The 144,179-nt window shown below is 37.3% G+C and overlaps 1 protein-coding gene across 2 annotated transcripts; it reads right to left on the reverse strand.

Annotated features, from left to right (window-relative positions):
• Positions 1-53,573: 53,573 nt before the first annotated feature.
• On the reverse strand, positions 53,574-99,699 carry LOC149215222 (late embryogenesis abundant protein 31-like). 2 transcript variants are annotated; one of them, XM_089392568.1, is made up of 3 exons: positions 98,927-99,627; positions 54,421-54,621; positions 53,574-54,267 (listed from the first exon to the last, which is right to left on the reverse strand). In XM_089392568.1, exons 1-3 carry the CDS (start codon positions 99,344-99,346, stop codon positions 54,025-54,027), a joined length of 864 nt encoding a protein of 287 aa, XP_089248694.1. In that variant the 5' UTR covers positions 99,347-99,627; the 3' UTR covers positions 53,574-54,024. The 2 variants fall into 2 exon arrangements, with proteins under 2 accessions (XP_089248694.1, XP_089248695.1); XM_089392569.1 differs by lacking the exon at positions 53,574-54,267 and adding an exon at positions 58,657-58,970 and having other exon boundaries at positions 54,458-54,621; positions 98,927-99,699.
• Between the last annotated feature and the right edge of the window lie 44,480 nt (positions 99,700-144,179).

Consider the following 144,179-nt stretch of genomic DNA (forward strand, 5'->3'; position numbering starts at 1 on the left):
AGATCTAGAATTAATTATCTTTCTCCTATAGTCAATGATTTTAAAACATTAATAGCACTTGACAATAGAGAAATCACTACCACAAAATTTAAAATTTTACACTTAACACAAAAGACACCAAGGAACTTTAAATTAGAATTTAATTATCCCTTAGGTAAGTTTAATGCGCTAAGCTTATGAAGCAAAGTTTAATGTGGAAATTAAATTTTTTAATGTGACCAAATAAATAAAAATAAATCGAAAGTATTTAATTAAATTTAAATTTTTATGGGCCATAGGCCACATTGGCTCATCACTTGACTGAAAGGCATTGAATGAAGTAAATGACAGAGTCATTTTATTTGTACGAATCTTCTCTTCTAATTCAGATTAATATAGAAAGAATCTCAAAAAGAGATTTCGATAAGGCCTTACCCTTCTTTGAAGGGTAAGGCCTTATCGATTTTTCACTTTTGCATGTATACTATTTCCCACAGTAAGTGCATTTCCCCTACTATAGGGATGACCCTAATCCGAAATATGAACCATAGAAAAAAACACCCAGCAGACCAATCACGATAATACCAGTTACAGTACCTATCAACCAAAGAGGGATCCTTCCAGTGGTATCGGCCATTTCTCTTACTCCCTTTCACATTTTCTTAAGTGGCCATACTCGAGACATAAACAGTAATAGCATAGATAATTATGCGTATTGGATCTCTTCGAATGGAGTGAGAATATTATCATTGTTCCTAATTGAAAAAATAATTGGAGAATGGAACAGCAAGTGCAAAAATTAGTAGCAACCCCCAGTAGAGACTGGTACGATTCAATTCAACATTTTGGTCGTTCAGGTTCGGTTGTGTCATATCTACATACTTCCTCTTCCTTTAGTATAGAGTTTATCGTTGGATGAACTGCATTGCCGATATTGGTCCCAAGAAAAAAACTGTAGGGATAGCTAGCCCGTGAACGGCCAACCATCTAACTGTAAAAATTGGATAAGTTTTATCTATAGTCATTAGTGCCTCCTAAAAAGATCTAGTAAATTCATCGAGTTGCTCTAACGGATCGAAACGGCCAGTTACTAATGGAACCTCTTGTCGACTTTCTGTGAAATACTCATTTGGCAGGGGGCTCCCGAACACATCATAAGCCAAACTCGTGCTTACAAATAACCAACCTGCAATGAATAGAGAAGGTATGGTAATGCTATGGATAACCCAGTATCTAATACTAGTAATAATGTCAGCAAAGGAGCGTTCTCACGTATTCCCAGACATGCTCAGCTCCATATATTATTGTAAAGTCAGTCAAGGGGGAATTGATCCCATGAAAGATAGAGATCAAGAAATGGAAAACTACTGATATCTTCTCCAATCCTTGTTCGATTTTCAATGTTATACCAAGGGTATCTTTAAAGTCTACTGGACCAGTATAGCTAGCTTTCTTCTGACACAGCAATAAAATTTTGATGAGTATCGAGAAGGAACGGGATAGAATGATTATGTTCCTGCCAGCAGTTATTTTATCTCTGTTTGGTCGACTAAATCCCAACAGAAAGAAGAGAATATTGCATGTTCCGAGGTCCGTCCGGGCGTAAGGAACCCCAACTCCCTCAATCGATGTTGTAACAATAGCATAGTGGAAATTTTCGATTGGAATTAGCTTCTGCATACGGGTGGCTTTAGAACCGAAAAAGAGGATGAGTGCTGCTTGCAAAGGATATCAATCACTATCAATAAAACTCATCCAGAATATTATTCTTTTATATTCTTCCTTTTTCATTCCGACATGACATTATGCCAATGTAGATGAACCCGGTAATTCAAATTGCACGGGGATCATTGGTGCTACGCAGATGTATGTTGCTTTTCCAATAGTATCCGGCACAGATGGAGTTATGCCACAGACTTATTATATAGTACCTTGTATTAACGAGTAGGTGTTACTTATTAGATAAAACCAAATGGATAGTGCAATAGAACCTAGTCAAATTTAGGTATGTGAAATTACAAGTTACTCTTTGCAATAGGTGGAATTTCTGTAATATCGGGCTCTACTCGCTCTAATAATTAATATTGAAAAAACCTAATCCGCCTAGAGGGTTGAATGGTTGGATCAATAAGATCGAGAAATGAAAGGACAAACTGGATATTCATATTCTTTCTTACACCTAAACGTGAAATTCACACAACTTTGGCTATGTCTGTGGAGAGTTTTCTTCCCGTCCAGTCTCTGGACCGATAGCTACTGGTAAAAAGATAATGTCAGGTGATCCAATCGTACTAATTGAGAATTCATTCACCCTGTAAGAAGATTACATTCGACAATTTGTGAAGGGGTTTGCCGGTGCTATTCATTAGTTGCTCGATGAATGATTTCTAGGATAATGAAGAGATTTCTACTATAGATCTCCTCTCATCCATGTTCATTCATACATATCCTATAGTAGATATAGGAGAATTGGTATGAATTGGGACAATTGATCTTTTGTATTCTGATCTCAAGGTTACGAAAAGAAAAATTTAGGTAATTGTCTCATGAAGATATGTATAAACCATATTTCATTCAGTCCTTCCACGCCTACTATAACTATAATTAGTTATTTCGGTTTCTTATTGGCTTCTATTATTTTCACCCTAGTCCTATTCATTAGTTCGAGCAAGATACAACTTATTCAAAATGAAGGGGAAACCCTCTCAGTTCACTATTTCAATTTCAATAATTTTGTTTATTCCCTCTATATAAATTTCTGATCATTAAGATTCATAGCAAATTAAGGGTACTATCCAGTATAGCTATTATCCCTACTTATTCCGTTGAATAGAAATGATTGAGGCTTTGCCATCCGGAATTGTGTTAGGTCTAATTCCTATAAATTTGGCCGGATTATTCGTAACTGCATATTCACAATACCGACGTGGTGATCAATTGGATATTTGATCCTTGAATATCCTCCAATTTCATTGGCCTCCTACTTTTCCTAGGAGGTCAGATTCGATTGCTCATTCCAGTTGGAATGAATTATCGATAATTTTGAGGGTTGGATTTGATAGGAACAGAATCACGCTCTGTAGGATTTGAACCTAAGGCATCAGGTTTTGGAGACCTACGTTCTACCGAACTGAACTAAGAGTGCTTTCTTTAATATTCAGAGATGAAGGAAAAATACCTTTTGCTGATACTCTTAGAGCAAAACACTTTCGCATCTGATACGATTCAATTATTAGATGTTCCTGTCAAATCGATATCAAATGATCTTTCATTCCTTTCTTTCCATAGAAAAGAAGGGAAAGGTAGGGATGACAGGATTTGAACCTGCGACATTTTGTACCCAAAACAAACACGCTACCAAGTTGCGCTACATCCCTTCTAATCATTAGACAACGTTATTTTAATTTTATTTTATAGAATTCGAATTATGTTTCCCACATTTTTCCACCTTCATTTATCTTCGGTCTCGTGAGTGAAAAGACTTTATACATGTAGGGTCTATTATCTAGAATATCACTATTCATTATGGTGATGAAACATCTTTTTCCTTTTCTATAAATAGGACCACAGCCCGGATCACATTATATATATTCATCAATTCTGAGTTTTCTCTAGGATTCATAACTATTGATACGGTTGAATCACTTACACATTATGATCAATAAGGATAATTTACAATGCAAGATCTAAAGACCTATCTTTCCACAGCGCCTGTGTTAGCTATTTTATGTGTTAGTTTTTAGCCGGCCTATTGATAGAAATCAATCGTTTTTTTCCAGATGCTCTTATTCTTTCCTTTTTTTTATTTTTTTCCTCCCCTTAAAGCCAAGGGAAAAAAGATTATGCTAGATTGACTTCTCCTACCTCTTGGAGAAATTAGTGCATTCAGCCCCAAAAAGGATCTAAGTTTAGGACTGGAAGGGGGTAGAATTCAAGTAGAAATATCGATCTAAAGATTCTTTCCACATTCAATTTTGTAAGTAAAACTGAAAACTCACTCCTGATCAATCATTTTTTTACTTTCAAATGTTTCACCATAGGATCTCCAGCTATCAACTTCTATCCTTTTTTCCCTTTTTATTTTTGAGGTCGAAAAGCAAAACCAATATTCAGAGTAAGTTTATGGCCAAGAGCGGAGATATAAGAGTAACAATTACTTTGGAGTGCACTAGTTGTACCCAAGATAGTGTTTATAAAATATTCCCGGGGATTTCTAGATATACGACTAGGAAAAATCGACGCAATACACCTATTCGATTGGAATCAAATAAATTTTGTCCCTATTGTTACAAGCATACCATTCATGGAGAGATAAAAAAAAAAAAAGAGAGATTAAATGTACTACTCCTACCCATGGATAGGAATAAATCACAGATATAAAAAGAAATGGTATTTCAACAAGATCTTTAATGGAACAATATTTTAAAAAGATTTGGAATAAATAGTATTCAAAAGGTTCATGAAACAAACTATGGATAAACCCAAGCAATCTTTTCGTAGACATTTGAAACTAATTCGCAAACATTTGAAACCAATTCGTAGATATTTGAAACCAATTCGTAGACATTTGTCACCTATTAGGTCGGGAGATCGGATCGATTATAAAAATATGAGCCTAATTAGTCGATTTATTAGTGAGCAAGGAAAAATATTATCTGGACGAGTGAATAGATTAACTTCAAAACAACAACGTCTAATGACTAACACTATTAAACGAGCTCGTATTCTATCTTTGTTACCTTTTCTTTATAATTAAAACTAATTTGATCCATGGGAAATAAGCCTACTCCTTAATCAAATCGGAGCTGGAATATATGTTCAATAAAGATGCAGATCTTGAGTCTATTGTTGAAAAAGTCAACAGGATTTCATTTTTGGAAAAGAATTGGATTGAATTCTTTTCATTCATTTCCAATCTAGTATGAAAAAACTTTTCAATATTTCTACCTTCCCGGAGGGAATTCTCCGGGAGAATCTGTTCTATCCATTCCATCTTTACCTATTTATTTCATCTATACCTAACCTATTTCATCATACGATAAGTTGTTAAAGATGGTGGAAAAGCAATTACTATCTAATACAGCTATTTGTGCAAGTGTTTTATGATTTTGAAGCAACTTCCTCTTGTACAAATATTGGATGAATCTATTATAAGAAACCCCATTGGCACGAGTTTTTGCATTGAACCGAGTAATCCACAAACGACGAAGATCTCTCTTGCGTTTACCTCTATCTCGGTGGGCGGAAACTAAGGCTCTAGCTTTCCGTTGGTTAGCAGTTCGAAAAAGTTTTGAATGGGCCCCTCGAGAGCTTGATACAAATGCAAGAATTTTTTTCCGAGGTTTTCGAGCTATATATCCACGTTTCACTCTGGTCATTGAAGTTTACTCTCATGAATCACTAATATTTTTCTCGGTTAGTCATTTGTTTTGTTTGGTCCATTGAGAATAACACTGATTCTTCTTATTTAGAAAATAAAAGTTCCAATGGCTTTTGCTACTGCAACCTTCCCAACCATAATTCCCTTTGGATAGGCATCTTCCTGGTAGGCAAGGACTGGGACCTTGTACTGAGAATGAGAAAAAATCATGGGTTTCATCGTTTCTATGGTTCTTTCTCCAACGGTAAGGTCCTCTCTATACGCCAGAGCCTTTTATTCATTTCCGAAATATGAGATGAGTATGTTATCGGTAACTTGTACGGTTTACCATCTCCAGCTCTACTCTTGAATCATTAAGTAATAAATACTCTCATTACAAGATCTATTAATACAGTAACGACATGTAATTCTAGGGTTGGCCAGGTAGCTGACCCTGTTGTTCCGTTCTCGCGACAATATGAGCATAAACTTTATGCTTCTTCAATTTGCATGATTTCCCCGCTCAATGGATTGATGACCATTCACTACCAATGAGGAATTGCTTTTCATCCCACATCAAGGTGATTGGATTTGCACCAATGGAAACCATAAATTTCATCCTCGGTAAGGTTAGATGATGGATCTTTACTTGATTACAGCGGGAAAATTCTTCTTTTATTCCGTTGTAAGAATTTCCCAGTCTGTTTAAGTTTCTGATCCAAACGAATCGCACATACACCCTAGCACATACTCCTCTACACTAAGGACATCCTCGAAGAGCAGGAGATTTTTTTCTATTCTCTATTGGTTGTCTTGCATTTCTAATAAGTTTTTGAATAGTGGGCATTCTAACTGTATTGTATGCGGAATCAACTGGTTCGGATTGATCCTAACCATGCCATATCAGGTGATTATGAAATGAATCACTCCCCCCCCCCCCACTTTTTTTTTGAAAAGGAACAAAGAGATCACAGTTTACAGTTCATTATAAAAATAAATTAAAAAGAGGATCTTCCGCTATGAGATCAACCTTCCGCTACAACATCAACAATGCCATAAGCTTGGGCTTCTGTTGCTGACATAAAAACATCTTTGTTCAGGTCCCGTTGAATTACCTCTCCGGGTTGGCTCGTTCTTTCTATATAACATTTGGTTATGTAATCGCGAAGCATCGTTACGTGTTTCGATTCGTTATGAAAATCTGCAGCCGATCCGTCATAATAGGAACTAGCAAGTTGGTGGATCATAACCCTAGCGTGAGGTAATGCTATACGTTTAGGCATTTCTCCCCCGATTAGGATGAAAGATCCCATTGAAGCAGCTACCCCCATGCATATTGTATGTACATCTGGTACTATTGCTTGCATCATATCGAAAAGACCTACCCCTGGTATTACTGATCCACTGGGATAGTTGATAAATGAGAAAATATCTTTATTTGCATCTCCTGCACTCAAATATACCATGAGACCCATGAGTTGATTTGCAATCTCGTGATTGATATCCTGAGCCAAAAAAAGTAATCTCTCTCGATAAAGTCAGTTGTATAAGTCGACCCAAGTTGCATCTTCATCTCCATGGGCTCGGAAAGGCACTTTTGGAACACTAACGGGCATTTGTTTTAATGGAAAGAAGTGAAGCACTATACTCTAATATGGGAACGTAAAGTATGAAGCTGTGTAACATATGAACTCTGGATGGATGGTATAGGGTAGGTTTTGAACCTATCTGGAAATAGAGCTTTAGATGGATCAAAGATCCATGTAAAAGATCCTTCCATTATTCGAGTTGATAATGTAACGAATCACACTTTTACTGCTAAACTATACCCACCATGATCCGATTGTAACATACGGATCGATCTTTTGTCCAACCAACCCATTTATATTTTTTTGAGTCTTTTCCGGATAACTTCGGTTAGAGAACGATAAGCCCCATTCACTATTAAAATGATTAAAATTATCAAGCATGAAACATTTTGTATAATTTGAGTCCATAAATTCTTTTTTATCAGAACTGGGCCGATGGATCACAAATAGAGATTCCATAAATTGCTTTAGAGTTGTTTTAGTTGCAATAATTAATTTCTAAAGGGACTCCATTTTATCGATAGGCAAGTTTATTGAAAAAAAAACTTGAGGAAACCAAGAATTCTGGTCATATGGAGCTCTGAGAATGGCCATCCGTAAACCCTGCTCCTAGGGTTTCTCCTCTGCACTATTCGGTCCTTCTATCAGCTCTGGCAGCACACCAACATCGATTAGGGGTTCTTATCCACAGAGGCCGTGTTCTGGCCCGACAGATGACAGAAGGGGGGTCCACTGGGACCCCATCATACAGGAAAGCAGTCATGCAGAAAAACAAAGCCCATGAAGGCTTCAATATCCCTGGGTATGAAGCCCGAAAAGACAGTTCTGAGACAAGTAACGAAATGACAGTCCAAGGGCAAAAAGATCCAAATCTTGGATCAGAGACGCCAGGAAAGGACAGCAACAGAAAGGAGAAGCACGTGAATACATCGGACAAAGGCAAGAGCAGCTCGGTTCCAGTAATCGAACTGACAGACGAAGAAAAAGACCACAGAGAAGGAAAACGCTCTGCAGGAAAAGAGGATACAACGGAAACCTCTAACCTCAGCCTCAAAAATAACCTGCAAGGAGTCTGTAAACCTAAAAAGAAGGAAGCCCTTAGAGTGGTCTTCTCAGATCCACATATCCAGGTCTACAGAGACCACATGATGGAGCATGCCATCATTTGCAAGTTTATGGGACTGTGGCCAACAGAACGAGCCCTCTGCCAATGGATCAAGCAACACTGGAGACCAAAAGGTGATGTCAAACTCCATCTTGGAGCTAAAGGTTTTTTCACTGTTGTTTTTTCTAATCTAGAAGATAAGGATAGGATCTTTGATGGAGGGCCTTACTTCCTCTCCTCAGCTGGCCTCTACATGAGGCCGTGGAAAGCGAACTTCACACCTGAAAAAGAAACCTTCACTCGTGTCCCCGTTTGGATCCGCCTCTTCTCTCTCCCTATCGACTACTGGGGTCTAGCAACCCTTAAGAGCATCGGAGACCGTCTCGGCACCTTCATTAAAGCCTCAGAGGCGACAATGCAAAGGAAATACACTTCTTGCGCCAGGATCTGCGTCGAAATGGATGTTTCAGGCGCCTTGCATGACGGACTGTGGTTAGAGTTCAGAGATGAAGATTACTTCCAAGCCATTGACTACGAACAGATCCCCTTCCGATGTAGGAAATGCCATGAACACGGCCACCTTATCAGGGAATGCCCATTAAACAAACCAACAGAAGAGGCCAAACTTGAGCAGCCAGCAAAGGACCAGGAGGTTTTCAAAAAACCAAAACCACGACAAAGGGCCTACAGGAAAAAAACAAGCAAAGCAACAATAGATCCCAGCAGAACCCTTAATCCGTTCAACATTCTGGACTCAGAAGCTGACTCGGAAGGAAACCACAATGAGACAGCGCTGCCAGAAGACCCCCAAAAGAATAAGACAGAACATAGAGATACGGATGCAGAAGATTACACTAATGACACAGAACTTCAAACGCAGGAAGCAGCGGACGAAAGAGACGAGGACACAGACATGCTCACAAGCGACGGGGGGAGTGAAGACCTGGAACTCAACGAAGTCTTAGAAAAAGAAGGAGTCAACCTACCAGATATGGAAAAGCAATGGAGAGCTCAGGGGCTGGAAAATATCCCAGAGGAAGAAATAAGGAAGATCCGTGATCTCTTCATCGCAAAACAACAAGCAGTGCTAGACAAACAAAAGAAAAGGTTAGGAATCATGAAAGGCACAAGTAACCATCCTAAAAGCATGTTTCTTCACTCTCTGGGACGAAAGAAGAATAAAAGAAGAGGCAGGAGGACAAATGGAGAGGTTCTCCATGATTTAGGTATTTTTTTATCAATTCAGGTAAAATGAAGGATTTGCATGCCTTCCTGTCTTCCCAATAACCTCCTGGTTACTAATGAAAATCATCTCCTGGAATACAAGAGGGCTAAACAGCCTCAACAAGCAACGACTTCTCAAGAGGAAGTTACAACAGGAAATGTCGGACATCATGCTCATTCAAGAAACAAAATGTGCCACTGCTAAGCTGGAGATCATCACCAGGAAGCTAGGACACTCTATCAAATACATAGACGTTGCAAGCCAAGGATGGGAAGGAGGTATCGCCACCCTTTGGGATTCCAAAGCCATCGAAATCATCTCTATGGAAGCCACCAGATCATATATCACCACAGAATTTCAACTAACAGGTAATTCTGAAACCTACCTCTGTATTAATGTTTATGGGCCTCAGCGACTAGAGGATAAAATCTTTTTCATGAGCATGTTAACAAAATTAATGCAAAGGCATCAGCACTCCAAGATAATAATGGGAGGGGATTTCAACATGATCACCACCCTTCTGGAAAAAAAAGGAGGTCTCAGACGCCTCAATAAAGACTCAGAGCTCTTCGTAGACTTCATGGATTCTGCAAAGCTTGTAGATATCCCCCCTAAAAATGGGCTCTACACTTGGAATAACCGCAGAGGAGGAGAAAACAGGATAGCTTCTCGCCTTGACCGTTTCTTGATCTCAGAAAACATCTTACTGGAAGGAACAACAGTAGTCTCTGATATCCTCCCCAGTGGGGGATCGGACCACTGGCCCATCGTCCTGGAAGCTGCTTTTCTAGAGACCCCTAAAAACAGACCCTTTAGGTTTGAGAAATTCTGGCTAACTCACCCAAATTTTCAGGAACTGGTAAAAAAATGGTGGGAGGAGCCCAGAAACATCAGAGGGACCAAAATGTTTAAACTTCAATCCAAACTGAAGTTCATCAAACTCAAAATCAAGGAATGGAATTCAACCGAATTTGGTAACATATTCCAAGATAAACACAATATAGAAGACCGACTAGGCCAAATTCACAAAGAGTGGGCCTCAGGGATCAATAAGGAAAACTCCATTGAACAGGAAAGGATCCTAATGCAGAAATGGCATATCAGATGCCAACAGGAAGAAATCCTTTGGAAGCAAAAATCCCGCATCCAGTGGTTGAAGGAGGGAGAGCGAAACACAAAATTTTTCCATAGATCGACAATGGATTACAGGGGAGCCAACAAAATCCTCAAGCTCACTAATGCTGCTGGAGAAGTCATTCAGAATCATAATGAGATTTCAACCTTGCTTACCACTCACTTCAAACAAATAGCCCAGGAACCTCAAGAAGAACGTGTGGAAGCCTGTGAGGAAATCACCCAGGCCATTCCCCAAATCATTACTCCAGCTCAAAATGCCTCTCTGTTAAGAAAGATATCAATGGAAGAGGTGGAGGAAGCAGTGAAAGACATGCCAAACGATAAAGCGCCTGGCCCAGATGGTTTTACTATAAACTTCTACAAAGCTTGTTGGAAAACAGTCAAAACAGAGGTCTGGCAAGTAGTTGAAGACTCAAGGCGCTCTGGCTCAATTCTTAAAGGCCTAAACTCCACCTTTCTAGCCCTAATCCCCAAAGAGGACGAAGCTCGTACTCCAGAAAAGTTCCGGCCCATAGCCTTGTGCAACGTGATCTATAAAATCATCTCTAAGGTCATCGCCAACAGACTTAAACCTATCCTCCCTGACATCATCTCGGAGGAACAATCAGGCTTCGTGGAAGGTAGACAAATCCTGGACAACATCCTCCTGGCGCAGGAGATGATTCACACCTTACAGTCCAAGAAAATCCCGGGAATGATGATTCAGTTAGACCTTTCAAAAGCCTTCGATAAAGTAAATTGGAAATATCTGGAGGCCACTTTAAGGGCTTTTGGTTTTGACAACAGATGGACCAACTGGATTCTTGCTCTCATCAAGTCAACAAATTTCTCTATTCTGGTTAATGGATCCCCCTCGGCCTCTTTCTCGCCCTCTCGAGGCATAAGACAAGGCGACCCCTTATCCCCCTTCCTCTTTGTGATCCTCATGGAAGGGTTCAGCAGATATATCCACAAAGCCAAAGTAGAAGGGAAAATTAAAGGATTGCGCCCTTTCCCTTCCACCCCTGCAACTACTCATCAGCAATTTGCCGACGACACCATGCTGCATGGCTCCTCCACGGTAAGATACAATTTGAAGGATTTTGTCATTTTATCGATCAGGGCTTGATGGAAGAACTTCATAATTTTCCAAAAATTGAGGATATAGATAAAGAAATTGAATTCAGGCTTTTTGGTAATGAATATGAATTAGCAGAACCTTTCATCAAAGAGAGAGATGTTGTATATCAGTCCCTTACATATTACTCTGAATTATATGTACCAGTAAGATCGATTTGGAGGAATAGTAGGAAGATACAGAAACAAACTATATTTCTCGGAAATATTCCTTTAATGAATTCCCATGGAACATTTGTAGTAAATGGGATTTACAGAGTCGTGGTTAATCAAATATTAATAAGTCCTGGTATTTATTACCATTTGGAATTAGACCATAATAGAATTAATTATATATATATTGGCACTCTGATTTCAGATTGGGGAAGAAGATCAAAATTAGAGATCAATGTGGGAGAAAGGATATGGGCTCGTGTAAGCAGAAAATAAAAAATATCTATTCCAGTTCTATTATCAGCTATGGGTTTAAATCTCGAAGAGATTCTAGACAATACTCGCTATTGTGAAAGATTTTTATTTTTATTGAAGAAGAAGGAGAGGTGGGAGCGGGAGGAATATCTATGGTCGAGGGAAAAAGCCATTCTGGAGTTTTATAAAAAACTCTACTATATAAGTGGTGATTTGGTATTTTCCGAGTCTCTATGTAAATAATTGCAAGAAAAAATTTTCCGACAAAGATGTGAATTGGGAAAGATTGGTGGACGAAATCTGAACCAAAAACTGAACCTTGATATACCTGAGAACGAGATTTTTTTCATTACCACAAGATGTATTGGCTGCTGTGGATTACCTTATCGGGGTGAAATTTGGAATGGGTACACTCGATGATATAGATCACCTCAGAAATCGACAGATTCGTTCTGTAGCAGATTTATTACAGAATCAATTTAGATTAGCTCTAGGTCGTTTAGAAGATGCAGTTAAAAGAACTATACACAGAGCAACCAAGCGCAGATCAACTCCTCAGAACTTGGTCACTTCAACTCTATTAAAAAACACTTTTCAAGATTTTTTTGGTTCACACCCCTTATCCCAATTTTTGGATCAATCTAATCCATTGACGGAAATAGCTCATGGGCGAAAATTGAGCCATTTAGGCCCTGGGGGCTTAACAAGGCGAACTACTAGTTTTCGGACACGGGATATTCATCCCAGTTATTATGGGCGTATTTGTCCAATCGATACGTCCGAAGGAATGAATGCTGGACTGTTGCATCATTATCTATTCATGCAAAGATTGGTGATTGTGGTTCTTTACAAATTCCATTCTATAAGATCTACGAGAGATCGAGAGAAGAACATATGGTTTATCTACTACCGGGAGAAGTTGAGGATGAATACTATTGGATAGCTACGGGAAATTCTTGGGCGTTAAATCAAGGAATTCAAGAGGAACAAATTACTCCAACTCAATACCGATAAGAATTTATAGTTATTGCATGGGAACAAATCCATTTCAGAAGTATTTTTCCTTTCCAATATTTTTCCGTTGGAGTTTCCCTTATTCCTTTTCTCGAACATAATGATGTGAATCGTGCTCTAATGGGTTCTAATATGCAGCGTCAAGCAGCTCCACTTTTTCGACCCGAGAAGTGCATTTTCGGAACTGGGTTGGAAGGTCAAGCAGCTCTAGATTCAGGAAGTGTAGCTATAGCTACACAAGAGGGAAGGATCGAGTATATCGATGCTGTAAATATAACTTCATCGGTTAATGGAGACACTGTACGAACAGAATCAGTTATATATCAACGTTCTAATACCAATACTTGTACGCATCAAAAACCTCAAATTCATCAAGGGGAATGTGTAAAGAAGGGATAAATTCTGGCGGATGGTGCGACTACGGTAGGCGGAGAACTATCTTTGGGAAAAAACGTTTTAGTAGCTTATATGCCATGGGAAGGATACAATTTCGAAGACGCAATACTCATTAGTGAACGTCTAGTATATGAAGATATTTATACCTCTTTCCATATCGTAAGATACATGATTGAAATATGTATGATGAGCCATGGTCCTGAAAGAATCACTAGAGAAATACCTCATTTAAATGCTCATTCACTTCGTCATTTGGACGAAAATGGTCTTGTAATGCTAGGATCTTGGATAGAAACAGGTGATGTTTTGGTAGGTAAATTAACACCTCAAACAATAGAAGAATCATTATGTACCCCAGAAGGAAGATTATTACAAACCATATTTGGTATTGAGGTATCCACTGCAAGAGAAAAGTGTCTCAGAGCACCTATAGGTGGAAGGGGTCGAGTTATCGACGTGAGATGGATCAATAGAGTAAATGATTCCGGTGATAATGCGGAAACAGTACACGTATATATATCACAAAAACGTAAGATACAAGTGGGTGATAAAGTAGCTGGAAGGCATTGTAATAAAGGTATTATTTCAATAGTTTTGCCCAGACAAGATATGCCCTATTTGCAAAATGGAATACTAGTTGATATGGTATTGAATCCATTAGGGGTACCTTCACGAATGAATGTAGGACAGATCTTTGAATGTTTGCCCGGTTTAGCAGGAAACCCGATGAACAAACATTATATAATAACACCTTTTGACGAAAAATACGAGCGAGAAGCTTCGAGAAAACTAGTGTTTCCTAAACTTTACAAAGCTAGTGAGCAAACAGCTAATCCATGGGTATTCGAACCAGATCATCCTGGAAAACATAGATTAATTGATGGAAGAACAGGAGATGTTTTTGAACAACCTGTTACAATAGGAAAAGCTTATATGTCAAAATTGAGTCATCAAGTTGATGAGAAAATACATGCACGTTCGAGTGGACCTTATGCACGGGTTACACAACAACCTCTTAGAGGAAAATCCAAACAAGGGGGGCAATGAATAGGAGAAATGGAAGTTTGGGCTCTAGAAGGTTTTGGTGTTGCTTATATTTTACAAGAGATGCTTCCTCTCAAATCTGACCATATTAGAACTTGTAATGAAGTACTTGGTGCCATTATCACTGGAGGGCCAATACCTAAACCTGACACTGCTCCAAAATGTTTCCGATTGCTCATTCGAGAATTACGATCTTTAGCTCTAGAATTGAATCATGCTATTATATCTGAGAAAAACTTTCAGATAGATAGAGAGGAAGTTTGATCACAATAAATTGAGATCTTTTATGATTGACCAGAATAAACATCAACAACTTCGAATTGGATTAGCTTCTCCCGAACAGATTTGTGCTTGCTCCGAAAAATTTTTACCTAATGGTGAGATAGTTGGACAGGTGACTAAACCTTATACTCTACATTATGAAACTAATAAACCAGAAAGAGATGGATCGTTTTGTGAAAGAATATTTGGACCTATCAAAATTAGAGTTTGTTCTTGTGGAAATTCTCCAGGGATTGGAAATGAGAAGATAGATGCAAAATTTTGCACACAATGTGGAGTTGAATTCGTATTCTCGAATTCGAAGATATCAAATAGGATACATTAAACTGGCATGTCTGGTGGTTCACGTATGGTATTTGAAACACCTTCCCAGTTATATTGTGAATCTATTAGCTAAAACTCGAAAAGAATTAGAAGGTCCAGTATACTGCGATGTGTGACTTGATCACAAGTTCCGATCATACAGATCCGTAATCAGGAACTGTCATCTTATTAAATCTCATTGGGATGCCTTTAGCTCTAGCATGACCCTCCAGAGGAGTAGCATGAAGCTCAGAATTATAAGCATATTTTCAAGATGCTAAGAAAGAGGAATTAGTCCAGGGTTTAGATATTATGTATCAAATTGCTAATTGAACTTCGTGAAAACGCTTCTTTCAGATAATGGAATTTGAAATTCATTCTCTTTTATTTGGGTTAGCCCTGAATAGAGGTATTCCGGACCGAAGATATGGCTATAGGAGTCTATTCATCGCACATATGCTTCAATCAATAGTATTGTAACCATCGAAGTAAAGCAAAGCAAGCAGGAACCTAAAGGATCAAATGGAACAAGATAAAGACAAGTAAATCCCTAATTGAAGGTCTTTCAAGAAGAAAAGGATTGTTCGAAAGGGAGGAGACTGCTCAATAATTCCATATCTATGTTGTAGAATCATAACATAAAGGAATACTCAATTTCACTTGGAACTTGAGCAGAGAGTAGCGATCTCTCTTCAGAGCGAAAAAGAGTTTTTTGCATCTTTTTTTTTAGTTACTTGAGCCGAATGAGAGGAAACTTTCACGTCCGATCCTGAAGGGGGGGAAATCTTAGAATAACCTATCCAAATCTTTTTCTTGCTAGGCCCATAGCTAACAAACCAACTTTATTGAGATCACGGGGTACATTCGATTATGAGATTCAATCCTGGAGAGAGATTATTCCTCATTACCTCTCTGCTCGTCCTTATTACCTCTTTCCTCGGGGTTCTGGAACATTTAAAGAGAGAGAAATCGCTAATGGGGGAGATGCTATTGGGAAACAACTAATGGGTCTGGATCTACAAATGGTTATAGATCGTTCACATATGGAATGGAAGAACTTGGTGGAATTGAAATGGAATAGATTAGAAGAGAACCAAGAATCTACTGTGGATAGATGGGAGGATGAAAGAATTAGAAGAAGAAAGGATTTTCTGGTTGAACGCATGAAATTGGCTAAACATTTTCTCCGAACAAATATAGAACCAAAATGGATGGTCTTATGCCTATTACCAGTTCTTCCTCCCGAACCGAGGCTAATCGTTCAATTAGGTGAAGGTGGACTTATTACCTCGTCAGATCTAAATGAACTTTATCGAAGAGTTATCAATCAGAATAATACTCTTACAAATTTATTAGCAAGAAGTGGATCTGATTCATTTGTTATTTATCAAACAAAATTGATCCAGGAAGCCGTAGATGCACTTCTCGATAATGGTATCTGCGGAAAACCAATGAGAGACAGTCATAATAGGCCTTATAAATCGTTCTCAGATGTGATCGAAGGCAAAGAGGGAAGATTTCGTGAAAATTTACTAGGCAAATGAGTTGATTATTCAGGTCGTTCTGTTATTGTGGTGGGTCCCTTTCTATCATTGTACCAATGTGGATTACCCTCAGAAATAGAAATAGAGCTTTTTCAAGCATTTTTAATTCGTAGTCTCATCGAACGACATATTGCTCCCAACCTAAGAACTGCTAAAAGTATGATTCTATATAAGGGACCCATTGTATGGGAAGTACTTCAAGAGTTTATGCAAGGACATCCCATATTGTTGAATCGAGCACCTACCTTACACAAATTGGGAATACAAGCGTTTCAACCTATTTTAGTAGAAGGATGTGCCATTCGTTTACATCCATCGGTTTGTGGGGGATTTAATGCAGACTTCGACGGAGATCAGATGGCTGTCCATGTACCTTTATCTCTAGAAGCTAGAGAAGAAGCTCATTTACTCATGTTTTCTGAGCCAAATCTTTTGTCTCCAGCTATCGGGGATCCTATTTCTATACTGACTCAGGATATGCTTCTTGGACTTTATATATCAACGGTCCAAAATAGTCAAGGTATTTATGGGAATAGGTACCATCCGTATCACTCGGAAAATAAAAGATTTTCTTGTAAGAAACCTTCCTTTTATAGTTATGATGATGTGCTCAGAGCTTACCGACAGAAACTAATTGACTTATACAGCCGCTTATGGCTCCAGTGGGGGGAAGTGGATTTACGTATCATTACCTCAGTAAACCAAGAAGCCCCTATCGAAGTTCAATACGAATCTTTGGGTACTTTCCACGAAATCCATGAACATTATCGAATAAGAAAAGGTAGAATGGGAGAAATCCTTAATATATACATTCGAACAATTGTTGGTCGTACTCGTTTCAATCGAGAAATGGAAGAAGCCATACAAGGGTTTGCCTGTTCTGAACACCCAAATAAATCACTACCAGGTCTCAGGATCTAATGTTATTGATCTTATGATTTTTTCATTAGTGCAGATATAGAGATCGAGGAAGCCTTCAAATAACCGGCTTGAACCCATTGCTTAATCCTGCTCATGAAAATATGGAGATTTTTCATTATGAAGGAACGAACTAGATTGCCCTTTGATAATTTTCCCTTTAATAATAAAGTGATGGATAAAACTGCCATTAAAAAGCTTATTAGCAGATTAATAGATCACTTCGGAATGACATATACATCACATATCTTGGATCAACTCAAGACTTCGGGTTTTCAACAAGCTATTGATACAGCTATTTCATTAGCAATTGATGATATTTTAACATCACCTTCCAAAGGATGGCTAGTCCAAGATGCGGAGCAACAAGGTTCTGTTTCGGAGAAACAGAATCATTATGGGAATGTACACGCAGTGGAAAAATTACGTCAATCGATTGAGATATGGTATGCTACCAGTGAATATTTGAGAAAATAAATGAATCTGAATTTAGCATGACTGATCCCTTAAATCCAGTACATGTGATGTCCTTCTCAGGAGCTAGGGGAAGTACATCTCAGGTTCACCAATTAGTAGGTATGAGAGGATTAATGTCAGATCCTCAAGGACAAATCATCGATCTACCCATTTGACGGAATTTACGCGAAGGGCTCTCTTTAACGGAATATATTATTTCCTATTATGGGGCTCGTAAAGGAGTTGTGGATACTGTTGTACGAACAGCAGATGCTGGATACCTCACACGTAGACTCGTGGAAGTAGTTCAACACATTGTAGTACATAGAACAGATTGTGGCACTATCCAAGGTATTTTCGTAAGTCCCATTCGAGGTCGAGAGAGGGACAGAAATGAAATTGTTGTACAAACACAAATATTGATTGGCCGTGTGCTAGTAGACAATGTATATATAAATAGGAGATGCATTGCCACGCGCAATCAGGATATTGGAGTTGGACTTGCCAATCAATTAATAAACCTTCGAACACAACCAATATATATGAACACCCTTCACTTGCAAGAGTATATCTTGGATTTGTCAATTATGTTATGGTCGGAGTACTACTCACAGTCACTTGAATGAATTCGGAGAAGCAGTAGGTATTATTGCGAGCCAATCCATTGGTGAACTAGGAACTCAACTAACACTAAGGACTTTTCATACCGGGGGGGTATTTACTGGTGATATTGCAGAACATATATGAGCCCCTTTCAATGGAAATATTGAATTCAATGAAAATTTGGTTTATCCCACACGTACACGTAATGGACATCCTGCTTATCTATGTCATCATAACTTATCCATTACTATTTATGGTCAGGATCAAGTACAGAACTTAACCATTCCGCCACAAAGTTTGCTTTTGGTTCAGAATGATCAATATGTGGAATCAGAACAGCTTATTGCTGAGGTTCATGCTAGAACATCTTCCTTCAAGGAAAAAGTTCGCAAAAATATATATTCTGACTTAGAAGGAGAAATGCACTGGAGTATCAATGTGTGTCATGCACCTGAATATGTACAGGGTAATGTTCATCCTATACTCAGGACGGGTTATCTATGGATATTATCGGGAGGTATATACGGATCCCGTGTAGTACCCTTTCCATTTCATAAGTATCAGGATCAAGTATATGTTCAACCTTTTGTTGCCAAACATCAATCACTTTCTGATTCTTACATGGATCAAGTGGAACATAGATCAGGTGACTCAAATTGCTATGAGAAGGAAGAAAAAATCTTCAGTTATTCAGAAACTGAAACTGATCGGACCATATCCAACAAGCATCGAGACTCTATTTATGTATTTTACCCTAATAATTACAATATTAAGGGGAAAAAGAAAATGAATCGATTCATCGTCTCATTGCAGTGTGATAAAGAATGGGAAAAAAGAATAATACCTTGTCCTGATGCGATTCATTTCATTAACAATCAAAGTCACCAAAAAAAAATTGAAATTTTTTTATTTTTTTATTTTTAATGTTTTTAAAATATTTTTTGAATGAAATCAAAAACAAAAATAAAAAAATCAAAACACAAAGTCATAAAACAAAAAAAACAAAACAAAAAAAACCAACAACAACCCAAAACCCAGATATACAAAAATAAAAAAACCCCAGAAAACCAAGTCAGAAAACCAAACAAATTACAGATCTATGCACAAGAATAGTAAATCTAACATAACTGAGGAGTATGAGTCCAACTCCGCTCCTAGATATGATAACTTAAATCTCTCAATAGTCAGACCTATCAATTTTCCACATAAAAATAAATTTTAAATTTTAAAGGAGGTGTTAATTCAAAACCCTTTGTGAAAATTTCCAGATCCAAAAAAAAAAAAAAAAAAAAATTAAACCCTTGGACTACAAAAAAATTGAATAATATCCCTAGAAAATTATGATGATAAACCCGAGAGATCCAAAGCTTACCCTCCAGGGCCTAAATCTGAACTCTACACAATTTCTTCCTCAGATATGTAGCTGCACGACAACAAGAAAACACCCAAATGATATATACAATGATAAAAACTAAAACCCAGAAAAAGCCCACGTTAGAAAAATAATTACAAAATTTACAATCTGCAGGTTCTAATTAACCATATCTATCATTATGCTACACATAAATTAAAATATTTTTTAAATTTTAGAGGTGATAACTCGAAACCCTTTGTGCATCACCAACAAAATTCTTAGGATAAGCCTAGAGCTAATCTAGTTGGACTCTCCAGGGAACACATATCGGGAGTTTGCTGGTCCAACTGAAAACTTCTCCTAATGTCCGAGGATCTAAAATCAAGATTTACCTGCAAAACTTGATCCTTCGATTAAAAATAGAGCGAAAAAACAAAACAAAACAAAACAAAAAAAACAAAAACAAACAAACAAAAAAAGAACAAACAAACAACAAAACAAACAAAACAAACAAACAAACAAAACAAACAAACAAACAAACAAAAAAACAAAAAAAACAAACAAACAAACAAACAAAACAAACAGAGATAACTGCTATTACGTTCAAAATTTAGATTATTATTCAAACCCCATCGACTGAGCAAGATACATGTACTCAAATCACTCTTTATAATCTATCATCAATGGCTTTAGAAAAAATTATGCACGAAAACAACACATCTTACAGTATTCCCATGGAGAGTAACACCAACAAAACTTAACCCTGAAGTCTTTCTTTATTATCCAGAAAAAGATTACACAAGAGCTTCTTTCTAAGCACACGACTCAAAGGTCGGATCAATTGACTGACAAATGACTTCCTATTTAAAGATAAATCCTCCAACGGCTAATATGAGTGATCCTCGTCAAAGAAATCTCGACCATTGATTAAGACTAAAATTTATTTTAACCTCATCCGTCGAAATATTTAATTCTTGAGAAAAATCAAATTTTTCAATTAAATGCATTTTAATTATCTCAAAAATAAAAAATAAAAAATTGAGTTAATTTCCCCAAAATTTTGACTTTGACTTAAGCCCTGTAATCGATCTAACTTGCAAATATAGGAGAATAGAAATATGCCCATAAATAACAATATTTGAATATAGAAATTTTTCACTTTATTAGTCAAAACCCTTCAGGTAGGATAACACCATATAATCACTCTTTAAGAAAGAAAAACAATCCACAAGCCATATGCTTATCCATACAATATTCCTTGACATCTCTCAATGGAGAGTCTCTAGCCTCTATATATGATTCATACATACAATATCATGGTTCTCTCAATACCATATATCTAATACCACGGGCTTACCTTATAATTTTGGCTCATCCCATTATTACATTATTTCCTTGGGTACCACCCTTTGTACCCCCTACTATCTACTTAGGTATACTACATTCCACCCCCCTTAAACATGTTTCGTCCATAAAACATAACAATAACACAAATAATAAGATCTACTGAAAAGAGTAGTCCACTGGTACTATGCACATGCATCTAGCCATCCAAGTGAAAGGTGAACCCTCGATCTAACTGGTGTCTCACTCACTTGAGATGGAAGTTGACTCTAGTGGCTCTTCTGTGTTGATGTGATGTGGGTGGATCGTCTCCCCTCTCTATCTGTCATGTGGGGGTTGTTGTCCTTGTGGATAATTTTTTGTCATTGTGTTGGTTGTTTTCTTGCAGGGTGACGTGAGTGGTGATATGCTGAAGTTTTAACCAACAGTGTATCTTTCTTTAATTCACCACCTAATGGAGCCTAATTGATATCTAGTACATGTTGTGGTGCCTGTTTTTGTTTCTTATCTTCCAATATTACTTCAACCATGGATTTCTCATCTGATGAATCATTACCTGCAACATTTTCTGCTTCAGCCTCCTTGGACTCTACTTGTTTATTGTTGGAAATATCTTGTAATGTAATTTTCTTCTTTTTATACCAGAGCTTCAAGAATTTCTTCTACACATTAATATTGATAGTACCAACAGATTCCAGCCAAGAGTATCCCAAAACAACCTCCACATTATCCATATCTAAAGCATAAAAATCAGAATGTAATACATACTTATCCATAAAAATCTTCAAATCCTTATAAACTTGCACTTGCTCATTATTAATCTGTTTGTGCTCCATTTGTTTGGTTGGGACTTGCAATCTTTTAGCCAAATGAACATTAATAAAATTACACTTGCAACTAAGATTGGTAGACACAATTATCTTCTCTTTCTGAATACATCCATGAACCTGTAATAAGGAGATACCAGTGGAAAAAAACCCTTTACATGTCTTATTCCCCTGTTTTCTAGCATGAGCCCATTTGTCTAAAAGGACTTTTTCAAACTCTTCATAAGGAAGTTTTAAATGCTTCTGGCAGTCAAGTGATTGCCACCATATGGCAGCCTCCTTTCTAAAATTAAACCTTGCTAAAGGTCTCCAATATTGCCCAACTTCTAACTTTGCCCTTTTTATGAATTCTTCAATAGTAAGGCCATCATCTTTTCCTGTAAAAATCAAATCTTTCCTAATTTTTCTGGTTTCCTTCTTTCCAATATGAGACCATTTGTCCAAAAATAGTTTTTCAATTTCGTCAGCATAACATAGCTTCAAAATCTCATTGTCAAGTGATTTCCACCATATAGCAGCCTCATCTTTCAAATAATACCCTATTTTGTCCTTCCAACACTCTAGGAAGTCAAACTTCTGAGATGCTATAAAATTTTCAATAGTAGGCCCATCATTTTTTCCTGTAAAAAACATCTTGCTAGAAGCCACAAAGACGGTTTTGAAAAAATCACTTCCTTTGCGAAAATTTAAAATGGCCATAGTTCGGTCAATATTGATCAAAATCTTGCATCTTCCCATGTGTTATAAATCCTGATCTAGACACAGAAATTTCATATTTGCGCTGCAACTATCCCGCCGTCAAAAAAAATTCTGAAAAAAATAAAAAAAAAATAAAAAAAAGAGCTGATTTTAAATCAGCGATATCTCCCTCATCCGGACTCCAATTCGACCGATTGTTTTTTTGAAATTTGGTAATTTTTCAAGAGGATCTCAGATATGCAATTAATTTTTTCAAAATTCTCCACAAAAACAACAAAAATTAACTGGAGATCCGCCATCCACAAATTTTCATCAAAAAAACTATGCAACACAGTTGATTTTTAAATCAACGATATCTCCCTCATCTGGACTCTAATTCGGCCGATTTGTGTTTTGAAATTGGGTATTTTTTTGCAAAGAATCCAGATCTACAATTTTTTTCTTCAAATTTTGCATCAAAAGTTACAGATCTGATCTACAAACTTGCCGCCCCAAATATTTTCTAAAAAAAAGCTCTCTGCTTGCCCAAGAAAGTGCTCTGATACCACTTGTAATAGATCTAACCTACAAATAAAAGAGAATAAAAATATGCCCATAAATAAAAATATTTGAATATATAAATGCTTCACTTTATTAATCAAAACCCTTGAGGTAGGTTAACACCATACAATCACTCATTAAGAAAGGAGAACATTTCACAAGCCATATGCTTTTCCATACAATATTACTTGACATCTCTCAATGGGGAGTCTCTAGCCTCTATATATGATTCATACATAAAATACCATGGATCATTACCATGATTCTCTCAATAGCATATATCTAATACCACGGGCTTACCTTATAAATATGGCCCATCCCATTATTACATTATCCCCTTGGGTACCTCCCTTTGCACCCCTACTATCGCCCCTAGGTATACTTTGACTTTGACTTAACCCCCAGAGATCAAAAGTTTAAAATTTAGCAAAATAATTAATTTTCCTTAGTCCCAAGACATTTTAAAGTTTAATTTTTTTAAGGACCGACGAATTTTGTCTTTGGAGAATCTAAATTTACCTAGGACCTAGAATTAATTAAATTTCTGACTAAAGATTTTAATTAATTTTTGGCCAGAAAATTTAATTAAATGACCTATGAGGGTATAAATTAATTTTCCAACACTCAAGACACTTTACATTATGATTTTAATATTTTTTTACATCATAAGGGGGAAAACCCATTTGTAATAGACCCTCATGGACTACCCATTTCTGCGACACAAATATAATCTAGTAGACCAAGCAATTTGTAATAAAATAACCCAACCAAATAGTTAGGATTGTTCCCAAATTATTTTTACATAGACTCGATCTAGAACACTAGGACTCGCCTAAAATCCTAGCGACAAAATCCATTCCAGCTTTGGGGTAAGACTGGAGAAAAACTCTGCCGACCATTCGAGAATGGATCGATGAGACAAAAAACCTCCCAAAATGGAGATCGTCACTAGAAAAGTAGGTTTACCTAGGTCGTTACATACATGACAGGGATCTACTGAGTGAAAAAGAATCACAAAGCTATAAAACCATATGCACAGCAAATTAACTCACAGAACAATAAACTGGCAAAAAAGGCAGAGAGCCATCATGTGGTCTCTCATACTCATGTAATTCTCTCTTTTTCAAATAATTTAATAGTACATTTAAATACATGAGCAATTGGTCTTAAGATAGTGTGTCTATCTTAGACTCACTTGGTTGAGACATTTTCTCAACTTACACACTAATTTAGGAGAACTAGTTGGAGAGAATCTCTCCTCCTAACTAAACTCCTTAGTTTGAGAAACTAACTCTCATGATTTAATTTAATTAATTATTTTATTTGGATTTATAATTGTTTTTTAAGAGAGTGAGGCTAACATTCCCCCCCAATGATAAATCCAAAAAGAAAAAGGAACCATCTTCCAAGTTCTCAAGTTGCTCCTCAAAAATCATTTGCCTGAAAAAACCGTCAAATCTGGATGTTGAAGAAATTGCAATATGAAGAGACTATGAGTCAGCTGCATGACTGATTCATCTCTGAATGACGCTTGACAACTCCATCGTGTGCCAAGCCGCAAAAGGATCCAATTGTCCTTGGCCTGAAAACAGCATCCAGTGTCCACTGACACAATTTGATGAATGCCCGCTGGCATATTTGCTGATGATGGTTGTCCATTGGCTGAAGATGTCGAAAAACAAATCAATGTTACTTTTTCTATGATGAAAGCTTCTCACTGTTTCTTTTTTTGTCGATCGCCCACTGGCGAGTTTGCTGATGCTCACTGCTGATGAAAAATGCCCACTGGCTGATGAAGATGCCCATTGGTTGATTCGTTGATGTTGTCGAGACTTTCAATCTGACAAGCACTTGTCAATTTCACTGAAATTTTCCTCCCTTTGTTAGTTGAAAGGAGAGAAAATCATCTGCATTTGATATCGGAACTCCCCCCCTTCAGGTGTAGGAGAGTTTCACTGTTGTACTTCCCCCGTTCAACTGCACGAGAGTATCATCATCATTTGACTGTTGGCTGCAATATGTGTGAGTGAATCTGATTGTAAAACTTGTACAATCTTCTGGTTGTGGATGACCATTCCCAGGGATCAATCCATGAATAATTTATCTTCAATCTGGCTGACTGTCATTGGTTGCAGCATTTCTCTGATGTATGATTGGACTTGCCACAATGGCTACAAGGATGAAGATCAAAACATTGATCTTCCAGATGACCGATTCTTTGACAATGAGAACATTTTAGTTTGTCTGCAACTTGAGTTTGCATGCATTTCTATTTGTCTTCACTTTCAGTTTGTGTGCATTGATGTCTGTCTACAACTTGCGGAGAAATTGCTGAGGTGATATGTTCAAGTAATCTGGCACTGCCGAACTGAATGGGCTTTGAATAATCAGGGATATGTAAGTTGTCGTCATCTTCGACATATCCTAAGCCACGTCGATTTCAATTACTTTAGATTTCTTCCCATGGCTTGTTGATGGGTTTGGAAGAAAGTTGCACTGGAACAACTTCAACACTTGAAGTTGGTTGGATGAATGACTTGGAATCAACATCTTTATCTTCATCTGTATGGATGAAAGACTTGGAAACATCACTCTTCTGTTGCAACTCATCTCTTTTAAGTTGCGACTCCAGTTGAAGGAACTCAATTGTTTCATATGCTTGTTGTAGATTCATTGAAATATCAACAAGAGTTGATTTGTTGATTTGCACCATGTCTTCAGCAGTTGAGAGGATCAAATTGTTAAGAATCTTTAGTAGTTGAATTCTTTTTTCCATGTGAACTTGTTGGAACTCACGCTCGCTTGATTTTAATACTTGTCGAACTCACTCGCTTGATGTTTGATTGATTTTTGCACGCTCACTTGCTTTCACACTTGCTTGCTTTGATTGTTTGAATGATGATTGCTTTAAACACTGGCTTGATTTGATGCTCACTTGAACATGCTTGATTGATTACCAACACTTGTGATTTCTTGAATGTACTCATTGAATGTGATGATTTGTAAAACAAGGAAAGGTTGTCGAACATTGTCGAAAATGCACCCAAGATACAAATGACAAGTTCAATCTTGATGACTCAATTGAAGACTTACTGGACTTAATGTATTCACCTAGTTTAATTAATTCCCTATCAATTCAAAGCGTGGGTGTCGGTTTCAACTGAGAATGCATCCGTACAATTCAGTGCAATTTGTCTTTGATGACAAGCCAACTTACAAATTATGATTTGCAAGTTACAGTTTGGTATTTTATTAAAAAAAAATGGTGCAAGTGCAATTGCCAAAAAATTGTTGTTGAATGGCTACAAAAATTGTTGATGGAGATGACAGCTTGATTGGATGTTGATGTAGAAATGTCATCTTGGATTGAAACGCTTGACTTTGTAGCGTCCTTAACATGATGGCATGAATTAGCTATTGTGAAATGTTGTTGCAGAAGATTGCTTTTATCAAGTCAATGATTGACGCTTTATGCTTATGAATGTAATTGATTATGGGATCTTTGATTTCAGGAGCTTGATCGTTGACTTTTATATGTAAACTTTCTTATGTGCATGTTTGTTTAAGCATAATAAAGAGAGTGTTTTGATCATCTGAACACAAGTCATGCACACACATTCATTGCACACGGTGTACCTAATATCCCCTTATTCAATTTCGGGCAGATCTAGGACACAATCACCACAAAAAATATGTCTTTATTAAATATTTGAGGTACATCATCTTTCACCTTGACAACATGGTCATGAAATATTCTCAAAGTTCCAGGACTTCTTGAAAGAAAAAATTCTTCAAAACTGACTCAACCTCCTAGAAGTAAAAATATTACTTCAAAATACAATAATTAACTCCCCTTTTTTTAAAATTCACTTATCACTCCAAATTTACAAAAAATAATTTCACCTTATTACTCCACAAAATCACACCTTATCTCTCCAAAATAAATATTTTAATGCACTTCTCTTAAAAATTACATTATTCTCCACTCAAAAATCACACTTTATAGCCTTATTACTCCATTACATAAAGAATGCTCAAAATTTCAAAATAACTCCTTAAGTAAATTTTCAAACAAAAGAAACACTTTATGAAATCACGTGAAAAGTGATATATAGTCACTTTTATAAAAAAAGTAAAGAAATTTTGGATTTTATTTTAAAGCACATGCATCATTCTCTTTAGAAAAAAATATACATATTTTTTCCAAAGCTTGTTCACCATAAACTTCCATTTGAACTTTCTTCATGCGCCTTCTGAGTTCCATATTCTGCATATTATATTCATCCTGTTGTAGAACAGATGCTTCCCCTTGCTCAAATCACACTCAATGTGAAGAGCCACACAGGACACTCCAACTCCTTGCTAGTCATTATTCACGCTTTTAAAAAAAATCATTTGGAGAAGTTACGTAGATCAAAAAAATTTCAACGCAGATCATTTTGTTCATTATTCCTTTGGCACAGAGAAAAATTACCAATTCATATAAAATGTCTCTAGTTATTTAGTAAGAAGATAAATTCGACCTAATTATGTAGCTCCTTAGATGATGATTTCAATGCTCAAGATGAGAATTCTTGGGCTGCATCTGAACGTTGGGAGCCTGACCCTATGGAGGCAGATCCATCCATAGGTAGCAGGAACAGGAGGTCAATTGATATTCTTGGCAAAAAATATCCCCAGCGAAATTGATCGACTGCTTGATGACTATGCCAAACAATTCCATGTGCTAAGAGCTCCACGGAAGATCATGTGAAAAAGAATCTTGGAACTGTTAAGTTGGAGCTGAAATTTGAAGACCGATCAGTTGAGTTTGTTGTGGCTCTAGTTCATGTGAGAATCATCATGTTGTTTCAGGAACAGCCAAGGTGGACATCAAATGATCTTTCTCTAGTTTCTTTCCTGCACAGTGATTCATAAAACCTCACATGCATCAGTTCAAAAATTAATAGATGACTTTTAACGCATGAGACATTGAGCACATGCCACACACGCAGGTTATTTACACAGGTTCACACATAGGCCAATGCTCCACGTAGATTATTGTTGGCTCGTTTAACTTGACAATAAAATGGTAATGTGACCCTTCACAGCATTCACCACCGTTGGTCAAACACAATACACACGGTCAAACAGTGGTCGGATCTAACTTCTTCGCAGGTCTCCATGCCCTTGACCTTTCTACTCCTCAAATTCTGCAGATCCGCAACGTGACTGCATATAACTCACACAGTCCACCGCTCGGCCCACTGCTTTGGAAGCTCCAATGCTCAAATGTTTGAAAATGCCAAATTTCATGTGTTTTTCTGAGGAGTGTTTGACTTTACATGTAATGCCTTCTGCTTGTGGTCAGAAAAAGAAAGGAATTCCTGGCTTATCTTTGGTATCAGACCAGCGATATCTTCCATACAAAAGGCCGAATCCTCATCATTATTGATAGCCACGAAGTAGTTCTGTATTGGCAAGAAGTAATATGCTCCATCGAAATGGAATGTGACAGAGGGAAAGGTTGAACTTACAGAGCCCTACGGGCGAATGCAGTAGTCGAGGCGAGCGATATGGTTATCAGTCTTCCGGTAACCAATAAATGGTGCCAACGCGTCCTTCACGGCATAATAAGAAATCTCTGGCAAATCAGTGCCAGTTGTTCCAGAGTCAATGATAAGTCTGCTAGTGCCATTAGATTGGAGATCAAAAGTACTGGCAAGGTTTTCCTCGAAGAATAGGTGTGGAACCGCCACCCATGGCATTCAAGCTAGCGGTGTAACCTATATACAGAGGGCTGCCAATATTGGTTCACGAACAAAGATTTCCACGGCATGCTGTTACAACTGGTATTTTTCGCTCAGTCAATGGATGAGGGTAAAGGAAGAACGATATTTTCAAGAAACAATAATAATCCTTCAATAAACCTCGCTAGTATGCTCCAAATGTGACAGCAAAAGGATGTTCTCAGCTCTAACTAATCTTATCGTCGCTTTGATACCACATGAAGAAGAATCACAAAGCTATAAAACCATATGCACAGCAAATTAACTCACAGAACAACAAACTGGCGGAAAAGGCAGAGAGCCATCATGTGGTCTCTCATACTCATGTAATTCTCTCTTTTTCAAATAATTTAATAATACATTTAAATACATGAGCAAGTGGTCTTAAGATAGTGCGTCTATCTTAGACTCACTTGGTTGATACATTTTCTCAACTTACACAATAATTTAGGAGACCTAGTTGGAGAGAATCTCTCCTCCTAACTAAACTCCTTAGTTTTAGAAACTAACTCTCATGATTTAATTTAATTAATTATTTTATTTGGATTTATAATTATTTTTTAAGAAAGTGAGGCTAACACTGAGATTATTTACATTTTACACATGAAGAAAGTGTTTACATAACATCTAGGAAGTCAAGCTGATGATGATAGTTGGACGGCACAGACACATTGATCAAGTGTTATCCCTTTTGCGAAAAAAGGGGGTGTATTGTTATGGGTCGTTGACATGTAGTGGTCAACCTCTGGCTCTACTTGGGGACACGTTATTGCACCGGAGGAATGAGAGAATCCAGAATCTGCATCCACGCAACACACAATATGACATAAGTAGCGTCCATCCAAAAATAATCATATAGCGTTAAGCACAAGAAAGATATAAATTTTTCATTTATTAACTATCCTAATAACATGAAAAACGTCTACCTACAAAAATAAAATACCGAAATAAAATGGTGTAGGGTTAGAAATATAATACAAAGGATGCCCCATGGCATCAAATGCGTTCAATGTAGTGCATGTTGAGCATTTGCCTGCTTTCAGGAAAATATGTTTGTTGTTTCTCATATGTGCCATGTCTAATCTTGCATATGGTAGGACTTTTTTCTATCCAAAAGTCAAGCTGCTCGCGGCCATCAGATGGATCAAACCACTTTCTCGTTCTCTTTCTCTTGCGCTTTTATTTTGTGGCAGGCTATGATGTTGGTAATGTGGTTGGCACACAACTTCCTTCTTGATCTGAAAAATGCTCATGGAAAATTTGGAATGTTCAAGACTTCTATGACATGTGCTTCTTTATGAACCTAATATGTTATGACTCGTGGATCAAGCATGTAAGAATTAACTTGATTTTTATCAATTTCCATTTTATTCGGGTCAACTTCAATTAGCCACTTTTTAATGGAAAAAATGACCTCCTCATAGTAAGATGGAGCTTGCTGCAGCAGATAGGGAGTCTTATGATCTGTTGATGTTTCCTTGTTCCTTTCATCCTCTCATCAATGCTAAAATTTATGTACTTGTACCGTTTCCATTGTTATGGCATCCATCTGTTTAGAGTGTTCAACCTTCATAGCATTGATTTCCTTGGCATGGTTTTCCTCCATGGTCAATAACCTATTTTAAAGATATATCTGACCAGCTTCCATGTCCTTTATACTTTTATCATTCTATGCTTTCATGCTCATGAAGCAGCTTTGCATATAGTCTATCTCTTTCTTATGATTTTCTTGCATGGTCGCTAACTGATTAGTATAATCGAATCTCATGATGGTCATTTCTTCATCTATAGTTAACAATCTGTTTTGAGTCGAACTTATTTATTCTTGATAATTTGCTTTCATGGCAGTCAATTGATTTGAATGATTGAATTCCATGATCGTCCTATTTTCCTCTAGGGCTAATAACTTGCTTTGCATATAATTAATTTCCATGGCATGATGCCTGCCTAACGGAAAAAAGATGGATTAAATGGATATTAGAGAGAGAGAGAGATCCCTCCTCAAGAAAATCAAAACATCTACAAGAAGCGAGATTCTAGCATAAATTCTTGTAAAAAATGGAGGAAGTGGAGTCGCCACTTGAGCATGAATCTCTCACAAAGTTTCCAAAGGCGAAACCGAAAAGTTAATGGATGGAGGCAAATGGATATTCAGGGAGGGCTCCTTGTCTGGGATTAAATGAATGAATAAGTGGAGTCGCCACCCAAACAGGAAACCAATTGGAATGTCCAGGTGCAGAAAGTGAAGATGAAAGGATTAGATGAGAGAGATGACGAGAGTTAGGATGGTGAGAAATGAAGAGACGAAATGACGCCAGAAAAATGAGATGAAATGTCATAAAGCCAAGGTCCAATAAATTGGTCCTTGGTGGCAATGCTAAGAAGTGTTGGCTTTTCCTGCTTGAATGAGAGATGAGAAATGAGAAGAATGATGAGGAAATGTCGTTGAAATGCCGAGAATAAATATTCTCGGAAACAAAGACAAAAGATGTTGTGCTGCCTGATGGGTTAATGATTGGAGGAAAAGACTAGAAGATTAGAAAAATATCATGAGGACCAAGGACAGAAAAAATATATCCCCGGCAATGGCGCCAAAAAATGTTGTCACATAAAGTGTTTAGGCACATCGACAATGCTCAGAGTAAGGGTTGTCACTCTAATCCTCACTCGCTCCTTTTAGACTCTCTCCTAGACAAGTCAAAGGGGGTAGTCCCTGGGGTGAATAAATGAGGATAGTCTATGAAACACAGACTCTAGGAGACTTAAAAATGGACAACTTGATGAATGTAAACGAGTCCTAGTTAACTAAGATGAATAGATTAAATACTAATACAACCAAGAAACAAGCACAAGATAGAAATGATTATAGACCGATGCCTTTATATTCAATTAACCATAGATTAAATCAAAACAAGTTATCCAAAGCAATTTATAAATGTGGCGAAAGTGACGATCATGATGATTTAATAAATGTAAATGCCCAAAACTGCAATATGTTATAGCAATTAAATCCCATGAAGAATCATGAAAATTAACTGCGAAGCAATGATTCGAGATTAAAAATGGTTTTCTTCAATAAACCAGATTTAGAATAAATTATCTTTCTCCTATAATCAATCATTTTAAAATATTAATCACACTTGACAATAGAGAAATCACTACCACAAAATTTAAAATTTTACACTTAAAATAAAGGACACAAAGGAACTTTAAATTAGAATTTAATTATCTCTTAGGTAAGTTTAATGCACTAAGCCTATAAAGCAAAGTTTAATGTGGCAATTAAAATTTTTAATGTGACCAAACGAATTTAAAAAAAAAAAAAAGTACTTAACTAAATTTAAATTTGTATAGGCCATAGGCCACATAAAAATTTAAAAAAAAAAAAAATGTGAGGGCTTAAGCTTTGCTTTTGATTCATTTCATTAGCAATCAAAGTCACCAAAAACAATTCGAAATTTTTTATTTTTTTAGTTTTTAATGTTTTTTAAATATTTTTTGAATGAAATCAAAAAAATCAAAACACAGTCATAAAAATGAAAAAAAAAAAAAAAAAAACAACAACAACAACAACAACAACCCAAAACCCAAATATACAAAAATAAATAAAACCTCAGAAACCCAAGTCAAAAAACCAAAAAAATTTACATATCTATGCACAAAAATGGTAGTCCAACTCCGCTCCCAAATCTGATAATATAAAACTCTCAATAGCCAGATCTATCAATTTTCCACACAAAATATTGAATTTTTAAATTTTAATGGATGTGTTAACTCAAAACCCTTTGTGAAAATTTCCAAATCCAAAAAAAAAAAATTAAACCCTTAGACTGCAAAAAATTTGAATCATATCCCTGAAAAATTATGTTGATAACCCTAGAGATCCAGATGTTACCCTCTAGGACCTAGATCTGAACTCTACACAAATTTCTTCCTCAGATCTGTAGCTACACAACAATAAGAAAACACTCAAATGATATATACAATGATAAAAACTAAAACCCAGGAAAAAAATAAAAAAATTTACAAACTGCAGGCTCTAATTAGCCAGATCTATCATTATGTTGCACATAAATTAAAAGATTTTTAAATTTTAGAGGTGCTAACTCAAAATCCTTCATGCATCACCAATAAAATTCTTATGATAAGCTTGTAGCTAATCTAGTTGGATTCTTCAGGGAACACGGATCAGGAATTGGTTGGTCTAACGGAAAACTTCTCCTAACACTAGAGGATCTAAAATCAAGATTTCTGTGCAAAAGTTGATCCAGCCATTAAAAATAGAGCGAGAAAATAAAAATAAAACTCAGACAAATAGACATACCTTCTATTACATTCAAATTATTATTCAAACCTCATTGACTGACCAAGATACATGTACTCAAATCACTCTTTAGAAGCTATCATCAATGGCTTTAGAAAAAATTATGCATGAAAAAACACATCTTACAATATTCCCATGGAGAGTAACACCAGCAGAACTTATCCCCAAAGTATTTCTTTATTATCCAGAAAAAGAACCCCAAAGTATTTCTTTATTATCCAGAAAAAGATTACAAAAGAGCTTCTTGCTAAGCACACGATTCAAGGGTCAGATCAATAGACTGACAAATGACTTCCTATTTAAAGATAAATCCTCCAATGGCTAATTCGAGTGATACTCGTCAAGGCAATCTCGACCGTTGATGAAGATTAAAAAAAAATTTAATCTCATCCGTCGAAATATTTAATTCTTGAGATAATTCGAATTTTTCAATTAAATTCATTTTAATTAACTCAAAAAAAAAAAGAATTAATTTCCCCAAAAAGTTGATTTTGAATTAACCCTAGGAATCAAAGGTTTAAAATTTAGCAAAATAAATAATTTTCCTTAGTCCCGGGACCTTTTAAAATTTAATTTTTTAAGGACCGACGAATTTTTCATTTTGAGAATATAAATTTACATAGGACCTAGAATTAATTAAATTTATAGCTTAAGATTTTAATTAATTTTTTGCCAGAAAAATTAATTAATTAACCAATGAGGGTATAAATTATTTTCCAACCCTCAAAATATCTTACATCATGATTTTCATATTGTTTACATCATAAGGGGGAAAACCCATTTATAATAAATCTTCACAGCCTACCCATTTCTGCGACATAAATATAATCCAGCAGACCAAGCAATTTGTAATAAAATAACCCAACCAAATAGTTAGGATTATTCCCAAATTACTTTTACATAAACTCGATCTAGAACACTAGGACTCGCCTAAGATCTTAGCAACAAAATCCATTCCATCTTTGGGGTAAGACTGGAGGAAAACTCTGTCGACCATCCGAGAATGGATCAATGAGATAAAAAACCTCCCAAAATGGAGATTGTCACTAGAAAAGTAGGTTTACTTAGTTCGTTACATACATGATACAGATCTGTTGAAATTATTGACATTATACACATGCAGAAAGGGTTTACATAACATCTTCGAAGTCACGCTGATGATGATAGTTGGATGGCACAGACACATTGATCAAGTGCTATCACTTTGGGAAAAATTTGGGTGTACTGCGATGGGTCTTTGACATGTAGTGGTCAACAGGGTGAAAATGGAGAATATTCTTTTTTAATTAAACTTTGAACATATCTCTCATATTCGTAATAAACAAATGTAGATCCATCTTAATCACGAATCTAAGGAATCAAATCTTTTGAAATGCAAAAGTGAAATTTTTGAAAAAAAAATTGCATCTAGAGAGATTTGATCCCTTAGTGCTTTGGCTATATATATATTTTTTCATTATTTAAATTCCATTTTTGAATTCATATATTCACTGAATGCCTTGAAAATTTCCTTCGACACTTAGATTGTGTAGATTACACAGCTTAAATTTGCAATTCCAACAATTTTTTTGCTAAAGATAAAATTTGCCATAAAATGTACCTAAAAAAAGGACCAAAATGTAGAATAGATTGCTTCAAATGTTTTAATGATAAGAATCTATTTTTTTTAATACTTTATTTTTTTAAACCATATATAATATTGCATAGTTGATATTGACATATTTTTATTTATGAACGATATTGTTCATATAAAAATATTTATTTGGTTATTAATATATTTCAAAAAAACATTTAAATATTTTATTTATAATTCACATTAAATTTTATTATTAATTTTAATTTCCACACATTTGTGTATATTATGAATTGAATGAATTACAAATCTCCTCTTATTATTTTTATTATGAATAATTGAATTTTTTCATTATTTTCAATTATTTATTTTTCTTTAAATATTCACATACATATTTTATTTTATTATGGTTGACAGTAAAACAAATTCCCCGCTTTTATATATATTTATATGAGCTTGACCTTGAAATAAATTAGTTAATATAGATATTCAAATACTTGTCTCAAGTCGTATCCAAATATTTTTTTAAATAATAAGAATTGTGTATGAACTCACACATCAAAGTAAACATATAAGAAATTTTTACTTTTATTATTTTTTTCTCGATCTAAATCATAATAATGGACATCGAAATATTTGATCTATGGCTAAGAGCATGGACTAAAATGTTTTTATTACATCTCCTTCATATTAGATTGTAATATCACCAACATAGATCCATCTTAATTATGGCTAAGAGCATGGACTGAAATATTTTTATTACATCTCCTTCATATTACATTGTAATATCACCAACATATATCCATCTTAACCATGGATCTACCAAGTGTCTTGAGGGATCAAATCTCTTGAGATGAAAGCCTTTTCGAGTTCAAAACTTGAGTTAATATTTACTCTTTAAGTGATTTGATTTCTTTGAGATCTTGCTATATCTATAGTTAAGATAGATCTATGCTCATTTTGAGCAAATCATTAATAAAATGTTTTAACTGTAAGAATTTTTCTATTCACTTGCTACTATATACATAGTTGAAGTTAAAATATTTTATTTATGATTCGCATTCTCCACTTTAAAATGTTAATACATGTTTCCTCATATTCAAAAGTAGAAAACATATATCCATGGGATATAATCTCTAATTCGGTCCCTCTTTATAAACATAATTATAATAATGTTATCATTAATATTTTAAAAGATTATGTGTGTGCGTTGAACATTGGATTATTATTCTTATTAATATTTTTTTAAATGTTAAAAATCAACTCTATATTAAACATTGAAAGAAGTCCAAACCTCGAAACTTTTGTGATATCTTTAATTAGAAAAAAAAACTATTAATGAATTTAATTTACATTTTTTTATTTTTTTCTTTATAAACTAATGAACTTATGTAATTTATGACTAATAGTAAAATGTCTATTAATATATTTTATATTTTTCTATATAAAATATCTATAAATGAAATAATTTTATTTTTAATTTAAATTTTTTTATATTTATTTTAATATAAAATAGATGTAAAATTATGTTATTTATGGTAGCTAGTGAAATAATTTATTTTATCAATATGTATCATGAAGTAGTATTTTGATACTTACGAACATAGATCCATCTAAAATTAAGCTTTATCAACGGTCGAGAAAAATCAAATTTCTCGAGGTGTAAACATTTCCTCAAGTTTCGCACTCTCAAGAGGTTTGATCCTATCGAGTTTGGACAAATCTAGCCTTAAGATGGATTTAGACTGGTTTAAATTATCTAAAATATTGTAACTTTGTTTTACATTTAAATTATCCTTCATTTGTTTTCTTCTTTTCTTATAATGGATTACAACTTGCAAATTTGAATAATTTGAAGTCAATTAAATTATACACCCATATTATGCACTCATATTTCTAAAAATGGTCTAAATATAAGTCATAATGAAATCATCAAGTAGGAATTAATTTTTTATATATCTTAAATACTTATTATTTTTTATTTGAATAAAATTTACTTCACATACACATTTTAACTATGAGATCTATTTATCTAATTTATTGTAGCAATATTGATCCACGTGGATATTGGTGGTCACCCACCTATTCCACTTGGACCTCCACTATTGTTTCTTTCAATTTCTTTAATTGTAGCATAGCTTACTATTTTTGGCATTTTTTTGAGTCTTGAACTTCTGAAACTGCTTTGAGGCCCTAAATGGTGGTTTTTTTAAAAATGGGCAAACTCATGGCCTACAATAAGAGTTTGTAGTCAAAATTTGTATTCCTTGGATAGACCTTTCTAACGAGGTATCGTATGCATCAAACGACGATCGTATGACAAATTTACAACCCTAGGAAGTTGATGTATCAATTTAGCACAACGAGGCCCACAGACTTTTGGTGCTTCATTTCCTAGGGTTAGGTTTTTGGATGTTTTGGGTTTTCCATTGTTTCTCAACAATAAATAGGCATTGGAGCCTCATTGTAGCGCAGTTCAAAAGGTATGTAGTGTCTTCTAAGAGATAAGCTACCATTATCTGAGCTAATTTATTTCCATTCGGCATGTAAATAGTTTTCAGTACTTTGTTATTAATGAATTGAAGTTTTGATTTCGCTTTATCTATATGTTTCCATTTATATTCGTATTTCATTTCATTCCTTCACAAATTTGGATCAGTGGTGTCAGAGCAGTCTTCTCTCTCTGTTTTTATGTGCATGTCCCCAACGAGGTTGGGTTATAAGGAGTTGGGACTTGAACTAGTTGAGCCTTTGCAATACCGTCCCCAACGACACTAACGGCCTCCCATAGCGGAGGAAAGGAAAGACAAAGGAGAAGAAGATCTTATCAAATTGTTGCTTGAATAAGCCCTCGATCAACAAAGGAATGAGATTATGGACAACTTTGTCCAGATCCTTTGGCATATTCCCACTTACGACACCTTCATCCAGCAGTCACTTCGAAGGTACCACCCCCTTCAAGGTACAAGTGAACTTCTATATGCCTATATTCTAAGGTCAAATAGATGCAAAAGTTGTAGATAAATGGTTGAATATGTTGGAAGGTTATTTTTTGGTCCATAGTTTCTCTGATAGGGAGAAGATTACCTCTGCACTGCTTAAGGTTTCCCCCCATGTCAAAGATTAGTGGGAAAATTACTATACGAAAAGGGTTGAGGAACCCTCTCCATATATATTCGCCCCCTCTCGGAACTCGTTTCGAGATGCTTTTAAGGAACAATTTTACCCCGTAGGGATCTATGAGGACAAGTACATACAATGAACCACACTATAGCAATAAAGGGACCAAGATGTGCATGAGTTCACAAATATTTTTCATACTTTATGCACAAAATTGGGTTTCAAAGACTCTGAGAGACATCTATTCCTCAAGTACTACGAATGTTTGCACAAATAAATTCAGGAAGAGAGGGAGTTCCTGAACATCTCCTCACTTGGTGCAGCGTACCGATATGCTGCCAAGATTGAACAAAAAATTTAAACAAAAGAAGCGTGATTATGGACCAGTGAATCAAAAGCAGGGCAAGAGCACCCCCAAACTACAGAACAAAGGAAAGAGCCAAGGTGGAGCGACCCAGGATAACCCATCGAAGCCACAAGAAAAGAATGGCACCACGAAGATGAAGGACACAGGAAAGTGGTGTGAGTTCCACAACAACACAAATGAGTGTCATGTCAAGCAGTGATTGGTGGTCGAGCTAAAAGCTTCAAAGTCTGATGCATGTTCTAATTTTGAGATAGGCCCTGACAAGAGGAACGACGAAGGGAAGAAAATTATTGATGTAAAACCCAATTCCACCATTGCTACCACCAAGGTACAAAAGATTGAGCCCGGAGATCTAGAGGAGGGGGAGCATATTTTCCTCTCATGGATATAGGTGAAGTGTTCTCTTCTGCAATTCATTATCGAGAGAAGGAGCCAAAAGAACCTCATTTTAATAGAGGTCCTGAAGCACTTGGGCCTAATAACCACACCACACCCGCAATCGTACACCATTGGGTGGCTTCACCAAGGACGAGATCTCTACGTTAGCCAACAGTGTTGTCTTCCCTACAACATCAAGCCCTTCACGGATGAGGTATTGTGTGATGTTGCCCCACTTGAAGTTTGTGATGTGTTATTAGACCAACCATAATTATGGAAGCGTCATGTTGTGTATGAGTCTAGGCCTCGTATTGTTATTATTACTTTGGGAAATAAGTTATACAAGATACTGGAGGTAGCCCTGCCTTCTGCCATCTCTTTGATCTCTGCTAAGGAATGCAGTAAAATCATCTCCGAGACCAAGAAATTTTTGTTCTTTTTTATTCGCTCTAAAAGAAAGGGGAAGATAGTGGCCACATCCATGGCCCCTAGGAAAGGTTCCCCTATACAATAGATGCATGTGGATAAGGTCATGGAAGAATACAGGGACATATTCTCCCCATCCACAAGGGTACCTTTGCACTGTCAAGTCAAGAATTCAATCAATCTAACTCTTGGAGCACCTCTACCCAATGGGTAGATATATTGTTGCTCCATTCTGGAAAATGAAGAAATCAAACAGAAGATCCAGGAGTTGTTGCAAAAAGGGCACATCCAACCAAGTTCCTCACCTTGTGGGAGCTCGATTGTACTTGTACATAAGAAAGATGGAACCTGGAGACTCCGCATTGATTAGCAGACACTAAACAAAAACACTATCAGGAACAGGTATCCAATCTCATGGATTGATGATCTCCTTGACCAGCTCAAAGGGGCCAAGTATTTCAGCAAAGATCGATTTGAAGTCTCACTATCACTAGGTGCCAATAGAACCCATAGATGTATGGAAAATTACCTTCAAATCTAAGGAGGGTCTTTTAGAGTGGTTGGTCATGCCTTTCAGATTGATAAATGCCCCTACAACTTTTATGAGGCTGATGGATGAAATCTTACAGCCCTTCACCAAATCGTTCGCGGTTGTATATTTGGATGACATCCCCATCTTCAGCAAGAATTGGGAAGAGCACCTACAACACATTTAGTAGGTCCTTCAAACCCTGCAACAGCACAAACTATGTGCCAAATTGGAGAAATGCACCTTTGGCGGGAGCCAAGTCTAATATCTAAGCTACATCATTGACAAGCAAGGCATGCATGTGGATCCGGCTAAGATCCAAGTAATTCGAGATTGGCCAGCACCGACCACTCTAACAGAGATTCGCACCTTTTTGGGCCTCGCCAATTTTTATCAAAGGTACATGTTGGTATTCTCTCATATCACTTGGCCTCTGAGTCAGGTTACCAAGGGTAGAGCGAGCAAAAAAAAATAAAAATAAAAATAAAAAATAAAATAAAATAAATAAATAAAAATAAAAATAAATAAATTATATATATATAATAATAATAATAATAATAATTAAAAAATATAAAATATAAATAAAATAAATATAAATAATTAATTAATTAATTATAAATAAAATTAAAAATTAAAAATTAAAAAAAATGGTTTATCCCAACATAAGGCATTCGTTGAGCTGAAGCACCGCCTCTACTCTGCACCTGTACTCACATTTCCAGACCTACAATAACCATTTGAAATTCAGATAAATGTTATGACTATACTATTGGTGCAGTTCTCACCCAACATGGGCATCTGATGTCCTATCACAATGAGGCATTTTCTGATACAATTCATAAATACCCCACCTATGATAAAGAGATGGATTCCATCGTGCAAACATGCCAACAATGGAAACATTACATTCTAGGGAAGAAGACGATCATCCACACAGATCACTGACCTCTTCAGTTTATCTAGACACAAGGGAATTTGCAAAAGAATCAGCATCAAAAGTGATCTACATATCTGCAACAATTCCACTTGAACATTAAATACAAGAAGGGTAGCACCAATCATGTTGCATATTGCCTCAGTTGGCCCTTAGTTGTAGCATTGACTGCTGTTCTCTACTCTTGTGGCCACGAGACCTCCGGATGGTTGCAATTGCACAAAAATTATCCATAGTTCGCCACTACATACCAAATTCTAGTGGATGACAAGCAAGTTCCAAATTTCCACCTCCATGATGCATTATTATGCTACATGGACCACCTTTTTGTTCCTTCAAGCGAGAGTTCGAAGTTGATTTTGGAGGCACACTACATTCGGGTCGTAGGAAACTTTGGGGTGGGGAAAACGGTGGTTGTACTATAAAAGTATTTTTATTGGCTAAAACTCTAACGAGACATTGGAAAATATATTAGATCCTGCATTTTATGTGTCATCATCAAGCCAACCATCAAGAAGAAAGGCCTATGCACTCCTTTGTCTACTCCCAACCAACACTAGGAATCCATATCCATGGACTATCTGTTGGGCCTCCCTTCTACCAAGCATGGTAATCACTATGTGTTTGTAGTCGTGGACAGATTTTCTAAGATGGTTGTATTGGCGGCTTGCAAGAAGAGTATCACAACAATGGATATTGTCAAACTCTTCTTTGAATAAGTATGGGTACATTTTGGAATCCCATAGACCATTATATCAGATTGGGATAGCAGGTTCCTAAGCACATTCTGGTCGAACTTCTCGACATTATTGGACATTAAGCTCACCAAGAAGATTGCATTCCATCCCCAAACTGATGGCCAAACAAAGTTCGCCAACATGATGATAGTGCACATACTGCATGTACAACTCCAAGCATCCACGAACTTGGGATGAGAGCCTTCCTTATGTGCATCACAGTTATGATAGAGATCTCCATAGCTCAATTGGTCACAATCCTTTTCAAGTGGGTTTGGTTTTCATCCATTGTATCTGATTGATGTTGGCATGCCTCATGCAACTACATTAATAGAATCCACACATGTACAGTCTAAGACTGATAAAGAAACTTAGTTTATTGAATGCATCCAACACATTCGTCGATAGGTGTATGACATCTTGGATAAGTCCAATGCCAAGTACAAGAAGTGGCATGATCAACATTAGGTGCCACACAAGTTTCATGTGAGTGACAAAATTTGGTTGCATTTGCTAAAAGAACGCCTTACCAAAGCTCATCGCGAGCTCAAACAACTCTGATATGGGTCTTACACCATCACCAAGGTTGTGAGAGACAATGGTTTTGAGCTCAGCATTCCCCCATTCCTTGGCATGCACCTAGTGTTCAATGTGGACCGCCTTTGGCCCTACTTTCCACCATTGTTGAACACATCATACATTGCAGAATAGCTAACACCAACAGAGTTAAACATAGAATGAATGAGACGGACCGCAACTGATCGGATCATAAACACGCAAATCAAGAACACTCGCTAGCAGAAGATCCACCTGTATCGATTACCAAAGCTGACCAACTCATACACCAAGGCAAGTGGCTCACTAGGGACCAATTTCAGCAATTTAAGTTTCCTCATTTCATGGAGGCACTCAATATAATGGGGACTATTGCTTCCTAACAAAGGAGGACTGATTCAAGGTGGATATTGGTGGTCACCCTCGTATTCCACTTAGACCCTCGTCATTATAATGTTACTGCAAAAATATTAAAATCACTGCCAAATAAATTCTAAGAGTAATCCAAGAATATAAAATATGAATGTTTCTTTATTAATGTCAAAATCCTTAAGGTACGATAACATTTTACAACTACTCCTTAAGGAAAGAGATTACTCCATAAGATAATGCCTGTCAATACAAAACCAATCCTTGAAATCCCTCAATGGAGAGTCTCTAGCCTCCGTATAGGGTTCATACATACAAACCATGAGTCTCTAATTACCATACATCCAATACAATGGGCTTATCACTTTATTCCCTAACTACTTGTGGTCCCATGCATAATGTGGGTTAACCACTTTATTAATTATGGCCCATTTATTTATCATCCTTACATTACATTATTCCCTTGGGTACCTCATTTTGTACCCCATATTATCCCCCCTAGGTATACTACAGTGATTGTTTCTTTCAGTTTCCTTAATTGTAGCACAATTTACTGTTTTTGGCAATTTTTCGAGTCATTAATTTTTTGCGCTGTTTTGAGGCCATAAACGATGTTTTTTGGAAAACAGGAAAAACCAAAGCCTACAATAGGGTTTTATAGTCAAAAGTTGTAGTCCTTGCATATATTTTCTAACAAGGTATCGTACGCGTCAAATGGAGATCGTATGCCAAAATTATGACCCCAAGAAGTTGATGTACCAATTTACCCCCAATGGGGCTGATAGACTTTTGGCACTTCATCTTTTAGGGTTAGGTTTTTGGATGTTTATGGTTTTCCATTGTTTCTCAATAATAAATAGGCCTTTGAGCCTCATTGTAACACAGTTCAGAAGACATGTAGTCACCACGTTTCTTCTCTTCTCAGAGATAAACTACCATCATTTGAGCTAGTTTATTTCCATTCTACATGTAAACAGTTTTTAGTACTTTGTTATTAATGAATTGAAGTTTTGTTTTTGATGTATCTTTGTGTTTTTGTTTATATCTATACTTCATTTCGTTCCTTCATAAATTTGAATCAATTTTTTTTTGTAAATCAATGTTTTATTCATTAATCAGAAAATAAGTACATTAGCAGCAAAATGCAGGTTTTCAGGTCCCCGAGTCGGGTAGACGTGCGACCAAGTTGTAACAGGCATGCCCATGTGCGAACGGTGCCCATGTTGACCAACTCGGATGGAGAGTGATCGTGCGAAGGTGACCGGTGAATGAGTTGTGGGATGGATGAGTTTTGCGATGAGTTAGACGAGTTGCGGACATATTCGTCGGCCTAGGCAACGACGTGTGATGTGTTGGTCAGCCTAGGCAACGACGTGCGATGTGTTGTTCGGCTTGGGTGAGCCAACCCGACGGTTCATAGTTGCGATATGTTGGTGGGCAGATCGGTTGCATAGTGGGCCAACCCATGGGTAGCCCAACCGACGCGTCGTTTGGATGGTCGCATTCATTGGAGAGTTCATACATATTGGAGGAGGTTGGATGGAGTTCGATCATCAATCAACCATCGCAGAGTTCGGATGAAAACAAAACTTAGCGAAGGGCAAGTTTGAGGAGTCGCAGGCAAGGCCGAGTAAGGGTAGGCAGATTGCAGCACAGAACAGAGTTGGGCACAAGTGTTGGTTAGTGTTACCGCCGAGTAAGTAGGATGCAGTGCGGCAGTGTGTCAACATTGCGACGAACAGTCGGAATGGGTTGCAGATTGAAGTGTGGGTTGACACGACCGAGTGTTGGGCGGAGTTGGCATAACATGGTGTGGACCAGAAATAGAACATCACAGTGTCATAGTTATGCTACACGACAGGAGCGTTCGAATTGAGGACACTAAGTGAGTCGAGTTGAACAAGTGTTGATTGTTAAGCCGAGACTTAACCGAGGGTTTCTGATTGTGCAGTGTGGGCAGAGTTAGCAATAAGTTGCATATTTGTGACACGAAGTTGGTAAATTGTTTAAGTTTGTAGGCCGAATGGTCGGCTACACTACCTGACTGTAAAATTGTACACTTTGTGAAATTATTGAAGTTGTATTATTATTGATTCGAACGGACTTCATGGGAGTTGCCCCTCCCATGTATGTATGTGTTATGCTTGCCTTGATGTTATGATTTCTGCTGCACATTGATGAAAGATAATTGAAGGAGATAATTGTTGAATGTTTACTCTGCTGCATTATTGTGAACACTTGTTTGGAAAATTGACTAAGTGTTGAAGTAGGCATAGACCGTGTACTCAAGTATTGGTGAAAAGAAAAAGTGCGGCAGTTTTGCACCCGCATATATGTGTTTGGAAGACTACCATCATGATAGGGGCAGTCTCACCCTGACCAGGTTTGTTGACTACCGCGACTAGCATATGAAAAAGAAACAAAAAGACAACCAAAGCTACAGTGCACAACTAAAGAGGCCAAAAGCACTAGAAAACACATAAAACAAGTAAAATATCTATAACCATGCTAGTCATAGAAAGTGATTGAAGCTGGGTTATCCGGGGTTGTTCCAAGAGCAGGTGGAGGGCAAAAAGAACAGTGAACATGCTCCTTGAAGTGGGCCATTCAAGACTTCAGCTTCTCCACTTTCTCAACTAACTTGGATCAAATATTCTTCATTTAGATATTATTATTATTAAACATTTATTTTTTGTCTTCGAGAAAATCATTATATATATATATATATATATATATATATATATATATATATATATATATAGTGTGTGTGTGTGTGTGTTTCTTATATATTTACAATGCTTATTAAATTTTATTTGGATAAAATTTACCTTACACAAAATAATTTTAACTATTATATCAATTTACTCAATTTATATAATCTGAAATACTAATTATTTTTTGCTTTGATAAAATTTATCACACAAACACATTTTAATAATAATATCAATTAAAATATTTTTTGCAAACAATATTTTAGTTTTGTAAGTATTCCAATTTCATGAAACACTTAACACATAACAAAAATTGACCTCTTTTTTCGATTCTCATTGTGGCAAATAAAAAGTTTAATTGAAACAACAATTTCAATTTCTGTATTCAAGCCTCTGCCATTCATAATGAATTAAGCAAAGTCTTTCGGTAGAAATCACATAATAGAAATTTTTGGCCAACACATTTTGAACCAACAAGTGTGGTTCATCAAATATTATTGTTCAAATATAACCATTACTTGAAATTATGTCTCTACATTGCTCTCTATTTAAGCCTTTGCCATGGTCTGCCTCTTCATCTGATCCTGATGATGAACCACACTTGTTGGTTTGAAACGCGTCGGCCACAAATTTCTCTTATGTGATTTCTACTAAAAGACTTTGCTTAAAACATTTTCAATATTATTTTATATTTTCTATTAATTAGCCAACATATATTTATTACAAAAATTTAATGTAACATTAATGATAACATCTCACGCCTCTCAACACAATTATGGATTGATACCTATTAATGTTTACCAACAATTTAATTTATATGACTATTATAATATTTTTATCTTAAATATTACATGTTATATTAACATGGAATAAATTACACAAATCAAATCATCTATTATTAATAATATTATTTTCATGTCTTTTGTGATGAAGAAATTATATATTTCCTTTATATTAAGTAAACTATTTTTTTCCTTTTTATATCAAGTAAAAAAATCGAGTAAATTATTTTTTTAATTTTGACATGTCATCTTTACTGAAGGAATTACATATACATATTTCCTTTGTATTAAAAGTTTTAAGAGAAATATTTGGCCGACGCATTTCAAACCAACAAGTGTGGTTCATCATCAGGACCAGATGAAGAGGTCGTGATGAAGAGGCAGACCAAGGCTTAAATAGAGAACAATATAGAGACCAGGATCATGGAAAAAGCTTAAATAGAAAGCAATGTAGAGACCAAAATTTCAAATAACAGCGAAATATTATTAAGTAACGGCTATATTAAACAGTTAGTTTTTGAAAAAATTATATTTAAATTATGATATTAGCTTATTAATTTATTAAAAACAAATATTAATAAGTAACCGCTATATTTTTTTAAAATAATATTTAATTTATTTATTAAAATCAAATAAATAATATTTAAATTAATTTAAATAATATTTAATTAATATATTAAAATCAAATAAATAATATTTAAATTAATTTATTAAAATCAAATAATTATGATATCAGATTATTAATTTATTAAAAATAATTATTATATTAATTATTAAAATCAAATAATTATGATATTAATTTATTAATTTATTAAAAACAATAAGTAGTTTATATAAAATAATATTTAAATTAATTTATTAAAATCAAATCATAATAATAAATTATTGATTTATAATGTTCTTAATTAAATATAAAAATAAAATTATTAATCTAAAAACACAATAAAAATAACATAGGAAACCATAAACTTCTTAAGCTAGTTTTAAATTCCAGCCAAAACCACTTTAGGCTCAAACGAGGTTGGTATAAAGACACCATGACCTGGTTAAACCATTGGAAGATCGGTGATAATGTTGCATTACAAAACATCAATAACATTAAAAATATTGTTACTTCTAAGTTCAAAGAAAAAATGTGGTGTGAGAAAGATTTAACTAAGAGAAAAATAAGTTATTATAAAGAGGTCATCAACCCCACCCTAGAAGATCAAAAGTATATCTTTGTTTTAACTAATTCAAAGAATAAAATTAATATAGCCAAAATTAAAACGAACTCTCATGAGCTCCATAGTGAAACGGGTCGTTAGACAGTTCCTAAAACACCATGGATGGAAAGGATCTGCCATCCCTGTGACAATATGAACATCGAAGATGAAAATCACTTTCTCTTAGAGTTCCTCGCGTACAATCACATTAGTTCTCAGTTTCATAATCTTTGTTGCAAAACTGACCTTCCTAGCCTTTTACGATGTCAAAATTATAGTGAGCTCGGGAGGCTTCTCTCCAAGCTTTTTGAGCACAAGAATAAAATCTTAAATCGAACTAAATAAATCATTCCTTTGGGTCCAATAGACCAAAGTTTGGTTTCAGTGGACATTAACCATCATCATCATCATATTTTTAATTAAATGCAAATACCTATACTCATAAATATATATAGTTAATATTATATTTTATTATATGCATTTATATTTAATATAGTTGATATTGTCTTTTTATAATATTTTGACTTATAAAATTATTGATCTTTTTATAATATTTTTAATTAAATGCAAACATCATGGATATATAGTTAATATTGTCTTTTTATTATACGCATTTATATTTAATATAGTTGATATTATCTTTTTATAATATTTTTAATTATAAAATGATTGATCATTTATAATATTTTTAATTAAATAAAAACATCTCTACTCATTGATATGATATATATAGTTGATATTGTCTTTTTATTATAAGCATGTATATTTAATATAGTTGATATCGTATTTTTATAATATTTTTATTGTCTTTTTATTATAAGCATCTATATTTAATATAGTTGATATTGTATTTTTATAATATTTTTAATTAAAATATTCATTGATATATAGGTGATATTTTTTTTTTATTATACTCATTTATATATAGTTAATATTGTTTTTCTATTATACTCAATAGTTGATATTGTATTTTTAATTTTTATTTAAAACATTATTAATTTTTTATAATATTAATAGAGTTGATATTGTTTTTATTTTTTAAATTAAAAAAAATATATATATTTTTTTAATTAAATATAAACATCTATACTCATTTATATTTAATAGAGTTGATATTGTCTTTTTAAAAATGTTTTATTGTTATTTAAAAAAAACAGTTAAAACATTATTGATCTTTTATAATATTAATAGAGTTGATATTGTGTTTTGATTTTTTAAATAAAAGATTTTTTATATTTTTTTTAATTAAATGTAAATATTTATACTAGTCATTTATATTTATATTTAATATAGTTGATATTGTCTTTTTAAAACTGTTTTATTATTATTTATAAAAAAACAAACAAACATTTAAAACATTATTGATTTTTTATATAATTTATAATATTAATAAAATTGATATTGTCCTTTTGTTTTTTTAAATAAAATTTTTTTAATAAATTTTTTTAATTAAATGCAAACATCTACACCATCATTTATATTTAATAGAGTTGATATTGTCTTTTTTAAAATGTTTAATTGTTATTTAAAAAACAAAACATTTATGTTTAATATAGTTGATATTGTCTTTTTAAAAATGTTTTATTGTTATTTAAAAAAAAACAAATCTTTTATATATTTTTATTGTTATTTTTAAAAAAATAACATTTAAAACATTATTGATCTTTTATAATATTAAGATTAGTTGATATTGTCTTTTTCCCCATCAAATCTAATTTCTATAAGAAAAAGAATATAGATAAAAACAATGGTTTTAAAGAATAATATTTCTAGCCTAAGGAATGAAGGTAATATCCTTCCCCTATGTGAATTTAATGCTCGAACTTCAAGCAACCAAAAGGAGAGCAAATGTGGCATGTCCAAAAGTAAACCAACCCCTTGGACTACTACGAAAAAGGTAGGCATACGACTCTATTCTTCTAAGTAATCATTCCAAATCTAATCTCCTTTGGTTAGACGAAAACCTTACTCTGGCTAGCTAGTACAAAAGGAGCTCTGAAGACCTCGAGGAGAATTTGTTTGGATCAGAGCTAGTCAAGCTCTGTAGTGCTCAGGATCTCATAATTTGCAACGATCTAAAAAAGTGGTCCAATTCTAGCCAGATGATCTGCATAGATGGACTTGGTAGCAGCGTGGTAGACTAGACTATGTTATTTTTTATCTCCCTTTATACAACGAAATAATAAATTTTGACATCTTAAACAACCACGAGCCTGACTCTGATCACAAGCCTTTACTTATAACTCTCAATTTTGTCATGCATAGAGATCCCATAGAAAATAATCCTTATAGTCAAAAGAACTTAACCTTTGATAGAAATAAAAATGACCTCTTTCTAGATGAATTAAAGACTAATTTGCTTCCTTTATCTAGTATAAACAACATAGAAGACCTTAATTTTATTACAACCCTCTCATATTCTATTAACAAGTTCTCAATTGAAGTTTCAAGTAATAAAAGAAATAGCACAACCAACCCATGGTATGACAAAGATTGTAAAACTGTAAGGAGAGCAATTAAGGAAATTGTTGATGAATCTTTTAAAATTGGCAAGATAAAAATATACAAAACCCAAACTGAAAGGAAAAAAAGGAAGTATATTCGTAAAAGACAAGAGAATCTTTTACACCTCTAAGATAGCTCCTAAGAAATTCTAGAGGCATATTCTAATTAGGAAAACTAAAGATAATAATAAAATTGTTTTACACGACTGAAATTCCTATCTTAAAAAGCTTTATGAATCTCCAAATGTCATGGATAACTTTGAAAACCCTGCTCAACGAAATAAGTTTTCTCAAATGATTGGATCAATAAGATCGAGAAATGAAAGGACAAACTGGATATTCATATTCTTTCTTACACCTAAACGTGAAATTCACAAAACTTTGGCTATGTTTGTGGAGAGTTTTCTTCCGGTCCAGTCTCTGGACCGATAGCTGCTGGTAAAAAGATAATGCCAGGTGATCCAATCGTACTGATTGAGAATTCATTCACCCTGTAAGAAGATTACATTCGACAATTTGTGAAGGGGTTTGCTCCCCCTGTGGGAGTAAACCCATTTATTAGTCCCCTTAGCTTATTCCTCCCATTGGATCATCACCTGCGGATTATTCCCAGTTGCACTACAGCTAATTAGAACTAAAATGAAATACTCCTTACAAAGAATGGAGACTGCCTCTATTAAGGCTTTCACTTTCATTGAACTCTTTCTCTATAGCCGGCATGGGACTAAATAAAGTTAAGAACCTTGTTGACCTTACCTTCTAGCAAAGAGACTGGCAAATATTACACTCCCAGCAACGAAACCTGGAAATGATTATGACTCCTGCCAATGGAAAATGAGAGGAGGCTAAGACATTGATTTTGGGGTTAAACAACTGGCAAATGAAATGCTAAGGACATTGAAGGTTACCAGGTGGAAATCTTAAAAATTGGAGGCATGTCCTCATCCCCCACATCCACAAGCTTTTCAATCAAGCAGTGAAGCAAGGGTTCCCTAAACCATGGACTCAGAGCCTCATTATCCCTATTTTTAAAAGTGGGGATACAAACAATCCCTCTAATTATCGGACTATTATGATCAACGCTCTCTTAGCCAAGTTATATGGTATTATTTTGGAAAAGAAGTTGAGCATATGGCTTGAAAGTGAAAGTAAGTGAGCTAAAGGCCAAACGGGTTTTAGAAGGCAACATTCAACAACGAACCATTTTGTTACGCTTAGGATCATTGTGGAGGAATCTCGCAATGATAAATCTAATCTCTTTTGTTGCTTTGTGGACTTTAGAAAGGCTTTTGATACGGTTCCTAGAAACAACATATGGAATAGATTATAAGAGCTAAAGGTTCCTTTCTAGTTGAGAGTTGTCGCTATAAGGTTATATGAGAATGTAATTGCCAAGTTAAAAAGAAATGAGGGGTGGTCGAAAGATATTAAGCGTAATATCGGCAAGGTTGCCCCCTCTCCCCTACTCTATTTGGCATTTAAATCGACAAGCTAGAATACTGTGTAGAGAAAGCAGGTTGTGCTGGCACAATCTTAGCTTGTATAGTCATCATCCTTCTTCTCTATGCTGACAATATTGTTCTTCATGCAAGGTGCCTATCTGATCTTGATAAGCAACTTAGAATTCTTAAGGATTTCTGCTCTACCATGGATATGACTAGCTGACAAAACTAAAGTTATGATTATCAAATCCAATGACACTTATGCTAATTTTATGTATGACAATAGTGACTTGTAGGAAGTGTCTTCTTACAGGTACCTAGAAATCGATATTCATCACAAACTCAACTGGAACTATAGCATTGAGCAAATGATTAATGGGGGGTGGAAAACTTATTTTGGTCTTGAAAATAATTGTAAAACGGCAAACCTCGTCATGTGGGATAGAAAGAAGTTCATCTTTGAAACTTTAGTCACTCCTATTATCTTATATGGATGTGAGGTTTGGGGTTGCAGCATCATCCTGGAGAAAGATTGAGCAAATCCAGACCTCAAGACGTCAAGACCTGGTTAAACCATTGGCAGATCGACGAAAATGTTGCATCGCAAAACATTAAAAATATTGTTACTTCTAAGTTCAAAGAAAAAATGTCAAGGGAGACGAAAATGTTGCATCGCAAAACATTAATAACATTAAAAATATTGTTACTTCTAAGTTCAAAGAAAAAATGTCAAGGGAGAAAGATTTACCAGCTAAAAGAAAATTAAGATATTATAAGGAAGTCATCAACCCCACCCTAGAAGATCTAAGGTATCTCTCTATTTTAACTAGCTCAAAGAAGAAAATTAACATAGTCAAAATTAGAACGAACTCTCATTAAATCCATAGTGAAACGGGTCGTTGGACAGTCTCTAAAACACCATGAATGGGAAGGATCTGTCATCTCTGTGAGAATATAAACATCGGGAATGAAAATCACTTCCTCTTACAGTGCCCCGCATACAACCACATTAGATATTAGTTTCATAATCTTTGTTGCATACTAATCTTCCTAGCCTTTGGCGATGTCAAAATTATAGTGAGCTCGGGAGACTTCTCTCCAAACATTTTGAGCATAGGAATAACATCTTAAATCAAACTAAATAATTCGTTTCTTTAGGTCTAATAAACCAAAATTTGGTCTCAGTGAACATTAACTATTATCATCATCGTCATCAAAAAAATATATAATATTTTTTAATTAAATACAAACATCTATACTCGTTTTATCATCATTTTCATCAAAAAAAATATAATATTTTTTAATTAAATACAAACATCTATACTCTTTATATTTATATATACTCTTTATATTTATATTTGATATAGTTGATATTGGCTTTTTAAAAATGTTTTATTGTTTATTTAAAAAAAAAAAAACAATCAACTCGTTCAGCACAAAAGAAAATGGTTCAGAACTAAAGAAATTTCCCACATACAGTACCCTAATGCTATATCACATCTCCCTAATATAGTATCACTCCCTAATGCTGTTCACATCTCCCTAATACAATATTACTCCCTAATGTTATAGTTCCATAATAGGGAGTTTTATACAATATTACTCCCTAATGCTATAATATAGTTCCATAATAGGGAGTTTTGTAGCCAAATATTCCCCATTTTATCATGATATCGAAAAAATTACTCAAAACATTGAGAAAACTCAACAATGCAAATTCATCTCCATTCCAAACACTTATTGACCACGATTGTACGGTTTATTCCACTTACTGACTGGGATATCCAATCCATAGGAAAAACATTAAAGTCCAAACGCTTATTGACCACGACTCTATGGTTTATTCCTCTTACTGACACGGATATAATCCGCAGGAAAAACCACATTAAATTCCTTACAGTTCAACGAGTTCCGAATGGTAAATATAAATTCCTTACAGTTCAACGAGTTCCGGATGTTAAATAATTAATTTCCATTGAACAAAAAATAATTAATTTCCATTGAACAAAAACTATGGCAAAAACTGACCTTTTAAAGGTGAAATCTATTTCTTTTGCGTAGAAATGGTAAATATTTAATTTCCATTGAACAAAAACTATGGCAAAAATTAACCTTCAAAAGTAAAATCTAATATTTTTTTTTGCTAAATCTAATATATTTTTTTTATTTTTGGGAAGAAATATTCAAGCAGATCCACCAAAAGAAGTCTAATCTATTTTTTGCGAAAAAAATTCAGGCCAGGCCGTGCGAAAAAAGGCCAAAAAAATATTCAGCCAGGCCACCTAAAGCGAAGAAATAGGTGAGAAATATTCAAGCAGATCCACCCAAAGGATCGAAAGGAAGGCGCAGGATCGAAAGGAAGGTAAAGAAATATTCAAGCTTCAAGCAGATCCATGCAAAGGATCAAAAGATTTCTGCCGATTTATTAACAACTTTGATACAAGGAAATATTCAGGCGAAGAAATATTCAAGCAGATCCATGCAAAGGATCAAAAGATTTCTGCCGATTTATTAACAACTTTGATGCAAAGAAATATTCAAGCAGATCCACGCAAAGGATCAAAAGCTTTCTGCGCATTTATTAACAACTTTGATGCAGATCAACCATGAGGATAAAAGTGAAATCTAATATATCTAATTTTCTTTTGCGAAGAAATATTCAGAACGATCTACCCAAAGGATCTTTAGGTGGAAATATTCAGGCAGATCAGTGGATCTGCAAAGGATCTCTGCCGATTTATTAGCAAAGTTTAACTTTGATTTCCAAATAGCGAGATACTTTAGCAATAAAAAGTCTACCAATTAAACTAACCCTCTCACCCTCTGGGCTCTAAGATATCTAAAATTAGAAATGAAATAGAAATCTATTCACCTAAAGAGTCACAGAACATGCCAAAAGCACTAGTGAAAAGCAGCTTCTGAGTGCTGTCTCTCCTGAATGATGCAATGGCATTGGCAAAATAACAACATTATACATTGAATAATAATACATTACAAGCATCTCCAATTCAACTTCTCCCTGGTTCTTCTGTGTGTGTTTTAATGTATTTTCATCAGCTTACTTTTCAGACATAGCTTTAAGTCGATCGATGAGAAGAGCATCCTCCAACGTATAGGAAGGCACTGCAGGAGTAAAACCCCTTTCCTCATTCAGCTTCGCTGCAGATTGCATGGCCTCTCCAATTACTCCAGACTGGGGACGGGGACGCCCATGAGGACTCCCACGAGCCTCTGCCTCCACGATTTTCTCTGCATCTTCTCTCGTCACAGCCTTGTCTGCGGGAAGATCTGTAGTCGCTGCCTGCACATACACAGTTATGTAAAACCAAATCAAAATACATGCAGAAAAACTAAATGTGACTCAAACCAAAGAGAGACATAAATGAAACACAAATTCTGCATTGTTCTCTCATGCAGTCATAAAGCTGTATGGCAAAGGATATACATAATTTACCAGCAAAATGTTTGACAGAGTGGTCTTCCCCACATCGTTTACTCGAGGATTAAGCTCGGCTGCTGCTTGGGCTGTGGCAGCTATCCCTCCTTTTTGAGTGACGGGGTTGCCTGTAGCCCTTTTTTCTGCAGATTGAATGGCTCGAGCGTCGTTTGAATCAATTGGTTTTTCTCCTTCCTTCATTGCAGCAGCTTCAAGGGCCTGCTTGAAATTAATAGTGGTTAACATAATACAGAGACACGCATATATAAAACACAGGTCTATTAGGCTATTTTAACTCTTCTAATGGTTTTAATTTTTAATCCCTTTAGTGGATTAATAGTTATTTAATAGAAGCTGGCTTGGGTTTTTAACTTTTTATAGATCCATCCCAGAGTTCAGAGTTCATAGTCATATAATTGAACAGTGAAAAACCAGGTGAACTATACAGCGAAATATAGATGACAGTTGCAAATATCAAAATAGAAACAAGCCCATCAGCAGTTTGCTCAGCGTTCGAGGTTCTTGGTCAATTCAGATCTTCAAAACCCTTACAGTCCTTGGGGGCATGGAAGTGTGCACCAGGCAGAAGTTTGCTTTTTTGTTTTTAATGTTTGTTTGTGTTTTAAATTTAATGTTTTTCACGGTTTAATATGCTTCCTTCCTCAATTTTATAAGGAGTGAGAAGTTTCTAACTAGTAATATGCTTCCCCTCAATTTTTATGACGGGAAGTTTCTTTAATTTTAATTTTTATTATTAATAGATATCAAGTTAAAGATTAGGCGTATGTAGTTTATAATTATGAGAAGTGTTTATGATTTATAAAATAAGTATTAACTTGCACACTTTCAAACTGACATTTATTTTTTAATTTTTATTTTTATTACAAATAAATCTGAAGTTTAAGATGAGGCGTAAAAAGTTAATAATTTTGTGGTGTGTTTATGATTTATAAAATAAGTATTAACTTGCATACTGGAATGCTTTACCTACTAGATGTATGAGAAAAGTAGAAAACTGGGTGATGCGGGTGTTCTCTTTGTATGCTGGGTGCTCTGTTAAAATATTTCTTGTATTTTTGTGTAAAGATTGATAGTTCGAAACCATGGGGTGTTGTATCTTTGTGTAAAGATTGATAGTTTGAAACTATGGGGGTGTTCTATTAAGATACTTTCTGTATCTGTGTGGAATGCTTTACTTGAGAATAGTAAAATAGTAAAAAAGTGGGTGATGCAGATGTTCTCCTTTTATCATCCTTCTATCATCCTTATTATCATCCTTATCATCCGTGTTTATCATCCTTCTTCTTGTATTCTTGTGTACCCTGGGTGTTTTGTTAAGATACTCCTTGTATTTTTGTGTATCCTCAGTGTTCTGTTAAAATAATCTTTATATCCTTGTGTAAAGATTGAGTGTTTTGTTAAGATACTCCTTGTATTTTTGTGTATCCTCAGTGTTCTGTTAAAATAATCTTTATATCCTTGTGTAAAGATTGATAATTGGAAAGGGTGTTTTGTTGAGATACTCCTTGTATCCTTGTGTAAAAATTGTATCCTTGTGTAAAGATTGATAGTTCGTAACCTTGTGTAAAAATTGATAGTTCCAAACTATGGGTTAAGATACTAATTGTATCCTTGTATAATAAAAAAAAAAAAGAGTATAGCAATTCTGAATGATTACGATGACTTGAATCCAAATTTTAAAGTTACAGTGTGAGAGGATTTGGATTTGAAGTTCGGCAAGAGCTAACCAGCCTGCCATAGGGCAATTAATAGGGCATTAATGCCCCTATGGAGGTCGGTTCACCATACATGGCCATGGACTTCCGTGCGAAGATTTGCCAGCAATCTGTGGCTTCCGTGCAATTCTCCAGGAGCGGGTGACCCACCATTGGGTGCGGTGCAATTCTCCGAGAGCGGGTGACCCACCGTTGCCCTGTTGGCGCCCGCGACGGTGGCACATACTCAAATCTTCACCAGCATCCGCCAAAGCGACCCCGTGTTCTCTTTTCTTTTCGCGTCCTCAGCGACCCTCACAAGAACCCTCACAGGAGCTCTCAAACTTAAACTTCACATAGTTCAAATTTAAACTTCACATAGTTTTTATAAAATTTTGGCTAGTTTTTACAATAAAATCAATTTTATAAAATTTTGGCTAGTTTTTACAATAAAATCAATCAATGATTTTATACATTTTTCGCTAATTTAAACTTCACATAGTTTTATAAAATTTTGGCCAATTTTTACCATAAAATAAAATCAATCAATGATTTTATAAAATTTTGGCTAATTTAAACTTCACATGGTTTTATAAAATTTTGGCCAATTTTTACCATAAAATCAATTTTATAAAATTTTGCCTAGTTTTTACAATAAAATTAATCAATGATTTTATAAAATGTTGGCTAGTTTTTACACTAAAATCAATCATTTTTAAAATAAAAGAAATTTTGGCTAGTTTTTACACTAAAATCAATCATTTTTAAAATAAAAGATTCACCATTTTGGCCAATTTTTACCATAAAATCAATTTTATAAAATTTTGCCTAGTTTTTACAATAAAATTAATCAATGATTTTATAAAATTTTGGCTAGTGAATCTTTAAAAAAAAATGAAAAATTACCCCATCAAATATGAGCCTAGCCAAATAAAAAACCATGAAAAATTACCCCATCAAATATTAGCCTAGCCAAATAAAAAACCATGAAAAATTACCCCTATCAAATAACACTCGCGTAAATTGTTAAATTAAATTTTAAATTTATTAAATTATTAAATTACATTTTATTAAAAGGAGTAAATTTTCTTACACACTAACGGATAATACATCAAACACTCTCCTACCCTATCTATACCCTATCTACAATAATATTGCTAAATTGCATGATCGTAGCCCTTCTCTTGAGAGAGTTGGGGCTAGGGCTGAACCGGGTCTGATGCCAAGATCAAACCCTATCTACACTGAGGATCTAATCATTTTGCTAAATTGCATGATCGTAGCCCTTCTCTTGAGGGCGTTAGGGCTAAGGGCGTTAGGGCCAAGGCTGAAGCGGGTCTGATGCCAAGATAGAAATTGAGATGGGGAGTAGTGAGTAGAAATTGAGATGGAGAGTAGTGAGAGATTGTGCACACAAATTACACACATCACTATATTATTATTGATTACAACATTTACACAAATTACCTAAATTACCTATTTTGCATGAGTTTCCGGAACGTGAGATAGAGAGTAGTGAGAGATTGTGCACACAAATTACACACATCACAGCACATGCATGAGTGGAACGTGAGATAGAGAGTAGTGAGAGATTGTGCACACAAATTACACACATCACAGCACATGAGTGCATGGTACTGCGGTCGGGGCTGTCGGATGTCACGCTCCCCGGCCGCGTTCGAATCCCATTATGGTGGCGCTGCACGGCAGCAATATGTAAACATTGTGATTGTATATTGGTATCATATGATTGATGTGGACGGCATCCCACTGGTGGACGGACTCATGAACCCACTGGTGCACCGTGAGGAGCCATGTGATTGTATATTGGTATCATATGATTGATGTGATGGTTGTATAGAGTGTATATAATGTATTCTGGGCCTAATACATGCTTCTTCAGGGACTAGCCCCCCATTTTTTTTTTAAATTACACACATCACTATATTATTATTATTGATCACAACATTTACACAAATTACCTATGTTGCATGAGTTTCTGGAATGTGGGAATGTTGGAAACTTGGATACGGGTGTCAGGAACAGCTAGAGGTTTCCCCAAAATTTAAAATTTACAAGAAACGACTAATCAGTAATATTATATAATAAAAAAATATTAGAAAAATGATTATATAATTTATATAATAATCAAAATATTCCAATATTAAAATCAATTTAAATATATAAATAATAAATATATAATCTCTTATATATAAATATATTTTTTTTGAGCGTTTTTCTCAAGTCTCCCTTTTTATATATATAAAATATTAAAATGTCAAATTCATTATCAGTTATATGACACATGAATTTGAAACAATCTGGTTTAAAAATACAAAGGAACAATTTCTCTAGTTATTCTTAAGAGAAAAAGTAAAGCAACTCTAATGTGTAAGCATTGACCGCCACATACAATATGCACACACAATCTTCTGCAATATATATATATAAACAACAAAAGAAATACTCATCAACGTGACATCTCAGACATTGATCCACTTTCTCAATTAAGAATATCGGTGTTAAGAATGTCTTTGACCTTTCTTCTTGTGAAAGTTTCAAGATAGGCTCATGTTTTGTGGGCAGTTCAACATATTTCTCTACAGGCTTTATATTCTCCTCCCCAACCCCAAGGAACGCCAGAACTCCAAAAAAACAGTCTTCAAAGCTCCCAAAACTTTCCTCAGCTCCCATTGCAGCTCTTGCTGAAAAAAAACAGTCTTCAAAGCTCCCAAAACTTTCCCCCGCTCCCATTGCAGCTCTTGCTGAAAAAGAAACGTTCTCATACAGTGCCAAAGCTCCCAGGAGCGTGGGAACCATTGGAACGGGTTTCCCACCTCTCGGGAGCAATCCCTGTGTAACAAAGCAAAAATTACACACATCACTATATTATTATTATTGATCACAACAGTTACACATATTACACACATCACAATATTATTACTATATTATTATTATTGATCACAACAGTTACACATATTACACACATCACTATAGATATTATTATTATTATTAATCACAACATTTCCACAAATTACACATCACTATATTTTATTATTGATATTTTTATTATTATTGATCACAATAAGTCCACATAAATCTCTGACTTTGAGAATCTATGACTCAAACATGACACACTCCAACTCATAACATAAGAATCGAAAACTTCATAACAAAAGAAACGAAAGCTTCTGGATTGAAGCCTTGGGACTCATAGGACTCGTAATATTATGAGAATCTGGCGTCCCAAGGACTCATAATATTATGAGAACCTGGCAGCATTGCGCTTCCCACATCTTTTAAGTCCAAGCACTGCTTCTTGCTTCCCTCTCGAACTCTCATAATTACAAAGATAGATAAACAACTCCACAATTGCATCACAATCCTTAAATTTAACACAAGCCGTAAGGTAGATGGCTACTTGTTTAGCCAGCAAGCTCTGGAGACTATGTAATAAGTTCCCTAGAGTTTCTTGCACCAGCAAGCTCAGGAGACTATGTAAATTCCTGAGAGTCTCAGGCCTTTATTGACTGGTGCAGTCTCGCTCATACGTTGAACAAAGGGAAGAACACAGTTCTGCTAGAACAGCATTTGAGGGTTTTATCAATGGGAGAAGTATCAAATGCAAGGAAAAAGACAATAAACACCAGGACAATGAAAAATCAGTTTCCAAGCTCACAGAGAATTCAAAATTTTTCTTGCGAAAAAGGGAGAAAATCAGAAGTTATTACCTTGGAAATGTTAAAACAGCTTTTAGTGGAGGCAGCCTGCTGTCAACCAAAGATGGTGCTATTTTCTTATCATTTGAAAGCATAATTTGCACTGTAAAATCGACCTTGCTGTTGCGGGTCGTATTGCAGTGGGGAAAATTCTTATCTGCACTGTAAAATCGACCTTGCTGTTGCGGATCGTATTGCAGTGGGGAAAATTTTCTTTGCATTGAGAAAGAATTTTCTACGATTGATCTTCTGTGTTTCCTCCTCTTGTTTAGCTTACTTTGGCCTTGAACAAAGCCATGTTTGAGAACAGAGACATGTTTGCAGGCCTCCTTTTCCCTTTTTTTCAGGTTTTATCTAATCTCAAGTTTTGTACTACATTTCATTTCCTTTTAAGGATATGTCCTCGTGAAAATTGGATTTTGACATAAATCGCCCTCGAGAAACAAGAGTGAAATATAATTTAAAAATTAATTTTCCGTCGAGCAGTATATCTTATAATGGACAGTGCAAGCTTGGACAAAGAATGTGTTAATTTTTCCTCGAGCAGTATATCTTATAATAGACCGTGCAAGCTTTGACAAAGAATGTGTTGTTAACCGCGGCATTAGAATCCCACACCATAACCTAATGAGTGTATTAAAATCCCTTATATTATCATAGCAAGGAAGAAGAAATCCCAGAATCCACAGAATGTGTTGTTAACCGCAGCATTAGAATCCCATACCAGAACCTAATGAGAGTATTAAAATCCCTTATATTATAATAGGAAGGGAGAAGAAATCCCTGAACCCATAAAGGCATACCCAAGGACTTGCACCCCGATGTTCATCGGCAAATTGGAAAATCTTTCTGGCAAATTGGAAAAGCCTTTGCTCAATTGGCAAAAAAAAATCTTCCGGATCGTATTGTGATGCTTTTTACATATGGATATGTGTGGGATTATTCACAACACCCTCCTCTCCCCACAAAAATATAATATGGATATGTGTGGGATTATTCACAACACCCTCCCGTCCCACAAATACAATATCGATGTGTGGGATTATTCACAACATCCTATCCTCCCCTAGCTTCCCCTCCCCACAAGTACAATGTGAAAAATATTAATTCTCCCCTCCCCACAAATACAATATGAATATTTGTGGGGATTATTCACAACACCCTACCTGCCCCCGCCCCCACAAATACAATATGGATATGTGTGAGATTATGCACAATCCCACCCCTCCCCCACCCGCCCCCACAAATACAATATGGATATGTGTGAGATTATGCACAATCCCACCCCTCCCCCACAAATATAATATGGATATGTGTGAGATTATGCACAATCCCACCCCTCCCCCACAAATATAATATGGATATGTGTGAGATTATGCACAATCCCACCCCCTCCCCTACAAATACAATGTGAAAAAATACTAATTGTATGCTTTTTCACATATGGATATGTGTGGGGATTATTCACAACACCCTCCCCTCCCCGCAAATACAATATGGATATATGTGCGGATTATTTACAACACCCTACCCTCCCCACAAATACAAACACAATATGGATATGTGTGAGATTATTCACAATCGCACCCCCTCCCCCACAAATACAATATGGATATGTGTGAGATTATTCACAATCGCACCCGCTCACCCACAAATACAATATGGATATGTGTGAGATTATTCACAATGCCACCCCCTCCCCTACAAATACTATGTGAAAAAATACTAATTGTATGCTTTTTCACATATGGATATGTGTAGGGATAATTCACAACACCGTCCCCTCCCCCACATTGTATCCCACAAATACAATGTGAAAAATATTAATTGTATATTTTTTCACGTATGGATAAGTGTGGGGATTATTCACAGCACCCTCCCCTCCTCCACATATACAATATGGATAAGTGTGGGATTATTCACAGCACCCTCCCCTCCTCCACAAATACAATATGGATATGTGTGGGATTATTCACAGCACCCTCCCCTCCCCATAAATACAATATGGATAAGTGTCGGATTGTTCACAACACCCTCCCCTCCCCACAAAATACAATATGGATATGTGTGGGATTATTCACAACACCCTACCCTCCCCTCCCCACAATGAGAAAAGTATTAAAAAACAATTAAGAAACTATTAATGTGGAATCAAGTCCAAACATAGGGTTATGCCCCTCTATCACAGAGCTCATCTAAATAGATGCCGATGTGCTTGGTGCATAGGTCCATCTAAATATCTGCAATATGTGCACTGAATCTGAACTCTCTAAATAGATAACGATGTGCTTGTTGCATAGGCCCATCTAAATATCTGCAACATGTGCACTGAATCTGAACTCTGAATCTGAATATGCATAGACCCATCTAAATATGTGCACTAAATGAACACTATCATAGAGCTATTTAGAGACACGGATTGTAAGGTCTATCATTATCATTATAGATCCTCGCAGCATAAATTTTATGTAAAATCTATCATCACATTACATTTATAGCAGTGTAATTCTTTCAACTAGTTAAATCTACCAATTTGAATATACGTATATCCGGTTTTCTCGTTTGAACTAGTTCAATCTACCAATTTGAATATACATACATCCCTTGTTTTCTCGTTTGATGTTTGATCCTGGATGACGTTGCTCTGTGGGAAAATTCGAGTTGTGTGCTTCTGTTGCTAAACCAACCAATTCTCCCTAGTTTTCTCGCTTGAACTAGTTAAATCTTCCAACTTGAATATACGTACATCCCTAGTTTTCTCGTTTGATGTTTGATCCTAGATGTAGATGACGTTGCTCTGTGGGAAAATTCGAGCTGTGTGCTTCTGTTGCCTAACCAACAGATTCCCCCCTGCCTATCTAGGATCAATATCTCTATCTCTGGGTCTAAATTCGAGCTGTGTGCTTCTGTTGCCTAAGCAACAGATTCCCCCCTGCCTATCTAGGATCAATATCTCTATCTCTGATGTTAATCCTGGATGGCGTTGCTCTGTGGGCAAATTTGAGTCTTGTGCATCTGTTACAAAAGAGACCAATTCCTCCCTGCCTATCTAAAATCAGTCTCTCTGGCTCCCAGACCCGAAGACTTTGAGTTTTCTAACCCTCGTGCCCAAAACTAAAAGAATAGTGCTCAAGTTCCATAAGTTTTCAGTCGAGTTTAGAACCCCAGGCTCGTCCCTTAAGAGTCTCTCTAGAGATAACATCTCTTCTCCATAACTCTTCATTTACTCTTCAATTCCTCCGCCCCCTGTCAACCATGTCCCTCAAATTCTCTCTAGAGATAAGATCTCTTCTCCATAACTCTTCATTTACTCTTCATTTCCTCTACCCCTGTCAACCACCGTCTTCACCCCATTCGATTTTCTTATATCAAAGAGGTTTCTTCCTTACCAAGAAACCTCTTCCTCCCTGCCTATCTAAGATCAGTCTCTCTGACTCCCAAACCCAGAAAACTAGAGTTTTCTAACCTCGTGCCCAAAACTAAAAGAATAGTGTTCAAGTTTCCTAGCTTTTCAGTCGAGTCTAGAACCCCGGGCTGGTCCCTCAGATTCTCTCTAGAGATAAGATCTCTTATCCATAACTCTTCATTTACTCTTCATTTCCTCTGCCCCTTGTCAACCACCGTCTCCCCATTCGATTTTCTTATATCAGAGAGGTTTCCTAGAGAGGTTTCTTCCCATTCGATTTTCTTATGGATTTTGGTCCATCCATTAAGTTTTAAAATATTATCAATACCCATTAAGCTGTGAAAATAATGAGAAATAGATTTAGTTATGAAGCAGTTATGAGCAGTTGATCAGAATTAGTTATAAGTAGTTGAACAGAGTTAGTTATGAGTGGTTAGGAATTCATATATAAGCATGATGTAATTGAGTAAAGAAATGAATGAAATTTGTGGTTTTCTGTTTTTAAGTTGGTATCAGAGCTCAGGGTCTGAGCTTGGGTGAGAGCGCAGGTGTGGAAGATCCGGCTCCCTGAGACCTGCGTGAGGCCAGACTTGCTGTGTGTGTACCCGAGTTGGCGTGGTGAACCCCAGTTCCTGAGGGCGTTGTGCGTTGAAGGCGTGAGAGGTTGTGTAAAGCCTGCGTGAAGATCCGTGAGAGGCTGTGTAAAGCCGTGGCTGTGCGGCTGTGTAAAGCCGTGGCTGTGCGTGAGGTGAGACGGACGTGGTGCAGCGTGAGAGCCCCCTGCGTTGCTGCGTGTGCGTGTTGGTGGAAGATCCTGCGTGAGGTGAGACGGACGTGGTGCAGTGTGAGAGCTCCCTGTGTTGCTGCGTGAGTTGCAGCGTGAGAACCTGTGTGAGTGGAGAGGAGGTTAAGTCCAGGCTCGTGCCAAATATTGTGGATTATGAAACTTTCTGGACACGGTATTTTTATCGGCTCTATAAGCTTAAGCAGGCCGAGGAAGCTAGGGCTCATCTTGTGAAGAGAGCTATTATTTCTCAGGAAGAAGAGGATTTGACCTGGGAGGTGGATGACGATGAGGAAGAAACTGATGTGAAAGTGGAAGAGAGGACTGTCGAAGATAAAATTGTCACCGAATCGGTGGTAGAAAAGCTGAAGGTTGGTGAAGATTTTGGCGAGGAACCAAAATCTAGTGATGATTTGGCCGCAAAATCTGAAATTGTTGTCGAATCGGTCGATAGATCAAGTGTTGCAGAAGTTGTGAGTGGAGGGCATCTTTGGCTGTGTATTTGTTTTTAATTTACTGAGAGGTTGAACAGACTCACGGTTTTCTTTGGTCACACGAACCGTGTGCCTAACAGTCGGCCCGGTTTTCTTTGGGCGTGGTGGTATATTGACTGTAATTTAGAAACTGTTGTGCCGTGGAGTTCTGGTGTTATATTGACTGTTGTGCCGTAGAGTGGTGTTAATATTGACTGTTGTGCCAAACCCTCGAAAAGCAGTTGAGTGCTGCGTGAAGGTCTTTGCAGAAACTGCTGTGATTCTTGGTTTTATTAACGGAACAAACTGCTGTGATTCATTGCACCGTGGTCATATTCTTTTTCAGTCGGCCCGGTTTTCTTTGTTTTGTTGCAAAAATCGTGTAAGTAGGTCTTGTTCAAGAGAGAGCTGTTAGTGAGCACCGTTTGTGACAGCGGATCTGATTGGAGGAGCCCGGAGGGCCAAGGAGAGCAGAGAGAGGCAGTAGAAAAGGCGTTTTGTTTGAAGTGTGATAAAGCTGATTGAAGTGTGATAAAGCTAACTGATATGTCTATTATTTTAGATTTTTTTGACAATGATCCTTTTAATGATCATTTTCTCATGAACCCATTTGGGATTAGCAGTGTTTTTGAGTCCATTGACAAAGAGTTTCAAGTTGTTGAAGATCATGTCCCTGAAGAAATCACTCATGTTGTTGAGAATCACGCTGTTGAAGAAATCACTGAGATTAAAACTTGCCCGGTTGTTAGAAGTTTTATTGGATCTACTTTCAAGATGACTGCTACGTTGGAGGATACTACCATGGATGTTCTTCGAAGGCGGCTCATGTTCAAAGATGACTGCATTTTGGTGACTCCTTCGTTGGTTCCTCATGGAAAGTGGGGAGAACATGAATTAAATTACTTGGTTCGAGATCTTGCATTGCCTCTCAATCCAAAAGAGGTTGTTGATGTTAAGTATGTAAGCAAGGAGCAAAGGAATTTCATAAGGAAACCCAAAAAGGTGAAGATGAAACTGCACCAGCAATGGAAAAGGAACAAGCATGGACCTTTTAATAAGAAGGCAAAAATGAAATGTTTTGTTGTAAGCCTAGCTGAGACTTAGACCAGCAGGCAAGTTAAAGTTTAAGTCGTCATGATTAAGAATATATAGTTTGTTATATAGTTGGAATTAAGGGGGAGTGGTAGAAAGGTATTAATCCCAACTACCCTCTGTTAATGCAGTAGTTAGATAGAGAATACAGCAGATGTTCAAAGTACAAGTTCTAGAAGTCAGTTAGGTATGGTAAAAAATCCATTTCTCCATTAAGGGAGGATGTGAAAATAATGAGAAATAGATTTAGTTATGAAGCAGTTATGAGCAGTTGATCAGAATTAGTTATAAGTAGTTGAACAGAGTTAGTTATGAGTGGTTAGGAATTCATATATAAGCATGATGTAATTGAGTAAAGAAATGAATGAAATTTGTGGTTTTCTGTTTTTAAGTTAAGCCACTCCATAAAAATAATCAAAATCGATTCTCTGTCATCTGATGATGATGAATGACCTTTATGGTATTTGAGGCGGTCGTCCATCCTTTGGGTTTTAAAATATATCTATTCCCATTAAATATTTTTGGTCTCTTCCTTACCAAGAAACCTCCCCACCACCCCTCCACTCCATAAATAATTCGTTAAATTTCAGTGAAACTCGATTCTCTGATGATGAATGACCTTTATAGTATTTGAGGCGGTCGTCCATCCTTTGGGTTTTAAAATATATCTATATCCATTAAATGGATTTTGGTCCATCCTTTAAGTTTTAAAATATTATCCATACCCATTAAATGGATTTTGGTCGGTTACTTGAGTCTGTTCTCAAGTCTCGTTTGACTTTCGTTTTTTTTAATTAAAAAAATTAAATGGGTTTATTAAAAAAAAATTAATTAAAAAAATTTAGATGGGTTTATTAATTAATGAGCTTGTAATAGTAGTTTAGTATATTTATTATATTTTAAAATTAACACCTTCCTTACATTCTTGATAATTAGATATTTAATTTAATATTTTTAATAATTAATTAATTTATCTTATATTTAGACATTTTTCATATTCTTCATAATTCGAGATAAGAACCAATCGGCAGTTGGCTGGATAGGCAGGAGCTGGAGCTTGGGAGCTGCCAGGATGGATGGGGCGCAGTTGGTTAGCTGGCTTGATGCTCGCCCATTTAGATATTATTGAAACTAAGAAGAAGACCTGGGCAAATTTAGTTGGTTAGCTGGCTTGATGCTCGCCCATTTAGATATTATTGAAACTAAGAAGAAGCCCTAGGCAAATTATAACCAATAGGACACAAAATACCACCTACCCAATAATTCATAACCAATAGGACACCAAATACCACCTACCCAATAATTCATAACCAATAGGACACAAAATACCACCTACCCAATAATTCGAGATGGGTCATTATATACCCCCCAAACTTTGTCCCAAAGTTAAGGTTTACAAAGTTAAGGTTTATATAGTATATCACAACCAATAGGACACAAAATACCACCTACCCAATAATTCATAACCAATAGGACACAAAATACCACCTACCCAATAATTCATAAACAATAGGACACAAAATACCACCTACCCAATAATTCGAGATGGGTCATTATATACCCCCAAACTTTGTCCCAAAGTTAAGGTTTACAAAGTTAAGGTTTATATAGTATATCAGTAATCACCTTAGTGATTAATATAGTCATGTAAGGATTGCGTTCCTTGATTGAATTCTCATTTATAATGTAAAAAAATTTAAAATTTGAATTTTGAACATTTATTGGTTACAAGTTTAGTAGTCATATCCCACCCGAGCAAAATTCTCAAGCTATTCTAGAATCATCATATCCATTCTAATCTTTTTTGCCCCAATCCTATCCGTTTGCCACTGGAATATGCCATGGCGTTAGCTATACTGACCCAACCATCCATAAAGCCCCAAGGGTGGGAGCGATTACATCGAACTTCCCTGGTCGGCATCTAGTAGTCATCATCTGCCCATTGGCAATCAACATCATACGTCTAAGGGAGCGAGACTCGTACAGTCCACCCATGGCTTTAGGTTTTGGAAGATAAACGGTACGCAATACCTCCACCTTTTCTAATAGGACAAAGGTCAACACCCTATCATGGGATCTCACTAGGTCTCAACATTTCTTGGAGTTTTGCCATCACGTGGTTGGTTTAAATAATGATATCATCAGCAATATAAACACTTGTCTACACTTTATAACATATGCACCAATATATTTAAAACCAAAATATATTCAAATAACAATTTCCAACATATGCATCAATATATTTAAAACCAAAATATATTCAAATAACAATTTCCATCATTCATATATGTTGACTGTATGATATTGATCTTTGAGTTCACAAACCATATTTGGTTATCTAGACAATATACCCGTAGTTAGCTTTTCACATTAAGTAATCAAGTGTGGTCATGATAATTATGTCATCTCATAATTAATAAGAAATATATGGTCTTTAACATAATCACACATGCTGATAAGTAAAACATAATATGTCGCTTTCTCATTCATAACATAATTCACATTGGTAACCATGTACCAGCAACAAATATAATATGTAGACTTCTCATCCATAACATAATTCACAAACATAATATGTAGACTTCTCATTCATAACATAATTAATTCACATTGGTAACCAAATACCAGCAATGTGTACATATTTATACATATTTAATTAAGCATACATGACAAAACATAATCATTTGAAATAATATTCTCATGTGTAACTCTTCACTATTATAGATAGATTCAAAATGATTGTCATATTTAATTAAGCATACATGACAAAACATAATCATTTGAAATAATATTCTCATGTGTAACTCTTCACTATTATAGATAGATTCAAAATGATTGTCATATTTAATTAAGCATACATGACAAAACATAATCATTTGAAATAATATTCTCATTGTTATAAATAGATTCAAAATGATTGTCATATTTGAAATAATATTCTCATGTGTGACTCTTCATTGTTATAGAGGGATTCAAAATGATGGTCTCATGTATCTGTCTAAATAAAGTAAGGGTATACATAATAAAATTTCAAGTGGTTCAAAAATCAAAATCAAAACAAGTTAGAATAGTTTTGGCATATGGTCTCTATGTCTTTCAAGATAGAGACCTAGGACTATATTTGTCCCATTGGACTTTAAGTTGGTCCACCAAGCAATGCTCGAGTTGTCAAACCCTCCATTCGAGTATACATAATGGTGCGACCACAATGGTTTCCTCGTCTGAAACATGCAGTTCCTTCCATTAAAGGTTGTAAGATTCGTGAGCTATGTAGTGTCTTAATAAAGATACAAGAAAAACATTATGAATTTTATGTAAGTGGGGTGGCAATGCAAGACATTGAACGACAAGTCCAACTCTTTCTAGAATTTTAAATGGCCTAATAAACCGAAGTGACAACTTTGTTCCTTTCCAAACCGGATGGTGCTTTTGTTTAGTCTGATACGGATAAAAACTTGATTTCTACTACATAATTCCTATCCGTCATCCTATGAACATCAACATAGCTTTTCTGTCTATCTTGTGCTTCTTTTAACGGTTGCCTAATTTGTTTTACCTGTTTTTCCATCTCTTAAATTAATTTTGGTCCCACGATCACCTAGTCCTCTAACCCGTCCCAACTTAGCAGTGTTCTGCAAGGGCGGAGACATTTTAATTGAACTATGGTAATTGTTATTGTATGCAAATTCAACCAAGGTCAAGTACTTTTCCTAACGTGTTTGTTGGCCCATAACATACATCTTCAACATATCTTCCATTACCTGGTTCACCCTTTATATTTGTCCATTAGTCTTAGGGCGATAAATCGTACTTAAATTTAGTTGGTTTCCTAAAGCAAACTACATACAAGTCCAGAACCTTGAAATGAATCGTGAATCCCTATCTGATATGATCTTCTTAGGAACTCCATGGAACCTAATAATTTCATTTATAAATACCCAAGCTACGTCAACAACTTCATAAGTATCTTTTACGAGAATAAAGTGAGCACTTTTCGTTTGTTTATCCACCCTGACCAAAATGGCATTGTGCCCTTGTAGGGTAAGAGGTAGCCCCATGACAAAATCACCTCCCACTTGGTGATAGGAATGTCGTGTGGTTGTAAGAGACCTGCTAGATGACAATGGTCGACTTTTACCTGAAAACATTTTGCATCAAATTAGACAATATTGCACTTCATGCCTACCCAGAAGAAGAGTTTCCTCATGTCGGCAAACATTTTCTTTACACTAGGATGCACACAATAAAGTGCTCTGTGGGTTTCCTTGAGGATGGTCTTTCAGATATCTCTAATATCAGGGACATACATAATCTTTGGAATTGTAAGAGTCCATCATTCTCTAACTCATATCCTTCAAATAGATTCTCTTGGATCTTTACTTTGAAGCACGGATCTTACTTTTAAATACCAATTATCTTCCAAGAGATGTTCTAGTACTCACTCCCTCAAATCTACCTTAATGGGTATAAGGGGAAAGGATCCTTGGTCTTCTACTTAGAGCATCTGCCACTACATTCTCCTTCCCCTTGATGTATGAGATCCCAAAGTCGTACTTGGTTAAGAATTCACTCCATCGTCTTTGTCGGGCATTCAAGTCCCTTTGGGTAAACAAGTATTTCAAACTTTGGTGACCGCTTTTGAGCACAAAGTTTCTCCCTACAAGGTAACAGTATACATATCTTTTAAACTAACACTACAGCAGTCAACTCTAAATCATGTGTGGCATAAAGTTCCTCATGAGGTTTTAACTTCCTTGAGACATATGCTATTACTCCCTTGTCTTGCATTAATATTGCACCTAATCCTTGCTTGGATGCATCGGTACATACAGTGAAGTCTTTGTCCATGTCAGGTACTCACAAGATTGGTGCACTGCTCAACGTATTACGCACCTAATCCTTGCTTGGATGCATCAGTACATACAATAAAATCTTTGTCCATGTTAGGTACTCACAAGATTGTTGCGTTGCTCAACAATATTTTAAGCTCAGTGAATGCAATGTTGCATTCATCGGTCCACTCATATCTAACTCCTTTGTGTTGGAGGGTTGTGATAGGTTTTGCAGTTTTTGAGACATGTTATTACTCCCTTGTCCTGCATTAATACTGCACCTAATCCTTGCTTGGATGCATCAGTACATACAGTAAAGTCTTATCTAACTCCTTTGTGTTGGAGGGTTGTGATAGGCTTTGCAATTTTTGAGACATGTTATTACTCCCTTGTCCTACATTAATACTACACCTAATCCTTGCTTGGATGCATCAGTACATACAATAAAGTCTTTGTCCATGTCAGAAACTCACAAGATTGGTGTGTTGCTCAACAATCTTTTAAGCTCAGTGAATGCAATGTTGCATTCCTCGGTCCACTCATATAACTTCCTTTGTGTTGGAGGGTTGTGATAGGATTTACAATTTTTTAGAACCCTTCTATAAACCATTTTTTAGGACCCTTCTACAAACCACCGATAGTATCCTGCTAAGCCCATAAAACTAAACACTTTATGCGCATTTTTCGATATCGGCCAATCAATACTTGCTTTTACCTTCTCAAGATCTACTATGATCCCTTCACTAGATATGATGCGACCCAAGTAATGAATCTCTTTCTAAAAAAAGGAACACTTTGATAGTTTTCCATATAATTGGTGCTCCCTTCAGTAAAATAATACTATCTGTAAGTGCTCTTCATGCTCTTTCTCAACTATGATCCCTTCACTAGATATGATGCGACCCAAGTAATGAATCTCTTTCTAAAAAAAGGAACACTTTGATAGTTTTCCATATAATTGGTGCTCCCTTAAGTAAAATAATACTATCCGTAAGTGCTCTTCATGCTCTTTCTCATTTTTGGAGTAGATGAGAATATCATCTAGGAAGACTTGTACAAAGAGGTCGGGGTACTTACAGAAAACATTATTCACAAGATTCATGAATATTGTCGGTACATTGGTTAACCCAAATGGTACCATGTGAACTCATAATTCCCAAAGCATGTTTGGAATGTCGTCTTAGGAATATCGTTATCCCTAACTCTAATTGATGATAACCTAACCATAGATCGATTTTTGAGAAGACAGAAGCCCCCTTCATTTGGTCGAAGAGATCATCAATTTGGGGCATTGGATACCTATTTTTTATTGTAGCTCGATTTAAGTCTTGATAGTTTATACATAGTAGCAAGGAGCCATCCTTCTCCCTGACAAAAATTAGGGTGCACCCCAAAGTGAAATACTGGGTCGAATGAGTCTTAAGTCTAATAGTTCCTTCAGTTGGATTTGCAATTCTTGAAGTTCTGGAGCCGTCATTCTATGGGGTGTTTTAAATATTGGTTTTGTACTAGGTTGTAATCCTATTGTAAAATCAAGCTCCCTTACTGGAGGTAATCCTGGAAGTTCCTTGGGAAAAACATCCGGAAATTTTGGCAACATAGGATATTGCTCTTGGGATGGTCCCTTTTCCTTGCTTCCTTTACTGCATATACTTGACAACCTTTTCTTACTGCATATACTTAACAACCTTTTCTTAGGCAACGCTTCATTTGCATCATTGAGATGATGCGTAAAAATACCTCCCTTTTAATACCCTAGATTTGGATTGACTCTCCATCATTTATAGAGAGAATTCTTTTTGCACAAGAGTCCACCCAAGCTTGGTGATCTTCCAACCAATCCATCATTATTATGAGGTCATAAGTTCCTAAGGCAGTGACATATACTTTTAACTTAGTCAGAGCTTCCAACCAATCCATCATTATTATGAGGTCATAAGTTCCTAAGGCAGTGACATATACTTTTAACTTAGTCAAACAGACCCCTAGATAAACCACGCATTCCTCAACACTTACATCTACAGACTGTTCCCCTGAAGCCATTTCAAACTATCTAAAATCATTTTGCTTGTGTGCTGCCAAACCCACATTTATCTAATGCATATGAAGAAATATAACTATCAGTTGCACCGGAATTAAATAAGATTAATTTTTATGTTGTTAATTGTACCTGATGACTCCACTACAGTGCATTGATGTTCTGCTTGGTTGTTGTTGACTGTTGCATGGATTCTATGATTTCCTTTGGTATTTAATGATGGCTCTTTTCCTTCCCTATGCACAACACTTTGATGAAGCCTCTAAGCAATCTAAGCAATCACGCTGGAAATGAGGTCCTCCACATCCCCAACAATTAACCTATGGTGATCCCCTTGCGCCATTTTGTGAGTTTCTTGAAAAGGACTTCCTTCCCCTCGTGCTTCTTCCTTTGCTAAAAGTTCCTCAAGAGTTCCACTGTCTCATGTTAGACCATGATGAAACCGCAAACACAACATTAGCTGACATTGGAGCCCTTGCCCCTACTCCCTTTGGAGTAAACCTACCACTATAAGGTGGCCTCGAACTACCTCCCCTAAAGAAATTTCAGGGGGTCTTCCCCAGAAATCCTAGCTGTGGGGGTCTCATCGGCCTCATGTCCCTTTCGATCCCTAGATGCTCCTCTACATAATGGGCACATTTCACTGCCTCTGCTATGGACAATGGCCTCCACATTCTGACCATGGCCTTGATTCGGGGGTTTAATCCATACACAAAGCGCTCAGCTTGGCATTCATCAGTATCTAGATAGGGAACATATTTTATGAGTTCCATAAACCTCATATCATATTCCTCCACTGTTTTGCTACCTTGGACTAATGTGTGAAAGGCATCGGCCTGCTGCTCTTAAAAGTAGGGTGGCAAGTACTTTGCACAAAATCTTTCCTCGAACAACACCCAGGGAAGGGAACGTTCTCTGATGTGAGATGCAACTGTTTTTCTAGATTTCTCCACCAAATCAAAGCACTTCCTCTTAGCTGGAATATAGCGATCTTTGTCTTGGAGGTGGAGGCATATTCCTTTAGTGCAAAACACCTTGTCATTCCTTCTAACCATGCTTCGGCATATTCTCTGACTCGCCCTCCTAAAAATTTTGGGAACTTAATATTTTGTAGCTCCTTAGAAATATCTTCATGAGATTGCCTATGATATGATCCCTTAGATCCTTCAAAGTTTCCATGCTCAAAATGAGGTTGTTCTTCTTCGATACTAGTTGTCGGTGCCCCTTTTAGTGTTTCCAAGATTGCTTCCAATGAGCACATTATAATAGTTAGTTCAGGTGTCGAAGCAATTGGTGTTGACAACGGTGTGCGTGGTGGTGGCAGCGACAAAGCTGCTGCCAATCGACCTTGTCGTTGACGTGTCACTGCCATTGTAGCTTTGTTCTGGTCACACAAAAAAAAAATGATTATGAGTATCTGAGGTGTTAACTTAGTTTTAGAAAATATCGCATAATAAACTCAAACTCATATGTAGTTATAGGTTTTCTACTATTATTACCTACAAACAAGTATAAAAAATGATTGAGTATCTAAGGTGTTAACTTAGTTTTAGAAAATATCGCATAATAAACTCAAACTCGTATGTAGTTATAGGTTTTCTACTATTATTACTTGCAGGTAAGTATTACTGCTACTGAGGTCAATGAGGGTCGTATCGTTACCACCTTGTCCTAATTTGAAAGGTAATCTATTATAATATGTAATAGGTTTTCTACTATTATTACCTGCAAGCAAGTATAAAAAATGATTGAGTATCTAAGGTGTTAACTTAGTTTTAGAAAATATCGCATAATAAACTCAAACTCGTATGTAGTTATAGGTTCTCTAATATTATTACCTGCAGGCAAGTATTATTGATACTGAGGTCAATGAGAGTCGTATCATTACCACCTTGTCCTAATATGAAAGGTAATATATTATAATATGTAACAATACTTGTATTACTGATACTGAGGTCAATGAGGGTCGTATCGTTACCACCTTGTCCTAATTTGAAAGGTAACCTATTATAATATGTAACAACACTTATTATACTGAGTAAGTCTTTATAATTCATAAAGGGTTGTTTATTAATGTTTTAACTCAATGTTTTCAATTTTAAACAAATGTTGTTCAACAATCTATCCTTAATAATGCTGCCATGTTACAATCTATCCACATGATTCCTACACTTCTTATGATTCCTATACCCATCTAAATACAACAACGATGGGATATGGTTCATATCCAATATCCATCTAAATACACAAATCACTAAATATGAACAATATCTTATACCCATCTAAATATAATCTATCCTTAATAATGCTGCCATGTTACAATCTATCCACATGATTCCTACATGCCTTTCTTCTTATGATTCCTATACCCATCTAAATACAACAATGATGGGATATGGTTCATATCCAATATCCATCTAAATATATTTATAGATTGTTGAATATGAACAATATCTTATACCCAGATGACTAGATCCTTGAATATGAACAATATCTTATACCCAGATGACTAGATCCTTGAATATGAACAATATCTCATACCCTCTAAATACTCAGATGACTGGATATTGACATCAACATTACTAAGCTATTAATAAGATCCAAAGAGGATGGATGCACTCTTTGGAGACAAGTAAGGTGCTCTACGGGTCAAGCCAAGTTGCAAGAGCCTTTAGGGTGTGTCTCCATTACTTCTTAGGTGTCTTTATGTAACACTCCACGTAACAAAAAGGACCTCCCCGAGTTTGTTTACTCGAGTTTGTTTACATGAGCCTTTTAGTGTGTGTCTCCATTACTTCTTAAGTGTCTTTATGTAACACTCCACGTAACAAAAAGGACCTCCCAAGTTTGTTTACATGAGCCTTTTAGTGTGTGTCTCCATTACTTCTTAAGTGTCTTTATGTAACACTCCACGTAACAAAAAGTACCTCCCCGCGTTTGTTTACATGAGCAAAAAGGAGGTTTAAGACACGTTAGTTTGTCTTACTAATGATGGATGGTATTGAGATACTTTATCTCATACAAGCTCAAGATGGATCTATGTAAGTAAAAATTTGAGCCCAACTATGGAAACATATTTCATGTCTCCATTACTTCTTAGGTGTCTTTATGTAACACTCCACGTAACAAAAAGGACCTCCCCGAGTTTGTTTAAATGAGTGAAAAGGAGGTTTAAGACATTTGTCTTACTAACAATGGATGGTATTGAGATACTTTATCTAATCCAAGCTCAAGATAAGCTCAAGATGGATCTATGTAAGTAAAAATTTGAGCCCAACTATGGAAACATATTTCATCTCCATATTTCATGGAGGTTTAGATTTAAATGGTTTTGTCCTAAATTCTAATCCTTATTCAAACACAAGTTGGATCTATGTTAATAAACACTAGAACCCCAATGATACAACCTCTAGAAAGTTTGGATTTAGATGGCTTTGTCCTGATCCTTATTCAAAGCAAGTTGATCTATATTAATAAAACAATGGAACCCAGTGATCCAACCTCCATCATTGCAACCTCAAGAAGGTTTAGATTTATATGGACTTGTCCTAATCCCCTATGTTAATAAATACCAAAACCCAGTGATCCAACCTCTATCATGATAGCATCAAGGTCGTCACAAATAAAGTAGATTGAGATGGCTCTATCCTAATTCTTATCCAACCTAAATTTAGATTTAGATGGCCCTATCCTAATTCTTATCCAACCTCAAGAAGATTTTTTTATATTGGAACCCCATTTATCCAATCTCAAGGAAGATTGAATTTAGGGTTTAGATTTAGTTAGGTTTATCATAATCCTTTTTTAGGAAGATTGAATTTAGGGTTTAGATTTAGTTAGGTTTATCATACTCCTTTTTTGACCTTTAGGGTTTAAATTTAGCTAGGTTTATCATGCTCCTTTTTTTCCTTGATTGAATTTAGGGTTTAGATTTAGTTAGGTTTATCATACTCCTTTTTTGACCTTTAGGGTTTAGAATTAGCTAGGTTTATCATACTCCTTTTTTGTTTTTACCTTTCGACACCGGTATAGATTTAACTAAGTTTATCATACTCCTTTTTTTTACCAAGTTTATCATACTCCTTTTTTTACCTTTTAGGACCAAGAGAAGGAATGTCTAAACTAGGTTTATCATACTCCTTTTTTTTACCTTTTAGGACCAAGAGAAGGAATGTCTAAAATAGGTTTATCATACTCCCTTTTTTACCTTTTAGGACCAAGAGAAGGAATGTGCACTCTAAGACCCTCAAAATTCGATTTTTTTAATTATTTTTTGGAAATCATGTGGAGGGAAAGGGAAAATGGTGGGAAAATTTTGTCGAGTCTTATACAGATCGTTCTAAAGTCTTATACGGGTCGTCGAGTCAATAGCCAAACGAGTCTTACACAAGTAAGAGTCGTGCAACATTTGGTATAAACACCAATCGACATCAATCTATAACAATTGATGCATAGTAGCTTAGTTCTTGCCACAACTTAGAACTCAAGTTAAAAATTATGCTATGAAAAAATTGCATAAAAAATGATAACTTACATTGATCAATGTTAAATTAATGGTGGTCAATGGGAAAATCGAATTCTATAGTCTTGTTGTTTTCTCGAATCCTATAGTCTTGCTTTGGCAGGAATTGATAAATTGAGAAGTGAATTGGATGAATTAATTGCGATCTCAGGCACAAGGACTATTGAAAATAGTAGTGAGACCACAAGCAATCCTTACTTAAGATGCACAAATTCTTAAAAGTTGGGACGAGTGCACAAATTCTTAAAAGTTGGAACAAGTGCACAAAAATTAAGATGAGTACATGATGCAGTTTAACTCATGTGATTAGTTGGAGGCTCAGTTGTTCATGTGATTAGTTGGAGGCTCAGTTGTTTGTCCCCTGGTGCGAGTTAGAAGTCTCAATAGGTATTTGTGGTTGGCATGAGTTACATGAGTCGGTCAGACTCAGTTAACTAGTAAATCACAAGACCGGCGTCCAAAATTCAGTTGTTTGTCTCCTAGTGCGAGTTAGAAGTCTCGATGGTTATTTGTGGTTGGGATGAGTTACATGAGTCAGTTAGACTCAGTTAACTAGTAACTTCCAGCAATAAACTTGCCAAATTCAGATGGGTCGAATTGCTTAAAAGGAGGTCAAAAGGCACAATTGTAATCATTGTTTTGTGAGCACAAGTTGGTGAGACAAGACCTAGAAAGCACGAGCTTGTGTGTAGGAGGAGCTTGTGCCCAGATTGACATAAGAGAATTCCTTGGGATAGAATTCTTTGGGATTTGCGCTAGGATTTAGGAATTAATTCCTAAATAATAGGAGCTCCCTATGTGCAAGGATTTAGGAAGTAGATTATGGTTCTTGCAAGGTGTTTCAAGCTTAGGAGAAGCAAAGGGAGAACAAGATGGTTTTCTGATTGAAATAGTATTGTAAGAAATATATTGCTCAAATTTCTATTAATATAATTCTCAAACAAGCATTCCTTGTGATAGAATTCCTTGGGATTTGCGCTAGCTCCGATTCCACTCCATTTCCACTGCACTCCCTATGCGCAAGGATTTAAGAAGTAGATCAGGGTTCTTGCAAGGTGTTTCAAGCTTAGGAGAAGCAAAGGGAGAACAAGATGGTTTTCTGATTGAAATAGTTGTATTGTAAGAGATATTAAGAAGTAGATTAGAGTTCTTATAGGGTATTTCAAGCTTAGGAGAAGCAAAGGGAGATCAAGATGGGTTTTATGATTGAAATAGTTGTATTGTAAGAGATATATTGCTCAAACTTCTATCAATAAAATTCTCAGACAAGCAGTGGGTTTTCCCAGTTGGGTTCCCTAGAAAAATATTGTGTTTTTGCTATTGTGTGCCTATGTTTATTTCTGTTAGTTGGGTTCCCTAGAAAAATATTGTGTTTTTGCTATTGTGTGCCTATGTTTATTTCTGTTCCTATTCAACTGCAAATAAGTAGAGAAATTTTATGTCTTAATGAAAAGAAACTAGATTGTTCATTAGAGCAATTGCAAAATTTCGAGGAAACTCTTCACGGTATGAGAGCAAAAATCAGTATAAAGGCCATCACCATCCATTTAATGCATTCAATCAAGAGTAGGAGGGAAAGTTTAAGGTGTCGCACTCCAAGGAGCCAAGCCAAAGTGTGGAGAAGAGGACGAAGTTAGTTAAGTAGAGAAATTTTGTCTTAATGAAAAGAAACTAGTTTTTAGATTGTTCTTTAGAGCAGTTGCAAAATTTCAAGGAAACTCTTCATGGTATGAGAGCAAAAATCAATATAAAGACCATCACCATCCATTTAATGCATTCAATCATGGGTAGGAGGGCAAGTCTGAGGTGTCACAACCCTAAGGAGCCAAGCCCAAGTATAATTTCAAGGAAACTCTTCATGTTATGAGAGAAAAAATCAGTATAAAGACCATCACCATCCATTTAATGCATTCAATCAAGAGTAGGAGGGCAAGTCTGAGGTGTCACAACCCTAAGGAGCCAAGCCAAAGTGTGGAGAAACGAGGTTAGTTCTTTTTCCCAACCCTAAGGAGGCAAGCCAAAGTTCGAGAAGAGGACGAGGTTGGTTCTTTTTCCCTACTTCTGCTCTGGCCATGTAGTAGCAGATGTTGCCCGAGTTTGTTTGGAAATTTTGGGCACAAGTTCTCAGCAAATTTCCTCTATGTAGCAAGCCGCATAAGTTATGGTTTTAAGAAGAGGGACGAGTGTATTGAAGGGTTGTAAGGCCTAGTTTCTTGCAGGAAAGAGGGTCGCATACTTTAGAGGACCAACACAAAGATGAGGGTTTGTATGAGGGGAATACGCAGCTTTTGAGGACTATTTTGGAGGCCAAAAATAGGGCACTCCTATAGCTATTCAGGAACCCTAAAGGGAGGGTCGAATCCTCAAAAGCTCAGATCCGATTTCTTTCAAGACATAAGAATGTCTTGAAGAGGTAAGGGATTGTCTTTCCAAGTTGATCGTTGCAAAGTGATGGAGGGTTATCAATTAGGGAAATTGACAATAGTTTATCTAACCCTAGTTCAGTGATCTAAAGGTCCTTAGAAGATTGATATGTGGGAAGTCCTTGATGCCCTAGTTGAGGCCCATATCCTATGCAAGAATAGTTCCATAGGGTAATCCCTATGCGTTATGCGCTCTAGTTTAGAGAAGAAAAGAGGTCGAGACCTACTTCATATTATGGAAAGAACAATGGGTGTTGGGATTGTAGGTTGGGACGTCTTAAAGTGGAGGCTAATGGGCAGAATCAAGGAAACGATGGAAGTTTGTTCATAGGTGATGAAAAACAGTGCCTGGTAGCCCTAGATCGGTCAAGGTGTTGACTGTGCGTGGGAAGTTTTCGAGGCCTGAGAAGAGTGACAAAGGAGTTGATGTGTCACAATAAAAGGGCAGGTTTGCAAGCCCTAGTATTTTCATTCTTAAAGCAGTCAAGAGACAACAAGAGGGCAATTTGGGAAACTGTAGTTCAATGAATGCAGAGAGGCATCTCACTGATAAGAGGGCAATTTGACAAAGACCCTAAGAACATGATCCTTCGGAGCAGTAGAGGACATTGTTAGTGGACAACTTGGAGATTGTGGGAGCCTATGTTTAGTCTTCTTGGAGCAGAGATTGATAGTGGCAAATTTCACAGCTGGAGCGGTTGGAGATGCAAACATTCTGAAGTAGCAAAAGTTGTAGTGAGAAACAGAAGAGGAGGCAAAGTACCTACCAAATGTGTTCAAGGAGCATCCTTCCACATGACCGGGAACAAGAAGAATTTCGACCACTTGAAGGAGAAGGACATGCAATTTCAAATTGAGCTAGGAAATGAGCAACAAAAGAGGAGGCAAAGTACCTACCAGATGTGTTCAAGGAGCATCCTACCACATGACCGGGAACAAGAAGAATTTCGACCACTTAAAGGAGAAGGACATGCAATTTCAAATTGAGCTAGGAGATGATGATCAGTATGCAGCTAGTGGAGTTGGCACAATAAATTTTCAAAGGGAGTCAAGTAATTCTCTTCATCTCAGGGATGTCCTTTATGTTCTAGGATTAAAACATAATCTTGTTTCGGTAGCTACCCTTGAGGACAAGGGTTATGACGTCATCTTCAGCAGAGGTAAGGCTTACCTCCGGCACTTAGACTCAGGATGTAAGAAGCGGATAAGTGCAAGGGTGAAGAATCTCTACAAGTTGCAGGTAGCTAGTGGAGTTGGCACGGTCAATTTTCGAAGGGGGTCGAGTAATTCTCTTCATCTCGGAGATGTCCTTTATGTTCTAGGATTAAACAATAATCTTGTTGTTTCGGTAGCCCTTGAGGACAAGGGTTATGACGTCATCTTCAGCAGAGGTAAGGCTTACCTCCGGCACTTAGACTTCAGATGTAAGAAGCGGATAGGTGCGAGGGTGAAGAATCTCTACAAGTTGCAGGGAGAGATAGGCATAGCCTTGAGAAGCAAGGGGGGAAGTTCTCAGAAAGGAGAAGTGATAGTTGAGCAAGAGCGAGACAAAGCACTCAAGATGGAGCCTCAATTGGTATCTTAGTTCGAGTCTAAGCTAGTTGGCAGTTGGGCCAACCAACAGGATGAGGAGGAACATAGCCCAGGGCGAGTGGAGGCAGCCACTCGGTCCTTGACTCCCAGTATAGAGAGAGTTCGAGAAAAGTAGGCAAAAGATTTGTTTAAAGGAGATCAGGATAGAGTTGGATCTTCTAGTATCACCTTCAACTAGGAGTAACCACAGAGGTACACAGGGTACATGGCACTTATGACTGAAGTGATGGACTCGCAGAGCATAGTTGGAAGGAACATGTCTTCAAATCAAATTCCGCAAGAGAAAGTGGGGAAGTATTCTAGTTCAGAGGGAGAAATTGCAGCAACAGAGAATGTGGTAATCTTGGAGACAACTCTAGGTGGACGAGGTTCTTCCTGGAGCACCTTCCTCGCTAAGAGGGAGTGTTGAAAATAGTAACAAGAAAAGTCTTCTTTGATTTGTGCCTTAGTCAAAGAGACCACAAGCAATCCTTCCTTAGCATGCACAAATTCCTAAAAGTTAGGAAGTCCTAAAAATTAGGATGAGTGCATGAAGCAATTTAACTCATGTGAGTAGTCGGAGCCTCAATTGTTTGTCTCCTAGTGTGAGTTAGAAGTCTCAATGGTTATTTATGGCTAGGACGAGTTACATGAATCAGTTAGACTCAACTAACTAGTCAATCACAAGACTAAGTTCCAAAAATAAACTTGCTAGATTTAGATGGATTGAATTGCTTATAAGGAGGTTGAAAGGCACAATTGTAATCATTGTTTTGTGAGCACGAGTTGATGAGGCAACACAATAGAGAGCACAAGTTTGTGTGTAGGAGTTTGTGTGTGGGAAAGGCGTACTAAGGAGAAAATTGCATGCAAATTGATAGAAGAGAATTCCTTGGGCTTTGCGCTAGGATTTAGAAACTAATTCCTAAATAATGGGAGTTCCCATGTGCAAGGATTTAGGAAGTAGATCGGGGTTCTTGGAAGGTGTTTCAAGCTTAGGACAAGCAAAGGGAGAACAAGATGGTTTCCTGATTGAAACAATTGTATTATAAGAAATCTATTGCTCAAATTTCTATCAATAAAATTCTCAGGCAAGCAGAAAGTTTTCCTAGTTGGGTTCCTTAGAAAAATAGTGTTTTTGCTATTGTGTGACTGTGTTTATTTCTATTCTTATTTTGATGCAAATAAGTAGAGAAATTATGTCTTAACGAAAAGAAACTAGTTTTCAAATTGTTCACTAGGGCAGTTGCAGAATTTCAATGAAATTCTACAAGGACTTGCATAAATTTTAGTGGATAGTAACTACGAGTAAGTCTACACATTTATAATTTTCTCCTATATGATATAATCTAGTATTTATATAGTCCAATATTGAAAATTGTGACAGTTGTCCATGTATGTCAATTTCTCTATATGTTAGGGCTATATAAAACATTATAAAAAAACTAAAAACTAGACAACCATATGAATTAAATGGTTGGTAAACACCGATCGGCATTAATCTATAAGAAGTGGTGTAGAGTAGCTTATAGTTTATGCAACTCAAGTTCAAAATTATGCTCTAGGAAAAATTGCATAAAAAATGATAACTGACATTAATCAATACTAAATTAATGGTGGTCAATGAGAAAATCGAATCCTATAAGATTTTGGCAAGAATTGATAAATTAAGATGTGAAATGGATGAATTAATTGCTAGCTCAGGCACAAAGACTTGCATAAATTTTACTGGGTAGTAACCCGATAGTTTTTACTCCTTCATAAGCGTTGAGGAAAACATAAATAATGAAGTGAAATAATTTTTGGTAATATCTTATTCTTATCCATATTTTATAGAAAGACTTACCCAAATTATGCTGGGAAGTAACTCATGTAAATACATGAATATCTAAAAATCATGTGAGGCAGTTACCAATAAATTATGGCATATAGCATAATATGGTGGGAAGTACCCCGGATGCGGGTGTTAGATGAGCAATTAATGCACATCGGCCGCCGGACAAGTAGATGGCTAATCCTTATGGCAACCTGTGCCTTCCCCTGTGGGAAATTAAGGCAGGTCCTGGCTCCTCGGCTGGCGCCATTAACCAATTGTGAAAACCGAGAAATTCTCTGCAATTTCAGAAATATGGAGCACAGCTCCCTGCAATCACCCATTCGGCCTCTCAGTTGCTCTTGCCACCCCTCTGCAACAAAGCCGAGCCTTCGCACCGCTATGGGAAGACATTGCAGACCCCTCTGCTGCGTCGACCTGGGCAATGGTCATCATTTTTCTCAATCCTTTCTCTACAACCTGCATTCTGAGGTCTCAGCCCCTCTCTCCGGCCCAGAGTTGAATTCCCTTGTTCCTCTCATCAACCCCTCCGCCGTTCTTGCCCCGCCTCCTGACCCTGAAATTCATCGCTCGCTACAACTTTCTAGTCGGAGAATCATGCGCCATCACCATAGAATGAGGTGCAGGCGAGGTGGTAGTCGGGGTGGTGCCACTCGCCCTTCGTCTCTGCCCCCTCCTGTCTCCACCTCCCCTCCCCCTAGCCCTTCCAATTCCCGCTTCCTTGGAAGATACCCAAACACCCACAGCGACCGAGGTAGAATGGGCACCCGTAAAATTTGGCGTTCAGGCGGAAACGACCAGCACACCACTTCCACTGCTTCTTCCCAGCAAGCACAATTCCGGTTCCGCTGCTCCATGGTTAGGCCAGTAATCATTGCCACCATCACGGTGGATTTTAGAGAGGTCACTGATTCATGCTCCCGAACCTGAGCTTAGGTTCGCCCAGGGGACAACTACTTCAAACACTACCTTACTACAGGGCAGGTTGAACACACACATACACCACATTGACGATTTCACCCACATACTACATCTCTCTTATTCACAGTAATACACACAAGGTCGCAGCCATCAGAGGACCGACAGGGGCTCGACTGATAAGGAGAGGAATTTCCCATACTAACAAGTACAGTAGGACACATTCACACGAATATATATTGGGACCTACAGTCGGAAGCAGCAGCTTTTACTACTTTCGTAGTTTCAATATTCTCATATAGAAAGGACTACGATGTTATATATGAATAGTAGCAGGAATTAACGGAAATGAACCAGGCTCCTCTATCGCTCGTCAACTTTCAGGGGAAGCCGAGCTCTCGCCACCCGCCGAGAGACATGGACCATCCATCCAGCAGCCGTCAGCAGACTCTAGGAGGCGACGCCACCCGTAAAGACAAAGGAATTCACGTGGAGGACCGTGAGCCACAGGACACTGCAGGTGGCGGGCAATCAGTGGAAACTGGTTCAGAAGAATATGGCTGGTGTCCGATCGTGGAGGAGAAGCCACCAACATAAGCCACCTAGCCACTGCATGCCAGGTCACGTGTCGGGTTCTAAGTTCGGTTTTGTTCATTTTCGTTTTACTATGGTCATTTTTAGTCTCGCGTCCAGCTCGGGTTCCGAGTTTTGGTTCTCTTGGACTGTTTTACTGTGGTTAATTTTGAACTATACTGTGGGTTTTACTGTGGCTGTCTTTCTGAATTTTATAGTCTTTTGGTTAAAAATTTTGAATTCTGGAACTGTAGCCCCTGCGTGGGTAAAATGCAGTGTTTCACGGGGACGCGTCCCCCAGGGTGGGGTGGCGCACACCTCGCACCCAGGACGGGGAGACTCTCGGGGGTGCGTTTCCCCACGTCCCCTTTTAGGGAGACGCAAGGGGGTGCGTTTCCCCAGGGTAGGAGACTCGACTCCCTGAAAGGGGTACTTCTGGGCGTCACCCCCAAAAATGGGGTTCTTCTGGGCGTCCCCCCGAAAATGGGGTTCTTCTGGGGCGTCCCCCCTTCATTTTTGTCTAATTACCCTTTATATAAATAAATAAATAAAAATTTAAAATTAATTTATTAAAAAATAAAAATAAAAAAATAAACTAAACTAACAATTACAAATAAAAAATTACATCAAAAGTTAGGTTTAACTCTACTTTTCATTCTGTTGCCATTCATTATGCTCTTACCTTTGTTAAAATTTAAAACGGTTGAGCGCATTTTTTTCTTCCACCATTTCAGTGTGAATCTGCTCCCACTGTGCCCACGAGAGCCTCAGAGCTTCAACTCACGCCTTATCCTCCCTCTTCTCCACGTAGCGGCTTGTTGTTAGTAGTTACGTTGCAGTGGTTACTGGTTACCTTGTTGCTCCATGCAGCGGGCAGCATTGCTGCTCCACAGTTCCACTAGCCCTCCACGCAGCCGGCAACTGAAACAGCAATTTGTTATGTTCTATTTGCTACGCTGGTAATTTTTGTTTTGCAATCTACTATGCCAGTCTCTTAACATTTTATCTAGTATCTACCTTCTAAATTTTAATCCGATTCAAGCCATACATTATTATTATTAAACTGTTTTTTGGATTTCCCTGTGCTGTTTGTCTCTTTAAAACATGGGTTCAACCTCTGCTTGCTAGGTGGGTGTTTATTTCACAGTTCCACCAAACCCTCCACGCGGCCGGCAGCATTGCTACTATACCACCGCCCTCCACGCAGCCGGCAGCTTTGTTGTAACGATGTTAGCCTGTTCCACGCATTTGCAGAGTGTTGAGCCGCTGGCAGCTCGACTACCCATCCCCGCGTCCACCAGCCCTCTGCGCAGCCGGCAGCATTGTTGTTCACGCATCTGCAGAGTGCTACTGCGGGCAGCTCGACAGAGTCTACTACCCGGCATCCACGAAGCAGATTGCAAGCTTGCAGCACAACTCGTCGGACGAGGCAGATTGCTCCACGAAGCTCCAGGCAATTGCTGCTCCAGTCTCCAAAATCCACGCAGCTACTCCAGACTGTACAGTAAGTTTTGCTGCAATTTTTTTTTAATTTTTTTCATGTTTCAGTGTTAAAATTTTATCATTTACACTGTAAATTGTTTGTCAAATTCACTGTTTAATTTATTTTTTTTAAACTCAGAATTATAAATTGTTTGTCAAATTCACCGTTTAAATTTTTTAAGAAATACCAGTAGTAATAAAAAATAAAAATTAAGAATTTTAATTGCTGTGAACTTAGTGAACTTAGAAGTATTCTGTTTTATAAATTTAAAATTATAATTTATTAAATTATCAGTTTTATAAATTGGTTACTCAGTGTTATAAATTATCAGTGATTCAGTTTTAAACTTTTATAAATTATCAATGGTTTTAAATTTTAGATTTTGAAACCCTTCTCGCAGGGCATTAAATAATACAAAATCTGCAAAGTAAACTATTTGCAAAATGAGTGACAACAACCAAAGTGGCAGTGACAGTCAAACTGAAAATGAATATGATCCTCAAACTGAAACAACAAGTCCTCTTCAAACTGAAACGCCATCAACAAGGAATGACACCCATGTCAGTAGTACAGCTAGTGCTAATGTCATTTCAACAACTCCAACCCCATCAAAGTCATTGCCAGAATATGCAAAGGGGACATTCAATCCAAGCAAACCTCTTTTGCTATATGCTACCAAAATCATTGGCTCTTCAACCCAACCAAAACCGGGAAGCACAAGAGGTGGGACACGCCATTGGAAATGCAACATTTGTGCCCATTCTTGGGCTGGGAGTTATAGTCGTCTCAGGATGCATCTTTTGGGTGTAGGTGGCAAAGGGGTTAGCATATGTTCACATTTAACACTACTGCAAAAATCAGAGCTCTTGAGAATGCAAATGGCAGCAGATGCAATGGGCATGTTCTAAAGCAAAAATGTCATGGCCCAACCTCAAGAAAATTTTAATGAAGCCACAAGCTCAAAAAGAAAATCAAAGAAAGATATGCCTCCACCATCTCCTATTGGGACTAAGGGTTCCCGCTCTTGTGCAGTGAGACCAACTCTTGGAGGGATGTATAGTAAGTTGAACCGTGATGATACAGAGGATGCCATTGGCAAATTTCTTTTTGCCAATGGAATTCCTTTCCATGTTAGTCGTTCTCCTTACTACAAGGAGATGGTCAAGGCAATTGCAACAGCAGGATCCTCATGTGTCCCCAGGTGAACATAAGTTGAGGACTGTGATATTAGAAAGGCAAGTGGACAATATTAATGTGCAAAAGGAAACTTTGAGGCAGATATGTGTGAGGGAAGGTTGTTCTATTGTTATGGATGGGTGGACAGACATTGCCAAACATCCACTTATCAACATCATAGTCACTTGTTGAGAGGGGCCTTTCTTTCTTAGAGCTATTGATTGTTCTGGAAAGCACAAAGATGCAGCTTTCCAATTTGAGCTTCTTCGTGATGCTATAGAGGAGGTTGGCTCTACAAATGTTGTACAGGTTGTGACAGATGCAACATCAGTGTGTAGATCAGCAGGATTAATGATTTAGAGTAAATACAGACATATTTTCTAGACCCCTTGTTGTGTGTATGCACTCAATAATGCATTGAAAGACATTGGCAAAATTGAGTGGGTATCTAACTTGGTGACAGCTGCAAGAAATGTGCAAATGTTTACTTGCAATCACCACACCTCCTTAGCCATGTACAGGTCTCATGCGAGGAAGGAATTCCTCAAGCCTACCGATACCAGATATGCTAGTTATTTTCTTTTATTAGAGAGGATGTTGGAGGTGCAGTCAGCATTGCAAACCATGGTTGTGACTCTAGATTGGAACAGATGGGCAGAATCCAAGACAGAGGAAGGGAAGAAAATCAGGATTCAGATATTGGATAATGATTGGTGGACAGATTGTGGTTATTTGGTGTCACTCTTACGTCCTGTAGTTGAGGTCATTCGCTACACTGACACAGATTCTCCTACTCTTGGGGAAATCTATGAGACTTTTGATAGTATGTTGGATCAAGTAAGGGCAGCCATTCATGAGAAAGATCCTTCCTTAGAGTTCCATACGACTCAGATTCGACCCATTATTCAGCGTAGGTGGGATCGAATGAATACACCTTTGCACATGGCGGCATATGCACTCACCCAAAATGGTATGTGGCAAGAAGTGGTAGAATTCTTCCCATTGAAGATCCAGAGATCAAAAAGGGACTTCGAGCAGCCATTACAAAGATGTATAGTTCAGAAGAAGGGAGAACCATTAGGAAACAGTGGATGCAATTTGCAAGTCTCAATGGTCCCTTCAACAAGCCTGCTGCAAGGGAAGATTGCAATGATTTAGGCCAGACTGACGTTGGTGGACCATGCATGGGGATGAGGCTCCAGAGATCCAACAACTTGCTATTCGCTTATTGTCTCAGATTGATAGTTTCTCTGCAGCAAAGGAATTGGTCCACATATAGCTTCATCCACTCTATCAAGAGAAATAGACTTTCCTCTAGGAGAGGAGAGAAGCTAGTTGCAGTGCACAGTTCTCTACATCTTGCACATAGGAAGACACCAGAGTATCGGAGGGGACCAACAACACAATGGGATGTGGATCCAGATGATAGTGCACAGATAGATGATGAGGATAGACCAGATGAGTTGCAGCATGGTTTGGTTGGAGTTCCATTGGTTACTCAAGAGAGTGATTCTGACTCAGATAATGACATTCCCATTGATGTTCCTGATGACTTCATGCAGCAGATGGATGTAGAGGATCAATCATTGAGATTGAGTCCTTGAAGTTGGTTTTATTTTCAGTGTTCATTTTCCATTTTTACTTTTCAATTTTACTTTTAAGTTTTAACATTTGAGTTGTGACACTAGATATTGATGACCGACTCTTCACTCTTAACTATTTTTGAGTTTGAAACTTTGAGTTATATAAATTGAAAATTTTAATTTAGTGTTCAATTTAGAATCTAGAAAACTAGAATGATGAATGATGAATGATGATTTTCAATTTTCAAATTTAATTTTTAAATCAATGATTCAATGTAAATTATAGAATGATGATTGATGAATGATGAATGATATGGATCAACGTACATTGTATTTGAATATTTCATATTGAATTTTATTATTGAATCTTATGGTATTGAATCTTGATGAATTAGCATTTAGAACATTATAATGAGTATGTCATATGAATGATGTATGTATCAAAATGAATGATGCTAGAATGATGAATGATGAATGATGAATTTTCAATTTTCAAATTTAATTTTTAAATCAATGATTCAATGTAAATTATAGAATGATGATTGATGAATGATGAATGATATGGATCAATGTACATTGTATTTGAATATTTCATATTGAATTTTATTATTGAATCTTATGGTATTGATATGGATCAATGTACATTGTATTTGAATATTTCATATTGAATTTTATTATTGAATCTTATGGTATTGAATCTTGATGAATTAGCATTTAGAACATTATAATGAGTATGTCATATGAATGATGTATGTATCAAAATGAATGATGAGGACGGACCAAGATTCAATTACAATATGTTATTATTTGATTTAATTATGAATTTAAATTTTATGTATGGATCAAATTTGAAATTCCAATGTATTGGTATTACTATTATTAATTACTAATTAGTCTATTTAATATGCTTTCATTATTGAACAATGAATATGAACATGAAAATTTCAAAATTATATACATATATAATTAAAAATTATATTATATATACCTCGACATCCCCCATCTCCCCTAAATTTCCCTAAAATTTGAGGGTACTCCCACACGTCCCCTTTTGTGCGTCTCCCCGTCCCGGAGACTTGGTGAAACATTGGTAAAATGAACTTTTCTTATCTCATTCTCCGACTGGTTTCCCCAACTGGGGCAGTGGCGATGTCAAGACTTGCTGTTTAATTTGGTCATAAAGCTGACCTAGTTGGTAAAATGAACTTTTCTTATCTCATTCTCCGACTGGTTTCCCCAACTGGGGCAGTGGCGATGTCAAGACTTGCTATTTAATTTGGTCATAACGCTGACCTAGTATCGCAGAGGTCAGTGCCTCTTTGTACATTATGTTTTTATTAATAGATCAGTTTTACATAGAAAAAAAATATGGTGGAAGTAACTCATGATAAATATGTTATTTACGTGAGTATGAGCTAGTTTCGAGGATTTTATTTTTGAATAGTTTTATTGCAAAAGCTTAAAAATAAAAAATAATTACAAAAATATCTAAAATCATGTGAGGCAGTTATCCATAAATTATGGCACAAAATATGTGAGGCAATTATCTGCATGACATTATAATGTAAAGAGGCTCCAATAACACCTTCAACTTATTTGAAAAATAATGAAAAATAAATATTTAATTTTTAAGGTTAAACATTATAAGTTGCATTGGTCAATGCTAAACTAATAGTGGTCAACAGGCAAATAGATTGCTAGAATCCTACCTTGGCTCCCCAATACTACATTTGTGTGTGCCTATCTTTGATTTGAATAGTAGCAGTCCAAGAATCTATTGACGACAATTCTCTCCACACTCGCAACAGTATTAGAGGTCGTATTTAGAGGTCTTAAAGAGGGGGAAAACAAGAGGGATCCTAAAGAGGGGTAAAACAAGAATAGGAATAATAAGCTTCAATACAAATAGTGAGGTCGAGGACATCCTCTATGGTATAAATTACATTATTAATTAATCATGTTATTATTAATAAGCATCAAAACACTTACCATGGAGATTAAGAGTTGTATTTAGAGGTCTTAGAGAGGAGGAAAACAAGAGGGATCCTAGAGGGGGTAAAACAAGAATAAGAATAATAAGCTTCAATACAAATAGTGAGGTCGAGGACATCCTCTATAAATTACATTATTAATTAATCACGTTATTATTAATAAGCATCAAAACACTTACAATGGAGATTCTTAATCTATAAATAGGATTTGTTACAAACTTATTCAAAAAATGAGCTTACCATGGAGATTAAGAGTCGTACTTATAGGTCTTAAAGAGGGGGAAAACAAGAGGGATCCTAGAGAGGGGGTAAAACAAGAATAAGAATAATAAGCTTCAATACAAATAGTGAGGTCGAGGACATCCTCTATGGTATAAATTACATTATTAATTAATCACGTTATTATTAATAAGCATCAAAACACTTACAATGGAGATTCTTAATCTATAAATAGGCTTTGTTACAAACTTACTCAAAAAATGATAACTCACTTATATGACACTGGTTCATAACAAGAATAAGAATAATAAAGCTTCAATACAAATAGTGAGGTCAAGGACATCCTCTATGGTATAAATTACATTATTAATTAATCACGTTATTATTAATAAGCATCAAAACACTTACGATGGAGATTCTTAATCTATAAATAAGCTTTGTTACAAACTTACTCAAAAAACGAGTAGTGAGGTCGAGGACATCCTCTATGGTATAAATTACATTATTAATTAATCATGTTATTATTAATAAGCATCAAAACACTTGCGATGGAGATTCTTAATCTATAAATAGGCTTTGTTACAAACTTACTCAAAAAATGATAACTCACTTATATGACACTTGTTCATAACAAGAATAAGAATAATAAGCTTCAATACAAATAGTGAATACAAATAGTGAGGTCGAGGACATCCTCTATGGTATAAATTACATTATTAATTAATCACGTTATTATTAATAAGCATCAAAACACTTACGATGGAGATTCTTAATCTATAAATAAGCTTTGTTACAAACTTACTCAAAAAACGATAACTCACTTATATGACACTTGTTCATATCACTTATATGACATTGGATTTTGTTACAAACTTACTCAAAAAACGATAACTCACTTATATGACACTTGTTCATATGAGACTTTTTTTTAATTAATCAATTTAATTAAAAAGACAACAAAACCATAACTTCTTTGAAGTTTGGAGATAAATTGCAAACTTTGATTTGTGTATACGGGTATGAATATTCTAAAATGTTCTGGAGGTTAATTCCTTACCATCCACCTAATAATTATTGATAATTGTATTAAAATTTCAATAAACTGTATTTCAAAGTTGATAAAAACTTGATAATGTCGATTTTTTCGTTAATCAAATGTAATTACATATATACATGCACACACAATCTGTTGGTTGAGAGAATATCTCAACCACACAGCAATGTAGGAAATAGATCCTAACTACTAGGAACAGACTCCTTTACTTAGTAAGAATCACAAATGAGACAAGTAGGAGTTACATTTTCCAACACCCCCCCCCCTTAATGACTACTTGTCTGAATATCAATCTGCAAAATCTAGTTGTGGCCAAACATAACAAAAGAATATGTCAACGTCCATATAAAGGAACAACCATCTACCGGAATGCATGGTTGCCAACCGCTACAACCGCCAGTCTTGTCGGATGTCCTTCGCATACATGGTTCTGTCAACCATTATAGCTGCATACATGTACTCGTACCTGTAAATCCCCCTCCATCATTGTTAACAGGGTTTTGTCGGATTACCCGTAACCATGCATTGGGTTTTGTTGGATCACCCTCAATCATGCCTCCAAGGGCTCCCAGCCACCAAGCTCAACACAGCCACGAAGGCTCAACACAGCCATGAAGGCTCACCATAGCCGCTCTGGGCCACAAATTTTCCACTAAGGCACTCTGGGCCACAAACCTGCCACTAAGGCACTCCAGCCACTCTGGGCCACAAACCTACCACTAGTGCACTCCAAAGACCCGACTCAACCAAGCCAAGGGTTTTCTCGGCTAACCCTAAACCATGCCAACAGGAATCTTTGTCCCACTTCACTCTTACATTGGTTTCTAGCTTACCACAAACCGACACTGCAAATACAAAGTGGTTTTTAGATTACCATGTATGGGGATACACATTCCTCATCGGGCTTACATTACACACTCCAACTTTTGGAGTTACCAGGTACATACATTACAAAAGACCACCACAAAACATCCTAGACTTGCTTAAAATTAAAATGTGTGATATACTATAATCATCATGAGTCTATTCCACAACACACTCAAACTCACACAAACTAGATTGTCCGTCATCCTCCAATCTCTGATGCTGCTCGTGCACTTCATCTTTTGATCACATCCTAGACATCTTTGTCTTTATCAATTAAATATTGGAACTCCATGAACTTGTCATTTGTTAAAATAGCCAATTCTAACAAAATAACTTCATATTGAGGTGGCTAATCTCAATATGTATATCAATTTAAATTCCAAAAAAATGCTTCATGAACTCATGAACAACAATTGAGTTTTTCAACAAGCAATTCCCCACATACACCGTACGTTCTATGGTGTGCAATGTTGACTGTTGTTGACCCTATCTGCCATGCTGTGAATGACTATAATCAGCCCATCCAATGCCAAAATGTGCATCGCGAACAAGGGACAATTTACTAGAAATGCACTACGTGACAGTAGGTTCCCAAGCTCCTCCAATATGTTAGCACAATAATATCACAATCCAAATTTGCATACATCTCAAGCATAAATGTTGGTTGTCTACAGAAGTCTACTAATGCTTCCATTGCTACTTCCTGTTGTTGATAACAAGCCCCATACTTGCTTTGTGCAAGCCTCCTAATTATAACACAACTAAAGAAAGCTTCCAGTTGCAGTTTCAACTTCGTACGCAGATGATGATATAAGGGCTAGCAAAAGTGAAAAATTTCCACCATGCATAGGACCCCATAGGACTCTATCAAAATTTCCACCATGCACGGGACCCCATAGGACTCTATCAAAATATGTACATCGTTAGACAATTCTTTAGTGCTATATTATTCCCATGGCTTGTATTTATCCAGCAACCTACCCATTATTAAGGCCCTCTTCCAACCATGACTCACAAATGAAGAACACTATACACAACATCAAAGACCTCCACGGGTACCAAAGACAGGCTTTTGAACATAACATCTCAGACATTGAAAGCTATCACAGTCCATGTTGCCTTGATGCAAGTGTGCAGAGTCCAAAGGAAATTTCTAACCTTTTCTGCAATAGAATCTTTAATATTACTTTACAAATTCTAAGAGCAAGTACAAGACCACCACCAAGCAGCAAGGACACTGAACTGTACGAATGGTGTAACTGGAGGCATCAAGACGGGTTGTTAAATCCCAGGCCAGAACCACGATTATTTGTGTTTCTCATCCAGTGAATTGTTTGCCTTTTTGTACTTGATCGCCATCATTCATACATTTTCCAGACTAAGTCCAGATCATTCGGATCGTAACCAACAATTGAGAAATCTCTTGTCACCAACACAAGAGCATTGCCGCCACCACAAGGAGGACTACAACTACAAGAATCCATGTTTTCATAGCTGACTCTGTTCAAATTTTACAAAGATCATAGATCTATTGAAATCCAAAACTGAAGTAGCAATTTCACAAACATTTGGTTTGGCTTGCTCCTTCCCACGGCGTTTCAACTAAGGAAGAATTGTGATGCTGTCGGATTGCTGTAGACTATTCCAGATTCAAAATCTCCCCGCTTCAGAAACAAACAATGAACCAGCTCCCAGTGAAAAAGCCTTCCGAGGTTCGAGGTTCGAATCTCATGAAGCGTAAAAGGTACAGTGGGATCTGAATCAGGAACTAATTTCAAGGGTGCAGGAGTCGGTTCTCAACTCTCCACCCTGTCCCACAAGAGACAATATGGAAATAAAAAATTTAACAGCAAATTCATAAGCATTCACCTCGCAGCTCCAACACGTAGCTCCAGCATGCAACTGCAACACACAGACTGCACCATTCATCTCTTTCAATCAATTGAATAACACCATCAAGCAGATCCTCAAATATGATGGCCGCCACTGAACACAGCAGGAGCCCTATCCACTGAGTGCTGCCACAAACTGCTGCTTGACAGTGACCCCAAATCCTTCGATCTCACCGCTGACTGCTCGGCATACACAGACAACTCCACACCACAGCAAATTCGCTGCTAAAAACAGTGCATCAAGGCACCACTGTTGCTCCCGCTCGGCCTCTAGCTCGACCACGCTGCACTGATCGGCCTAAATGCATCCTTCACTCCAGATCCATGCTTCCTTCGCAACAGATCACGTCTCGATCCCCAAACCGGATCAAAATCTCGCCACTGAAACCGGATCTGCCAATTGACCCACACAGGGGTGGTGTCTCTCCAGTCAACTACCGTCGCTCTTCACACTGGACTTCCAGGCTCAAGCAAGAATTGTACTGCTCAGCCCACTCTCCTAGGCTTCACACGGGCTACTTACAACCGATTTGCCACAGTGCAACACCACCACGCTCTTGCTCAACACTTCGGCTCTACCAAACTCGACTTCTAGCTTCCCAGTCGAGGGATCTCCTTTGCGCCTTCACGCTAACAACAATTGCTCACAATGCAATCTCTCTCGCTGAACACACCTCACTACAACAATCCCTCAGCGTGCAGCCACACCACCAACCTTTCAAATCCGCAATGTGCAGCTTATCGTTTCCACTGATGGCTCAACCAAGCAACTCCAAACTCGTTCTCAGAGGTGAATAGAATAACACGCCATTGCTCCACCGCTTAGCCTCCCAGCAAACTCCACAGCACGGATCCACCACACCGCCACTGCGCCACCGAGAGATCAGCCAAACAATCGAATAATGGACAAACCAAAAACAAAAAACAAAACAAAAAATCAAACTCTTTAAGGTTCCTCAGCCTGGGAGCCAAGCCCAAGAGGGGCCAGGCTCTGATACCATGATAAAAACTTGATAATGTCAATTGTTTCATTAATCAAATGTAATTACATATATACATGCACACACAATCTGTTGGTTGAGAAAATATCTCAACCACACACCAATGTAGAAAATAGATCCTAACTACTAAGAACAGACTCCTTTACTTAGTAAAAATCACAAAAAAAAAATATAATGTACGTGTCTCACCATCCACCTAATATTATTAATAATTATATTAAAATTTTATAAAAATAAAAAAATATAATGTACGTGTCTCACCATCCACCTAATATTATTAATAATTATTAATAATTATATTAAAATTTTATAAAATAAAAAAATATAATGTACGTGTCTCACCATCCACCTAATATTATTAATAATTATATTAAAATTTTATAAAAATAAATATAATATATGTGTCTCACCATCCACCTAATAATTATTAATAATTATTGATAATTATATTAATTATCACCATCCACCTAATAATTATTAATAATTATTGATAATTATATTAATTATTAATAATTATTGATAATTATATTAAAATTTTATATAATTATTAATAATTATATTCAAATTTTAAAAACCCTATTTCAAAATAGACATAGTTATAATAAAATAAATAAAATAAATATAATGTATGTGTGTCTTAACTCTATATGTTAGGGGTATATAATTACAATAAAATAAATATAATGTAGACTATGAAAATAACACTATAGAAATTATATCAATCATGCCTATTTTTGGAAGAAAATAGGAATTTCAAACAAATCTGTTTGGCACCATTCCTGGCCATTTTATCAGTCATGTCTATTTTGGAAGAAAATGAATTCAAACTAGTCTGTTTGGCACCATTCTGGCTATTTTATGGTCAGATAATGTAGACTATGAAAATAAAACTATAAAAATTATATCAATCATGCCTATTTTTGGAAGAAAATAGGAATTTCAAACAAATCTGTTTGGCACCATTTCTGGCCATTTTATCAGTCATGCCTATTTGGGAAGAAAATGAATTCAAACTAGTCTGTTTGACACCATTCCTGGCTATTTTATGGTCAGTCATGCAGGTAGTTCACTCACGCCTAGCCTATTTTTGGAAGAAAAAGAATTTCACTTACGCCTAGCCTATTTTTGGCTTAGCCTATTTTATTTATTATTTTTGGCTTAGCCTATTTTATTTATTTTATTTTTTTGGAAGAAAAGAATTTCACTCACGCCTAGCCTATTTTTTTGGAAGAAAAGCAAACTAGTCTGTTTGACACCATTCCTGGCTATTTTATGGTCAGTCATGCAGGTAGTTCACTTACGCCTAGCCTATTTTTGGCTTAGCCTATTTTATTTATTATTTTTGGCTTAGCCTATTTTATTTATTTTATTTTTTTGGAAGAAAAGAATTTCACTCACGCCTAGCCTATTTTTTTGGAAGAAAAGAATTTCACTCACGCCTAGCCTATTTTTTTGGAAGAAAAGAATTTCACTCACGCCTAGCCTATTTTTTTGGAAGAAAAGAATTTCACTCACACCTAGCCTATTTTTGGAAGAAAAAGAATTTCACTCACGCCTAGCCTATTTTTTTGGGGGAAGAAATTTTTTGCCTAGCCTATTTTTTTTTGGGAAGAAATTTTTTGCCTAGCCTATTTTTTTTTGGGAAGAAAAGGAATTTCAAACAAATCGGTTTCGCACCATTCCTGGCTATTTATCATTTTGACTGCTTTTATCCCAAGATTTGCATTTCTAAATTGTTTGCTATTTATCATTTTGACTGCTTTTATCCCAAGATTTGCATTTCTAATTGTTTTTCGTTTTTATTTATGCCTGGCTGTTCAATAGATACAGAGAATATTAACTTCAATTTTTTATTTTTATTTTTCAAAATTATCATAATTTTGACTGTTTTTATCTGAAGATTTGCATTTCAAGAGTTTTTTTATCTTGAGTACTTAATAGTTTTTTTAATCCCCTGGCTAATTAAAAGATTCAGAGTTAGATGAATCTAAGCTGGTCCTTATAATCCAAGGACAAAATAGATAGATGAATCTCAGCTAGTCCTTATAATCCAAGGACAAAATAGATCTATGCTAGTAAATAATCTAAGCTGGTCTTTATAATCCGGCCTCAAAATAGATCTATGCTAGTGAATACTGAAAAAAACCCGGCTACTTAATAGATACAGAGTTAGATGAATCTAAGCTGGTCTAGATGAATCTAAGCTGGTCCTTATAATCCAAGGACAAAATAGATCTATCCTAGTGAATAATCTAAGCTGGTCCTTATAATCCGGCCTTAGATACAGAGTTAGATGAATCTAAGCTTGTCTAGATGAATCTAAGCTGGTCCTTATAATCCAAGGACAAAATAGATCTATGCTAGTGAATAATCTAAGCTGGTCCTTATAATCCGGCCTTAAATGAATCTAAGCTGATCCTTATAATCCAAGGACAAAATAGATCTATGCTAGTGAATAATCTAAGCTGGTCCTTGTAATCCGGCCTCAAAATAGATCTATGCTAGTGAATACTGGAACCGCAGCTATCTAACCTCCCAGAATGGCAACCTCAAGGAGGTCTGTCCTAATCCTTCTTCCACTGTACAGCTTGGGTCGGAGGGATGTGACAGATCTAGATATGTGTCTGCCCTAATCCTTTTTGCAGCTAGGAGCATGGTGCACTCTGCGGGTTGGGTAGAACTGGGGTGGGATATAGCTTCAGTAGAAAGGATTCACTGAAAGGATGTGTAGAAGAAAGTGTGTAATGCACAGATACTCGGGGCCAGATGACATTGACATCTTAGTTTATTGTACATAAAAGTCTTTAACCAAAATGTTAAACCTGGGCATTCCGCAAGACTTTAAGCATTCAACACGCAAGTATTGGGTGTGGATTGTCATCGGTAAAATTTCAAATTTAATCAATGATGGAGCTGTATTTTGAGTTCTAGCTATGCCCAGGGATGATAATTCATGTTTTACGAAAATAAATTAGATGCATGACACCCCTGGAATTTATTTTTTAACCTCCCATGTGCCCTATGGTAAGTTTTTTTCAAAACCTTCCATGTGCCCTATGCTAAGTTTTTTTCAAAACCTTCCATGTGCCCTATGCTATATCTATGCTCAGACATTATTTTTTTAACCTACCATGTGCCCTATGCTATGTCTGAGCAGATACGAGGTTAAAATGGATGTAGGTTAAAATGGATGTCTATGCTATGTCTGAGCAGATACGAGGTTAAAATGGATCTATAATGGATCTATACCATTATAGAATGAAAGAAATCAAGAGACAAATGAATGAAATCAACCGAAAAAAAACATTTGTATCAAAAGAAAAAAAGTATTTGTATGCTTAAAACTACATGCAGTACCTGGCCAATTGTCATGGCATCGGTGGCAGCGACAGAATGCTGAGTGGAAACAGGCTTTATCTCTGAATGCACTGGCTGACCTGCAACAAATTCCGTACTAACCACCTGCCCAGGAATTTGAGTCTCTATAACCGCCATTCCCTCCGCTGCGGCAATGGTCTCGCGCTTTGGATCCACCAAACCTAATCTCTCGTTTATTTCCGCTGCCGACTGCATTATGGCAGCTGCGCCTCCTTTCAGGCTGCGCCCTGCAGCCCTCGTCTCTGCGCTCTGCATCAACGCTGCATCCTTCACGGTTATGGGCTCCTTCCCTAAGTCGTATGAAACCCTGAAAATATCTCCATATGTTATGGGTTCGCCTTTCGTCTGCTCTTCATTATTTGAAGAAACACTCTCATCTTGGACCTCCTTTTTCATCATCTTCACTCAAATTGGAAACCCAATGCTACCTGAAAGTAATTCTCTTTAATTCTCTTCCTCAGCTTTGAAAGACCTCGGTGTGGTATTGATAAAATGAATCAATCTTGGCTCAGATATCACTGAAGAAAGAGCCTAGTAATGCTGCTCTGTTTTCTCGATGTTTATCACAGAAGAGTACCACATTCTGCAGAGGATAATCTGCATATTTATTACAGAAATGTAGCAAAATGCAGCAAGAGGAGAGAGCATTGTGTCGGTGCCAGTCGGTGCCAGGTGGTTTTGGATAAAGGATGACTGAAAAGGTCGCTGCTGCGGCGAGACAGGTGGTGGACTGCATGATCTCAAAGGAAGAGTTGTGTACGTGTCCAGTCCTCGGCTCCTCCAATGTATTCATGATGGAGAGCTTTCCCTCCCCTTCTACAGTTGGTAGGTCGATTATTTGTCTCTCCGAGTTATAGAATGCGTGGTGACTCGGTCAGCGTTCTGATACGCACGTCTTCTTTGCCTCTCATTAAAAAAAATTAATAATTCATTTTTTTATACATAGATTTTAATAAATTAAAATTATGTATTTTTTTAAGTTGGGGAACAGTATTTAAAATTTTAATTTTATTGTCCATAATTATTAATTAAATTAATATAAATTAGAAAAACATAGTTTAACTAATTAGTAAAATGGCATTTTTTTTAAATCAGTGGTATAATTTTGAGTGAGATTGTAATTATTTTATAATGATTGTGGTACACAGAGTTAAATTTTATAATGATTGTTATTAGCCTATGCACTTAAACTTTGTAAATTAAATAGATTAATTGTATCATTTTTAAAAATATCTCTAAATGAGCAGTTTTTTATAAAGATTTTGATTCAACCTTACACACTTAAACTTTGTAAATTAAAAAGATTAAATGTATTATTCTTAAAAATCTCTCTAAATGAGTCATTTTGTCTACGCTTATAAAATGTTGTATCATAAGTTATTGTTTCTTGGGCATATCGTATTAATAAATGGTGGTATTGGTCCATAGTATTGTAATAAAGTTTATTTACAAGTTAGGAATCTCCATAATAAGGTGGGTTGAATCTCCATTGTTAAGAATTTTCTTACATGTGTTTTGAAATGTTTATATGCTTAACACATATATATATATATTTTCAGTACGAAAAAAAAAGGGCGATATTTATATTTATATAAAGATTATTTACATAGTGTGTTTAGAAAAATTGCATGAAGCAGAAAGAAACTGTGCTGTACAGAATACTCCAGATTCTAAAAAAGTACTTACATGTAGAGATGTAGGTAGAACTGTGTGAAGAAGCAAGACATAAAATAACCTACCATAGACTCCTGGATGACCCTTGAGGTCCATATAGATAGAGTAGCCCCATGAAGATAAGAAGATCAAGAAAGTAATAGACAAACATACCTTTTTGTAGAAGAGGATGAGTCATTATGCAGAGAATAATATTTTCTGGGGCTGACAAAAAGCAAAAAATTAAGTACCCAGTAAAGAGAAATCTTCAATCTGAATGTAACTTAAATGGTTGATAAATGTCAATAGCCATAAATCCATAATAAACATCGAAACACTTATTTTAGCTTAGATTCATTTTAAATTCGGATCTACCAGGCATTGAGAGGGATCAACTCGGATCAACTCCTAAGTGAGAATAGATCTATGCTAGTACTTTTGCATTCTATAATGGAGCAAGGGAAGCTAGTACTTTTGCATTATATAATGGATTTCCTTAAGTCTTTAAATATGTTTCATCATAATAAATACCATGAACTATGCAATAACCATCGGTAAATCTATCAAATGAGTAACTCAAACTTATATATAATTATTACTTTTAATCTTAATTTAATTAGAGTGAGAAGCACTCTCCAACCCAATATGGTAGAGATGTTGTAATGTAATGTCCTATTTAATATTTTGACTCACTCAAAATAAAAATTAAAAACATAAAAATAATAATTATATTTATAATTTAATTATAATTAATAATTAAACCAACGTAGATCCATCTTAACTCTAGATCTACCAATAGGGATCAAAACTCTTTTAACTCTGAAAGATGTTTGCATCTCAAGAGATTTAATCCCTCTAAGGGCTTGGTAGATTTGCACTTAGGATGGATCTAGGATAGTTTTAAATCATTTTACCAAGTCAATGTAACATAACATTATATTACATAATGTTTTACAACATTGTTGCCATACTAGCTCTATAGCGCTCAACAATTATAACTGTATTTAAAGTAATAATAGTAATAATAATAACAAGATTCTTAACCATGGAGATTCACCCCCACTTTATCATTAAGAATCTTAATATTTAAATAGGCTTTGTTATAATACCATGGCTTATCAATACCACATGCCCAAAAAATCATAACTCATTTCATATGACGCATGTTCATATGGCATTTTTTAATTAATGAATATAATTAAAAAGGTAAAAAGGACATAGCTACTTTGGAAGTAAATCTCAGCCTTGCATTTGTGTATACTACTAAGAATATTCTAGAATATTTTATGCAAATTAAATCTCTAGCATTCGGCTAATAATTATTAATAATTTAGGGGTGGCAGGAGCAAGAGGGGGTCATCTTTTGCCCCAACGAAAAATCGAGATCCAATTTATGCTTGGGGTATGGGCATTGCAACCAATAACCAAACTCAATTTCTAGCTCTCTAGAAAGGCTTAGAACCAGCAATTTGTAACAACCCCTAGTTGATTTTCCATGTAAATAAAAATAAGACCAAGGTCATGGGATACGAATTCCAAGTTGAATGGTGGATAGACATTATAATGGGCATCAATTTTGGTTTATTTATGGCTATGGAAATTGACAAAGGCATTGGCAAAGGAAAAGAAGCAGTAATTGGCATTTAATTATGAGAAATAAGGAAAATGGGAGAAAAGGAAGGTGAAGAGACACAAATTTGCATGCAAGGGAAATTAGAGGAAAAATGAAGGAAAATGAAGAAAAAAATTAGACATGAATGATAAAAAGGTACCTGAGAATTAGTTGACAGCTTTGACTCATCTTGATCAAGACCAACAAAGGAGAAAGAACAAGCACTTGGACAAGCAAATAAGGAAAGCAAGGGTTCGCAAGAGAAAGCTTGGATAGCGGCAAGTAGGAACATAAATTAGTTGTGGATTGCAGGGGAGATTTAGCATGTTGATTTTTGGATGCATGGTATATGCGTGTGGTTCCTTGGTTAAGTGTTTTCATTGGCATGGAGATTTGCTTGGGTTGACAGTGGTTTCAGTCTTTCCTTGTCATTTCCTGGATAACCATGTTGTTGTGGGTTTTCCCACTTGTTTTTTTATTGGTTCTTAGGTTTCCTATGGCTTGGGTTGGAACAAACGCTTTGGATCCCTAGAATAGTTTGGGTTGAGTTACTAATTCTTGGAGCCTACAGGTTGAGACAAACTCTCTGGAGCCTTGTGGATTGAGTTACTAGTCCCTGGAGCCACAGGTTGGAACAAATTCTCTAGAGCCTTGATTTAGTTGTGGGTTGAGTTACTATTTCATTGAGCCCTGGACAGCTTTGGTAGCGATCGATCTGGTTGATGTTAATGATTTATGGACTGTATATGTGAGATCACTATGGTTGACGATTGAGGTGGTTTAGCCACTGGAAGCCTTGGTTGGATTTTTTTGGTTTAACCCTTATGATCCCACATTGAGCAGGGGTGATTGGTTGAGAGAGAGATTTGGTTCAACCAATCTATGGTCAGGTGGTACGTGGAAATCCCTGACTTGCTTAGCATTTTCATATGTTAATAAGAGCTACTTTCCTATTGTGGTTTATGAGCACTTGTACTCGTTATCATTTGATTTGTTATGGTATTTATTCTAGTTATATGTTGGTTATATACCTGGATATATGATGTGCTCTAGTTATGGCTCTTGTTCATGATTTGTTAAGTTACTTGATGCTTGAGGAATGCACGGTTTAACAAGTGTTGTTGTAGCTAGTTAGAGAGGGCTTGGAGCCTTCTTGGTGATTTTCAATTGAAGTTCAGAAGTTTATGATCACATATGCATTCATGACTAGTAGCTTTCATGTTTACCATATATTTGACAAAATGTTTGTTGTGTATTAGGCATGTCCTAGTCAAGATCTTGTTCAAGTTTGGATGTTTGGCATTGTTGTCATCTTAATCATGATTCTGGAAAGTTACAGGCAGTTCTGAGCAGTGGTCTGGAGGCTAGCCTAGAAAGGTGGCTCAAATCTTAGAAATGTTGGCACAGAAATGGAGTTTTTGGGTCATAATCACATGGAAGCAAGCTTGTGTGTGTGGTTATAGCTTTCCAACCGCATGCATAGAGTGTCAAGGGTGTGGTTGGGGTGTAAACCTAGTGAAAATGAGTTCCAACTCAGGGATTAATCACCTAAGGTGGCTTGCAGGATCCTGAGTGGTCTATAGTTCCTGTGGGATGTTAGTTTGTCGAGCCCACTTCCATAATTGGAACTTGGAGGTCAGGTTATATCATAGTGACACTCATCTCATGTTTACCCTAGAAAGCTTGTAAAAGTGGGTAGATGTGGGGAGGGCGTTACAAGGTGGTACCAGAGCGATGTTGTACCACTAGACCTCGAGGTAAAAGTAGATTTTCATACAGGTTTATATGTTTTGCATGTAGGCATGATGGTTAATGGTTGTTATATGCATCATGGTTATATGCATGCATGTTATTTAATTTTTGTTGTGGTTACATGCATGATAGATGCTAATTGATTAGTGCGGTCATATGCACGTGAATCGGATTGTCATGCATGATAGTTAACTTAATTTTTTTATGCATTGCGGTCATATGCATGATGACTATTGTCATTACAGTTAAGTTCTTGATACTATTATGTATCATGCTAATTTGGATTGAATTGTGCAAATGTGATAGCCTCCCCTAAGGTACACTAAGGTACGATTTTGATTATGTCTATATTGGTTTATCTAACATGACATGTTTGCTAGAGATAGAAGATCAGAGATGATGAGCAGAATGGTGGATTACAGTTCATGTGACTCTCCTTACAAATGAATTGAGCAGCTAGGAGATGAGTATTCTCCTGATATAGAAGGCACATTAAGAAGTTTAAAGGCAGAATTGTGAGTTGCAAGGTAGACAATAACAAGTTAATTGAGTTACAGGAAAGACTTTCCAAAGCTCAAGAAAAACAAACATAGGTTAATGCATTCATCCTTCAAAGCCTTTCAAATTTGCAGAGGTGGGGACAACTGAGGATCAGTCATGGATAGGAGGAAAAAACAAATGGGGTAGATGGTAGCAGGTCTCGATCAAGATACATGTTGGACAGAGAAGACATGTGATGGATAGAAATGACACAATTAGAGGTGACAGATCCTTGGATACACTTGATAGGCGAGCTAGCACTAATGGATTCTATTCTAGTTCTAGTTCTGAGAGACATCATCACCATCGCCACCATCATCTTTATAGGAGGAGTGAGTAGGGATATTTTCTAGAGGATTTCTATGAGTTGCAAATGGTTCTATGATAGATAACTAGTAGACAAGAATATTCCTATAGTTGTTGAGGTATGTGTATTATCTCAGAATGAGAAAACAAGATCCAAAGGTTCATCAGCGTACTACCATTATCATTCAAAGATTGGATCAAGTTTAATGAGCCTCATTCATTGGAGAAATCCATCATAAAGTTAAATCATTGTTATAAGCAGTCAAAGTGCAATCCTAAGTTCAAGTGTGACTTGAAGGGTACATATGACAAGGAAAATATGGCACCTCATAAGAAGTTCAATGCAGTTGAGAAAGGACATGGGTCTCAGCCTGTGGAGCAGCAAAATAAAGGCAATGGCAGAGAACCATTGTGGTGTTGAACTTGTGATGGAGATCATTGCAGGAAGGATTTCCCTTTGTATCAGAGTGGCATAGTTGGATATGCCTCAAATCTATAGTGCGCAGGAGGCACGAATAGTTGGGGATGTAGTTCAGAGCATTTCTTGGATTTATGCGCAGTGGATAACAAGAAGGCAGATCATCAGACAATTATCATTGAGGTGGAAGTGGAACTAGAGGGAGAGTTCTAGGCAGGGCCTCAATGCATCTACAGTGGAAGGAGCTCATGCTTTGGGATCAAGAAATGGAGAAAGTTAAGTGTGTGGAATCACTTTGAAGCCGAGGAAACTACATGGACTACATTTGATCAGATGCAAACATAATATTTGGTTTCCAGTTATGGCTCGATTCATCAAGCAAATTGGAATCCCTTGAGAAATGGTATGTGTAACTCCCTCCTCCCACATTTACCCAAGCTAACCGGTCCACCAAGGTAAACATGTGACGAAGAGTTACTACGGTATGATTCAACTCCCTAAGTGCAGTTAAGGAAGTGGAACTGATGAACCAACACTTCACATACCTCCCTCAGGTGCTACAAACCCCCAAGAGAAAATCCACCACTCCAGGTGCCCAACCCCCTGAGTTAACCTAGCCTTTCAATGAATTAAACCCCTAGTCGCTCCCATGACATGGGCATGCATGCGACTGGGACCCTCCTGTAGCTCCCACAATGCCTACAAGGAAGAGACTACAGTCTTTTTCAACTAGTTTTGTGCTAGAGACTACGAGATTTAAGCCACTTTTTCAAGGTTAGTCTCCAATCCACTCCCTGGAACTTAATGAGACTTTCTGAGACAATAAATGACACCAAGACAAAGACTCTAACACAAAACTTGATCAAGGACTTGACTTAACCAAGCCCGACCATCACAATCATTTCGTCAAACATATCACAAATATGAAATCTACAGGTTTCAACATCAGATCTGAGCATAGGGGCGTCATACTTATCTGAGAATCGTCAAGACGGATTGATGCCTTCTCACATTAGTTGCATTATCATCTATTAGGTCATCCATCCATTATTGTTTCACATAATAATCAAAATATGATGAGAGCCATACGTCATAACTGTCATAAAACATGCTTATAACCAACAAATAACCAGAGATATATCAATGAGGAAATTAACATTAAAGCCACATAACATCAAGTACCTCTACTCATGAAAATACCAAGGGAAAAATAGCTCTTATTAACATATGAAAATCCAACCAAGTTAGGGACTTCGACATACCACCCGACCATAGACTAGGCTGAACCAACTCTTTCTTTCAGTTAGTCGCCCCTGTGCCATATTCCAAGCATGAATGTGGGATCTCATGAGATAAATCCAACAAAATCGAACCAAGGCTTCCAAAGGCCAAACCACCTCAAACCTCAACCAATGATTCCACCTCGTGGTTGGACATAACTAACCATCACTAGATTGATCTCCACCTAAGCTATATAGGGCTCCAGAGCATTTGTTCCAATCAAGGGTTCCAGTACTAGTAACTCAACCCACAGTTGTTTTCAAACTCTAGAGCATTTGTCCAACCAAGGCTCCAGGACTAGTAACTCAACCCACAAAGGGATCTAGAGCGTTTGTCCAACCAAGGCTCCAGTACTAGTAACTCAACCCAAGTTGTTACAGGGCTCCAGAGTGTTTGTCCAACCAAGGTTCCATGAACTAATAGTTCAACCTACAACCAAAGGAACATGAGAACCAACCAGAAAACAAAAGGAAAGAAACCACAACACCATGGCTATCCAGGAAATGGAAAGGCTAAGTAAATCCACCATCAATCTAGGAATTCCTCCATGCCAATGACAGATCATAACCAAAAACCAAATGCATGTGCCATGCATGCCAAAACTAACAAGGAAATAATACATGCAACTTGGTACCTGCAAGAAAAACCCATTGTAGTTGTTGATCCCGATGTCATCTTGTGCTTTCCTACTTTTCCTTTGCCTTCTTTCTCCAAATCCAAAGTATTCCACACTCCTCCAAGAGTTCCCCAAGAAAACTCCAACTATCCAAGAGTATGAGAGAGAGAGAATAGAAGATAGCTCCACCAAAACCCTGTCAAAAGGATCCCAACTGAACCTCATAAGCCTTTTTATCAATGGGACCTCTAGTTTCTTCATTTTCCATTATTTTCCTTCAATTTCCTCCTCACATACAACATGTGACTGTTCACCTTCAGTTTCTCCTGATTTCCATTATTTTCATAAATAAAATGTTAATTAATGCCTCTTTGTCTTTGCCAATGCCTTTTCCAATTTCCTTAGCCATTAATAAACCGAAGTGACACCCCACTATGAATTTTTTCCCACAATTCAACTCAGAATACGTGTCCCATGACCTTGGTATGATATTCTTTACATGGATTTTTAACCAGGGTTGTTACATAACCCTCCCCCTTAAGGGAACATCGTCCTCATTGTTCAATGACACCTACAAACCAGCAAACTGTTGCAAACAAAACATATTGCCTATGGAGCTTTATTACATAGCTCGTTGCAGTATTTACAATGACATCTTGCTGAAAACATAACGGTATACCACTTACTGGAGCTTTATAACATAACTCATTACAATATTTACAATAACAACCACATATACTCATGCACATTTTCTTCAACCAGCAAATAACCATACTGTCTATGGAGCTTTATAAATCCATCTCGATACAGTATTTACAATAATATATACATATGCACATTTGTTCTAACCAGCAAATAAAAGGATATGATGTCTATATCAGCAACAAGGGAATCCAGAGGCTCACATCTCCACCCTCAAAGTAGTACCAGAATTCACTTCCTTCCCATGAAGTCTAAAATCCACTTCCAAAGTCAAAGCTTCATCTAATGTCCAACGCTACAATCCTATGCAACTTGTCCTCTCGATGAACAGTTACCAGCTCATTGTTCCTGGACACACTCCCAATGTGCATCTGATTCCATCTGGCAATGCTAATGACCAAAACAAATCCATCCATGACCTTCCCTTCTCTACTACACAGTCCCTCGGGCAATCTGGTCACCCCCTTTCGTGCAGTCACACACCTTCCAAGTTCTGCGGGCATCCCTTTCTCTGCTACACAGTCCCTCGGGTGACACATCCCTTGGGAAGGTTTCCTCACACCAGAAGTCCAAAAACCAAGGCATATCCCTGCCTCAAAACCATCATAGCGGTCATAACATGCTCATGGACATCGATGGCAACTGTTTGGTACCATTGTCCCACAACGACCTTGCTCCTGAAGTATTTTACCAACATACTATTTCATGTTCCAATTCCTTTCATTGACACTGCTAATTCTTACAGTCTGTTTCAACCACCCAACTGGGCATATTCATGCTTTTCTATACCAAGCACATAACTGCCATTAGATTTAAAATAAATTCAAATCATACCTCATTGGTGGCCCATCAACAAGGTACACTTGCAATTTTGTTCACTTCCTGTCACAACAAATCAAACTAGTTGTTTGATCAAATCATCATGTATAAACATATCACATCCGGTTAACTCAAAATACAACCATCATAGATCAAAATCATGAATCACATGCAATCATTATAAACTAGAATCATAGATCACATGTAACGATCATAAATCATAATCATAGATCACATGTATAATAAAACTGAATTATAATACTGATACTTATCCTTTAATCGGTCCTTAATTCCGCCTTTGTTCTTTCTGTACACACATCAGATTGGTTGCCACACCCAGAAAGCACCTAGTGCCTTTGCTTCTCTTCAACCACGTACACATACACAAACACACAATGTACATCACATGCATACACCCACACACGACGTACAACACCACACAATGCATACACCTACATCCAACATACAACACAACACATACACCTACATTCAGTGTACATCACAACACAATACATACACCTATACCCAGTGTACAACACAACACATGCATACCCCTACACCTGGTGTACAACATAATACATATACATACAAAGAGTACAACGCAACATATACAAATGTCACAATGCCATAACTACACTCACATACATAGTATCGCATGCCCGCAACACAGCATGTACAACATGCACACAATACGACATATACACTAGTACCATATGTACAATATCTACACAGTACCACCTGCACATCGTGTGCACAACATCACATGTACACGACACCACTTGCACAATGTGTACACAGTGCCACATGTACATCGCACCACATGTACAATGTGTACAGAATACCACATGTACACAACACTGGATGCACAACATGTACACGACACCACATGTACACAACACCACATGCACGACATGTACACAACACCACTTGCACACAACACCGCATGTACAATATGTACACATCACCACATGCGCACAACACCACTTGTACAATCATGCACACAACACCATATGTACAACATGCCACAACACCATATGTACATCGCACTGCATATACAACATGTACGTAGCACCATATGTACACAACACTGCATATCCAACATGCACACAACATTGCATATCCATCACGCACACAATACAATATGTACACAACACCACATATCCAACATGTACATAACACCATCTATACCCAACACTGCATATGCAATATGCACACAACACCATATATACAACAGGCACACAACATCATAGGTATTATCACTGAATATATAATATGCACAACATATACACAACAGTAGTACCACACATCCATAAACCACAATATCTCTACCAGACAACCTTGCTTCCATTATCCTTCCACCATCCATGCTTGCCCCAACATGCAGCAAATCTTACTACTTTCATTCTGCTAATGTATCCCTCAGCATTACTTACCATAACATAGGCATAGTATAATCACATAATATCAACTCATAACCACATGATACTTACTTTGTAAATTTGTGAGGACTACTCTTCCCACTTGATTCCCCATAAGAACAGGAATCTCTTCATGCCATTCACTTGCATAAACAATCATTCCTCCACAAAATGATCCCTAACAACCCTGTCAGACAGTGACACATATATATATATATATATATATATATATATATATATTAGCATAAAACAATCATGATCATGTCAAACAACAACATACCTACATACATATATACATATAAACATTAGCATTAAACAATCATGATTTCTGACGACCCTGTCAAACAATGACATACATGCATACATGTATACATATATAGAGATCAATTTAATCATGATCACACCATAATTACCATATAACATATGGTCAAGGTTAAAAGAACTCCCTTTATCCATGCACAACATTGAGAACTACAGTTCCCAACATTTCCAAGGCATCTGACGCCTCAAATCCATTTACTTTACCTTTTTGGTTACCTTTCTCATGTATGTACTGCCACTGTCCATTTACCACAATGGACCAATCCAATCCAATCCATTATCATACTCTTGCCTTTAGTTGCCCTTATACATGCACCGACTTTATCTAAGTCTTACATTACCCGTTGGACTTCATTCAGCTCTTCCCGAGCTCCACTAAATTCCCTCCTTCTCAACCAATGCCTGAGACCCATCAAGACATAAAGGTCAAGAACAATAAACAAACAAGAATAAAACCATGAAAACCAATAACAATACGACACCACAAACAAAGTGGCATGGACATGCACCATTCATACACAAAACTGCAAATCAAGCATAAATAAATCACAAAAGACCGAAAACATAAAACTAGCAACAAACACCTTGACTCAATCCCCATGGGTTCCCAATTCTTCCAACGGAAAGCTCAACCTAAGCCTTCTTCAAGATTTCATAGCAGTCTCTTTTGCCATGCAATTCCCTACATCATACTATCGTAAACACATAACTGTCAGTATATAAATAAATATAACAATATACCAATTACCTTACCTTGATGTGCCAAGCACGTTGCCTTGTAACTAAACACGTCCATGCCATCTCTTAAGGGACTCCAATTCCCTTGACGAATCCAACCATAACTGGAAACTAGTTGGTATACCTGTCAAATACATGTTCATGAATATAGCACATATCCACATAGTGTCAAACAAAACCAAGGTTTAGAAGACTCATTCATTTGGAACTGTGGTTTCCAAACATTGCCAAAGGAATTCTTACCCAATTCCTTCCTTTTACCTTTTTCCTTGCTGCAATTAAGTCTTATTATGCGTTGCCATATCACCCAGTTGTTAATTATATAAACAAATCGACTATTACCTTGTCATGCTAATACCAAGCATGTTGCCCTGCAACTGTTCACACATTTCAGTCACATGTTCTAAAGATCAAGACAACATATATATTAATTTGAAATCAACCTTTACCAAGACTAACATCCATGTCAGAATCAACAATCAACTCTCAATCATTAATCATAATGCTACAACTATCAATTACTCTGCACTCAAGTGCATATAAGTTGTCTCAGCACATGATGTGTTAGTACAACCATCTTAAAACAAAATCATTCCTTCATGCAATCTTAGAGATGCATACTCATATCATGTAATTAATCAAACATTCAAACAAACTGTAAATGTACCATGTTAAAAAATCAACTAGACGACATAATCAAACACTCAAACACTAAATATACGACATAATCAAACTCATACAATACAAGAAAAAGGTCATTGGTGAGGGTCATGCTTGTGACGAACCTTTAAGGTCCGTCACCAATGTCGCATATGGTGACGGTCTTTAAAAAAGCGTTGTTGTAAGTGTATATAGTGATGGTCCTTTACAGTTTGTCACCAACGCCATTTTCAATGACACTTTTGGTGAGGGTCGTTAAAAGCCCGTCACTAATTCTCTCTTTGGTGACACTTTGGTGGGGGTCGTTAAAGGCCCATCACTAATTCTCTCTTTGATGACATTTCTAGTGACGATCTTTTATTGACCATCAACAATGATGTTTTTGGTTACTTTTGGTGACGGTCAATCAATGTTCGTCATCATTTATCATTCCAATGAGTTTTTGATGATGTTTCATGGCTGTGACTGATTTTTAAGGTCCATCACCAATGTCGCATATGGTGATGGTCTTTAAAAAATCATTGTTGTAAGTGTATATAGTGATGGTCCTTTAAGGTTTGTCACCAAAGCCATTTTTAATGACACTTTTGGTGTGGGTCGTTAATTGCCCATCATTAATTCTCTCTTTGGTGACACATTTGGTGAGGGTCATTAAAGGCCCATCACTAATTCTCTCTTTGGTGACACTTCGAGTGACGATCTTTTATTGACCCTCACCAATGCTCTTTTTGGTTACTTTTGGTGACGGTCAAAAAATGTTCGTCATCATTGATCATTCCAATGAGTTTTTTATGACGCTATGTACCTGTTACTATATTTTTTGTCAAAATATAATGATTTAAGACCATTGTTGTGGAGTCTTTTTCATTATGTGTCCAAGGTCATAGTGGTTATAATAGTTAGTCAATTTGTTAAGAAGTAATTAGTGTGTATCATTTCCCTCAAGTCATAAGAATATAGTCTTCCTACGAGTCAACACATGATTCATCTCTATTAGGTTTATTATCTAGCAAATGTCCTTTAAATAAAGTTGCACTAGTGTGTGTAGGAACTATATTATTTAATACATAATCAAGCTCTATCAATTCTATTAATGAGAGAGACCTAGCACTCCTCAACACTCATGGCACACCTTAACATGCTTTGGAACAATACACTAACATTCCTTGGCACCTCGCATGTCTTGGAACATCTTTGTACCTAGAACATCTTGCCATGAGTAGGATGCCAAAGCACATGTTTGCATGCCATAGCATAGCATAGCACTCCGCTACATGTGTTTGCATTCCCTATAGTCCCTAGCATGCCCTGGAACTCCTTGGCATAATATTGCATTGACAAAAATTAGCACTTGGCACACATTGACACTTGGCATTTATTGGAACATATTATTAGTGTGCCTAGCATGCCCCTTTTGAAAAAGATAAATTTCCGACTTATTAACCCTCTTATGTGTTCATTTCCTTTCATTTTAGCTTGGTTATTTCTTTTGTTGCCTTGAAACTCCTTGACGCATATTGGCATACTTTGGCACCCTGCACATCCTAGCATGTCTTAGCACCTAGAATGCCTTGACACTATTTGGCACATGTTAGGACACCCTGGAACTACCTAGCACACTCTAGCACTTCTTGACATTCCTTGATATTCCCTGGCATGCCTTACCCGTTCTTAGCATACCTTGTCACTCCCTCCTTGGCATGACAACTAGCATTGATTGACACTCCTCAACACACCCTCATATTCATTCACTTCCATGCATTTTGACCTAGTGCTCCATTGTGTTGTCCTAGTACTCCCTAACACTCCTCAGCATGCATTGACACTCTCTAGCACACCTTAGCACTCATAAGTGAAGAATAAAACTTGTAACCAATGTTACCAGACTCGAAATAGACAATAAATGGGCGAGGCAAAAGAGCTAAGAGTTTTAATGAGATTGGGGAAAAATTGGAAAACAATCGGGAAAAAATCAGTGAATTCAATAAATAAAAATATACACATATATTGAAAAAAAAAAAAAAAAAAAACATTTCTCATTGATATTCAGTAAAGCCATGTCCAAATAATTCATAATATAAATAGATGTCCAAAATATCATGAATGAATAAGCATCTCATATATGTTATGAGTCCAAACATGATCCAAAGTACTGAGTCATGACTCCTAACTAGTGACTACATTGAACTATAAGCAATTGCTTCTAAAAGTTTACAGTCAACTGCATACTAATTAGAAAAAATCAGTAACTAAGAGTCTAAGACTCTGAAGAGCGAGAACTAGAAGTGATTCCTCCCACTCCTCCGCTTGCTTGACTCTCAAAGTTCTTCAAGTCATGTTGGCTTAAAAGAGGAGCCTCCTCTAATTGGACCCAATCTACTGCATTTGTAGTTTGCAAATCTATCTCTTCAAAGTCTATTGGTGAATGATCCAAACCTATCATTATCATGAGACATTGAAATGTGAATTTAAGTTTGACTTTGAACTATAAATTTTAAACTTTAAATTCCAAATCAGATTATGAAACCTTCAAATTCAAGCTCCCACCTAGTATTTTCTTGTTGCGAAGTTGTAGATTGTAATGGAAAAATACAAGGTCATTTAAGTGCTTTTGTGTCAATCGGTTGCGCTTCTTAGAATGTATTTTCTCAAACATGCTCTAGTTGCACTCACAACCTGAAGCATTGCATGCTTGGTTTAAGGTTCGAATGGCAAATCTCTTCAAATCTTGCGTATCACTACAAAATTTTTGCCACCAAAGACCTAGCAATTGGCAAGGGTTCGTGAGTAGATGTACTAAATACTAAATAGTAAAGGATTAAAAAGACAACAAAATTTAATAAAACATTTAACATACAAAATAAAGTTTAAACAAATTTAATGAACTAATAAAGCCTTCAAGCCTCAAAGGATACCTCACAACACCTTAGACCTTTCTCATATAACACTGGTATAGGAAAATAATTTAGATGGTGCTCTATAATCCTATAGTTTGGAAAAGACACAACTTTGAAATTTTGGATCAGGAAAGCACCTTTACATGCATGTCATATGTCCTCTATGAACCTCCCCATCCTCATTAAATTTGCTCTTATCATAAAAATACTATGGGTTTAAGAAGTATCTAGCAGCATGTAAGGGGGAATGCAATTTCCTATCCCAATGTGCATAAATAATGTCCCAAAGAGGCATATACTTTGCCTCCTCATCCCCATATATTCTTTTGATGGCCTCCTTTGCGAGATCCATCGCCTCATAAATGTAACCCATAGTGGGTTTGTCACCATCAACCATCCTGAAAGTTCAAGCTTTCAAATTTAAATTAATATGAAACATTGAAAATAAAAAGAAGCTTGAAATGAAATTTAAAACATGAAAAAGTTAAAAGACTTGAAGTACCTGAGAACTCTAACAAGGGACTCCATCACATCAATAATCTCTTTGGCATCTTTCCAGAAAACATCATTAAACACAAGTGTAACAACTTCAATGCCTTCAAGGGTCTTGGAATGTTTAGATGCCATCCACTCAGGTCCCAAGGACATCCTCTTCAGATTTATCTTTTGCTCAACCACAAATTGCAAAGATATGAAATTTGTTGCAAATCTAGTCACTACAGGTCGAACAATTTCTTTACCTTCAGTGTATTTTCTCATGGTGTTTAGGACAATAATGTGGTTGTATAGGTATTTAGTTATGGATTTTTCCTTCTCCACAACCTCATGTATCCAATGAAGCTTACCAATGTCCTCAAGCATTAAATCTATACAATGGGCAACACAATAGGTCCAAAAAATAGTGGGGTGCCTAATCTCAAAAAGTCTACTAGCAGCCATATAATTAGTTGCATTGTCGGTGACAATTTGTACAACATGTTCTTCTCCCACTTCTTGAACGACTTCCTCCATCATTTCACAAATAAGTTGTGCAATCTTAACCTTGTCTGAGGCATCCACTGATTTGAGAAACATTGTACCTACTGGACAAGATACAAGGAGATTTATTAAAGTTCTATTCCTCTGATCTGTCCATCCATCACTCATGATCGTGCACCCTGTTTCTACCCATGATGAACGAAACTCAGATAGCACAAGCATGGCATCTTCAACACTTTCTAATAGCAAATTTGTCCTAATGCTCTCTAATGAAGGAGCTTTGAACCCTGGACCTGCAACAACAACTGCATCAATCATAGCTTGCTAATAAGGACTTATGGCACAGTGGAAAGGTATGTTAGAATAGTACCAAAAGTTAGCAATGGCCTTCCTTGCCTGACTATGGATATTTTTTTTCCAACCAGTGGTATCCAAGGTAGGTTGGGAACCGGGTTTTGTGCGGGGAGAAAAAAAGGTGTTTATGTTTCCACCTCCAATGTTGAATGCAGGAGGATTCATTTGGCCTTGAGTTTGACTTGGAATTGGAGGCATGTGTGGGAAACTTGGGAACTACATTGAGGATTCAATAGAGGAAGATGACAATGGGGTAGTGGAAGAAAAATTGTCGACTCCAGGAGTTCCTATTTCTTTTTTTTTTTCTTTTCTTTCTTTGCATTATGTCAACTCAACATATCAATGGCCAAGGTTGCTTAGTGTTTGAAATTTTCGTCAACGTTTTTGCAGATACCTATATCATGGTAGGGTATTTGTGCAAGGCGGTATAAATGCCTCCACTACATTTCGCTTTGCAAATTTTACAAAGGAGCTTAGGGTCTCCAAGAATATTGTCACAATAAGCCCAAGCAACGTCCTTCTCCCTCAGCATTGTTGTTGTTTTGGACTTGTGTTTAAATTGTGGCTTCTATTTAGATTTGGAGTTGTGCCTTCTATTTAATTTGGCTCCTGTAAAATACAATAAAAGATTAAAATTAAAAATTCCATATATAACTTCGCAAAAAAGAGGGTTGGTTTTAAAGGATATGAGGTTTTGTTAAGGATCAAAGAGGAGTGTGTCCAACAACACAAGCACATTTCGACCTAATATATCATTATGACCTTGAAACACAATTAGGTATATATGAGGAAATGCTGCCTAAAGGAAATATTATCAACATATATTGCATTGTAATCTTGAATTTGCAAGTTCGTTTAGCATAAGACAACTGAACCAATACATCAATAACAGATTCTGGAAGAACAAAAATACCCAAAGTTGTGAATGCATGGTTAAAGCCTTTGAAGTCGGCAAGACATCGACCAAGGAAGGAATGCTTGATGACTTGGTCGATGGTTGGTATGAAACCATTTCTTAGTGCATTTTTAAAATCTATTTAAGCCCCATTTATAGGGTTGAAAAGTCATAACCAAAGGAATACGCCGAACATTCGATTGTTGAACAATGAAACTTGAAACTTTCCATTGAAAACGACATTGAAACTTCAATATAGTAATATACCTATTATTTAAGCCAAGTGCCAATGTACCTCAATTGTTGAATAGTGAAGCGGCTAAGCCTAAAGGTAACACATGCTGAAGGTGACGTGCGACTGCTCGAGGGTCGATATGGAGTATGGATAGAGCACACATTGGCGATTGCCCGATATGGAGTCTTGACATAGGCTCACCTTGGTGGTTCCCCAATATTGAGTCTGGACTGTGTAATAGTGAGTAGTGATTGATTACTGAAGGTCTCGACGTATGAGTTTTGGGCCTAAGAAATGAGAAATAAATTTTGGAACGACTAACGTTTAGTTTTTAGCAATGCAACACACCTAAACTTGAAAAACTCGTGCTCGTCGAGTCAAGGCTAAAAATCGAATAAATTGGAATCAATCGTAGGAATCTGCTTTAATCGGAAATTCTCAAGTCAAAAATGCATTGACCATGAGTTAAACTTGGTCAACGTGAGTTTGACTTGCAAATATTTAGATCGGATCGTTTGGAGAGCGAGTAGATTCTGACTCGTGATTAATCGCCATTGATCGACGAGTCATGTTTCATTGCTTGTAACTGAAATCTGAACTGAAAATAGGAGATCTTACAATTGAAACTAATTGTGAATTTTCTAAACTGAAATTGGCCCATCGGCATCGTTTCTATTTGTGGCTAGGTGCGTCAACGGAAGAGATTCATTTTAAATCAGGGCCATGGAGAAAATATTATATGGAAGATGTTTCTTTTAGGTCGAGGAAGAGATAGTAATATTTTTTATTAAATTTGAATAATAATAGTATCTACTTTGTATCTCCCATATCTCATTATTTTTATCTCCTGTAACTCATACAGAAAGTGGGGTAATAGTGGACATGTAGCATCAAGCTCCACTCCTTTTAATCCAAAGTTCTGCATGCAAACCTTTGTGTCACTTGTGCTGCAAAGCCTTCACTGTAGAGTGTGGAGTTAACACCTACCTCTGCATGACCAAAGCTAGACATACCTTTTGACTTGGTTTTTTCATCTTTTGTCCATTCTTTGTTTGGAGTCTGAGAGAACAAGCTCCACATACTTTTTTTCCATACCTCTATGTGAGTGTAACTTTGCACATTTTCTTTGCTTCAACCAATATCAAAAGCATTTGTGAGCTTCTTTCAAGGCATGAATACATGCTTCAATCATGGAAATTAGCAAAGTTTCTAAAGCAAAAAATAACCATGGAGTTATCCTTTTCCATTTCAAATATGTTAGGATTCTATTGAGAGTTTTTTAGAGATAATTATTAACTGGCCCTCTACTTTTCCCTTTTCCTTAATATAAACTGCATCTCTTATTACATTTCTAATCAATAGATTTACATCAAATACTAGATAAAAGGGCCAAGGACTTTTCATAAATGCTTCCTTGTCCAGTAGAAGAATAAATGGTCAACATGTTAGCTTGGCTCCAATTTCTTGGGAATTAATAATTGTTTTGAAAAATGACTACTCTTGTTTGAATCTAGAACTATGTTTAAGCTTTGAAAATGGATTTTCCTCCAAATTGATCTTGGAAAGGTCCTTATTAAAGGCTTCTCTATATCTCCTCCACTAGAATGCATGGATTGTATGTTGAAAAGTATAGCAGAGCTCCCTTCTGAAAAGCCTGATCATCCCATTGTCACCAAGAGCTCCTCTTTTTCCCCAAATTGGACCCAAAACAACATTGAGTACTTAATTATGATCCAACTTGAGAAATTTTGATTGACACTGCAACTCAAGAGCTATTAAATTTAAAGTGCGCTAATATGATTTGTCATTCTTTCATTGAATAAGTATATTGTTTTTGAATTTGTCATTTGTGCTTGTAGTATGTGGTACTGACCTTGTTTCACCTGAAAGGGTTTTTATTCTTGGACTATGACAATGCTAGTAAGATTTAGGCCTTTTGTAGTATCTGTACCCCATGATAATTTTGCAAGATGTATGTCCTATATGGAAAGAAATAAGCATTTAGTTATTACCTTCTAAACTAAAGCATTGTTTCTTTTATTAGGTGCCATGTAACGTCCTATACAAATTGAGGACGAATGGGATGTAATATCCTATCAATCCCCGTAGATTATAGTCCTCCATAAAGGGGAAGAAACACCAAAATACCTATTTTTGGGCAATGTTTGGGGAAAACGGGCTTAAAAAACCCAAATTTGGGGTTTGGAGTAAGGTTTACTCAATCACTTAAGAATATGAAACCCCTCTGGAAAATCTATAAATAAAGAAGGATTGAATTCATTTTGGATCACCAAGTGTGGATTAATTCATTTGTTCTTGAGCATTAGGTCTGATAGTTTTTGACCCCTTCTATCTCTTGTCAATTTTGGTGGTTAAATATTCCACCCTAGTTGACATTCCCTTATTATCTCATTGTTTGAGCACAAGGGTCTCTGGCTGGTCAGCAAATTCTGTTGGATATTGGTCTCTTGTCTTTTTATGGGCACAAGATTTCTGTTAAAGGTGAACAAATTTGGAGGATAGTGCATGATAGCTTAGTTCTGTTTGGCATACACCTCTCTTCAAGGAATCAACAAAGTTTCTAAGTCCTTAATATCTTTTTCTTGGCAAAGCACTTACCTTAGGCAGTGGATTTGTTTCTGACACCTGGAGTAGCGAAACTCTTTGCTTTATTTAGTTTTTGCATGCACAGTTAAAAGGAGCACTTCCCTAGTTACTAATTCTCAGCCTTAGCTAAGGAAGCATGTTTTCATATTTCATATCCTATTCACTAGCAACACACTTTAATTGTCTTATCTATCCATGGAAGGAAGGTGCATTAGGATTAAGAGTTAAGAAAGTTGAGACATTGTTGAACATGTTTCCAGATTCATTGTACCTTCTAGACTAAAGGAAAAGTGAATAGTAGTGTTTGAAATTTTTAGTTATTTCTTGTTTCAAAGAGTAATAAATAGTGATGTGATTTGAGTTTCAAATTTGTGTACTTGTTGTTACTTTCTTCAGTGGCATGTGCTTCCCTGTTCAGAACAAGGGGTTTTTCTATAATATCTGATGAGCCCCAATTTTTGGTACAATTTGGGCTCATTTGGCCTACTTACCTTGCTCAACCATTCATCTTTTATCACTTATGCATTCATTTCTTAGTATATTCGTGTTATTTGTAGGAAGAAGGGCAGGCATTATATCTATGTGGCTAATACATGATGATTTCAGGTTTTTGGCATTAAAGAGAGCAAAAGACCACGCAAATGGAGACAAGGAGACAACAAAGGTGACATTGCGGGTTCATAGGGAGGTTGTCCACAGTCTTGATGACCTTCCTCATGATTTTAACCTTAACTCCGAGCTCCAACAACTCTCCCCACCGAGCTTAAAGGCAGCCAATGGATTCTACAGGATCAGCAGTTTGACTTTCAGTTGGACAGCCAAGCTCCACGAATGGAGGAAGCCAGCTTGATCTTCATTGTGTATAAATATGAAGGCCATAGCCTTTGATAGGAGCTTTTTTAACTTTTGAACTAATATTGTAATTTTTGAGCACGAGCTATAGCTCGGTGTTTGTTTTTGTAAGCCAGTTTTGGCATGACATTAGACTCTTGATTATGAATAAAGGCAAGCAGATTTGGATCTAATTCTGAGCTTTTAAGGGAGCTATAGCTCTCAGGTTAGGGCCCAACCTGAGAGCAATAGACCTCCTCTTCTTTGTAGTGTTATTTGCCTTTCTTTTCAGCACTTTGTTTCTTTGTTTTGACATGCATTTCAAGAACACAGTCTGCTGATTTGATTTCTTTAATGAGATTGAGTAGGATTAGCTTATGGTTAAATCGCTTTCAGTTGCTTAGATTAGAATAGGAGGATTGTAATTCATTGGAGCTCCAAGAAAAGGTTGATAGTGCCTTCACTGCCATCTATGTTTAGAGATTGGGGTGCAGTCTGTACCAACCACCAAAAAAATGCAGTTTTTCTTACTTTTATGCAAGCTGCAACACAGTCATTTTAATTATAGATCCATCCATGCACTCTGATATTGAGCCATACTTCTTCATTCCAACTCCATGCACGACTTCTCTTCACGATTTACACTGCTGTTCATTGGTTTAATAGCACAGGTAGCACAGGTTAATGGATTCTCATTTTTGGTGCAAGACATAAGCAATTTGTTTTATTTACACTGCTCAGTATCATCCCATTTCCTTCTTCTTCTTCTTAACCACGCCTAAAGCCACCTACTCGACCTCTGTTCAGCTCGTTTACCTTCCAACTCTTCCATTGCCCACGTAGCTCCATTTTCTTGACCTTTCGTTGCTTCCATCCTTCTATCCACCAACCAACTTCGTGCACCCTTTCTCCATATTATTTCTCTGCCCCTGAGCCATCACAAGCTCCATCTCCATCTTACCTATCCACCCATACCGCTCCATCACTTCACCATCACCCAAAACTCCCACGGTAGGACATCCTGTAGAAGTTAGCAGACTTCCTGTAGAATTCCTAAGTTTCCTGTAGGATCCCCTGCAGACATCCTGTAGAAGCCTGCAAACTCGGTTGCCGAGCACCTGAACGTTGTGGACTTCTGTGGACTGATGCTAGGGATCCCCTGGGACCTCCCCTAGCCCTCCTGACCTTTCCCAAGCTTTCTCTCCCTTCGCACCACCTCTGCACAGCCAAACCCTAATAAGAAACAAAATCATAATCACTCCAACCACTTAAGCAAAAATACATAAACAATGTTCTTTTCAATGGAAGTAGTTTAAGTTCATGCATTTCATATCACTAGCATTAATGGCATCATTCTTAGACACTTGCACTCCCACCATTGCATCATAGAGATTAAGCTAGTCAGATTAGGGTTTACTAGGGTTTCCATGTTTTGGTTGGCTTTCAGTTCATTTTTGCAAAGTAGATTAATTTCCTTTGAGATAGCCTTCGTCCATCATTTAGAAAGCTTCTTCTGAGAGCATATAGAAGTTGGCTTGAGCCCTAGCGGACTTGTGCCAGCTGACCAAGTGACAGCTGCGACAAGAGCTAGTACTTGTGCATACAGCACCGTCGCTTCCAAGTTTGTATGAACTACCAGGTTGATAAAATTAGAGATAGGAAGCCCCAGGAGTTGTAGCATTATTGCTACAATACTGGAGCCCACCATCTTTTTGGCGCCGTTGCCGGGGAAGCGTCAGAGTATTAGTAATTGTTGCTTTTCTTCTATTTTCTTACTCTTGCCTTCTGCTAAGTAGTTTATTTCATTTCCATTCTGCAAAAGTAGCATAGACATTTCCTGCTTTCGTAGATTAGCATTTCCTGCTTTCATAGATTAGCATTTCATTTCTGCAAGCATAGATTAGTGTTTCAATTCTGCAAGCGTAGACTAGCATTTCCATTCCTGCAATTTCATTTGAGCAAAATAGACTAGTTCTTTCCTGCTTTCAGTTTAATTCTGCATCTTTATAGTTAGTTGTAGATCAATCTGTTTCAGTTTTGCAGGTACCACAGAAAAACAAAAGCAATCAAAAAAAATTCTTTCCATTTCATGCCTCGTAGGAATCGAGATAAAACAGGCAAATTCTTAACCAACACCCCCACCACATCTCTGAGTCACCCTTCTCTCTTCTTCGGTGACAGTGATCCAGAAGAACCTATAGGTGAACCTCCTGAGATATACGAAGATCCTATAGTAGAAGAAGAATTAGAAACCATCCCATCTGAAGCTATGGCTGACAATAGAAGAGAAGATGAGAGAATAGAAGGTGCCTTCCCCATCCGAGAGACCAATGGAGAGATGAAAATGAAGAACATTAGCCCCTCCGCCTTACCTCACTTCCATGGACTGACTACTGAAGATCCTGATACCTTCCTGTTTGAGTTTGTTGTCCTTTTTAGAACCTATGACTATACTGAAGATGAGCAAAAGCTGAAACTCTTCCCTTCAACTCTTAAGGATGCAGCATTACGCTGGTTCATGGGCTTACCTGGGAATAGTATCACCACTTGGGCTCAGATGCAGCAAGCTTTCAATACCAAGTACAGGGATTACTGTAGGTCCAAGGAAACCAAGGGAGAAATCTTTCGGATGACCATGGGAAATGATGAGTCCTTAGAGGATTATGAGGATAGGTTCCAACTTAGCTATAAGCGGGCCAGGTGCACACTTGACCCTGAATCCCTCAAGTTGGTCCTGCTCCGAGGAGTCCCTGAAGACCTCTTAGATACCCTTCACATGTTAGCTGGGGGGGACATTTACCAACTGCCTTATGAGGACATCAAGACTGTGTTTAGAAACCACTCCAGGGCAGCACAGAAACGAGGTAGAGGAAACCTCCTCTCAACTAGTGTCCCTTTCTCCAAACATGAGCTTGCAAATCAATTAGAAGATCTTAAGAGTGAGGTGAGACAGACCATTGCCATGCAGCTGGACACATTCAGGATCCAGCAGAAGAAAGAAGAAGCTGAGAGAGCCTTGGCTGTCTTCTGCCCTAGGTGCACAAGGAGACACCCTAAGAATGAATGCCCATTGCATTCGGTTGAAGTATGTTTCGTTTGTGAGGAGGACCATCCCACAAATCAGTGTCCAACCTTACCTGGGTTTAAAGCCATGTACCAAGGGACAGAAGCTCCCACTGAACCTCTATTACCTCAACCAAAGGAGGCCACAAGGACCTATAACTTACCAGCAGGGGATGCAAGGGGCACCTCAAGCTTATTACAGCCCCAACCAATCGACTCCTATGCCTTCCTGGGGTCCCCCTGCTCATCCTTCTTGGTCCATGCCTCCTCCATGGGCTTATCCACCTCAGTACCCTACTCAACCTACTTCTCATTCATATCATTCACATGCCCAGCCACAACCTCAGTGGAATGCACCTCAGTCGGGGTGGAGGCCCCAGTACAATACTCCTCCCGCCATTTTGCCTCCACCACCGGTTCAACCTCAGCCATTACCTCCTGCTCCTCCAAGGCAACCTCAAATGCCTGCTCAACCGAACCCAAACCCCAAAAATAGACAGGCCCAACAGGTATACACTGGGGAAACCTCATGCCCTACCTATGCTGTGGAGATCCAGGAGATCAATCTTCGATCTGGAAAGACTCTACCAGATCGCCAACCTCCTCCCCCAGAGGATGAGGAAGATAAACAGGAAAGTGAACCAAAGGCTATTCCACCCTTTCCTGAGAGACTAACAACCACCACACAACCCAACCCAGAGGAGGATGAGCTTCTGGGTGAGCTCAAGCAGTTGTGTGTAAAAATACCACTTCTCCAAGCCATCAAGGATGTGCCAATATACAACAAACTGGTTAAGGAAAAGTGTTTCAAACACCCAGGCAGGCGGAAGAAAGATGCTTCAACCATCAATGTCATAGGACAACTGTCTGACCTTATGTTAGGACAAGTCATCTGCCCAAAGTACCTAGATCCTGGAAGTCCTGTAGTAGATGTCCACATCAATGGCACCATCATACCACACACCTTGATTGATCTGGGGGCTGCCATTAATGTGATGACCTGGGATACCATGCTCAAACTCAATCTTCAGGGTTCCTTGAGGAAGACCTCGACGGTACTGCAATTAGCAGATCGCTCCACTGTGACTCCCAAAGGGATTGTGGAGGATGTCTTGGTCTCTATCGACTCTTGGGAATACCCTGCAGATTTCTTGGTTCTGCAACCCAAGGCAAAGCTTACTGGATATCCTCTCATTTTGGGAAGGCCTTGGTTAGCCACTGCAGATGCTTACATAAGTTGCCGTGCAGGAAATATGACCATCAAAAATGGTCCTATGTCCAAGCAGCTAGTCCTATACCCTCCTGCCCAACCCTCCTTAGAGCATGACTTACCACTCTGGTTGGAGGAAGGAGAGGAAGACAAGGTGTACTCAGCACCTCTGTGCACCCTAAATACCACTAGAAGAGACCCCCCAACCGAGGATGATTTGATTGAGACCTTGATCCAGAATCCACCCTCCAGTGCACTATCCTTAGAGAAATTGGTGGAGGATGCCCAAGCTAGCACCTTAGTGGATCTTTGTACAACCAACCCTGTCACTCCCAGAGTCAAGACTGTGGAGTTCGGCCCTGAGAGAACGTTAAAGATCAGCTCCTCCCTATCTCCTTCCCAGAAAAAGGAGCTGTGTAGCCTGTTGGCCAGTCACCTAGATGCTTTTGCTTGGAGCTATAAGGAGATGAAAGGAGTCCATCCTTCGGTCTGTACCCATCACATATACATCAAAGAGGATTGTAAGCCGGTTAGGCAACCCCAGAGGAGAATGAATCCAGCCCTTAAGGACATTGTCAAGGAAGAATTGCAAAAACTGTTGGATGCCGGATTCATCTACCCCATCTCAGATAGTGAATGGGTGTCCCTTCTGGTGTTGGTTCCCAAGAAAAATGGGAAATGGAGAATCTGTGTGGACTACCGAGAACTGAACAAAGCTACCAAGAAAGACCATTTCCCTCTACCTTTCATAGATCAAGTGTTGGATGGACTGGCAGGAAATAAGTTCTTCTCTTTCCTGGATGGGTTTAGCGGGTACAACCAAATCCAAATAAGCCCGGAAGACCAAGATAAGACCACCTTCACTTGTCCTTGGGGCACCTTTGCCTACCGAGTTTTGGGCTATGCAATGCTCCTGCTACCTTCCAGAGGGCTGTCTTAAGCATCTTCTCGGAGCTGGTCCATGATGCAGTGGAAATCTATATGGATGACTTTACTCCTTATGGGGCCAACTTCCAGGAAGCACTGTCCAATCTGGGAAAAGTCCTAACCAAATGCATTGAGATGAACTTGTCCCTTAGTCCTGAAAAATGTGAATTCCTAATGACTGAAGGGACCGTGCTAGGCCATCCCATTTCTTGCCAAGAGTTACAGGTGGATCCTAACAAAATTGCTCTCATCAAGAAGGTTCCACCTCCTCAAAAGGTAAGGGATGTTCGGAGTTTCTTGGGATTAGCAGGATATTACCGGAGATTCATTAAAGACTTTAGCAAGCTAGCCTCGCCATTGTTTGGCCTGTTGGCAAAAGATGTGGAGTTTAAATGGACTGACGATTGTCAGAGGGCTTTGAATGAATTGAAGGACAAGTTGGTGTCAGCCCCAATCCTGAGAGGTCCAAACTGGGCCCTACCTTTCCACATCCACACTGATGCCTCGAACAAAGCCATAGGTGCAGCTTTAGGACAAGTTGAGCAAAAACTTCCATATGCCATTTACTTTGTTAGCAAAAACTTGTCCAAAGCTGAGCTGAATTACACTGTAACCGAGAAAGAATTCTTGGTTGTGGTCCATGCACTGAACAAGTTCCGACATTATATTACTGGCTATCAAACCTTTGTACATACAGACCATGCTGCAATTAGATATTTAATGAATAAACCAGATGTGAATGCTCGTATTATTAGATGGTTACTTTTATTGCAGCAGTTTGATTTGACCATTGTTGACAAACTAGGTAGAGAAAATGTTGTTGCTGACTTTTTATCTAGATTGGATTTGTCTGCAGATGAGGATGGAACAGTGGATGACCAGATGCCCGATGAACATCTGTTTTCTATTTCAGTACTCTCTCCATGGTTTGCTGATATAGCAAACTACCTTGTTTCAGCACAGTTCCCTCCGCACCTATCTTCAAGAGAGAAGAGCAGAATCATCAGAAAAAGTGCCTCATTTACTTGGATCAGGGGCAATCTGTTCAAGCTTGGCCCCGATCAGATCTTAAGGCGTTGTGTAAGGGAGGGGGAAGTCTTTGATATCCTCCTCACCTGTCATGATGGGCCTTGTGGAGGACATTTTGCAGCAAAGAGAACTGCCTTCAAAATCCTGCAGGCAGGCTACTATTGGCCCACACTTCATCAAGATGTCAGAAGATATGTCAGCCAGTGTGACCAATGCCAAAGAGTGGGGAAACCGACCCAAAGGGATGAGATGCCTCTCCAACCTCAGGTGACTCTTGAGCCATTTGAGAAGTGGGGTATGGACTTTGTGGGCCCAATCAACCCTCCTTCGAGGCAAAGGTCTTACATCATTGTGTGCACTGACTACCTGACAAAGTGGGCAGAGACCAAAGCAATCAAAGCAGCAACAGAAGAAAAGGTGGCCGAGTTCCTAAGAGAAAACATCTTCTATAAGTTTGGCTATCCAAGAGAGCTGGTCACCGATCAAGGGAGCCAGTTCACCTCCAACCTGGTTGAAGATCTACTAGCTCATCACAAGATCAAGCATAGGACTTCCACCCCCTATCACCCTCAAGCAAATGGGCAGGTGGAAGTCACCAATAGAGCATTAGAAGGGATCTTGACTAAGGTGTTGAGCAGCAGCAGAAAGGACTAGGCAGATCGCCTGGTTGAAGCCACATGGGCTTACAACACCATTTGGAAGACCACCACCGGCTTCACACCTTATGAGCTGGTCTATGGGAAGAAAGCTTTGCTGTCCATTGAATTTGAATACAACACGTTGAGGATGGCAGCTCAGCTAGACCTAGATCTCAGCCATGCACAACAAGAAAGGTTATTGCAGCTGAATGGACTGGATGAGCACCGAATGCAGGCCCTCCTTCACTCAGAAGTGGTTCAACTTCAGAGAAAGGTGTGGCATGACCAACATCTCCATGACAAGCAATTTCAGCCGGGAGATTGGGCTTTGTTGTATGACTCCAGATACAAAGATTTCAAGGGGAAGCTGAGAACCAGATGGCTAGGGCCATATTCAGTGGAAAAATGTCATGACAATGGATCTATTCTTATTCGGACCATTGATGAGGAAGCCATCCCCATGCTTGTTAATGGGCATCGATTGAAGATCTACAGGAAGCCTCTCTCAAGACAAGAGTTCATCAAAACCATGGAGAAGGCAGTGTTGGTCATAGAGAAGGGTTCTGCCTCTGCTTTGGGCATACCCTGAAGAATCTAAAAAAAAAATAAAAAAAATAATAATAATAATAAAGATCCTTGGGTGAAAACCTTTCTGAGGCGCCCAAGGCAGGTGGTAGGGGTGAAAACCTCATTGAGGCGCCCCTATTGTCTTTCAAAAAAAAAAAAAAAAAAGAGATTGGAAAAAGATCCTTGAGTGAAAACCTCTTTGAGGCGCTTAAGGCAGATGGCAAGGGTGAAAACCTCAATGAGGCGCCCCTGTTATCTTTCAAAAAAAAGAGAAAAAAGAAAAAAAAAGGAAAAAAAAACAAAAGAAAAAAAAAACAAGGTCAGCAGATTCATTATGTAAAATTGCATGCAGGTTGCAGGTGTTCTATGGAGGAGGGGAAGCCTCTCAACTCAGAGCTCAGGATCCTTATCATGCTGTCTAGAGACCTCACCAGCACCTCCTCCAAGAATACTCATTTTCTCCAAGGTATGTGCAATTTTATTACAGCTTGAGTCTTCTACAGGAAGACGCAGATTTTCTACAGGAAGGTGCAGACTCTCTACAGGAAACGCAACCTTTCTACAGGAAGCTCTGTATTTCTACAGGAAACTTCCTGTAGAAGCCCAGGACGGTCCAGAATCCATGTTATGAGAAGATCTAACGACTGAGGATCGGTTTGGACGCATGAAAGCTATTGTTATCTCCCTTGCACATTGTTGTCACCTCGTCCTGCCATCCTTGTCGACATGCAACGAAGTTACCTGCACCAGCAAAGCAGGTCGATGAGTTCTCAAGAAAAAGCAAATTTTAAATGAAAAAAATGCTGGAGATCTCACACCATATTCATCCCAGCCATCCAGAAGCTCCGGGAGCGCGATCGTGAGGCCAGATCCTTCGTCGTGCAGCATGCACCCAAGGAGGAAGAACTGTTACAAGACATCCCGCGGGAGTCCTGTAACAGTTAAGCCCGCTAGAGTGGATACCATTCACAGCGCCGGCCATATGCAATGAAACGCGGGCGCATGCAACCAAAGCATCCAATCCATTGTCGGCAGCCTGTAAACATGGACCTCCGGGCCTGTGTAAGTTCGCCAGCAGCAGGTAAATCCACTCATCAGCGTCCAAAAAACCGAAACATCGTGTGCAGCCGCGCAGGTAAGTGTCTCGACCCTTCCTTCCATCAGATTGCATGAATTTTACTTTGAATTGATTGCAAAGTGTAAAGGTGAATGGGTTGAGCGGCCGTATGGCCATTTGGTCGGCCACGTCGGCCAGTTAAGGGTCTGGTTGGATGTTTGGGTGGCAGCCATGAAAAAAAGAATGGGCAGCACGCACGTGAGAGCAATCCCGTCGGGAAAAAAAACGAGTTTAACAGAAGAGGCGGCGGCAGATTCGCGGGAATTGATGCGGCAGCAAGTGAACGCGCAGTTGAATGATGGGATGACGTCGCCCAACGGTCCGGCGGGGACAGCTCACCCCCGCGCCACGGATTCCGCCGATTCAAAATCTAATCGGCTAGATTGCCCTCATGCATTTATCAACCACCGTTTTGAACTCGAGTGGCTATCCTGATCTTTCTGCAGTTCGATACGCCGAGCCTTTGGCTATCAGAACACTTGTGAAGCACACCTAGAGCGCAAACCAACTGCAGTCTTTCCCGAAAATCGCGCGCTGCTTCTACAGGAACGTTGTTTCTACAGGAACGCTATTTTTACAGGAACGCAGTTTCTACAGGAAGGCGGGTGCCTCACGTAAAAGGGTGGCAGATTAAAAAGGTAACCCTGAACTCTTCATGCAACTGGTTTTTAAAGGTGGCAGAATCGTCGTCCACAGTCTGGTCATAGAAAAGTGGTGAAATTGTTGTCTGCTGTGCCTATACTGTCATTCTACAGGATGTCAGGGTAATTAAACTGTGTTAAGTTCCTCAGGGATAAGTTTTGTGGATTATGTGCATGAAAGAAGCGTAATCCTACGCTCTGTCTCAGTAGACCAAATTTCTTCCACAATCACCACCTCTGGTTAAGGAAACTGTTTTATCATGCCGGGTGGGTTTATTAGACGAGAACCCACTGATTCAACCAAGTTAAGGGAAAACCAGGAGGTGGTGGAGCTCTTCACACGGGTTCAATGGATATCTTTTTGTGACAAACTGCAGGGTTACGACGATGAAGTGGCAGAAGAATTTTTGCAGGCTCTGAGGCCGAAATCCAAGACACTGGCCACAGTGAACTTCAGAGGCCTAAGCCTCAAGCTCACCCCGCAATATATCAGTCGAATTACTGAACTTCCAATGGGTTTGCCATGGGATAAGGAAGAAAGGAAGTTGAGCCAACAGGCCAAGAAAGAATTCTTTCCACCTGAGGAGGAATTCTCGGAGGACAAAAATGGGGTGCGAAGAACCAGCTTGCTGCCACCATGGAATGAAGTTAGCCTGCAAATCATGAAGTATATAACCTGTGAAGGCCGTTTTAGCATCGTGTACGCGTATCACTTTCGGTTGCTCACTGAATTGAGGCACCGGATTGATCTTCCTGTAGAAGAGAAACTGAGCATTCCTTATTTCCTGCTACAGTCTCTAATTGAGTGTGCCACAAATTTAAAAGAAGGCATACCAGATCAGATAGCCCACCATGGGTTGATCAAACTTCTTGTGGAGGATGCGCTTCATTCATATAAGGTTCCCCTCTCATGGGAATCATTCAGAAATTTGACAAGAGATGGAGACATAAGGATGTTGACTGAAGAAACGGGTTCCTCCAGCAGTGAGGAAAAAGAAGCAGTGGCCGCGGAAAAGAAAGAAACAGGCCAGAAGACCCCGACCACAGTGCAGAAGAAAGAACAAAAGAAGAAGCATGAGAAAAAGGATGACAAAGAAAAAGGTGACACACCCATCTTGTCAGCAAGAGAAAAGAGGTTGCAGAGCAGAACAGACAAAGCTGAGGTGGTCCACATCAGCCCAAGTACCTCATCAGCACCCGCAACCCAACCAAAAAGCAAAACCCATGCAGCAAAGCAAGCCAAGGTGGCGACACCTATGTCTACAGGAAAGCAGAAACATGCTTCTACAGGAAGCCCGAAAACAGTAAAAGGGCCTTCTACAGGAAGCCTGAAAATCATTGAAAAAGGGGCTTCTACAGGAAGCCCGAAAATTACCAAAACAGGGGCTTCTACAGGAAGCCCGAAATTGGCTAAAACATGGTCTTCTACACGAAGCCCAAAATTGGTAAAGAAAGGGTCTTCTACAAAAGGCCCGAAAGTGGGTAAAGCAGGGTCTTCTACATGGAGCCCTGGGAAAGCAAAACGCAAGAAAGAGAAGGCTGGCATTCTCGAAAAGGAGGCAGCAGCTGCGCTGGCCGCCCTCAGTACACCTCCAAAGCCAAAGGAGAAGAGAGAGAGGGAGATCCCTCTACCTTTTGAAGTTAGGAGAAGTAAGAGAATAAAAACGGGCAAGCCGCAGCCTCCACCCAGCAGCCAAACCATTTTAGGGGGTGTCCCTACTTCACCCAGTGAGAGATCCCCCTCTAAAACATCGGCCACCCCCGAGAGGGGAAGCCCAAAAATAACTACCTGGACACGAAGGATAGACCAATCGGCTTCCGAAGCCCGGCTCAAGGAAACAGGAAAGAGGGAAGAAGCGCCACCCTCGTCACCGCCAGGGGCGGAAGAGGCAAGGCCACCAAGAACAGGAAAGGAAGAGCATGTGCCGGGCCCTAGTTCTCGACCAAGGACAAGGAGCTGGAGCAAAGTTGCTCAAGGATGAGCAAATATTTTAGCTGGGGGGTGATGATGAGCCCCAATTTTTGGTACAATTTGGGCTCATTTGGCCTACTTACCTTGCTCAACCATTCATCTTTTATCACTTATGCATTCATTTCTTAGTATATTCGTGTTATTTGTAGGAAGAAGGGCAGGCATTATATCTATGTGGCTAATACATGATGATTTCAGGTTTTTGGCATTAAAGAGAGCAAAAGACCACACAAATGGAGACAAGGAGACAGTAAAGGTGACATTGCGGGTTCATAGGGAGGTTGTCCACAGTCTTGATGACCTTCCTCGTGATTTTCACCTTAACTCCGAGCTCCAACAGCTCTCCCCACCGAGCTTAAAGGCAGCCAACGGATTCTACAGGATCAGCAGTTTGACTTTCAGTTGGACAGCCAAGCTCCACGAATGGAGGAAGCCAGCTTGATCTTCATTGTGTATAAATATGAAGGCCGTAGCCTTTGATAGGAGCTTTTTGAAATTTTGAACTAATATTGTAATTTTTGAGCACGAGCTACAACTCGGTGTTTGTTTTTGTAAGCCAGTTTTGGCATGACATTAGACTCTTGATTATGAATAAAGGCAAGCAGATTTGGATCTAATTCTGAGCTTTTAAGGGAGCTATAGCTCTCAGGTTAGGGCCCAACCTGAGAGCAATAGACCTCCTCTTCTTTGTAGTGTTATTTGCCTTTCTTTTCAGCACTTTATTTCTTTGTTTTGACATGCATTTCAAGAACACAGTCTGCTGATTTGATTTCTTTAATGAGATTGAGTAGGATTAGCTTATGGTTAAATCGCTTTCAGTTGCTTAGATTAGAATAGGAGGATTGTAATTCATTGGAGCTCCAAGAAAAGGTTGATAGTGCCTTCACTGCCATCTCTGTTTAGAGATTGGGGTGCAGTCTGTATCAACCACCAAAAAAACGCAGTTTTTCTTACTTTTATGCAAGCTGCAACACAATCATTTTAATTATAGATCCATCCATGCACTCTGATCTTGAGCCATACTTCTTCATTCCAACTCCATGCACGACTTCTCTTCACGATTTACACTGTTGTTCATTGGTTTAATAGCACAGGTAGCACAAGTTAATGGATTCTCGTTTTTTGTGCAAGACATAAGCATTTTGTTTTATTTACACTGCTCAGTATCATTCCATTTCCTTCTTCTTCTTCTTAACCACGCCTAAAGCCACCTACTCGACCTCTGTTCAGCTCGTTTACCTTCCAACTCTTCCATTGCCCACGTAGCTCCATTTTCTTGACCTTTCGTTGCTTCCATCCTTCTATCCACCAACCAACTTCGTGCACCCTTTCTCCATATTATTTCTCTACCCCTGAGCCATCACAAGCTCCATCTCCATCTTACCTATCCACCCATACCGCTCCATCACTTCACCATCACCCAAAACTCCCACGGTAGGACATCCTGTAGAAGTTAGCAGACTTCCTGTAGAATTCCTGAGTTTCCTGTAGGATCCCCTGCAGACATCCTGTAGAAGCCTGCAAACTCGGTTGCTGAGCACCTGAATGTTGTGGACTTCTGTGGACTGATGCTAGGGATCCCCTGGGACCTCCCCTAGCCCTCCTGACTTTTCCCAAGCTTTCTCTCCCTTCGCACCACCTCTGCACAACCAAACCCTAATAAGAAACAAAATCATAATCACTCCAACCACTTAAGCAAAAATACATAAACAATGTTCTTTTCAATGGAAGTAGTTTAAGTTCATGCATTTCATATCACTAGCAGTAATGGCATCATTCTTAGACACTTGCACTCCCACCATTGCATCATAGAGATTAAGCTAGTCAGATTAGGGTTTACTAGGGTTTCCATGTTTTGGTTGGCTTTCAGTTCATTTTTGCAAAGTAGATTAATTTCCTTTGAGATAGCCTTCGTCCATCATTTAGAAAGCTTCTTCAGAGAGCATATAGAAGTTGGCTTGAGCCCTAGCGGACTTGTGCCAGCTGACCAAGTGACAGCTGCGACAAGAGCTAGTACTTGTGCATACAACACCGTCGCTTCCAAGTTTGTACGAACTACCGGGTTGATAAAATTAGAGATAGGAAGCCCCAGGAGTTGTAGCATTATTGCTACAATACTGGAGCCCACCAATATCTAGCCTCCAAAGCTTATTCAATGCAAACTAAATATCAAATCATGCCTTCGTACTCCAAATCATCTAACACATCAACCTAGAGAAGTTCCAAAGTAGACCAATGAGCTTTGACAGGCCAACTCCAACCCCATGTCACTATACAAGTGTTGACATCACTGCTACAAAAATTATTCTGAAGTGTTGCATCCTACACCAATTCCTAAGATGGATGCCCAAAGGGGTTCTAGAACGAGGCTCAACCTTCATTACCACATTTAATACTTTTCAAAGGGATCGGTCCCTTTAAACCATAACATGTGTTAGCACTTCATGAAATTCCCTGCACACCTTGGCACTCCCTAGTTTTCAGGCCCTCATAGATAACCTTACCTTTTTTTGTGACTTGGGAACCCAACCAAGTCATTGAAAAAATAGTGCTGTGCCTAGACAAAAATATCCCTTTGTCTCAAACTGCTTTTTCCATCCTCTTATCACAATCGTAGGCTCTCCTCCTACAAGTCCTAATATGAAATTCTCCTAACACACTTCGTCCATGGGACACACTAGAATTCACTGACACTCCCTGGCATAATCTCTTATTCATTCATTTCCATGCACTTTGACCTAGTTCTCCCTTATCATTCCCTGACACTCCCAAACACTCCTTGACATGCATTGACATTATCTAGCATCTGTTAGCATGCCTTTTCATTCATTGGCATGCCATGGCACTCCTTAATTATCATTCCCTCATAACTACCCTTATTTTCTTTTAGACTTAGGAACCCAACCAAGTCCTGCCTCGACTACATCAACTTTACCAAGTTAAATTTACTACAACTAGACTATGCCTTGTTCCCCTAATGGACTATAAATCATCTTAGGCTTCTCATGTCCAATATTAACTCATCCCACTTAACAAGTTACCAAGTCAAGGCTCACATCCAATAGTACCCATAAAACAACTAAGCAACATAGTTTACATCTTCACATGCCATAACATCTGGCACATATAACAATCCATTGGCACTACATGGCACACATTATCATCCCCTGCATTCCTTGGCATGATTTTCCACTCCTTAACAGACCCTACCACTCCCTAACATGCCCTGAAACTCTAGCATGCCTTGGCACTGCCTAGCATATACCCTTGTCACTCCCTCCTTAACACAATTGGAACTTGTTGACACTCCCTATCACACACTCTTATCTATTCATTTCCATGCAATTTGAACTAGTTCTCCCTTGCGTTCTCATGGCACTCCCTGACACACATTGGCACACCCTAGGACTTGGCACATCTTGGCATGTCGCCCTGACACTCTAGCATTCCTTAAAACTGCCTAGCATAACTTGTCACTCCCTCCTTAGCACACCTAGAATTCGTTGACAATCCCTGTCATGCACTCTTATTCATTCATTTCCATGCATTTGAAACTAGTGCTCCCTTGTTTTTCCCTGACACTCCATAACTCTCCCTGGCATGCATTGGCACACCTTAGCACCTAACACATCTTTTCATGTTTCCCTGGCCTCTAGAATGGCTTAGCACTGCCTAGCATACCTTGTCACTCCCCCCTTAGCACACCCTGAAATCACTAACACTTCCTATCACAAACTCTTAATCATTCATTTGCATGCATTATTTTCACTTAGTGCTCCCTTGTGTTTCCTTAACACTTCCTAGCACTATTTGGCACACCTTGGCACCTGGCACATATTGGTTGCATGTCGCTTTGGCATGCTAGAATGACATAGTGCTGCTTAGCATACCATGTCACTCCCCTCTTACCACACTTGGAACTCAATGACACTCCTTGTCACACACTCTTATTCATTCATTTCCATGCATTTTGACCTTGCGCTCCCTTGTGTTTCCCTAGCACTCACTAACACTCACCACACATTGGCACACCTAACTACAATGCGTTTCACTTATAGTCAATCCAGAAACCCTTCCAGAGTCTAGCTAGTTACTTATTCTTCACTAAGATATTAGGGTTAAGTTTATTGTATAGTGTTTACTGTGAAAATATTACTAGGTGTTTTTATCACATAGAGTAATTATGATGTTCCCCATGTACACAAGGATAACTGAGAAGTGTTTCCCATAATCATGCAAGTGGAACTTCAACATGTACATCAGGGTAACCAAAAAATATTTATCATATTTACACAATGCATGGTGATAGGAAAATATTTACATTATATACGTGAACGTACTAAGATCATGACCATTAGCATCATATCTACATATTTACCACAAGACAAGGGTCATTACAACCCCTTAAAAATAGCCATAAGGCCTTCCTCTTTTGCAGCTCCTTGACCACAAGGGTTTAATTGAAAAAAAACATAGTTCCTTTAAAGATTTGTAGGTTGAGGCAACCAATTCAAGCCCTTGAACTTTTTTTTTTCTTTCTAAATAAGATTAATCTATTAACAAAGAAAGGGGGTAAAATTACAACGTGACCGTAGTCAAAAACTCTACTCTGAAGAGAGGCAGAACTGTCAAGATAAGCATATAAGAAGACTGCCCGTAGGTAGTGAGCTCATTCTTGAACCAGTAATCATTCAAACCCTTGAACTTAAAGATAATCAAATATTTGCAATTTGTTACAATAATGAGTCCATTATGCACACTCCTCATCTTAAAGTTAGGTAGATAGGGAGAATACTTGATTGATGCCAACCTTGTAAATGAAAAACTTTGCCTACTCATTGGTTGGACACTCCACCACTAGTTGACACCACTAACACACACCAAAAGTCCAACGTACCCATAATATGTGCCCTGCACCCAAGGGCTTAGACTACACCTCCATAAAATGTACCTTCAACTTTAGATGTCCCAAGATAGTAATATCCCAACCCTAGCCTATTTGTTAGATTTTTGTAACTTTCTCCTTAACTAACATTTGTTTTTAACTATTTAATCCACTTACCATATACTCTCTCTTGTTTGCACCCACCTAGTATACAAGAACATTTATGATTTCAATACAACCAAGTTAAGAGCACATGTATCCTTTTCAAATTCCAAAAGTATAACGTGTATATCTCTATAAACTAACAACAAAATCATTGCATAAAAAAGGTAAGCTTAAAATTAAATTAAAATTAGATTATTATTATTATGATAAATACACCAAATATGGAAAAAAAAAATTCAAACACAACTATAAAAAAGTGTTAGTTTATCAAATACAACTACAAACTTATTAAGCCAGCCTAGATCCATCTTAACCCGGATCTATCAAGCGCCGAGAGGGATCCAATCTCTCGATGTGCAAACCTCTTTTTTGACGCTTGGTAGATCCATGTTAAGATGGATCTAGGCTGGTTATATAATACTATATAATATCTATATTTGTATCTATGTGTCACTTTCTTATTCCCTCTCTCTATCTCACCCCCAAACATACACACTCTCTCTCCATATCTATCTCTCTCTCTCCCTCCCTCTTCCTCTCCGCCTCTCTCTTCCCTCTATCTCTCCTCTCTCCATTGCTCCCTTGTCACTCCCTCTCTCTCTACCTTTCTCCCTCTATGTCTTTCTTCTTCCTTCCCTCTCTCCCCCCCTCTAACTTGATCTCTCTCTCCTCTCTCTTAGTCCTCTCTCTCCCTTTCTCTCTCACCTCCCTCTGTCCCCCCCATCACTCCCTCTCTCTCTCCCCCCCCCCATCTTTGTGCCTCCCTCTCTCTCTCTTTCCCTTCTCTCCCTATCTTTATCCCCACCTATTCTCTCTCTCCCCTCCTCTCTTCTCTCCCTCTCTCTATCCATCTATCCCTTGTCACTCCCTCTCTCTCTCCACCTCTATCTCCCTATGCCTTAGTTCTTTCCTCCCTCTCTCTCCACCTCTATCTCCCTATGCCTTAGTTCTTTCCTCCCTCTCTCCCCCCCTCCAACTCCATATCTCTCTCTCCCCCTCCAACTCCATATCTCTCCCCCACTCTCTTCTTCTCTCTCTCCCCTCTCTCTCTTCCTACCTCCTTCTCTCTGTCTCCCCCCATCACTCTCTCACTCTCTCTCTCTCTCTCTCCATCTTTGTCACTATCTCCCTCCCCCTCTCTTCCCTTCACTTTGCTTGCTATCATCACTTGGATCCTTAGTTAAGATATATCTATGTTGGTTCTTACTAATATTTGTATTATATAAATTTCACATCTTTAAATACAAAAGTATTCTCATTTTTAATTTTATTAAAACATTAATTTAATTTATATGGGAATAATTTTAGTAGTCATGAGGATAGAGGGTTTATATATATCTCAAAACTAATTACAACCCTTTTCCTATTAGCTTCAATTAAAAAATGTTATAAAATTAAATTAAATTAAAATATTTTTATTGTGAAATAAGTTATGGTTTTTGGGCATGTGGTATTGATAAGGCATGATGTTGGCCCATGGTATTGTAACAAAGCCTATTTACAAGTTAATAATATCCATGGTAAAGTGGGGGTGAATATCAATGGTAAGAATCTTGTCATATTGTTATAAAATATTTAGATTGTGAAATAAGATATGATTTTTTGGCATGTGGTATTGATAAGCCATGGTATTAGCCCATGCTATTGTAACAAAGCCTATTCACAAGTTCATAATATCAATGACAAAGCAAGAGCGAATATCCATGATTAAGAATCCTGTCATATTCTTATAAAATATTTTTATTTTGAAATAAGTTATGTTTTTTGGGCATGTGATATTGATAAGCCATGGTATTGTAACAAAGTCTATTTCCAAGTTAATAATATCCATGGTAAAGTGAGAATGAATATCCATGGTTAAGAATATTTTCATATTGTTATAAAATATTTTGATTGTGAAATAAGTTATGTTTTTAGAGCATGTGGTATTTGTAAGCCATAGTATTGGCCCATGGTATTATAACAAAACCATTTTTTTACAAGTTAATAATATCCACTGTAAAGTGGGGGGTGAATATCCATGGTTAAGAATCTTGTCATTTTGTTATAAAATATTTTGGTTGTGAAATAAGGTATGGTTTTTGGGCTTGAGGTATTGATAAGCCATGGTATTGTAACAAAACCTATTCACAAGTTAATAACAAAATCAAAATATAACAAATTGAATTTTATTATTTTTATTATTAATTGAGCCAACATTTAGATTTTTGCACTCATCCCCATACTTTTTACTTTTATTATTATTATTATTACTATTATTCTTTAACTAAGCCCATATTTAGAATTGTTTACATACTTACATTACACCTACACATCTACTCTATACTCTATAAATATTGTATTTATGTTTTTTAGGGAGGGAAATTTTAACATTTTTGAAAAATTCAACCTCAATTTTGATGTAACAAAGCCCTCCTAATTCCAATCTTCATTTACTTTCTAAAACAAGTAGTATATTTTCACTTTTCATAGGGCGGAGGGAAAACTAGTAGATATTTTCACTTTTCACAGGGTGGGAGGGAAAATGATTGAAGAGAGTTGTGAATTAAATTTTCACTGAAGGGAGGGAAAACTAGTAGCATATTTTCACTTTTCACAAGGCGGGAGAGAAAACGAGATTGAAGAGAGTTGTGAATTAAGGTTTTACCAGTAGCAGATTGACATCGAACCGCACCATTAGATCTTCAATCCATTAATGGTGCCCAGGTATGTTTCATTTCTAACCTTGCTGCATTTACACCCCACTTTATGTTTCATTTCTAACCTCGCTGCATTTACACCCCACTTTTAGTCTTCTTCCACATAGGGAGGAGTCGTTCAAAATTCTCTGGTTCAAAATTAACTATTTTTTTCATCCTTGCTTTTAAATTTAAGAGTAGCATATTTTCACGTTTTACAGGGCGAGAGGGAAAACGAGATTGAAGAGAGTTGTGAATTAAGGTTTTACCAGTAGCAGCAGACTAATATATAACCCCACCATTGGATCTTCAATCCATTAATGAGGTATGTTTCATTTCTAACCTCATTGCATTTCCACCCACTTTTAGTCTTCTTCCACACAAGGAGGACTCGTTCAAAATTCACAATTTTTTTCATCCTTTCTTTTAAGTTTAAGAGTAGAATATTTTCACTTTTCACAAGGCGGGAGGTATGTTTCATTTCTAACCTCGTTGCATTTCCACCCCACTTTTAGTCTTCTTCCACATAAGCAGGACTCGTTCAATATTACTATTTGTTTCATCCTTTCTTTTAAGTTTAAGAGTATAATATTTTCACTTTTCACAAGGCGGGAGGGAAAACGAGATTGAAGAGTGTTGTGAATTAAGGTTTTATCAATAGAAAATTGATATCGAACCCCACCATTGGATCTTCAATCCATTAATGGCGCACACAGGGAGGAGTACACACACCTCAGATCCCCCACCATTGGATCTTCAATCCATTAATGGCGCGCAGGTATGTTTCATTTCTAACCTTGCTGCATTTACACCCCACTTTCAGTCTTCTTCCACACAAGGAGGAGTACACACACGTTAGATCTTTGGTTCAAAATTCACTATTTTTTTCATCCTTGCTTTTAAGTTTACGAGTAGCATATTTTCACTTTTCACAGGGCGGGAGGGAAAACGAGATTGAAGAGAGTTGTGAGTTAAGGTTTTACCTCTTCAATCCATTAATGGCACCCATGTATGTTTCATTTCTAACCTCATTGCATTTCCACCCCACTTTTAGCCTTCTTCCATACAAGGAGGACTGGTTCAAAATTCACTATTTTTTTCATATTTTCTTTTAAGTTATGAGTAACATATTTTCACTTTTCACAGGGCGGGAGGGAAAACGAGGGAACATAGGTAAAAGCATATGTATTTTTCCTTCTTTTATGATTTATCTCTATAGAGTTGATTTTACTGGGTGTACACTGTATGCATCTCAAAATTTCTCTTTAGGAAATCCTATTTTTATTCTTTCCAAGAAAAACTCTCTGGGGAATCCCAATGGATGTTTCCCTACATTCATGGATGGCATCCCTTGTAAACCCACTGGAATTGACTAGTGCACCTCACCCAAGGGATTTCAAACAGGGCACCTGCCAGCACAGAACTAGCCAAATACCTAGTAACATTAATGACATTCGGTTGGGCTAACCCCTTGGGCTCAATAAATCATAATCAACTACACTATTTTCCATATTAACATATTGATCCTATTTAACATTTTGTTAGAGTAACCATAACAATCCAAGCTTGTTCCTATTTTTATTTTGGTTTTTAATTCCTTCTTTGGTGTGGTGACAACTTTATATGACTGTATAGATGTTTATTTTTGTCAGAGTATATGTTGAAAAGTAGATGCTCTCTTACATTCTACCTTGTCTGTTATGTATTGATGGAGTTCAGTTTCATTAGTTGTGACCAAAGAATTGTGTCAGGCATGTATACAAGGATTCTTGTATCACTATTTATAAACTGAACATTGTCCTTAAACAAGCAAAGTAGATCCTTAATGCTACATGTTTGTATCTCAGGGAACTTCCAATCCTAATAAATGAGGTGAAATTTAAGTGTTTCTAGAATCCAAATCTCAGGTTTTGTGAATTCACTCATATATGGTCCTAGAAAAGCGAAGTGAAATTTAATTATTTCCAAATCTTAAGTTCTGTGAATTCACTCATATTTGGTGTTGGAATCTTTTGAGCAAACGGGAAGAATTTCTTTTAGTTGCATTCAAATTTTCCAAAAATAATACTAAATTTCTCCTTGACTAAAATTCTCCCTGAAATGGCTTTGGGATTGAAAATTTTGTAAATATTTTTAGGGAAACAACCCAAAATACTTTTTCTAGATTAGAGTTTTATAACACTAGGTACTAAAACAGTCTTCTATTTTCTGCTGCAAATGTCTAATAGAGTCTTCCCAAAAACTGATCAGAAAATTAGGTAGATGCGCTGGACGGACTAAATAATTTTTAATGAATAATCACTTAACATAAATGATATATTAGGTTGCATAAATATATAACTTAGAACCATGAAATGAAGAATAAATCTCAACGAGATTGACATATTCTTAATTGAGTTGAATGAGGCCAGGAATAAGTTTGACTAAAGGGTGTTGAAAATGGCATAATTTTGTTCTGGTTGGATAGATTCAGAATTAAAAATCAACAATTTTATTTCTTGCATAACTTGGGAAGATTTTTGTATCTCAAGTCTCAACCTTATTGAATAGTATGATTTATGCCTTGCAATGTTGAGATATGTTGTGATACTACTTGCTTGTAACCTAAACACTTTGGATGAAAATTTAGTTGTGAATTTTACTTACAAAAGATATAAGTGAAAATATAGATTAATTGTTCCTTGTGTAGAATTTCCTTGAAATTTTGCTACTGCTTGAATGAATAAATCTAAAACTAATTGTTGCATGAAGGTAAAAAATATCTCTACCAATTTGTAGTGGAATAGAACATAAATAAAGCACAGTCACACTATAGCAAAAAAAAACAAAATTTTCTAGGGAACCCAACTGGGAAAACCCTCTGCTAGCTATAGAAATTTAAAATACTATCCATATTAGACTTTGAGACGCCTTCTTCAAGACCAGGTTCATCGATGATTATTGCTTTCCATATTCATTTTCATAAGCATTAGGGTTGTTGTCCATCAAATCAGAGTAGCTAGAAAGTGTCTCTTTGATTTCAGAAAGCAAATCAGGGTCAACCTCATCCAAGAATCCCCTAGAAGGCTCATCAATAGCAAGAAGAAAGGTCTTCTTCTTCTTCTTTTTTTTTTTTTTAATTTCATCACATGCATCCATCATAATCACCGATTTGTCTTCACTTCTTTCACAATAATTTTCAGTGTTAGATGCAAAAGGTAATTTAGTACGATATAATCCTTAGGTAACCAATCTCGGACATATTGTTGGTTAGTTTATGTTGTTTGAAGTTTATTGAGTTTGAGTTTTATCATGAAACTAATAGAAGCGTACTAGAATGGGTGAGTTGATTATCCTGATAACAATGTTACGGTTTGATCTAGTCGTTGAAAGGAACTTATAGTTGATGGTCAAAATTTCACATTCCTTTCATTTTTTATCTTCACATATAACAAATATCTTTATGTTATAGCCTCTAGCTAGATATATACAGTAACTACGACTCAGAAGTTGGATGCCATCATTTTGGAGCTTGAACTTACTCAAATTACCTTTGTTTGAGTTGACAATGTCATTAGATATCATTATATCATCTATTGCAGAGCATGAATCCAATTTACCTTTGTTTCAGTTAAAAATGTAATTAGATCTTTTATATCACCTTTTGTAGAGAATGAATCCAATTTCTCATAGTCCATTTGCTTGAGGTATAACAAAGCTACTTTAATTCATTAAACTTACTTTTCATATTCTATTTGCTGATTGTGATTTTGCAGGCCACATCTGCATTGGAAAAGGGGCATATTTAATGATGTGTGGAAGGAGAGGGAAGCTTCAGTTATGTCCTTTCAAACTTTCTAAGGTATGTAATAAAATTTAAAAAAAATTCTCCATAGAATGTTGTGCTTTAACTTTTTCTTTTGATAATGGATTATTTATGTGATCTCCCCTCTCTTACACACAACCAGAGTCCAGACATACATGGTTTTTTGGGATATGTGGACAATGAACAGATTTACGCTAACCATTTATCTAGAAATTTACACTGTATAAGATCAAGCATTTACAGTTGAATATTTCCTTGCCACTAAATTAGAGTTAAAGAGTCAGACTCCTATTTTTCAGGCATATACCTCACCTTTAAATCAATTTATTGTTGACTCTGTATAGACCTTCCATGGGAGGGCAAAGAGTGATCACTACCATTGCTTAATCTTTTTGCAGACCAAGTAAAGATTTCAAATGTGTATAAATTAGTGGCTCCTTGGAGAATCCCAAGAGTGGCGCTATTGTAGCAACAAGAAATTCGTTTATTTTGAGTTCTTCATTAGTGCACTGATAGTGTATTGTTTATTCCATACAATACCTCAACAATGTATGATCAAATTACAGCTAAGCCTGTCATAATATTTTGACTTACCTGGGACAAGTTTTGTGGATCTAAGCAACAAGATACCTGTTGGAATTCAAGAGGCAACAATACTACAAAGTGGGAAAGAGGTTTCATAGTTAACCTGGATTTCACATTATGGTTGGAGTCGATTTGTTGGAAAGATGCTAGATACCCCAACTTCCCTTTTATGATTGAGTGCAAGATTGAATCCTTCGACATATTCCTCGCTCAATTGTCAATAAGTGAAGGGTTTTCTCAGAAGTGTTTCACACCTATAGACTTTACTAGAGTTGTTCTTAAGTCTTTAGTGGTGGTTAGCTTTTCAAAGCACACAC

The sequence above is a fragment of the Pinus tabuliformis genome, chromosome 1_1 (assembly GCF_031772625.1).
Source record: "Pinus tabuliformis cultivar Carrire ecotype Pingquan chromosome 1_1, CPIR1, whole genome shotgun sequence".
Taxonomy (NCBI): Eukaryota; Viridiplantae; Streptophyta; class Pinopsida; order Pinales; family Pinaceae; genus Pinus; species Pinus tabuliformis.

Excerpts from the sequence above, each read along its gene's own strand:
- LOC149215222 (XM_089392568.1), bottom strand. The coding sequence starts at position 99,346 with ATGATGAAAAAGGAGGTCCAAGATGAGAGTGTTTCTTCAAATAATGAA. Across the intron at positions 54,622-98,926 it reads ATGCCATGACAATTGGCCAG|GCCCTTGAAGCTGCTGCAAT; the intron begins GTACTGCATGTA and ends AATTTCAAGCAG. Across the intron at positions 54,268-54,420 it reads CTCTGTCAAACATTTTGCTG|GCAGCGACTACAGATCTTCC; the intron begins GTAAATTATGTA and ends GTGTATGTGCAG.